Here is a 113,181-nt window from a genome sequence, read left to right as displayed (position 1 = left end):
GTATTAAAGGCAAAACAAGAACAAACATGACTGTTAAAAATTATTCAGAGTTCAAGTATTAATCAGACATTTGGGACATTTTTGTGGTTGGTTTGTGCAGTCCTTCAGTTCTAGATCAGGTCCAGAAAAGTCTCCTGTACCTCTTCTTTTTCTTTTTCTACTGAAGTAGGGCCACAGGTTCTTCCAACTGGTATATCATGGCTTTGTTTATACACTCCTGCACTTTCTGCAGCAAGGTGGTTTTCACCGACTCTGTCTCTTGGAGGAGAGATGACCTTTCTTTCTTCCACTGGGTATGGTAGCTTGTTGACTCTGAGCTCCAGATGGTCCTTGAAGAGAGACGGCTTCTCCTCCTTCTAGTTCACCTTATTGTTCTGAAAGCGAAGCTCAGCCTCTTTCAGAGGAGCTTTCATGGTGGGTGTCTTCTCCTGCTACAGACGTGTTCACAGACTTTAATCCAGGTCTTTGAGCCTGTCCAGCTGTCCTTGCAGGTCAGCAGTATACGAGCAGTCTGCTGCTCCAGCCTGGTCTTGATGTTCAGTAAAGGTTTCTAACTGGGACCTCTGACCCTCATCTTTCTCTTTGTGCTCCTTTTAGTCTGAGCCAGAAGGGCTCAGCCTTCCTTTGGTTGAGGTTGGTGGCAGGTTTGAGTAAACTGGTTGTACTTTTGGATTGAGCAAGCTGGGCTTACAGACCATGGATTTCCCTCTCCATCTGCACCTTGTCCAGGGGCCAGGAGGTCCCGGCTTTATAACTTTTTGGAAAAAAGCTGTCAGCACGTCCACCTCGATCTACATTTGGATTCTGCCTTCAACACTTAATAAATGATCTTCTTGCTTAATTTTAGCATCAATTTTTGTTATTTGCTGCATTGATTAAGACATTTATCAATATTAGCAAGACCCATGTAAATTACACAGGTAGATTAAGCCTTCATTTACTTTTATTTGATCGTACGCACTGTACTGTTTTAGTGTGTGTGGGGGGGGTTTACTGCCTGTGGGTCTGAGAGGACTGTAATTTCATCTTTGCTGTATGTCATGCATATATGGTGCATTTGACAATAAAGTTGGCGGAAGGTGGCGTGGTGGATAGCGCTGTCGCCTCACAACACAGCGGGTCCGGGTTCGAGTCCCGCTCTGTGCGGAGTTTGTATGTTCTCCCCATGTCTGCGTGGGTTCTCTCCAGGTTCTCCGGCTTCCTCCCTCCTTCAAAAGCATGCGCTTCAGGTGAAATGGGGGCGGCAGTAGCTCAATCCACTAAGCCTTGGTTGGCGACCAGAAGTCGCCGATTCAAGACCCAGTGTAGACCAAAAACATCTGGAGTGTAAGCGGGCAGTGGAAGGTGCCAGCTCATCTCCCGAGCACTGCTGAGGTGCCCCTGAGCAAGGCACGCTCCCCTCCCCTCCACAAGCTGCTCATTTGGGGCAAACCAAAGACGGAGCTGCTTGTCACTGTGCCTCCCGCTTGTATTTACTGCATACCAGCAGGCTCCTGGTGTGTGTTTAGTTGTTTCAAGGGCCTGTACACACATATACTGTATATGCATGTTTAAAAAAATACTAACCATGAGTGAAAACATAATAATTTCCCCAAAGGTATTACTAAAGTGTATCTCTTGTTCTTCTTCTTGATTGGCAAGTATAAAATTACCCTTAGGTGTGAGTGTCAGCATAAATTGGGTATAGAAAATGGACGGATGGATGGATGGATGAATGGATGGATGGAGAATGTTGTGCATATATGGTACATTTGACAAAAAAGTTGACTATGACTTTGTTGTCACCATATACTAAAGTGTACAATAAAATTTAAATGGGGTAGCCAAGTGACTGGGTAAGTGAAAAAGAGAATCAGGTTCTCAGAAAGTTAACAGTTTATCAACTGACTCTTTCAAGCTTTGATCTTGACTTGTTTTAATGTCAAGATCAAAAAACATGCCAAGCCTTTTGATCTTGACATGTTTTTTCATGTCAAGATCAAAACGCACAATTAGTTATATACGGGAATGGCAGGGTTAATTTCTGGCGTCACTGAAAATGTTGTGGAATACATATATGCCAAATGGAGGATATGAATATGATTCACTGGAAATACGCCGCATGGATGGGTTAGTAGAAAGACAATGGTCCAGCTTAGATTTTACCCCCACTCGTGATTTGAATAAAACTGCACCAGAACCGATACTGAAGAACCAAAGTGAAAATAAAGAATCTTCACTAAGTAGAGAGACGAAAGACAGGCACGAAAACTTGAACCATCAGATTCTCCAGTTTAAGGTTCTTTGTGAAAATCAAAAATATGAAAATGAAGATCTGAAGACAAAATTGCAAAAGACCCAGGAAACAGAGAGGTCTTTAATCATGAAGAAATGCTCACTGGATAGTGAACTACTGCACTACCAATCTCTAATACAGGAGCTGAGGGATGAAAACAGCATAATTAAAAGAGATGAGAAGATTCTTAAAGACCAGCTGAAGGAAGTCACGAAAAATATGGATGGTGAGCTAAATCAATCCAAGGCTCTGACGAAGAAACACACTGATGAGAACCAAACTCTAAAAAATTATGTTGAGGATCTTCAGTCCCGGCTGAGGGAGGCTGAGTTTCATCTGGTTGAAAAAGATAATGCTCTAAAATCTTTGAATGAAACAAGCCACACAGAAGTCCAAGAACTTGAGAAGAATAAGAAGAATCAACATAAACATATATGTTTTCTCACTTCTGAGCTAGCCTACTTTAAAAGTTTGAACGAAACAAACCAAAAAGAGATTGAAAATCTACAAGCAGAAGTCCATGACCATCAGACGGCAAGGGAAGTTTTGGAGAATGACAAAAAAACCATTGTCAATCTCACTCAGGAAAACCAAAATCAAATGAAAGATATACAAAATCTCCAACACCAGCTGTGGGAGGCGAAGCAAGTGATCAACGAAAAAGACAGTCTTCTACAATCACTGAAAAAACAAAACCAAACAGAAGTCCAAGGTCTCCGGGCAGAATTACGGAGTCATGAAGCTCATAACCACAATCAAAATGAACGCGTAGGTGAACTTACTGCTGAGGTGGACCACCTTAAAAGTTTGAACAAGAAAAAACAGGAAGAGATTGAAAGCCTTAGGGCAGTGCAGCGCGATCATCTGGGGTCTCAGAAGAACCAAATTGATGAAAATAAAAACTTAATGCGCTCTGTGCAAAATCTTCAATGCCAGCTGAAAGAGGCCAACCAAGTGTTCCACGAAAAGGACAACCTTCTACAATCACTAAGAGAACAAAACCAAACAGAAGTCCAAGGTCTTCAGGCAGAATTGCAGCGTCTAGAGGAGGATAATCACGATCAAAATGAACGTATAGGAGAACTTGCTGCTGAGATTGACCACCTTAAAAGTTTGAACCAAATAAAACAGGAAGAGAGTGAAAACCACTGGGCAGCAGTGAGTGATTTTCAGGAGGCTCAGAAGAATCAAATTAATGAAAACAAAAACCTGAAGCGCACTGTGCAAAGTCTTCAACGCCAGCTGGAAGAGGTCAATCAAGGGTTCCACGAAAAGGACAACCTTCTACAATCACTGAAAAACCAAAACCAAAAAGAAGTTCGAGATGTGCAGGCAGAATTGCGGAGTCAAGAAGAGCATAATTACAGTCAAAATGAACGTATAGGTGAACTCACCGCTGAGGTGAATCGCCTTAAAGGTTTGAACGAGAAAAAACAGGAAGAGATTGAAAGCCTCTGGGCAGCAGTGACTGATCATCAGGAGGTTCAGAGGAATCAAATTGATGAGAACAAAAACCTGAACATCACTGTGCAAAATCTCCAGTCTCAACTGAATGAAGCCAACAAAGTGATCCAAGAAAAAACCAAACTGGAAAAGAGAATCCAGAAAGACATTCAAGATACGAGAGCAGAGATGAAACAGCTTGAGAAGAGCAACAACACTTTGAACAGACCAGTGGACAATCCGCTGGGATTCTTTTGGCGTTCTAGAAATTTCGCGATCACATCTTTGACAGCAGCTTCTGGTTTAGCTTTTCTGTTAATTCCAGATTTAAACAGAAGCATCTTCAAACTGTTCGAACCCTATTTTAAATGGGATCGGCCTCCTCCTATATAAATTACAGAACACACAACTGACCATTTGTCTGGACTGATCTCTGGCCATTCCTTCTCAGTCACAAGTCTCAGATTACTTTTATGTTTGAATTTTAAGTGTCTGAAGTCAACAGAAGTACTGTGTATTGTAATACCTGTATTTTAATTCAATATTAATTTAATTTTCACTTTGTAGTTATATTAATTGTGATGGGTTCCATTCCATCCGAGGCCTTTCTGTGCAGAGTTTTCATGTTCTCCCTGTGTCTATATGGGTTCTCTGGTTACTCTGGCTTTGTCACATCTCCCAAAAAAAGGAATTACCCACTGAGTGCACCTGCAATTAACTGCCCACTTATCCAGAGTGTGCCCTACATCATGCCTTATCTTAGCAAAACCGTCAGTGATTGTCTCATCTTCAAAAAGATGTGTAAAAGAATAAAATAAAGAAATTCAGACACAATTCTGCATCACTACCTAATCCCTGATGATGTTTTCTGCCAATTAATTATGATGAGTTCCATTTCATCTGGGGCCTTTCTTTGCAGAGTTTGCATATTCCTGTGTCTCAACGGGTTCTCTCCAGGTACTCCGGCTTCCTCCCATCTCCAAAAACATACAAGTTAGGTGAACTGGTCACACAAAGTTGTCTTGCAGGGATGACTGCGTGACTTATCAAACCTACCCTAGCCTACCCTAGGCTAGGGTAGGGTAGGCTAACAACCCTCCATAAACCTGGAGGGTCGTTGGGGCACCACAGATACAAATGACCCACGTTTGTCATCATATGGGTGTCTTGGGCAATTGAACCTGGCGGCACCCATCTCTCCAGGTTGGATGCAGGTTAACGGCATACCCAGGACGTATCAAGAGTGTTGCCAAAATCGTTTCGTCTTTAAAAATATGCACAAATGAATGAAGTACTAAAATGCAGACACGATTCTGAATACCCAGTCTAAGTGTCCCGGGTGATATTTTCTTCCAATGTCATGCATGGAATTAGACAACAATGCGCAGGTCAAATATAGCTTTATCCATGCTTCTTGAGAAAGATGTATTACCACCCCTTCTTCAGCAGAGGGCAGTCACAAGCCTCATCAGGATGTCAAAGCTAAGTCTAAATTTCTGATGCTGATACTTCATGACATCATCTATTTTATTCGGTCATTCATTCTCAGTACCTGCTTCTTCCACTGCTGCGGGATGCGTGGTTGCTGGAGCGGACTTGGGGCGTGAATCAGGGTTCACTCCAGGTGCAATGCCAGTGCATCACGGAGCCACATGAAGACAGACAAGAGCACACTATAATTCTACAAAATGTGTTACATATGTACCTGAAAACCAAACTGTAAGGTGCAAGAACTCCGTCATGTTTGTATTATTAGTTATTTTCTCAGTCATCAAACATGAATGACCAGTAAATGTGGAGAATTTTTAAAGAAAAACTACTTGCGTTTGGGAAAGAAATCAGTGGAGGAGACAACAGATAATGAGAGATGTCTGGCTACCAAGACGGGGGAGCTACGCCGATGCAGTCTGATGTGCTTCAGTGAAAAACTGTTACGATCCAAGATAACTACGTCTCCATTGAGGGCTTTGAGATTTCATGCAGGGTACTTTACCAGAGTGGTAAGACATAGAGGCCTTGTCCTGTTCTAGTGAACTTCATTGAACTGTTGGCTGTTGGGTACCGTCCCTATATTACCTCCGTCAACTAACCCTACATCTCTGAGGAGGAAGAATGGAACCTAGGCCACTAAAAACCTATACATTTTTATTCTGTTACTGATTCTCTATTTACTGTACATTATTACTATTTCTTTTGATCTTTTCATTCTTAAATTCTCTGTCTTCTGACATCAGCTCAGTCTTGACATCATCAATGCTGAGCTGAGCACCACAGACAACAGGAGGAATTCCACCATCCTGGGAGAGGGGATCATTGTCTTTATTGTCACAAACATAGAACAACATATTTAAACTGAGGATTTCCAGCATTTCATGTCTGTGTGTGAACAAGAAGAGGAGGACAAATGAGTGGCCGAGCCCCTATCTCCTCCAAAGTAAGACAGAATTTCTGTTGGTCTCAAGAGTTTTTATCTGACACTTGATCAAAACTCCATGTCTGACGAAATTACATCACAGATTGTTAAAATACACACGTCACAAAAAGGGATTCCAGGAACATATTTGTAGGATTATTTCAAAGTGTCATTTTAACACTTTGCAATCTTTTAAAGGTTTATAATATTTTCAGCTAGTGGAAACAAAATTAGGACTCTTAGACTTTTTACACCAAAGTTTGTCTGACCAATGTTTTTGTTTGTTTGCGGGTGAGAAGAAGACCTCGACCTCAAATCCATTAGATTTGAAGCAGATTTAACATATAAGAAAAAGATTTTACATGTATCAGTAGATATAGATAATAAATAGATTGTAAATATATACTGTAGTGCAGCATTTATAACTATGTTAACAATGGATAATAAATAGATGTTAAATATTTTGTAAATATAATTCTGTGTATGTTTAGAATAAAGTGTTGATCTACACCTGTTTTTTTGTGTGTGTATGAAGTGTCTTTATCTAACTTATCATCACTTGTGCCACTAAGCTCAAAGTATAAACATAGGAGTATGTACATGAAACATAATAACAGATGGAGAACCTAAAAGTAGCAATCTTTTCGGTCAAGACTCCCCCACTAAAACAGAGGTAGTAGCTCATTCTATGTTCCACAGGTTTTCTCCTACAGTTGTGATGAAACTTCTGGGTAGCGGGTCAGATGTCAGATATGCAGAGTTCCCAGCTACAATGAAAACTACATACTCTATGTCAATAACTATTTTTCCAGGACAGCAGTTATTAATAGCTATTATTAATCCAACAATTTATGCATTATGTTTTTGTCAGTTACAGTGTTTACAAATAACTTTTTAGAGCTGGAGCAACAGTCATTATGTTATTGATAGCAATGCTGAAACATTTTTGCTTGAGACCGTATCAGACAAAGACTTGTTCTACCTTTATTTATCATCTGATATTCGGATGCATAAACATGCGATGCCGCACGTGTGCAGCGACAGAGAGGAAGTTCGTCCTCCGGGCCGTTAGGTGGCGCTCTTCTCCGGAAGTAACCGGAAGTTTGTCTGACCCACAACAAACAATAGAGGAGCGTTCTGTGAAGTAGCAGCCATCATCGTTCCCTGTATGAACGCACGTTTGTAGGCTTTTACCTCCTCTCGTAGCTTGATATTTATCCGAAAGTGTCGAATTTAGCTGATTAGGAGAATGGGCAGGAGCAGGAGTCGAACTCCTCCGAGACGAGGTAAGCAGCTAGCAATAGCAATAATACGGTGACGTTATTATAACGTATGGTTAGCTAGCTGTTTCATCTTCGTCAACATTGTTTTAATGTCTCGTTTCCTTAAAAATAGCAAATGTGTGTCTGAGAAATGATGTTTCTTTACAGCAACTATACATTTAGTGATATATTTAGCTAAGGGGATGTTATCGTACTTGTTCTATGTCTGTAGTTAACTGTGTCGAAGTACAGTACTGTGAGAACGATGTTTATATGGAGTCCATCATGTTAGATACATGTAGCCGCAAGAGGGCACAAGCCAGTGTCTTATTGTGTGTCTGAAGCCCTGATAAATACAGAGGGTTGTGTCAGGAAGGGCATCCGACGTGAAACTTTTGCCAAACTAAACATGCAAATCAAATGTATGACTTCCATACCGGATCGGTCGAGGCCCGGATTAACAACGATCGCCATCGGTGCTGTTCGCCTACAAGGTGCCGGTGGAAATTGGACTAGGAGCACACAGATAGACTACATCTTGTGTAGACGGTGTAATCCTAGAGATCAGTCACTGCAAAGTAGTGGTACGCGAGGCCACCTGCTGGTGTGACGGAGAAGAGCATGTGGAGAACGAGATGGCTTCGTCACATCTCGATGGGGGCACTCCTCTAAAGTAAACCAGTGTGTGTCGGATACTTTATTCACTCGTAAGCTTCTGTTCTTAGAAGTCAAGATAGAGTTGCACCCAAGTGCAGTCTTTATTCTTGCTTCTCGAGACAATACCCCATGATGCCTAAATTCAGAAAAAAAAAAACAAAAAACATTTGAATATTCCACTCCAAAATTGACTTTGGACAGGACATGTCACAGATATAATTGTACTGTTTACCATCCTCACACCACCACTTGTTCAGCATTTAAGGGGCGGCAGTGGCGCAGTGGTAAAGCGGTCGGTAGAGCGGGTAGTTCAATGATTTCAAGATTGGCAATTCGATTCCCACTCCCGCCCAAAAAAAATACCCGGAGGTGAGCTGACAGTTGGAGGTGTCAGCTCACCTCTGGAGCACTGCCAAGGCACCCTTGAGCAAGGTGCTGTCCCCTTTACAAATTGCTCATTTGAGGCGCACCAAGAAGGAGCTGCCTGCCACTCTACCTCCCTTGCATGCCTACAGGCCCCCTTGTGTATGTGTGCTACAGGGGCCTGTACACACTAATAAATATATGTATGCATGCGTTTGAATTATTAGCTAGAGTGTGCATTGTTAAATTCCCTTCGGGGATCAAAACAGTATATTAAATTTTTTTTTAAAAATTGCCGATTTGTTCTGGTGTCATTTGGGACACAATTAGACCATACCACATGTATGTCTGCCACTGAGACCTTATCTACACATTTCTTTGTTTTAGAGTGGATATAATTTGAAAATAAGCTCCTGGGCATTTTGAATTGTAGTAAATATATTTTATACAAATATTTTATACGTATTATGTACAGATCATTGGTGTTTACGCATAAGTTACTAGTGAGCTTACAGTGTATAAATTTTCTTCTTGAGACTTAAACACAAGATCAAAATCACTTAATGAGTGCATCTATGAATCCTTCTATTCAATGTTGACACATAAATAATATTCAAACAGAAATTGTAAAAAACAAACTTCAATGGACATGTTGGTGCAGGAAACAGAGGTGATGAGGAGGTGATGGGCAGGTTTGGTGTCCAGGAGAGGAATGCAGAAGGACAGATGGTGGTTGACTTTGCAAAAAGGATGGAAACGGCTGTAGTGAATACTTTCTTCCACAAGAGGCAGGAACATATGGTGACCTTTAAGAGTGGATGTAGGAGTACACAGGTAGACTACATCTTTTGTAGACGGTGTGATCTGAAAGAGATCAGTGACTGCAAAGTAGTGGTAGGCGAGAGTGTAGCCAAACAGCATAGGGTGGTAGTTTGTAGGATGACTCTGGTGGTGAGGAAGATGAAGAGGGCAGAGCAGAGGACGAAATTGTGGAAGCTGAAAAAGGAAGAGTGTTGCATGACTTTTAGGAAGGAGTTAAAACAGGCTCTGGGTGGTCAGGAGGTGCTCCCAGATGACTGGACAACTACAGCTAATGTGATCAGGGAGACAGGTAGGAGAGTACTTGTTGTGTCATCTGGAAGGAAAGTAGATAAGGAGGTGTGTGGATATGCATGAGATTTATGGTACTCTCCAATTCTGGAGGCTCTTGTCATGAAAGGATTAATTTAAATTTTGAATTTAAATCCCTTAGGGACTCCAGTGATTAATTTCAGCAGTATTATTTGTTTTATTGGAAAATAGCATGCAAAATCTGTTGTTTCAAGCTTATTTAACCATTCCTCTGTCATATGACTACTTAGAACAGCTCCGTGATTTTTAGAACAATAATTTTAAATAAATTGAATAAATTGAATAAGTTGAATAATTTTTTTTTCAAATGAACAGACGAAACTGGCAGCACTAATCAAACCTGACTAGACTATCCTGTTAGGCTCTTGTAAAGAGTAAAGTTGTTGTACGTAAGCTGTTTTTTTTACAGTTCAATGTGAGCAGAAATCATGTCACAACTTTTAAACCACAATCAACTATCACAGAACACTGGTTTGTCTGTTCACCAGCATGTATTGAAATCCTGACCCGGTTAAAACGGATCTGTGAAAGGTCTTGTGATCTCAGTTAGCCTGTTTTCACCTGAAGCCAGTCACCTTTGAGCATACTTTAATTCACTGAAAAATAAGTGATTTTGGCTTGTTTTCAATTGAATTTAATCTGTTTAGATAGTAAGATAAGTCAAATGCTGCCAAGCACATTCACATACATGAAATGTGCATACTCAAATTGTGTAGAGAAATTTATCATAAAGTAAATGTCTTGTAAATCCTCTACTTACGGAGGAAGGTTACTGTACAGTTTGTTGAATGGATACCTGAATCCAGTCTTCTGTTAGCCTTCTAACTGCATTTCCTGATTCCCTCCAGAGAGGCGGCGTTCCCGCACAACATCACGGGAGCGTGAGCGAAGGCGAAGGGAGAGAGATCGTTCTCGAGATAGAGATCGTCGGCGAAGTCGGTCACGATCACCTCACAGGAGGCGTTCACGGTGAGGAGACACTTTTTGGAAAATCGGACTTTATTTCTTTGTGGTATCATACAGGAAAAATATGTCCTTAATCTATTTTTGAAATGTTTTACTATACTTTTTGGGCAACGCTTGAAAAATACATGTATATATTATAATAAGGATTTTTCTACAAAATTGAATGTGGTGCAGTACTAAGTTTTTAAAATTTATGATAAGTATGGGGCATTCTGAGCCAACCTGCTGGAGTGTATCTTCATGTGTTATGAATCTTTTTGATGATCCTGATCTTGCTTTCAGTACCATTGACATTTTTCTAACAGAAAAAATATGTAATCTGCAACCCTGTACAGTCCTGGTGTTTGTTGCGTGGGTGAATGGTACCATAGACTGAAGAAAGATAGAATGTCAGATCTAAGTAAAGTCAAAGCTATTTAAGGCCATGTGAGGGTCTGTTTGCTATGATTCAATCAGTCTATCATTTATATCTTTATTTGCTAAACGACATAGAGCAGTCACTAGCAATAACATTAATGTGCACAAACTCCTGATTGCAGTACTTAAAAGCATAGTAGTAGATAAATAAATAATTAAACTGAATAATTAAGTACAGGCGTAAAATTTGTAATTGTAGAATATACACAATAAACTAAAAATGGTCTGCAGTATTGCAGGTGCACATAATTTTTTACAATGCACTTTCATTTTTTGTATTTCTGGAATAATTACAGTTTTTAATGAATAGAAGTGTAAGTGACATTACTTTGACATTTTTAAAGAATATAAAGATTAAAGGAAAACTATGTTTTATATTAGTGTAAAACTAAATCAGTATTTTCAGTAAGAGTATACCGCTCCTTGTTACTAGGTTCAGAAAAATCTGTTATATTTCATTTCATTATGTGTAGTACAACTGAATATCAGTATCAACCTCACATTGCCCCAAGTTGTCTGGCCTTCAATTCATGGAATGGTGACGTGTCATAAATAGTCTTTCACTTATTTGCAGTCCATGATAAGTATTTGTTCACCCTTTCAGAATAAGTTATCCACAAACTAAATAGACTTAGACAAATCATGAGCACTATTATCCAATTCAGTTGATGACGGGTCTCCCCTCGATAGTCATGGTAAACCCATCTCCAACCATCTTTGTTTTCCTTGTTCAGGTCTCCCAGACGCCACCGATCTTCCTCTCTCTCCCCCATGAGACAAAAAGACAGGCGTGATGATGAGCGCAAAGAAGTTAAAGAAAAAACAGCAAAACCCATTCAGATATCAGGTATTATAGGAATATTATATCTTTTTTTTATGAATTCAGCTTTCTCTCTGCTCATGACATTTCTAAGTGTGATATCTATGTCAAAATTCAATGCTGTATTTTTTTGACAGCGGAGGACATGGATGGCAAAACAGAAGAAGAAATTGAAATGATGAAACTTATGGGATTTTCTGCCTTTGACACCTCTAAGGTAAGCCCACTCAGTTGTCCTTTGATGTTGTGCAGACACAGGGTGGTGCAGTTTGTCACAAATGTAGCACAGCTAAAAAAAGTATACCTACACTGTATGTGTGCATTTATTTTTGGTGGTCTTATGCAGTATTCCATTTATCTGTTAAAAAATGGTGAATTCCCACAGAATTTGAGCTGCCAAAGTTCAGATTAATGGCTCGCTTTTATGTAGAGGTCAATTGTCAAATGCAGTTTATTTGTTTTGAAGGTATGATTAGAAGCATGTCTTATTTCAATATTAGTTATCGCTTTTTTTTTTTTTTTTTAATTAAAACATTTTTTATGGGGGGGGGGGGGGCTTTTTAATTAGATGGGACTGCTGAAGATTGACAGGAGTTAGAAGGAAGAATATGGGGTCGACATACTGCTAAGGATTGTAGGTGGGAATTAATCACACACCCCCACACCCCTCTCAATTATCTCTTCGCACAGTAGAAGTTCTCTAGTCTTAATTCAGAAGAATTCACAGGACCACAAGTTACCCGTGGACAACTGTTTCTAGGATAAGTTTACATATCCAGCAAGTGCAACTGCCTTCAAAATCCTTGATTTTAATCTGAAATTTGTGTTGAATATTGAAAAATTGTTGGAAAATAACTGCCGTCAGGGTTTTTGTGCCACAGCTGTAGGACACATTTTATACTATTTTTTCACCCCAGTTGAATCCTAGTTTTCTATTGTATGCAGGGTGAACTAAAGTTTGGAACTGATTTTTAAGGTTTTGATCAAGCTCATATTTCAGTAAGAATTTGTCAAGTGAGAGGTTCAGTAGGTCTCATAGTAACATTGTTTTCGAACAGGGGAGGAAAACGGATGGATCAGCCAACGCACATGCTGTTAATGTGACCATGAAGAGGAAATACAGGTATGGTTACAAAGAAAAAATTAAATATTGCACAGAGCTGTTTGGTCATACAGCATCAGAGTGGGGCTGTGCAGAAATAAGCTCTTTTTTACATGCCTTTTCTGTCCTTTTTTGTCTTTTTTGCATAGCTATTATTGTTTAAGTCTCATAATTTGTCAGGCCACTTATTAAATGTCAACTTTTCAGACCCCCTCACAGTAAATGCTTTCTGCATCAGCCACTGTTATTATAGCCAATCACCTCTGCAGGTGTTTCTATGCAGAAATCCCTGCTCCCCCATTGGTGCTCGATGACGTAATCTGAAAGTGTTGCGAGGGTAACAGTGATGTAATGCGTTTTTATATTTTTTTAGGCAGTATATGAACAGAAAAGGTGGCTTCAACAGACCACTGGACTTCATTGCTTGAAAGTATCAACAACTCATCGGAATCCTCAGAAGATGATGTTCATTTTCTTCTCCTTGCAGTGAATGATATTGTGCTATTTACATTATTAAAACATATTTTATGTTATTCAACAATTGTGTATATACACTTTTAGAATTAAACATAAATTATAATGCTTGTAGTATGATACAGCATAGTATTGACAGATTGATGGGATACTCTTCTGAATGAAGTTTGTGGAGTGTCATGCTGTTATTTGTTTATGTTTTTTCAAATAAAATCTTTATTAAAGCAATGTGTAATTTGCTGCCGATTTTCAAAAATTGTTTCCAAGCCAAATTTCTTCCGTTTACTTAATGTAATGTACTGGATGATTTTCTGATATCTACATTTTCACATGTTAACTGAAATTTAACATCTAACTGACAAATACAATTATAGTATTATAGTCTTTAAATATTTGGACACTTATAGTTTATTTTTATCCTGCTCATATTACTTGGTTATCCAGTTGTGTTTTCTGTAATGTATTCTAATTTATTGCCCTCTGCAATTATAACGTTGTAGGAAGAATTATTAAATATTTGCACTGTATAAAGACGTTTTGCGGCATATTCACCTATACCTTTTTTATATTCCGAGTTCTACTGCTTTAAAATGGATATCCGTCTTACTTCCTAACAGGCTTTTGAGATCTGTGGGAAAACAGTCGCAGTGCGCCTGCGCGGACACATTAATTATTGGACAGGCTAAGGGCCAATAGTGAAAGAGCATGTGAATCCAGCCAGTCGCTGAAACGCTAGATAACACCATGAGAGCCAATCATTGCTGTACACCGCGAAAACAGCATGGCAAAGGGGCGTGTATTATGTCAGAAGCGGGCGTTGTCACGTCAACTTGTGGGCGGTAGGGCCAATAATGTGAAAGTACATGAAAAATCTACAAATCAAAGTACAGGACTGAAAAAACACAAAAATAGTCCATTGTGGGCCAAGGCAGTGTGCTTTGTCCAAAGCGAAGTAGAACCAAAATGGCTGAAACAGGCTCTCAGTTACAGCTGGCGCCAGCCCCTCCCGATTATTGACGGCCGAAGCATCCAATAAGATCTCGCATTCTATATTTCAGTGTCCAATCATATCGCAACCTGCAGAGGCTTTGTGGTAAACTACAGTACAGTAGTTCACTGTCATCCAGATCAACAAGCCACTTTTTGGAAGCAGTATGATAAACCGTCTCCTCCTCAGCTGATGTCAGTAGCTATCTGTGTTTACAGCTAGACGTGTTACTCGTGACCAGCGCTAAACCAGCACAAAACTAGCCAGCCACATATATCTGAACTGACCAGGTCGGATGACATCGTCGTGGGTTGTTGTTTTTTAACTTTAAACTCGCTTTTTAAACAATTTTACGCCAGGCAAGTTCGCGAAAGTCAAATCTATTGTTTCTGATTGGCTGAATCTTTATATATACACGCACACGCAAGCTAGCAAGGGCTTTAAACGTTGAATTGGAAACTTGACACTAGCACTAGCCTCATCCAACTTATTCTATTTTTTTGAACCAATAGTACTGGGCTCAATTTTTTTATTATAAGCAACCTTTCGATTTATTTTTCTCAATACGCCTAACAGCGAATAAACAATCCATATTTAGCTAAATAGAGAAGTAAAGGCAGCCTATACGTTAGCTGTGGTGCGGTTAGCTTCGGGTTTTGAGGACCAAGCTAACACCGAGTCCTTTTTACAATCATTAAGGAAAAGGAGCTCGGCTAAAGAACTGATCGGTGCTGCATCTCCGACCTTTAACTTTTAAATAGCCTGCTGGAGCAACTCTTCGTCAGTGCTCGCCTTTTAGAACGAGTGGCCACAAAGATACCTGAGTGTGAGGAGAGCCAGCGGTCGGACCCGAAGCAGGTTGTGTACAGCTTGAGAAGAACCTCCTCATCGGATTGATATTTTATTATCAGTGTTATTGTTGAAAATGGCGGCGATCGGACTGGTGCAGATGTTGATCGAAGCAGCAGAGTACCTTGATCGCAGGGAACGAGGTAAAATTAATTGCATTGTTTTCTACTGTTTGTTATATTTATGACAATTTGCACCCCCCCCCCCCATCCCATCACGCCAATTTATGCACCTGTCGTTTTGTTTTATAGCTGTCCTGAATCCTGTTGCTGCCTATTATTTTTACAGGAATTTTTCGATCCATGCATAGAATTCTGAAGTAATTTTCTATTTTGCTCCGTATCAGAATGCACGGACTGTTATTGAGTGAATTAACTATTTCATTTGTTAATATATGTGCCTAACCACGTGTATCTGCTATTTTCTAATAAAAGAATCAATCCTATGTGGCAGGTGCAGTCAGATGTGCAGGGAGACATTGTTTTCATTCTGGCCCCTCCTTTCCCTCTGTTGTGGTTTGCTTGTGGGGTTTATTCCAGTTCAAGATGACATCATTGTCCAGGCTGAGGGTAGAAATACTGTATAAACATAATGCATGGGAGCCATTCATTGCAAGTCTGCACATTAACACAACAAATGGCTGCTGAAATCCACAAGGTTCAATATCAAATGTGGCACATTTTTCCACTCTTATTTTTTTTATTGCCCCTTTTTTCCACTGGCATTTGCATTTCCAGATATCATTCTGGACATGTGACCTCTATGTTGTTTATTTGATTGCAGAAGCTGAACATGGCTATGCCTCCATGCCACCTTTCATCAGCAGCCGAGAGAGGGAAAGCTTGAAAAGGAAAAGCAAAAGCAAGAAAAATACAAGTAGCAGGTAAAAGCCATTCAGCTGTTTTAGTAAGAAGATCCATTCTGGATTTTTCATGAAAGTCCCCACTGACATCAGAATTTTTATCGATCTGTCAATCGATGGATCGTGTATGTGTGTGCGCTCATGCGTTTGTGTGTATCTACACACACAGTGGGTGTATGTATGAACATTCATTCATTGTATGTATGGACACTTAGTTTATTCTTTATACTTATTGAATGGGGAGAAATTGAATGGATTACATAATCTCTGTTCTGACTTTTAGATTATTAACATTTGGGCTAATAAGATTTTAATTGTTGGTGTAATATCTGCCGAAAGTGGGAGGTTTGCTAACATGAGCCTAACATGCTCCGAGAAGTTTGGCTCATTTGCTCATGATAACGCTCATAAAGTACTGATCTAATCTCCCACATTTGCAAATCTGATAATCAAACATGGCTGGATATTATCAGAGCGGTACTAGTGTGACCTCGACCAGATCAGGACGTATCAAACTGGAACTGTATATGCCTTACGCTACTTTATAATCAATTCCTGACATTGGGACTAATCAAAATTTTGGATGAGTTTTGTCACCGGATGTTGGAAGGGGAGAACTGTGGTGCAGTTTTCTTGTAGCGTGAGCCCGCTCTCAGTCAGCTGCTCCTGTAAGTAAGCTTTATGAAATCTGGTGCGAACACATGGCGCATTAAAAAACTAATGCGCAAACTAATGAAGAGAAGCACAACGTTGGTGGTGGATGATATCAAAACTATTTAAGGACATCTGACGACCACATTTTTGAAATTTCGAAGTAATTATTTTTAAGGGACCAGACATTTTATTCACTCGAAATATTTCTTTAAAATATTGTTACAGAAAAGGTTTCTTAAACATTGATTCTCCTCTACCTGCTTTACTAGAAGACAGATAGGCGTTATTGCTTAGAAAACGTAACTGCCACAGAATGCGCTCTATTTTGGCAAGCAAAACATGAAATGAGTTTTTCTAACTCACATTAACTGCATACCAACAAAACTACACCTTATGTATCTGCTGAGTATTTCAGACAGCTAAACACCTGTTTCAGATTAAAAGCATTGAGAATCATTGTAGATGGAGGCCTGTCATTTGTTAAGGAGATTAATGTTATCAAAGGCAAACTCCATGTAAAACGAGCCCACGCTGTCTGGGTGAACAACAAAGAAGTGTTAGCACTGGGTTCGGGCCATGTTTTGACGTGTTCTACATCTCCTGTAGAAGGTGTGACTGACAGTGGCAAACATCAGTGTGACTGATCGTGAATAGGCCACTTGGTAAGGATAAGTGTGTCAGCCAAGGTGACTGTGAGGATGTTTTGCATGGTGGCGGAGGGGGTCAGTGTCCTGATGGCTCCAGTCACCTCAATGGAAGCTATTTTCAGAGTTCATATCAGGACCTACGCATGTCCTGTCCTCACCTATAGATCACTTTGTTGGCTATATTTAGGTTGCACTTGGATTTGTGGGTATATTTCTTATTCGTTAAGAGTTAAGGTTGTATGAAACGCACACTGATCAAGCAGATGCAGTGGTAGGGTCGGATAAAACTGCACTGTGGCAACCCTGGTGGAACATATTCTATATTAACAAAATATTTTAACACTACATGGATATGGATCAGGGATGATGAACACAAAAACATCTAAATGGGAAAACACCAGATTGCTTTTTAGATGGCTGGGGCAGAGGATTTGACAGAATAATTTTTTTTTTAAATTGACAGTGGGGGGGAATCTACTTCCCCTTTACAGTATTGCCTTTCACTGAGAAGATTAAAGGTAAAGGAATAAAAGCAGCTGAAAAATCGCTGCACCGAGGCAACCGCCTCAGTGACATAGATATGGTTTGATTGATTGATCTACTCATACTAGTGCCCCATCACGCATGAAATTCTACAGTGTAGTGGTGCTCTAGGGGAGCTGATTGGTTACCAGGTAATATAAGACACATCAACCACTTCACATTAATTGTCACGACACCATCCACCATCAGGTATGTTGGCAAACTGGTCCCCAATCCTGAAATGCCTCATCTCCTGGCCTTGATGTGTTGAAATAAGCATGCAGATCACTTGAAGTGAAGCATTCAAATGGATGCATAAGTCCTCTTACTTTGAGTAATCCTCACTATATCCAGTTGTCACTGAAAGACAGAAGACTGCTATAAGTGCTGAGCGTCTGTACTTTGAATATGAACCGCTCCAACGTGGAAATGGACTGTTTCCACCATGGACACCACTGCATGTGGACCACATCATTAATCAACTGGTGTGTTTTAAATTAATTGTTTGATATCCACCCATCATAAGTTACAAATATTTTGTCTGTGATCAAATCTGAAGAATTTGTGGGAAAAAAGGCAGCAAACCCTCAGTGAAGAAGCTGTAGGTGATTGATATATGGAGGGTTTTTTTTTGATAAATGAACCAAAGGATTCATAATTTAATATTTATGGAAATTAATCCTCCCCCAATCAGCTAATAGACTTTTCTGCCAATATTTTAGCTGTAATGAAATTTCAAAACTGAATCTAGGAACTGAGAATGATTACCTTTTTTCTTTCCTGATTAACATATGTTCAATTATTAACACTAGGCAGAAGTACTTCTCTTGAAATTAAATTCATTTGAATCATACAGTATATCGGGTTTAGCCTGTTGTCTTTAGGGCCTGAACAAAGAGAGTAAGCTCGACAGAAGTATCATGTTATCGATATTATTCACAAATAGGAGTGTTTTTTTTTATGTATTAAAATTATTGACCTATTATATATCTTTTTTGATTTAACGTTGTGCAGATGTTGGCATTTTTTGATGTGTACGCAAATTTCTTTGTTGTTTTTTCTTTTTCTTTTTTGTTTGTTTGTTTGCTTGTTTGTTTGCTGTGGTGGCCCAAAAGGCATCATCCATCGTTTTTCTTGTTTTTTTGTTATGAAGGTTTAAAATCTTGGTGTTGTGAGTCACAGAACATGGAGTGTGGTGTGACCATAAGGCTGAGAGCATGCCTCAACATGATTAGCAGGCGTTGTATTTTTAGACGTGCAGCGAAGGGAACTAGCTTTGCACGCCAAGCAGACAGTTTCCAGTCATAAAGGCTTTTAGCTGCTGGTGTTGGCCTTCACCATTCACTGTTGTTTATCTGCACCGTTCAGCTGCAGCGACTGTCATCGGCTCTGAGCTCCACGGGTTTCTGCTCCACCCAGATAGTTTGATGTGGTGGTGGTGGGGTGATGGTACAAATTTGACCAAGTTCGGACTGATTGGATCAAGTGTCACACGTCTGTTTGTTGGTCAGTTACAGTCGTGGCTGCACGCTGAATATACACATGGTGTGTTAGGCGTCCAAACATGTATGTATAAAGCCCCTCCAGTTGGCTCTCAGTGGTGTGGATGCTGTGTAGTGGGGGAGGGGAGTCACTGCTGTGTATGTGTGTCAGTAGTGAATCCCCCCTCCCCCTCAGCTCTCTCTCCTTCTTGTGTTTTCTTTCCCCCTCCCATCCCCTCCCCCTCCCTTCCTCCTCGACTCTTGGCAGGCAGTGGAGAGCACCATCTCCTCCATTACGCAGATAGAGTCCTCCCCCACCTTGCACACCCACACACACATGCATGCATCCACAGCACGCTGTGGAAATCACACTGGGATCTGGCCGTCCTTGTTGAGCAGACAAATGGAGTCTTTCCACGCTTCTCCTGCCTCGGTTTCAGGCTAATGAGTTGGACTTAACGGCAAAATGCAGAAACGAAAATGCAGGTTACTGGTTACTGCAGGAGAACGTCGTTTCAGAGGAAGATGCACTGGAAAACGTTTGGCTACAAGTTACTGATAAACCATCTTGTTCAAGGCTCCCTAAACTGATAATAGCCCAAGACCGTCATGTAGGTAGACCTTGTTGATGGATCTCAATCGTCTCCTTTCAGCTTCTCCCTTCGGGGGTTGCCACAGCGAATCAGTTGCCTCCATCTAACCCTGTCTTCTGCATCCTCTTCTCTCACACCAACTACCTTCATGTCCTCTTTCACTACATCCATAAACCTCCTCTTTGGTCTTCCTCTAGGCCTCCTGCCTGGCAGTTCAAAACTCAGCATCCTTCTACCAATACATTCACTAACTCTCCTCTGGACATGTCCAAACCATCTCAGTCTGGCCTCTCTGACTTTATCTCTAAAACCTCTAACATGTGCTGTCCCTCTGATGTACTCATTCCTGATCCTATCCATCCTGGTCACTCCGAGAGAGAACCTCAGCATCTTCATCTCTGCTACCTCCAGCTCTGTCTCCTGTCTTTTCCTCAGTGACACTGTCTCTAGACCAAACAACATCGCTGGTCTCACCACAGTTTTGTACACCTTCCCTTTCATTTTAGCTGAAACTCTTCTATCACACATCACACCTGACACTTTCCTCCACCCGTTCCATCCTGCCTGTACACGCTTCTTCACCTCTTTTCCACACTCTCCATTGCTCTGGACTGTTCATGGATCTCAATACAAGGATTAAATATTTGACTTCAACACTAAAGTTCAGTCTTAATTTGCTTGTTATTGCCTTAAGGTAGCATCATATCCATCCTATCACACACATGGTCTGTTCAACTTCCCCTCCAGGCTTGTTCCTAACGTTAAATGTTGAAGTATCTCAGTTTAAAATGGTATCTACTCAGAGTCTGAGTATGCAAACCCACAAAGTAACACATGTTTGCATATTCATATCAATAGTTCCTTATTTAATTCCTGTTAAATATAGCGATTGTATATTTTTTTTCTACAAAAACCATGTTGGTGATTAAATCCATGATGATGGTGACAGGCAAACATTTTTTATCAGAAAATAAAACCCTCATTCAACCCCCTGACTGATCCAGCCAACATCCATGCAGAGGGAAGGGTATCTGTTAGAAATAAATTTATTGTATGTCCTCGTAACATTTCTTAATTAAACCACATGTAGTATCAAGATTGTTTGCATCATAAAATCGGCCAATCAGAATGATATCTGTTGATACCCCCTCACCACCACCATTCTGACAGTGTGACTGAACTAACCAGTGTCATAAACACGTGGCAGCCGAATCTCGATACCTAAATAGGGAAGATTTTTCTTTCTCCGGAGAATTTCTGCAAAACTTCGGAATACGTGTGAATTTGTTGATGAGTCAGTGTATTATTACATAATGAGTGTAGCTGGGTAGAAGGAAAAGCAGAAGCAAAGCGCCGACATGTATTTAGAGCAAAACACATGATTCTGCAGAACTCGCAATGTAAAATCTCATTGTTACCCTGTATTACTTAATATATCTGTTCCTTGTTGTCATGGGGTGTTGTGGGTGTTGTTGGTTAGGGGTGGGGTGTGGTGTGGGAGGGAGGTGGTCCCAGACCCTGAAATCCAGCTGTCTTGGGATTGTTTCCTTGCTGGTAATGTTATGTCACCAGCGTCTGTCTGCCCCGCACCGGAATGCTCACTGGCTAGAGAAGGCCAAGTGAGATAGAGAACACCGTCTGAAACATGATGACACCCTGCACCCTGTACCCTGTGCCATGGTCACATGAACAGAGGTCAGAGGTCACAACTATAGATAGAGGATGGTGGAAGTACAGTAAATGTAGCCCAGAAAAGAGGTCGTCGCAATTGTGTGTGTGTGTGTGTGTGTGTGTGTGAGAGAGAGAGACAGACACTTTGGCGCAAGGCATGGTGATGGTGTTGCACCAAACTGACTGGAGGATATTTTTAGGGCATGGGGTGGAGGAGATCAGGAGGTCAGGTTGAATGTAGTTGGGGAATGCTGGGAGGTCTGCTCTGCCTTCTGCTTCCATCATCCATTCAATCCATATTTTCTGATGTCAGGGGAGAGCCTTCCTTCCAGAAGCTACATCTAACCACATTCTTGAGTTGTCTTTGTGTGTGTGTGTTGTGCATTAATGCTGCAACGCAGGAGTCCTGCTAGCAACGAGCACACCTCCATCTCTCAGTGAACGACAGCTGACCGTGGTGTCTCCCTCCCACCCTTAACCTCCCTGGTTTCTGTTTGTAGTTACTGTTACTGTGTTTACTTGTGGCCTGTTCATCACATATCTGAGCATGCTTCTTTATAAAAAAAAAAGAAAAAAAAAGCAAGAGTGCCCACCGTAGAATTCCTCTCAGGGCATCAGGACATCCAGCCTGGTCTTTGTATTTCCTAGAATTTCATTTTGTCAGCCGTTGTGACGGCTCACAAACTCCCACACAGCATTTTCTCACTCCGTCACTCCCCTGCAGTCCGGTCTTGGACCGCATTGATGGCACGCAGAGAGGAAGCCTTCCCCCGTTTAAACAGAGGGATGTGATGTGTGGTTTCTGATGTCTGTTTTATCTCCACAGGTCTACGCACAATGAAATGGAAAAGAACAGGTATGTGGCAAAGTGTGAGCGTGTGTGCTTATTTGAGTCATTGCTGTTTATATATGTACTTGTGTAAAAATGTGTTTTAAGGTGTGTGTGTGTGTGTGTGTGTGTGTGTGATGCTAATGTGAAATGTTTGTTCTCTTTACCAGTTAAGTCAGAAAGAATAGACAGATTGTGTGTCTTGATTAATAACTTAAATTATGGACGTCTAGGCAGGAACAAAACCCCCCAGCACTAATTTAAGTACCCCTCCAGCACTGATCTAAATACCCTACCAGCGCTGATCCAGGTAGCCTCCAGCGCTGATCCAGTTACCCCCCAGAGCTGATCCAGGTAGCCCCCCACACTGATCTAGGTACCCCCCAGCACTGATCCAGTTACCCCCCTCAGACAGCCTCCATAGGCAGATCTGAAATCACTCGAGGCGACCAAGGGGTGCAACCGTACCCGCCCCTCCTCCTCAGTGAAAAGTCTGATCGTACATTCAAAGTCATGTGTTGTCCACACACCTTTACTGTGTCGTGTCACATCGGACCAAGAGTGTGTGTGTATGTGTGGGTGTGTGTGTGTGTGTGTGTGTGTGTGTGTGTGTGTGTGTGTGTGTGTGTGTAGCACGTCTGTGCCCATATAAGACGATTCCAAGGGCTGGCACGCCTTTTCTGCTGGTGGCTCATGAAAGGGAAGACAGTGCAGTGATTTACTGCTGATCAGGCAGAGTGCATCCTGCTGACCTCCTTGTAGTTTTTAGTTTAATGCAGGTCTATTTATAGAGACTCTTCGATAAGAGAAACCGTTTTCATTTGCAATGGAATACCCGGCGAGTTGTGTGCGCTTAGAAGTCTGACATTAATGTGGACTTGAGCAGGACAGGACACACACACACACGCAGCGCTACATTTTCACACTGCACTGCAGCTACAACGAACCAGATCAACCTGTTGTTGCTGATGGTGTCCCAGCCACACCCTCACAGTTTGTCTGTTGCATCGTGTGACCCTGCCACTAAGTGAGTTTGCCCCATCAGAGATTAACAAACATTAGTCTGCCCTGCTGATCCCCTGTTATGTCAGAGCCACACTCAGCCAAAGGTATTTGTGTGTTATGTCATGTCAGTTTGAATGCCCTTTGGACTGAGTCAGCTGAGAAGACTCTTGAACACTGATTTGCATTTGTGTGTTGGCGGTGTTCATGCAAAAGCAGGGGCTTAGAATATATTAGGATGCGTCCTCCGACTTCATTCAATCAGAAATTTATTGCGTTCAGTTTGTAAAAAAAAAAAAATCCTCCCAAATCCACCGGCACCAGTCCTGAAACGCAGAACTCACCCAGCCAGCCGCTCAGCTACCGACAAAAACGTTTTCACACTCACCCGCAGGAAGAGTCTGACGTGCACACGCCCACTCACCGAGGCACATACTGGCAGTCAGACACGTACACACTTCACCGAGGCTGGAACTGGAGGTGTGTATTGCATAACAGTGGGGTCAAGTGGTCGCAAACACCCACCAGACCTCAAAAAAAAAAAGAAAAGAAAAAAAGAAAACCACCTAGCTATGAGGGGCCGATAGCAGAGTGGGTGTTCTACAGGACCGCTGATAATGAGTTCAGGTCTGAACATATGTCACACATGAACTATTTTTTAACATGCTGCTGTTTCAGTCATGGTAAAGGAGGATTTGTGCTCGATGAAACATCCGGTGTAGCGACAGTAATGATGTTACAATGACTTCCTCAGAAGGAACCCACACATAGAGAACATGATCAATCCTCTGACTCCCCACGTCTCATGAATGAGTATCATTTTCCTCAGAAATCAGAACAATGTCAGCATTCTTGTTTTGAAAAGAAATGTAGTTGACTTGGACGATTTAAATAAAGTCTTTATAAGTTTGACACTGACCAGCTCCTGCTTGATCAGAATAACATAGAACAGTTTTTATTCCTAATAAATCATGGCGTTAACGTGCAGCATTAACAGTGTCCAAAATCCACTTTTAAATCATATGTTATTACATCTCCATCGTTCATCAGCAGTCGGAGTTGTAATGATTCTTACCGTTGCTGAGTCAGCTCCTCTACTGAAAAACCACAACATGATGTTGAAAACCCAGAAAAAAATACCAAGAAGTTTTTTTTTTTTGAGAGGGGTGAAAATTCTAAGACAAAAAGTTAAATGTAATGCTTGACAAATCACACGTTTTTTGTGTGTATGGGATGTGTGAAATAGCCCGTTGTGTTTCACAGTTTCTTTCTTTTGTGTCATCTTCAGACGGGCACATCTACGACTGTGTTTAGAGCGTTTGAAATCCCTCGTTCCCTTAGGACCAGATGCAAGCAGGCACACCACCCTCAGCCTGCTGATGAAGGCCAAAGATCATATTAAGGTGTGAAATTGCACTATAAATATGTGTGCTTGGGACCCACTGAAACGGAATGACAGAGCACTTATTGGGTACTGTCGCTCTTATTTTAAAATATTTTTCACAACCTTTTAACTGTTGTTACCCCCCTCCCCCTCCATCACCACCCTGCAGAAGCTGGAGGAAGGTGACAGGAGAGCTCAGCACACCATGGAGCAGCTACAGCGGGAGCAGAGACACCTGAGGAGGCGTCTGGAACAGCTCGGAGTGGAGAGGACCCGGATGGATAGTACCGGCTCCATCGTGTCCTCTGACAAGTCCGACTCCGATCAAGGTGGGTCTTCACAACAAGAGGTGTTCTATGATAAACTATTTTAAAAAAAATTTTTAACGACTAGCTCAGAATTCCTGACAATTCCTTGTTAATTTTTGCGGTAAGCCCCTAAAACTTCACTCCTAATAGAAAAATAACACACCAAATAATAAGAATTATAATTTGAAAATAAAAGTTTTGAAGAAATTCATTAAAATAGTGCCACCCCCACAGAAATCTCACTTCATCTGGTTGAGTCACCGGACATCACCACTACACCAGCGTACTGGAAACCATTCATTGACAGAAAGATTTTTTATATTGTCTTCACCCTGTGCCCAGTAGAACAGACTCCTGCCAATGCGTTGCTGCTAAAAAATAATAATAGCCTACGTTTTCTTCTGTTGTGTCTGAAGGCTTTGCCGGCCTATTGGAAGCTACCCAGATTTGGCCCGTCGGCCTCTTAACCCTTGGGCACTGTATGGGCCGAAAAGTGACATTTTTGTTGTTTTTACGTGTTTCTCTCCTAATAAATCAGTCAGTTAAAAGGCTAAATATATGAAATTTGCCAGTAATTTTCTTTCATCTTTATTTTCCAAATTCCTTAATGCCTGTCATTGGAAGTGTATAGAATAGCAGATTTTCACTGTGTACACACAATACCTAAAATGGTCAAAAATGGTCCAATTGACCCCCATTATTACTACATTTTTCAGATACTATAAGCATATATATATATATAAACTATATAAAATAATGCTGACATGTTATAATGCAGCATGGTCTTCATTGTCTGCAGCAAGACAATGACCCCAAAATCACCCAACAACCCAGAAACCGACCCACTGCATGTGTTTACACACCTGCAAAAAAAATTCATCCAACAGTTGTAATATCTTTATCAGAAGTATTAAATTGTGCACTAACTTGGAAATATTCCATATTTTGTGTTTTTCCCATTGGAAGAAAAACAGGGTTGTAATGGCAAATTCCATATAAACATATATAATAATAATTTTTTTAAAAACAACCTTTATATCTACAGATCGGTCTGAGGTAATGGAAAAGATCTGATGCATTGAAAGAAAGAAAAAAGATTTCTGTGTTATATTTTTTATTTTTCACTTTTATGAGACGGTCCGTTTGTGACCCGATTAGGTAAATTGTGTAGCCATTTAAAAGGTCCCTGAGGGTTAATTACCCCCCCCCCACCCCCTGCCTGAAATAGGACTTTCTTGACAGAGTTTTATGTGCCAACAGAGGACCTGGACGTGGACGTGGAGGGCACGGACTACCTGCTGGGTGACCTGGAGTGGAGCACCAGCAGCGTGAGCGACTCAGGAGACGAGCGAGGCAGCCTGCGCAGCAGCTGTAGCGACGAGGGCTACTCCAGCGCCAGCCTGCAGCGCCTGCAGGATACTCAGGAGAGGGCCAAGCAGCTGGGCTGCAGCCTATAGACAGCACTGGTGTCCAACCTCACGCCCGTCTCTTCCCCTCCAACCAATCCCTTCCCGATATTTTCTCACCACTTTCCAATCCCACTCAGACGTCGCCTCCCACTACCAGAACAGACCAAGTCTGAAGTCTGTCCTCCAGTCAGACAGAGTTCCATTCTTACTCCAAAAGCTCCCTGACAGTCCCCCGAATACAGTGCATCATCATCAGCAGGCAGTCAGATGCCACCTGCTCTACGCCAATCAAACGAGGAATTGAAAGAAACCTCGGCCCTCCGTCCGACCGTCAGAAACACAATTTTCAGCCAGAGAATGTTACCACACAATATCCCACTGCCTCTTTTCTGTGCCTCAAGAGCCATGGGAAGCACCAACGAGATTCAGTTCATTATTTCTCTCTCTAACTATCTCACACACACACACACACACACACACACACACACACACACCCCTCACCCCAAATGTCCATGTAAGTCGTCCCACAGGTGTGTCACTGATGTGACAGGGGGCTGTTTTTCTGCCCTCTCTACCATCTGTGAATGGTGTTTTGCACTTACGATTGCTTTTGTAAACAGAAATGCTGTCTCTTTAAAATGTAAAAGCCCCCCCTCCCCCCACTGTCACCAGATGGAACGAGTGTTTGAAAGCTACGTGTATGTGTGTGTGTGTGTGTGTGTGTGTGTGTGGGGCGTTACACCATCGGGGCAGACAGCAATACGTCCTTCTTAATTAAAATGTAGTTTCACGTCCACGCCTGCTATTCAGGTCAAAAAAACAAAAAAACAAAACAAAAACACACACAAAAAAAAAAGTGCAGCATGAGATTGTGATTGGGTGGGGGGGGGTGGGGGATTTGGGAGGTTTTAGGGTTGGGTTTGGTGTTCTTTGTGTCTCTCTGATGATGGTGGCGTTTTGTTTTAATGTTTTTTTCTTTTATGTGTGTATGTCACGCTTGAGTCTGGCGACAACAAGGGGTCACTAGCATGTTTGAGAAAGTTAAACACCAGCCACCAAGCCAGATGCTGGTATATTTTGGCAGGTGCTGGTGCATTTTTATACACTACTCCATCACTGCCCCGTCCACCAGGAGTTAATAGGAAGGGCTACATTCCATTAAGCAGAGGGGACAGATAGAGGTGGGACTGACAGCGTTGTGTTTTGGATGCTCCTGCCAATAACTTACAAAGGTAGAGTTCAGTTTGTGCCGAGTCGCCCCTGAAAGAGAAGAACTGCCTTTCAGTTTTCATTGGGAACACGCTGACTGTTTCTGCGTTCATGCGTGAAAAGTACTAAAAATGTTCAACCTCAGATTTTGCCCTCCTTTGCCTTGATGTCTTTGCTATTTATTGTTCCTGCAAAAATTTACACCTTTTAATGTAAATAGTTTACAGAAAGATCTCTATGTCTAGCAACAAATGTATTTATTAGATATACTAAATATATAGATGAATATATAATATATATATATATATAGATATAGATATATTTAATTAGTCATAGCCTATGTTCTTGTGAGGTTTATTGAGAGTTTGTGTGTAGTTTGTTTGCACAACTTAGTTGATCCTTAGAATATTTAGAAATGTCTTTTATGCCTCGAGGTTTTTGTGTCTGTTCAAAATTCGGCACGGTGCTCTTTGAGAATGAAATAGTTTCTCTCTGTTGGATCATAATTTTGGCCCTGTACCGGGGGAGTGAGAGGACAAAAAAAAAATTGGAATAATTTCTAAAAAAAAAAAAAAAAAAAAAAGACCTTATAAATTAAAAAAGTATAAAAGAGAGGAGCGGGTGGCCAGGTTGAGCACGCAGTGAAGATTCCTCTGGCAAAGCTGTGTTTGTCATTAGCCCGTCTCCTGTGCCTTTGCAGCTTCGAACAGTAGGGCTGAGTCGCCCGGTGAGGTTTTTAGCCTTTTCTGTTCGTGGTCCAAAAACCATCACACACAGGGGAGAGGCTTGATTTCTAAATGTAGATGTCCTCAACTGTGCGGCGCAGCAACACGGTGCCTAAAAATCATCACTGCTCCTGCGTCCACCATTTGCAAATCTCATTTTAAAAGCATGAAAATGAATCGGGGGGGAAAAAAATATAAAACTATTTAAGCCTGTGAGTGTGGATTGCTGCTTTCTTCTATTTTTTTTGTCCAATTTAAATCTTTTCACTGGGAGAGGAACTGTGTAGCCATGCTATATGGTGGGGGGGGGGGGGGGCTGCAGGTGGAAATGTATTGAAAGTAGGTGTGGGTGGGCAGGTGTGTTCACTACAATGCTTCTGTCAATGCAAGCAGGTGCATACAATGTGTGAGTGTATGTGTGTGTGTGTGTTTCTTTTGTCACTGTCTTCAGAGAGAAATCTCCGGGGTGGTAGGGGAGGTGGGTAGTTTTTAGATGATGTAAGAATATGTTCCTCTTCTGCTTTTGTGTTCACTTGTTTACTAGTAAAATGCAAAAAACCCCCAAAAACAAACAAACCCCCCCCTCCCCACGTCCACCAGACAAAGACTTCATGTCATCAGTGTGTGTCTGTCGAGTCCTCCATCCGTATTCCGGTGTCTGTCTTCTATCCGCCGTGTGGTTATGTTACGTGTGCGAGCGTGAGCCCCTCTCTTCTCCATTGGCATCCATGGTGCAGGTGAGGTGGAGGTGTGATGGAGCATAGTATGCAACCATCACCCCCACCTTCCACCCCCCCCCTCTAAGAAGACCCTGGTGCTCTTAGCATCTGCCTCTCCAAGAACAAGACTTCAGTCAGACCAGTTGTTTAAGCTACATGTTTCAGCATCAGGGGAACTCCTGTTCAGATGTGCGTTTGTTTTGTGCACACTCTCCTCCCTGCGTACAAAGAAGTGGCAAACTGCCTTAAAAGAGAAACCGCATGTACCACCTACCAGAGGTATCAGCTACGTTTGAGTGTACATGATATTTATGTATCACGAAGGCCATTCCTTGACATTGTGGCGGTCTCAGACATGGTGCTTTCATGCATTTACACAATAAACACAGAAAACACCGTTATCATCTTTGTTGTTGTTGCCTTCTCCTCAGAAAGGTCACATGTTTGTTTAACTGTAACTAAAGGACAGCAACATTTTGTGCACTTTTTCAACAATTGGAGAATTTGGACATTGTTGTCTAAAATAATCACTTCAAATTTGAGGGCAGAAAACCTTTGAAAATGAATTGTTAAAGCAGCAATTTATACTTACTATTGATATTAAAGGAATAAAAACATTTGAAGCCCTTGTTTACCTAACTAACTCTTTGTATTTGTCTTTATTTGGTAGTTTACCCTACAGTAATGCATTTTAGTAACAAATGAAGGCTTTCCCACCGGCTCCTCATACAATGACTAATCCTCATGAAGAGGCTGAGAAGACAGTCATGACATTTTTCCACAACAGATTAAACAGCCTTCGTCCTCAACAGTCCGGTGTGTACTGGCCAACACCCAGGTTTGTGTGATCACGGCTGTATGACTGCTGCTTAATGACCAACACACAAAGATAGAGACAGAGGGGAAAGAAGAGAGGGGATGAGCATCTTGGAAAGCGTCTCACATCCCTTCTGGAGCCATTTGGCAGCTGAGTGGGAGGAGAGCCCAAGGAGAAGACTGTTATTCCACCGTTAACAGCCTGTTAACACCTTGTTAGCTTCAACATTACTCCAATATACTGTAGGCCTAAAACCAAGTAGGTGACATGTGGGGTGATCAGCTGACATTTGCAATCTCTTGTTTCACTTAACAAATAACATGTCTTCAACAAATCACATCCTGTCCAGACAGCCCCCTCTCCCCAATCTCTGATGAATGTAGTGTAGAGGTGATTGACAGCACTACGGCTCTTTGGAGGATCTCCCATCCTATTAGTCATGATAGATAGATAGATAGATAGATACTTTATTAATCCCGGAGGAATGAATCGGAAGACAAAAATACATTTAAAATGTTTGTACGTATGTTCCTCTAATATTTACAGTGAATGACTCCGGCAAACTACATTTACAGAATATGCTTATTTTAACTAATCTTGGGTGCACATTGGTTGCTACAAGACATCTCTAGCATAGGCCAATAAAATGATCTTATTGACAGAGGCATCAATAGTTTTAGGAGCGTAATGTTACACTCATCCTCTTGAAGTGCTTTTATTTGCTTTATGTATCTGGTGAGATCTGTGCTCCACAGTGTGTATTCATGCACTTTAAAATGAGTGTAGATTGATCGCTCATGCTAAGTTAATAAAATGTGATCATAACATTACGGTACATGAAAGTTGTAGTCAATACTTTGTTGTTATGACTCCCTTTAGATTTCCAAGGTGCATGCTGGGTGTCTTATCTTTTAGTCGTTGCTTTTAAAGGATTTTAAAACAGAATATACTGTTATAAGATATCTGCAGAAGAGCTTGTGTAGTTCATTCTGTTGTGAAGTTGTTCTAGTTGACATAAATGAAAGTTTACAGAAGACCATTAACCTGCAACCCCTTTACTGTAAACTAAGATAGATGGAAAGATGGATAGATGGATAAATGGATAGATAATCCGTAAAGCACTTCAGTGTTACTCTGCACATGAAATCCGAGACATGCACCGCAATGCAGTGCAGCCTGATCCAAGTACTACCTGTTCCAGCTGAGTGTACATAGACATAACCTACCTGTCTGTGTGTCTACAGAGGTGATGTTGACAGAGTTGTTGAAGTGTGTTTGTTCGTGGGTGCGTGTCAGATTTTCAGGCCTATTAACCCACCTCTCCACATCCACATTAGTAAAATCCTGCAGCTTATCCAGCGCCTGCACGCCCAGTTTACTTCCAGTGTTTCCTCTCAGGATGGCCTGACCAGTCACACAAATGCAAAAGCTGATACAGGAAACACAAAAGCACCACAATGAAGCCTTTGCTGTGCCATAGAAACACACAACACCAAGCCTTTGGGAGCAATTGAATTAATTCCCAGTGATTTAATCATGTACAGGCATCGTGCCACCTATAGAGAACGCTTAATGACTGTCTCTCTGGCTGTACATACTCCAGATCAACACATGGCTCTTTTCCAGGATACATCATTTAATAGAGCTGAAATCCCCTGGATTCAGATCATGGAACACAAGCCTCCATATTTATTACATTAAATATATTATTAATTTATTATATAATATTTATTATATTACTACAATTAAACCAGTATTCTTTTATCAAACTTTTGGATTATTTTTACTTTACCTAAAGTCATATAAACAAATAACTATACTTGTGAAATGGTTACTCATTTCACACAAGGTTTTAACTCCAATCTTTGTTTTTTTTTGTTTTATTTTTTTAATTCATTTTTGGATGATTTCTCTCAGTTTGGTCAACAATTTCTAAACAAATTTTGAACTTGAAAATGCATAGAAACATATTTGATTGACAACACAGCAGGAAGAATTTTAAAAAAAAATGAAGATACAGTAGTCATCAGCAAAACACTCATTATGCAAATAATCTGTAACCACTCAATCTGTAACTGTATCCTTCATTATTTTCAAGGTAGTCTCTCAGGAAATTATGGGTTGATGAAGTGTCATTGGAAAATATCCTGTTGCATAGCTACATTTATGGATAGATGAATGAATATTGGATTTCATCTGGACAAAAAATAAAGCCTGCAGCAGGGACATGCAGCATGGTTCCACGTGTGATCAAGTATCAATGCAGGAAGAGACTGAGAGACAACAGCCTGACACGATCATCCTCCATCACTGTGGACAGCTCAGATCAAGAGATAGCGATTTGACTGTGTGTATGTGTGTGTGCTTTGCATGCATTTGTGTATGTGCAAACAGATGGAGGAGCTCATCTGTACATGGATAAGAGGGGGTCTCTGGGGACTGGAGTGAAGAGTGCACATCAGACAAGATCATCGCATCCAAGATGGGAAAAAAGCGAGGGAGCAGAATGGCCTGTGTGTGACACAGACTACAGCGCTTCACAGAAAGCCTTGCTTTGTGCTTGTAACACCTGGCATATGAAAGCACCACAGAGAGGAGGGTTTCAAAGGAGTACGGCTGCAGGAGGGAGTCCATCCTCCATGGAGATCAGGGTGGTCATTACAAGTTAGAGAAAATGACTAAAATAAGCAGAACATATGGTGGACTCCCATCAACATTGCATCACCTTTCACTTTAGATTATTGTTTGCCACTTTTGTCTTGCACTTCTGAATGTTTTTTCAGTCACTCTTCCAGAGCAGACGTACACACAGCCATATATGTAAAGATACTGCCTGTTGTTTAATAGTCTTTAATTCTGGTGCTGCTATCGAACAGCTGAAGCGTGGAACAGTACTTACAAGTCCATTAGGTGAAACCACAGTGAGGCGGTGTGGCTACGCTGGCAGAGGTGGTCGGCACAGCAGGAGGAGGGTGGGTCCCTATGTTTGAATACCACCAAGGGATTTTGGGGACAGGGTAAATAAACTGGATATTCATTAAAGAATAGCATAGCATGGAAACACATGCTATTTATTATTATTTACACATAAGTAATTCCATCAAGAATGTGTCATTCATGCCCGATAGTGAGATCCTGAGCTGGATTTTGCAAAAGTTGTCAGATTTCCATGACTGCTGGTCAAAGGACAGTGATGATGTGGTTGGATTGTTTCTATAACATGTGGTTAGAAATGTAGGAAAAGATACAGATGACATAATTTAGGTCTCCAACTTGAAATAAAACGTATTTAAAACCGCCGTCTTTCTAATGACCAATGGGATGTGCCACCACTGGTTACAGGAAGAAATTCGATGTAAGTATGTACAGTACTTCTGAGAATATGACCCATATACTTCACAATTTACTTATTATCACAGTTAACTTTTTTTGCAGTTCCTCATCACATAGTAGATCCGAACATCTACTGATGATGATTAATGCCGGGACGGTTGGTGGCGAATCAGGTCAGAACCAGTTACATTTCGTACAGATCTGGATGCAGGGGCAGAGCCAGGACTTCTAAAATAACTTTCTATCACACTGTGTTTGGGTGTACTGGTCTAATTTGCACAATTTACGGGTCAGGTCAGCCAGACATGTTTCATGAGTGCTTTACTAAGTGCCCTACAAGTCTTGATTGCGTGCTTCAGTGTCTGCACTGTGCACCTGACAACAAGACTTCATAAAGTTGTAGCACCAAAAAGCGAGGCTCTGATATATATTTTAAAAAAGACATACTGTTGAAACTATAGGATGTTTTGAGTACCGAAAACGCATCTCTGTGATATTTTTATTTTGATATTTTGGACAGAATCATTTCATTTTAGTACCCCAGTAAGCTATACTGGTGAACCAGTGGGAGTGAATCTGACTGGTGTAAGCATAAAGCTGGCATCTTTACTGGTCGGTGATATTCAGGTAAGGTCTTGTCAAAATGTTTTGTGTCAAAAGCAGCGTGTTTTTACCGTTTCTGTCTCCTGAAGGCATCCTGCTGTCTGCTGGAGGACATTGCCCCCCATCTGTCGTTTGCAGTACGACACTCCTCTGAAACAGAATCTTGCAGCACCAAATGTACATAAGACAAGTCATTGTCTGTCCTGACTCCAACGTGTTTATTTACAGTCACTATTACACCTTTTTAAAAAAAAATCTTTATTGTTTCAGTAACGGTGCACACTGAGCTAGAAGTCTTTTAATGTTTGTGCAGCAAACCAAGTAGTTTTGTATTACATCTGAGGAGACTCATATGTGGGCTGACTGCATACTGTATATGAAGTTACTGGCTGATATGATGCATTCTGTAGAATAAATCGAATAAAGGTGTGTCACTGTTATACAGGGGGGGCAGAGAGGCTGAGCACGACTATATATCATAGAAATCTGTCATGTCTGGCTTCCTGCTATTTCTTGCTGAATCAGTGACATCATCCCTCTCCTAAAATTACCAGATTAGGGAACTACAGGTTCTCTCTCTCTCTCTCTCTCTCTCTCTCTCTCTCTCTCTCTCTCTCTCTCTCTCTCTCTCTCTCTCTCTCTCTCTGTCTCTCCCTCTCTCTCTCTTATGACATATTATCTACATGCATGTGTACACTGGTGATTTCTTTGTCTTAGTGAACAGAACTATAAAGTTGTGTGTAGTCCAAACAGTTTAGTGAGAGTTAGAGCATTAGGCCTGAGGATTTTAGATCATGGAGTACTGCTGCATGTCCTCAGGGCTTCTGACCATGAATGACCTTGGAGGTATGACCATTACATTTGTTTTCTGTTGCAGCCATTCAAATCAAGGTAGCCTTGAACAAAGAACAAAGGCAGCACACCTGGTCACTATGACATCACCCACCGGTGTGACGTTGACTAATTTGAAGTCTTAATTTTTAAATGAGAACATCTGCAACACTACAGGTTTGAAAGGGTTACTGTGTGGCAGTATCTTGTAGTTCTGTTATATGACAGATGTCATCATAACATAATAATCAGAATCAAAATCTTTAGTTAATCCCCGAGGGGGAATTTGCTCAACTCAACAGCATCATGATGAGAAAAAGAAAAAGTAAAGACTTGAAGAAAACCCACGTTCATGTGGTAGAAGGAGAATGTGACCGTCAACACCTGCTCAGCACCAGCTTAGGTCTGCTGGACGTGTGAGTCACGTCACTGATGCTTTAGCGCCCCCTAGTCGTCAATATATGTAAGTCTCTGCACTGGAAACAACGAGCCCTAGACGTCAATGTGAATAAATTAAATAAGTTCTGATTTATTAATATTAAAGCATCCATAAAACCTTCATTGTTACAATTGAGGACGAAGACAATTTCTGAATAAAAAAATAAAGTATTTATCAAAGTCTTATATTTCAAGTATTACATATAATTCTCTTTTTTTAGTATTATAATTAGACTCTGTATCTCTGTTTCTACTGTAGTTCATTGATTAATTAGACTTCAATGATGGTGTTCTGGTTTTATAGAGAAATATCACTGGCTTCACTTCAACGAAGAGAAATGAAACGATGTGTGACGGAATCAACTCACTCTCAAACGACATTTTAAAATTGTTTTATTCAAATATGTATATAATCATTTGTTGTATAGCTTTGCTGTTGAGCTGGGAAATTCTACGTAGAAAAGAAGAAAAAAAAAAAGGAAAAATTAATGTCGTGTTTGCCATTTCAAAGGTGGCGCAATCAGAAAGTGAGGATGACTTGGCAGCGGCTGCATTTTTAAACTGTTTGGGCTGCACGCCAGATGTCAGACTGAATAACAACAGTGGAAGTGATCGAGTGTAGTTCAGAGGTGGTGACGCTGCAGTCTTGTGTGTGTGTGTGTCTCTCTGTGTGTGTGTGTGGGGGGGGGGGGGGGTCCATCCTTTGCAGGGGCATTTTCCTTCTCTTTTGTGGCCTGAATCTTGACCAAGGAGAAAATAAATCTTCCCTTCAGCTCAAATGACTGATAGTTCACTGCAACTTCTGCCTGGATGTATGTAAACTGTTAACGGATCAACTTCTGTCTGTCTTGCTGTGGAATTAGACGCGCACTGATTTTAAAGCAGCCTTTAATGTAATTCACATATAATTGATAATAAATAACGGATCACCAGAAATAAAGGTTCTTCAGTTGTCGAAGTGACTGCGATGATGCGGGAGAGCTGGAATCATAATCTCATCCTTGCATTCCGATGTTGCAGAGGTTGGTGGGAGGGGGTGGCGGTGGGGGGGGGGGGGGGGGTGTTGATGGCAAGTGGATACAGACTGCAGCACCAAAAACACTGTGGCGCACAACACATATCGATCCATCCTGGCATTCTGCTGGGACAGCAAAGAAAATCTGCCCCCACACTGGGACGCATGGAAAAAAGAGACAGCCCCCCCCCCCCAGTACATTATAAATGTACTGGAGTGATGAGATTACATGAACTACTTTGAATAGCACATGTAATCTCAACATTGATGTCAAACGTAGAAGAAAATCATAGATGTCACAAGTCAAACTGCCTCCTTTACAAAATGCGATCTCCATGTGCTGATGGTCTATGGGGGAGAAAACGGGGGAGCCGCATGAGTGGTTCGTTGCCCCTCCAGGATGAGGGAGTAGTCTTTCTGCAAAAGCTTGCAGGTTTCCCCTCATAGTCTGTTTCCCCTGCGTCAAATGATGCGCCGGCGCGTTCACTATAAAAGCACCTGTCCCGACCAGGCATCACTCGCATCTCACTTTCTCTCTCACACTCACCCTCATACACTCTTGAGCTCCACACACACACACACACACACACACACTCTTCTTCTTCTTTCTCTGTCTCTTTCAGTGCAGTGGGACCAGGCACCAACAAAGTCATGAGTTACTCCAGCGAGATTTACAGCAGCAGCTCCTATCGGAAGATCTTTGGAGATGCCCCCCGGTCCGGACGCGTGGCTCTGGGGAGTAGCAGCAGCAGCAGCCCGTCCCGCTTGCAGTCAGCGGGATACCGCAACATCCATCGCACGTACGGCTCCCCCTCCGCGATGTCCTCCGCCACCTACCGCAGGACAGGTGCTCCCGGACGCGTCTTCTCCTCCATGCCGGACTCCGGGATGGATCTGACCCAGTCCACGGCGGTCACCAACGAGCTCAAGATCATCCGCACCAATGAAAAGGAGCAGCTGCAGGGCCTCAACGACCGTTTTGTGTCGTTCATTGAAAAAGTGCACAACCTGGAGCAACAGAATAAAGTCCTGGAGGCGGAGGTCATGATGCTGCGGCAGCGCAACAACGAGCCGTCCCGTCTGCATGAGCTGTACGAGCAGGAGATCCGGGAGCTGCGGGCGCGCGTAGAGGAGCTGACGCACGAAAAGAGCCAGATGCACCTGGATTGCGTTCAGATGAACGACACCTTGGAGCGCATGAGGGAGAAGTTGGAGGAGGAGACCAGGCTGCGTGAAGAGGCGGAAAACACCCTGAAGGGTTACCGAAAGGACGTGGACGACGCCACCCTGGCGCGCCTGGAGCTGGAGAAGAAAGTGGAGTCGCTGCTGGATGAGATCGCCTTCCTTAGGAAAGTTCATGAGGAAGAGCTGCAAGAGTTGCAGGCATCTCTGCAGGCCACGCAGGTACACACCCCACTGTGTCCTGATAGGTCCCCACACTGACAGGTGGGGTTTTGGCGTACCCCTATTTACACTGTCAAAGATGTCACGTTAAGGAATATTATAACAAATGTCAACGTGTCAAACAAAAGTGACGGGCTGCAGTGACAACACTGTCATAATACCACAGAATAATGGTTAAATGATCAGGTATAATAATCAATACGTCAGATCTTTGAATAAGACCCCATGAATATAAATATATTACTTTATATCACAGCATTTGCGCGAGTGTTCATCAATTCCCTCTGCGTCATCCTCAAACTGAAAACTGCGCAAAATTGATGATACCGCAGCTGCGTCTGAGCGCGCGCTGTCGTCCCCTCCCGCTCGGTGGTCTCACGCATCGCGCCCCGCCTCCCGCGCTTCGTTGTAAAACTTTATACTACCTTTTTTTTTTTTAGCATATAAATACTGTTTTTCTTTTTCACAACGACGTTGACTGGTATTATTCTAATCCAGTCATGACAGTTTATGTGTACAGGTCCCCCCCCCCCAATAATTTAGGAAAGCCTGTTATGACCTATCTACTGGATACTTTTAGTGTCAACATTAATTTTTAAATTTTGCTTTTAAAATTTATCTGGTTAAAATCCTGAAGATAGAGGTGTTTGACCGAGGAGAGGAGACGAGGGGGGGTGGGTGTGGGGGAGGAGAGGAATGCAGAGAAATAGCGCGTTATCCAGGGGTGTGGTCTTCCCTACGGATAGTAGGCAGGACCAACTCAGTGAGGTGGGTTTTGTCTGAGCACTGACAGCTGAGTGGTTGCTGGGTAGAGTTAGCCAGAGGTTCTCTTCATCCCTGCAGGAAACATTACTGCCATGTGAGCTGATGACAGCACAGCCTCCACCAGCAGAAAAACCTGAGTCAGCAGTTATCAATGCAACAATGCAACTCATAAGCAGCCTGGTCACCTAATGTACAGAAGAAGTACAGTCTAACAATGACAGAAAGAAAGAAATACACTTTTAGGTTTTCATTCGTGGTTAATATTTTAGTAAACATGTATATATATATGTGTGCAGGCCCCTAAAACAACCACACACACACACACACACACACACACACACACACACACACACACACACACACACACACACACACACACACACACACACACACACACACACCAGGGGCCTGTACATGGTACAGACAGACTGCATTAAGAAGCAAACAAAACAGCATTTATCTGCTGGCACTTACTGCATTTCATTATTTTGTTGGGATTTTATCAATCAATCAATCAACTTTTATTTACATAGCGCTTAATCACATCTGAAGACATTTCAAAGCCCTTTACAGAGAGAAAACCAACAATGCCCTCCAGAGCAAGCATAAGCGACGATGGCGGGGAAAAACTCCCTCATTGAGGAAGAAACTCCGGGCAGGACCCAGGCTCTGGAGAGCGGTCATCATTATATCAATGATCTGTTTGATTAGAGTTTGCATCAGTGCATACATATTCCAGAGGTTCCACTGGAATCACTGCTACTCATAGTCCTGTGTGGCATGAATGACTTATTTGTTTACTTAGTATACGAAGTGGTAACAAAACAGTGGTACAGCATCCTCAAAATACAGTCACTTTTCAATCAGCACTCAAAGTAAGAATAACTATTTGTTGCATAACACCCTACATGTCAAAAATGTTTGATCAGAGTCCTATCAGAACTTTTTGAGAGATCTGAAGGTCATGTCTCAAATCACCCATTTCTTCCATTTCCCCATGTTCCTATGTTCAGGTGTCTGTGGAGATGGATATGAGCAAACCAGACCTGACTGCGGCCCTGAAGGACATCCGGGCTCAGTATGAGAACCTGTCGGCCAGGAACCAGGCCCAGGCAGAGGAGTGGTACCACTCCAAGTTCACCAGTGTGACTGAGGCGGCTGCCCGTAACCAGGACGTCATCAAGCACTCAAAGGAGGAGCTGACTGAGTGCCGCAGGCAGGTGCAAGCTCGCACCCTGGAGATCGAGGCCCTCAGGGGCCACAACGAGGCTCTGGAGAGGCAGATTGCTGAGATGGAGGATCGCCATAGCAATGAGATTGAAGAGATGCAGGTAAGTGAGAGACAGCGCAGTGAGGTTTTGGGGTTTATTGTAATTTAATTTACTTCTATTGATCTGATAACAGAGAAAACAGTTCTAGAAACTGCCAATAGGACAAACCACAAGTTTTGGGGTTTATTGTAATTTAATTTACTTCTATTGATCTGATAACAGAGAAAACAATTCTAGAAACTGCCAATAGGACAAACCACAAGTCTCAAAGGGTTAATATGTCCTATCTGTAGATTCTAAAGTAATGTGATATTAGAAAGAAATGCTCACAATATGATGGTGATTGTGTAGGATACCATCCAGCAGCTGGAGGCAGCTCTGCGCAGCACCAAAGGAGAAATGTCCCATCATCTGCGTGAATACCAAGACCTGCTGAATGTCAAGATGGCGTTGGACATTGAGATAGCTGCCTACAGGTGGGCTTCACTTCAGAACATTCATGATGTATAAAAATACACTACATTAGCTCAGATGAACCTTTTCAAAAGCCTCCACCGAAGATCAACAAGAAACCAAGAAGATTAGCAAGAAGACATTTTCAAGTATATCAGATAAGTGTGCAGTCAGTCTACATTGAGTGTTCCAATATTTTAACTGACCAGAATAATGTCATTTGTAGTAAAACAGGCAGCAGAGGCTGTGTCACTGATACTCCAGTGATATTAGATCCCTCAGGAGAGATTCAAAACCAAACAGTAGTAACAGAACCAGACCCAAGGTGACGTCACGTGTGTCTGTCTGTCTGCAGGAAGCTGCTGGAGGGTGAGGAGTGCCGCCTCAGCTCGGTCGGAGGAGCCATGATCCAATCAGGCTATCCCGGCTTCTCCTACATGTCCGCCCGCTCCTACACCCTTGGAGCCTACAGGAAGTCTGGAGCCAAGCCAGAGGATGAGGAGGAAGAGGAGGCGGAAGAAGAGGAGGGGGAGGGAGAGGAGGAGGAGGAGGAAGAGGAAGGAGAAGAAGGAGAGGAGGGAGATGACCAAGAGGAGGGAGAGGGAGAGGAGGAGGAAGAAGAAGAAGAAGAGGTGAAGCAGGTGGAGAAAGAAGAGAAGGAGAAGAAGAAGAGTCCCACTGAGAAGAACAGCAAGAACTAAATAGCTTGTGTCATCATCATTATCATCTTCATCACTGTCAAACACATGTTCCTCATTCACCGATCACTAATATGGATCTGGTCCTGTTTCTATCAAATATAAAGCCCAGATCCCTCACACTGTGTTTTTGTTTGCTCTCCAATTCACAAGTGTTAACTCTGCTAGAGGGAGCTTTTAGGGGGGGATTCAACAGATGAGTTGAACTCTTTTACTGCAGTGTCATCATGGTTTCCACCACAGAGACAGGCAGAAAGCTATAAAGTTCTTACAGTTGAAATCGGAGCTGATTTTTCCTCATATGAGCAACAGTAAATGTTCCATCAAATCTCTATATTCACAGCAAGAGCAATCAAAAGCAACAATACTGTCAGCGCACACACTTTTAGATAAACGCACAGATCTGAGGGTATGAGTAATAGCCAGTCCAATACTTATGGTGCTATTAGATGTTTTCATAAAAGAGCTGGGGAGTACCGTGAGTAAAAGATGCTCTAGTGGACTGAAGCTCCACCGACACATTCCTAAATGTAAGCTGGGTGCACAGGAAGGTTTAGGGGAAAGTGTTTCTATTTGAATGATATTTCTCACAGCAGGTGAATGCTTTGCTTCCCTTGACACCTTTCAGTTCCATTCTGCTACCTTCTGCATCTCAGCCCTCTAGGACTATGTGAAATGTACCGCTAACTGTTCCAGCCCTTTTCCATTCTCTTTTATTTGCTGCAGTGTCACGGCACGGAGCACAGAGTGTCCTGATTTGCTTGGAAGGAAGAGTGCTGCAGCCTCTCAAATAGCAATTGCATCTTTGGGAATGAAAAAAGTAGAGTTTAAATTGCAGCTATGTATGTGTATGTTGGTATATATATTTTGGGGATTATGAATAAGCCCCCTGATTGATTCATTTATCATGAACTTTATCAGTTGTCTCTTCAAAGTTTAATGTTAACCTACAAGTCTACTTTCTTCATTTCTTCCTTCATTTCTTCCATCTTGAGAGAAAACTTTTTTTTCTTTTTTTTTTTAGTTTCTCTTCATACAAATGGGGTGATTTTATTTTATCTCACCAGATAAAGGAGGCAGGCTGTTGGTGTCAGGCAGCTGGTGATGACACTGACAGCCCTCAACCGAGACTGTAAATGGCAGATGGGGTGGATGCTGCGGGAGTCATGTACAGTACATAGGCACATATAAGGGCTAATATCACCATAACCCTTTATTTTATTACTTTGAAATATTTTAATTTCTATTTTATCCCCTGGGTTTTTTCTTTTTTGGTAAATGAATCAATCATTGAGCATGAATGCATGGCCTGACTCGAGCTTGAATATCTGTTGGATGGGATAGATATGTGCTTGTTGTGTGTTCAGTTAAAATATTTGCCTTAACCATGACTTGGAGTAAAAATAAAACATCACTTGCATCACACTTGTGTGGAAGGGAGGCTTAGGAGTGCTAACATTTCCCAAATCTCTGCTAAATGACTGTGACTGTATGTGCTGCTATTTCATGCAGTGATATCCCTGTCAAAGCCAAATAAAGACAATTACTATCCAAACACTCATTCTTTGTTGGTGTGTGGTGTAGAGGTCAAGAATAATATAAAATGCATCAACGTAGAGCTTAAAAATAACTAAATATGAAGGTATGTGTGTGTGTGTGTGTGTGTGTGTGTGTGTGTGTGTGTGTGTGTGTGTGTGTGTGTGTGTGTGTGTGTGTGCGTGTGTGTGTGTGTGTTTGTGTGTGTGTGTGTGTATTTTTTTCATTTTTTGTTCATGTTCCTTCTTCTTGATGTTGGCGTCAGCTGGAATCGCCACACCACTGCTCTCTTCTGCTCTTTGTCCACCACCACTATGTCCGGTTGGTTAGCCGGGAGCTGTTTGTTAGTCTGGAAGCTGAAGTCCCTTGTTGTCCCCTTGCCTTGTTGTTCTCAACCACCTTTGGTGGTATGTCCCATTTGGATTGAGGTACTTCTAGTCCATACCGGGTACAGATGTTCCTGTACACTATCACAGCTACTTGGTTGTGCCTCTCCATGTATGATGACCTGGCGAGCATTTTACACCCTGCTACCACATGCTGGACTGTCTCTGGGGCTTCTTTACATAACCTGTACCTTGGGTCAGATCTACTGTGGTAGATATTGGCCTCTATTGCCCTTGTACTTAGGGCCTGTTCTTGTGCTGCCATGATCAGTGCCTCTGTGCTGTCTGTCAGTCCAGCTTTGTTCAGCCATTGGTAGGTCCTCTTGATATCAGCCACTTCCTCCATCTGACGGTGGTACATGCTGTGTAGGGTCTTGTCCCTCCATGTTGTTGCCTCCTCCTCCTCCTCCTCCTCCTCCTCCTCCTCCTCCTCCTCCTCCTCCTCCTCCTCCTCCTCCTCCTCCTCCTCCTCCTCCTCCTCCTCCTCCTTTCTAGTCTTGATATCTGTGGCTTCTATCTCCTCCTTTGGCCAGTTTATGATCCCAGCGGGGTATCTGATGACAGGCAGTGCATACATTTTGATGGCTCAGACCTTGTTCTTACCTTCAGCTGACTTCTCAGGACTTGCCTTACTCTCCGGAGGTATTTGGCTTGGATGTGATTGACTTCCTTGCGGCCTCCTCATGATTGCCATTAGACTGTGGGATTCCAAGGTATTTGTAGCTGTCCTTGATGTCTTTTATCCTGCCCCCTGGTAGGTCAACCCTTTTCATTTCTGATCATTTTGCCTCTTCTCAATACCATCCGGGCACATTTGTCCAAATGACATCCCTATGTCGCGGCTGAAGATCCTGGTGGTGTGGATCAGTGAGTTGATTTCTCGCTCATTCCTGGCATACAGCTTGATGTCATCCATGTAGAGGAGATGACTGATTGTTGTCCTGCTTCGGAATCGGTATCTGTAACCACTCTTTGTGATGATGTGACTGAGGGGGTTCAGGCCTATGCAGGACAGCAGTGGTGATAGTGCATCCTTTTGGTTTATGCCGCACTTGATGTTAACTTGGGCAATTGGCTTGGAGTTAGTCTCCAGGGTTGTCTTCCACATTCCCAGTGAGTTCTTGATGAAGGCTCTTACTGTCCTGTTGATCTTATACAGTTCCAGACATTCCAGTATCCACGTGTGTGGCATTGAATCGTAGGCTTTCTGGTAGTCCATCCAAGTGGTGCACAGATTGGTCTGCCTGTTCTTACAGTCTCTGTGTATTGCTCTGTCCACCAGTAGCTGGTGCTTGGCTCCCCTGGTGTTACTACCAATTCCTTTCTGTGCCCCGCTCATATATTGATCCATGTGTCTACTCCTCTTAGCCGCCATGATGCCTGACAGGAGCTTCCATGTTGTACAGAGACAGGTTATTGGCCAGTAGTTGGATGGGGTGGATCCCTTCTGTGGGTCTTTCATGGTCAGGACTGTTCTGCCTTCAGGTGTTTGGGCTCAGTGGTCGGGCTGAGCCTGGACTCTGTGGATACGCTTCTGGAGAGCAGGACCATGTTTAAAGTTAAGGCTATCATGAACAACACCAGCCCCCCCCCGCACACCACCTTCTCCCAGCAGAGAAGCACCTAGAGCGGCAGACTGCTGTCACACAGCGCCTCCACAGAGAGGCTGAGGTCCTCCTTCGTGCCCCGTGCCATCAGGGGGTACAATGACTCTCTCAGGAGGAGCGGGGGGAGGTGGCGAGGTCAGCACGCGGTTAAATGGATTTAATTTAATTTTATACTGTTTATATTTTAGTTACAGTTTAGTATATAAGTCCTGTTAGTGCTGCATGTGTCTGTTAGTGTAGTGAATGTCTTGTGGTATGTCCTGTGATGTCTGTGTTTGTTTTTCTATTGGTGTTTATCCAGTATTTATTTGGTATGTAATGCCTGAGTAGTGGATATGTACAATTTCCTCCGGGATTAATAAAGTATCTATCTATCTATTACCGTTACTTACTGTGAATCAGCTTGTTGGTCTCATTAATGTTCCCTGTGGGGAGGGTTCTTATTGCAGAATTCACATCTTCTAGCAGATCTTCTGTAGGTACTTGACAACTCAGCTTTGGTATTTGTCAGAGGCTCCAGGTTTCCAGTTGGGTCACGATTTTCCTTCTCAGGTCAGCAGCTCTTGTATTGAGGCTATCTATGTCTCTTGGGGCTTAGTACCCAATCTTGCATTTTGGGGGGGATGGTGAAATCCCCCCGCTGACCTGGCGTCCTGGCTCCCCCTGCCGTAGCATTGTTGTACTATTTCATCGATCTCTAGTTGTGATAGCAGTTTTCGGTTACGAATGTTGGAACGCTGGGCTAACAGCTGTTTCTTTGTTAGCCTTGATTGTGGGTTTCGAAGCATCCATTGGTCCCACATCCGCCCCATATATCCCCTCTCTCCGGGATATAGTAGCATTCCAACAACTCCGTATTGTCCGCCCTTGTCCGTGTGTGTCTTGTTCCAGTAACCCATTTCTCATCAGATTGCCCTGGTTCCCTATCAACTGACACGGACCTTGTTGAACCTGGAGACATCCAAGCCAGTATAACTCTGTCATTATTGTGTTTGCTCATAACTAAGGTAGGCTGGTATAGCATTAAGGGTCTTGCCTAAGGACCCTCACTGGATAGTGTTCGCCATGACTGGGGTTTGAGACCACGGCCATTCCATATTGTGTGTGTGTGTGTATATATATATATATATATATATATATATATATATATATATATATATATATATATATATATATATATATATATACATACACACACACACATTGTATATATACTGTATATATACTGTATATGAAAAGCTCTTTCTGCAAAAATCTTGCAGTAATAAAACACACAGTTGAGAATGTTAAAGAAATATGATGAAATATGGTGTTTTCACTCCTGGTGTGAAGCTGCTCTTTACTTTCCACTATGAATGCCCCTTTATTTTTTCAAATCACCTCTTCATATGAAGACATTAAGCAGCTGGAGCGAGTCCTAGCATGACTTTGGATGAAAAGCACTCGACAAGGCCACAACATCCATAGACAAATGTTTTCTACTTTGAAGCATTTCAGCTCTAAAATTTATATTTACATTGCTCCAGTTTTACACTTCAATTGCCTTCTCAAAATTCACTATACCTACATCCTTGTAATGTTTGTTATCTAGTAATTGCTGCTAAGCTGCAATGGAAACAATCTCTCACAATGTCTTTAAATGTTAAGTATTGAGAACATTCAATTAGCTGCATTTCAATGAGAGCTGATACATCAATCGAAATGGGTAATCATCCTGTCAGTAGGTAATCATCCTGTCTTATTTCTGCCTGTACTACACATCTAGTGTGTGGTGGGTCAGTTGGTGCACTCCTATGTAGTAAGTATGGATGCTTGCAAATGCTTCTTGAGGGAGAGGTCAAGATGGCAGGCCCCCCTAAAGAGTCAGACCACAATTGGAGACACAGTGGCATCATTATCAGGGTCAGTGTGAACAGATTATTTTCTCATTCATTCTATCTATGTCTAACACAGAAGGACACTTCCTGTCACAAACTCATCTTTGCTTTGCAAAGACATCAATTAAATGTAGCCTAACTGCCCCATCTGTGCTACGTCTATCTGCATATCATGAAAATAGATTTTGTTATTCTGAGGAGGCTGGGTGGCTGCTGTCATCAGGAGCAGGGGTTTAACACCCCCTCTGGGTGGAGCCTGATGTTTGCCAGTGGGCAGGATAATTCCTAGCTACTAGGATTTACCTGTCAAATTTGATGCTAACATGTTTATTTATTGGAAGGAAAAGGATCAGTGGAAGCATGAATGTTGTGCTGTACAAGTTCAGAGCAAACATAATCGTTTTGCCCATATTAAATCTGCCATGTTGACAGCATTAGCTGTTCCAGGTTCTGCTAGGCTTGTGGCCAGGCAGTAAATTATCTCTGCAAATAAATCAGTTTGTCATTTAGTTAACAGTGTTTCTCCTGTTCTCAGTCTGGTCGAGCTAGAACACATTTCCAAGGGATCAATGTTGGTAATTCTCACAAATTCTGGATTAGTTCAAGGTTCCAAAGCTTGCTCAAAGGCACAGTTTATTATCTGATGTGTCTACTTATTTACTTTCATCCATGAAGAAGGAATATAATCCGGCTCCTGTCAGTTGCCATCCTGTGCATGTCCTTCATCTTCAGAAAATAATTTGTACCTTTTTTCGATTGCGGGTGGTGCTACTGGACGTGACTAGTTCATCTCTGCCTCCACCCAGGGTAAACAATGACCTTGCTAAGATGGATGATGGCTGCCAGCTCTGCCCAACCAGCACAGCTGTCAGAAGCAACTTCATTACAGCTTGAGACAAATTGTTTCTCAGTTCATTGATACACATTTGCATCTGTGTGGGGTAAGAGGACTCACAGTGGCAAAAACATTATCAGCACTAATGAACAATCAATGACACTATCACTGAACGTAGCAGGGACAAATGCTGCAGAGTCAATTAGACGATGAAAAGAATGATGGTGTGAAACCTTCTCTGGATGTGTTTTATCAGTTCTTTGGTACTTGTTTTTGGATTATTTAGGTGTTTTCTAATTGTTTTCATGGCTGAGCACCTGCATTTAAATCATTAAAACAAAAAGCAATCTCAAAAATACAAAACTAATTATTTAGGAATTTGTAAAGCAGTATTGCACTTATGATGAGGAAATTTAAAACCTCAGTTTGAGGGTAGAATTTCAGATTCAGAATGCAGTGGATGATCTGTGCAGGCTGAAACTGTAAATAACATAGCAGTCAAAAACCGATGTGAAGGGGATCTGTGTGGGACACAATCACCTTCCCTCCCTTAGAATATGCCTCAGGTGCTTTATTTCTTAGATTAATCTTTTAAGCTTTTGGTATTTTGAAATTAACAAAAAAATCACTTATTGATCTGCTGAGGTGTTAGATCCTCAGGCCACAACTAAAAGGCAGGTTTTCTGTTCAAGTCTTTGAGCTGCATGATACAACATAGTAATGTCATAGATCATCTTTAACTCTAAGTAGATAAGGACATGTGTGAATGTTTCTTCTTAAATGGAGGCTAAATACCACTATCACATTTCAAAATAACCTTCACAATTAATCATACTTCGGTCTAAATTGTTAATCAATGTTTTAATTTATTAATACATTGTGTAGCTCCTGCTGCTACTGAAGCCTTGCTCTGCCTGAATTTTGCTCTGATTGATGTTCGATCTTTTGTCTGTGACCATCGGGGAGTTACGGGTCAGCTTGGACCTCTTTATGATGGAGAGTCGGACAGGGAACATGTCAGAGGGCAGATTTATTGAAAATCCAACAGTCTGATTGATTCCCGTACTCAAACAGCAAAGTCTCTCTTGGTTTGGCCCTGCCGATGCTGGTGCGCGTCGAGCTCTGCTGTCAGCAGATTCTGGTGTTGTGGAGGTGCATACATAATTGAACTGCTGTCCTCCTCCTCCACTGCCCTCCCGAGACCCGTTGAGCAATAAATACTGGACCTCAGCATTTAACAACCCCCTTTTCTTGTTCCTGTCAGTGGGAGCCAAAGTGTAATCACATTTTCTCATTTAAGCAAGTTAAACAGAGGGATAGCTTCTGGCAAGAATACTTCACTATGACCTTGCCAAAAAATTAAAGACATCCTGAGAAAACACTGGTTTGAGTTAATCTGTTCTTCCTGAGACTTTCATGGCTCACAGCTTGTGCCAGGAAAAAAAGTATTTGGCGGAAAACTGCACTTTATGAAGCTATATTCTGTATTCTCTATGATGTCTTTTTTTTGTTCAAAAACCATTCATCCAACTCTTTGATCGCTCTGTCTTTGTCTATCCATGTCTCTCTGTCTCCCTCTCTCCCACCGTACCTCCATGGCTATATATAGACTTCTGCATTGCAGATGTCCCACAGCCCTGCAGTTCTTGAGGAGGTACTGAGGACACCCAGCCCAAAAAATTTGGGCTGTCTAAAACACACGCAAGCCAGGTGTGAAGAAATACACCCGGTGCGAGCCATGAGGTGGGACTGTAGGAGCCGGAAAGGACTGTCCACAGTAGCCGTGAGCATTAATAGTGGGCTGTGCAGCATAACTGAGCTGCAAGGTGAAGTGTCACCCCCAGATTAGAGACACCGCAGTCATCATCTTTAGGTGGGTGGGTGGGTGGGTGAGACAATGGTGGGTAGGACTTCATTTCATGGTAATGCTCCCAAACAATTTCCCCCGTCGGTTTCAATTCATGCTTTAAAATGACTTCTATGTCGTGACTCAGCTTCTTTTTTTTTTTTTACTGGCTTTAGAACTTCAAGGACAGACAATCTGTCCTCACAGACTCACACACAACAATATTCATTCATCAGGTTAAATTGAATGGATACAATTCATCCATCATAAGTTGGTGAAACGATATGTGGAAAAATCCCCAGATCAACATTCATGTGAATACATAAATGAGTATAAAGATCCACAGCAGTTTAGTACAACAAAAATGAGAAAATGAACAAATTGACAAGAAAATAGAGGAACAGTGTCTATTAAAGGAGTGTGTCACATAAGAAGTAATCTGTTCTGATAGACTTCAGATTCCTGACAGGTTTTATAACGTGATATACTCTATAGTGCTGTAGCTTGAAAATTAAATGATTAAAAACCAAAAATGCAGTCTCTCTTTAGGAGGAAGCATTATTTTCACATTCGCATAGCAATTTTTTCCATCACTTGAAAGCCATTCAAAGAAAGATTGAAGAAACAAAGTAAATTAATGCATTTATTTTATTTTTATTTTTTTTTATTATCTGTGTCTGGCCCCATTGGCACTGTTGTAGAGTTTAACCCCTTTTAAGTCACTTTTAATTTACTTGTCATTACGATTTTACTATGTATCCACTGTAGAGCCTTTTATTAACATTTTTTAAAATGGTGGTATACAAATGATTAGGAAAGAGCCATAAATGATATGAACAGCAGCAGAGCGCGCTGACAGCTTCATCCGGTATGTTCAGTCAGTAATATGTGACTTTAAATCCACGGAGCATCATTCACTACATTCAGCGATGCTGTGAGGACCCGGTGAGTCATGAGCCGGTGGGCAGCATCTGTGTTCACTGCAGCTGATATCAGTAATGCGTTTTTTAAAGGAAACCAAACTAACAGAATAAATTTGTACAGTTAGATGATAGTGATATTTCAACTATGATGGATCTTTAAGATTACTATTTGTACATTGTTGTGTGGGTGGTGCAGTCCCCCTCCTCGCCCTTTAATTCTGTGTATTCTTGTTCTTGTTCCTGTCATCCAGCTATACTATCACCATTCATCACTGTCTGCATCGAGACCGCCCTATAGTTCAATGTCAGATCCTATTGAGCAGTTGTACACTATTGGGACTGCACCCCTCAACCCCTTTTACTTCTGCTGCAACAACAGTAAGACATGAAATATTTATAACTGCTGGTGAGGCCATTGAGATGACACACACACGCACATAAACTCACCCCCATCCACCCCCACATGCAATTATAGTGGGCTTTTGCTGCCTCTCAGTGTTTAAAGTTCATATTACAAGTAAGAGTGAGTTAAATGTGGCTCCAGGGTTAGGTTAGATCAGGGGTGTTCAGGGAATGGTGTCAGGGGAGAGTTAAATATAGCAAATGCTTTGTGTATTCAAGTTTTGTGTTCTGAACTGATTGCTATACGTCCTTTATACCGCAGTAGTGTGAGACATGAAGAGATGCTCTCTGCCGGGGAGAAGACAGTCCAATCTTTCATGGCTTATCATGTGATGGTGGAGCTAAATAGCTTTATGTGTGTTTATCTTGATGTTTAGCATGTGTATGAAATTAATCTGAGGCCGAACATATGAGTATAACAGTCATTGCTACACTACTTATAAGAAAAATCAGACATTAGTCAGATATTAATCAATGTTAAATTGATAATGACACATGTTGATCTAATATATGGCCTCTACAGCATTTATTTTAAAGTACAGTATTTTTTCTTGTCCCTAGGAGGCTGGTCTGATGTTTAAATACTTAATATGAATTGCAATAGGTGAGGTTAACAAAAAATATAACTTTGTTTCTGTCAAACACGTCCATCAGTGAGTCAATATGTGTGCAGTATGAACTATGAGCAGTCACGAATAAATGATGACAATTCATGAATAGAAGGAAAATCTCAGATGGACTCTTTAATCAATAAAGAAGAAAGAGGCTACACTGGGTCACAGGTCATGCCGTAAGCTCCCCAGGAATTGATAATAGGAACACCTTTCTCTCACAGTTTTTATGCTGAATATAGATCCAATGACATCAGAGGACTCTGATGGCAACATCAAGTTACTCAGAATGCAGCTGAACATTCGCAATGACACTTTCAAAATAACACCTTCTTGAATGCGTAACAAAAACCAACAATTAATAGCAGCACAGCTTTTAGCAGTACAGCTTTTTGATCAGATAGACGTTTTTCTGTTGCTCCCAGCATTGGTTACATTCATACAAAAATATACAGTAATTGTACACCTTTTTAATGTCAGTGTCTCTTTATTCTGGCAAGACTTGCCTGTTAACTTGTCAAAAAAAATATGTTAACTCTAACATGAACAAAGTCAAACAAACAAAGAGTAAATAGTCCTTCCAACAACCACCACCTCTTGCTTTGTTGAAATACACCCATTATTGACAGAGTTGGGTGAGAAAATATTATGGTTAATATTTCTGTCTCCTATTAGTTTCTTGTCTGAACTGAAATTCCTGTTTGAAGCACCTAGAAATCAAACTCAATCTGACAACATCATACTCAGATCCTGTGTCTAATCCACATGCAGACTTTGGTCTTTTTTAATACGTACCTTGCTTTCCACTAGAAGCCTCTGTGAGGTCCCTTCAGCTCCAGGCCTGAAAATCATCTCCCAAGAGTCTGAAAGCTCCAGCCTCCCATGAAGGTGTGCACCTAAGTAAATAGCTACTGAAAACTATGGAGAAAACCAGTCATTCTCCATCCCATTCACACTTCTAATTTAGAATCACCGTTTCCCCAGTACTGCAGTGCACTGGCGTCGCACCTGGAGTGTTCCCTGCCTCATGCTGGATTGGCACCAGCAACCCACAACTTGCGACAGTGTTTGAAGCAGGTATAGAAGATGAATGAATGAATGCATTTCTCCAGTACTGCATGTTTCTGGTGGTGGGAGGAAGCCAGAGAACCTTTGTATGCAGACACAGGTAAAATACGTAGTCCACACAGGATAATCCTAGTCCCACCCGCTTTAAAATTTCTTAAAGATTTCCATGTTTCCAAGAAAAGAAAATTATATGTATTTTACGTTTATTAAAACTTAATGGTGTTACAGATATGGGTGATATTTTTCATGGTAATGAATGATTTCATTAAACATTCATTAAATACAATTTCTTCTGGGATTAATAAAGTATCTATCTATCTATCTATCTATCTATCTATCTATCTATCTATCTATCTATCTATCTATCTATCTATCTATCTATCTATCTATCTATCTATCTTAAATTCATTAAATGATCTCATTAAAAACACAAACACTAAAATTAGTGTCATCTATTTATGCAGTAAAAAAAAGCAACTTATGTCATACCAAGAGACAGTTTTTATTTTCTTTTTGTCACTATTTTTGTTTTGTAAACACACGAGCGTTACCAGGTTAACGAGACTCACTGAAGACTTTTATTTTGAAAACCGGAAACGTCTTTGTCTTTTATCCGTGCTCACTTCAAACCGAATGGGTATTTCCAGTGCTAAGTGTCACTGGACGAAATCTAGCTAGACGGTTAGCGGAATATCTATCAAGGCAAAAAAAATAAGGAGCGTGTCGGAGCCACAGGACCTTCGCTGTTGTCGTTAGGCTGAGATCTGCTAGGATGACAGAGCTGAGGCACCGTGGAGCCACAGACGGTGACCCAACGTTACAACAGCAGCCATCAGAAGACAAGGTAACGTTAGCCAGGCTCCTGTCCCACCACTGGAAGCCGATGCTAATGCTAGCTAGTTAGCAACGTAAATGAGTCTAAATAGATCAAAATATTTTAATATCGCTAATTTTTAGTGACTGGTATTTAATGTCAAAATAAGAACTGGAATTTAAAACCAAAGAAAACACCAGAATTTGTTATACAAACAATCCGCCAAAACTGCTCATCAATCACATTTGATTGGCTGACGCCACTTACGGTCTTCCTGGTTGTGCTTGCGTCCTGAAAACAAAAGTCAAACCTAATGTTGGAGCGTTGTTGGAATAATAACTGCATGGATATCAGGCACATTCCGACACCTTCTCCATATATAGTAAAAGACTGGCCTGGTAGCGTGTATCCCGGGGCTGCAGGAGCGTTTAGAAAGCACCAGACGTGATTCTCGTCTAATGACTGATGCTGATCGTTAACTGTTTTATTTTCTTAGCTTTTGTTACTAGTTGACAGAAACCAGTTTAGTGGAAAACAGCGAGGCTCTCTGCTCCTACTGTTTTAACATAACCTGACTGTCTTCTTCAACAATATAAAGGCAGCTTGATGCAAACTGATGCCCAGCAAGATTCATCAATAGTCTCATATGGAAGGAAAGTAAATCGATGTCAGTGATGATTCCAGTAAATACTCGGAGCCAACAGCGGGGCGTGGCGGTGTGTGTGGATCTGTGTGTAGGATTACAACATCTGCTTACAGAACATCTGTACAACAAACAACACAGGGCCTGCTCACCAAAGTTTTTTTTTTACTAGTGTCATTTTCTTTTAATTCTGTGGGTTTATAAAGTGACAGAACTGCCACGCAAACCTCAGATTAACTTTCCAGTAAACCAGACAATCAACCATGTGACCTGAAGTAAATCTTATATTTATTTCTGTCTGATTAAAACCTCAACCCATGATTTGTTTCAATTCATGTAGGTTCAAAACACTTTTGTCATCCCTAAGTAGTAATTTTTGAACCTATGAAAATGTTAAAAGTGGGTCAAGATCATAACTTTAACGATGAATCAGCATCACTGGTATTTGTTCTGTGTTTTCACATTGCTGAGCTGCAAAAAAGCTGTTTGGATTGAACTTCTTATTCTGATGCAGTAATCATGCTGGTGAAAATGATGAAGACTTAAGTTTGTAAGAGCTGTTATCCCATCAGTACATTTGTCACCCTGTTTAGACAAATAGTAGGCAAGTGAGTTACCTCAGATTAATGATGCTGCAAAATCCTAAATCTACAATTTCTGAATTTCTGCATGTTTGGTCTTTCAAATTAAAGGCGGTGTGATATCTGTCAGGAGATGTTGAGAACCATCATTCAGTATGGGGTTGTATTTACACTTTGGGCCTTCAGCTATGCAAAACATTTTAAAACAGCTGCTTTAAAATATTTGTGACTGATGTACTCAGGCAGGTTGCAGCAACAAATTCGTACCAACAAACTCCTCTTTCCCTTTTTACGTGGTCTGAAAACTCTTAAATCACTTAAACTGGCAGGAAAGGACTCATCCTTTCACTAATTCCAGATCTTACTGTTTCTGTTTCTTGTCTGCTAGAAAGCGTGGAAGGGGAGGAGTGTTGGTGTTAAAGAGCGCCTATTTTTAACTCAAGCATCCTGAATGACGGATACTGTCTCCATAGAAACCAGCAGGCGGAGACTGTGTCTGCCTGTGGTGTTGTGCGCGATTTCTGCTGTCAGATGTTGGGGTTTGGCATTTATTGACTGTGCTTAATATATGAGCGTTCCCCTCAAAATAGGGTTTCATATAATTTGAAGCAAAGTCAAAAAAGAAGTTTTCCAAATCAGGGGAGGTGTGTGTTTTTGGTTTTGTTTTGTGGAATAAATCCAGAGAAATATGGTGTTCACTCAGTGTAGTTTTAATTATAGAGTTAACTGATTTTTTTTTATAATGCAGTTTGATTAGCTCTGAAAAAAATGAATAATTACACTAAATTCTCTTACATTCAGAACCTAATTCAACATGTAGTGATGTGGATGATCCTACATTGTTAGTCTTGTATAGATTTATTTTAATCTAGGGGAATATGATCAGAAAAGGTTTCATAACATTTTTTAGTGCCAGAATTGTTCCCCTCCTATGCTTTGCTGTATCTTGCTGTACATGTGAGGGAAGGAGAATTGCAAGTGTCATGCTGTTAGGCCAAAATGTGAGACAGGTGGTGCCACGAGACAGCAACCCCATCTGACCATCTGCTGTAGGGTTGTGAGGTGAGAACTCAGGTCCACAGCACCAGAGAGAGGTCAGCGAGGGTGAAAAGTGCACAAACTGACCTGGAGAAACTTTTTTTGCAACATATGGGCAGTGACTATAGTTGTGTCTGTCAAATCACAGTCTTTTGTTGTTGTTACCATAGAGAAATGGAAGTGTGTTTTGAACAGGCTTCTATCAGAAAACAGATGGTTCTGAGAAATCAACAATACAGATGGAGATTATCTGGCGCTGTGTTTAGAGCCACCAACTCAAACGGACCTGCTTCATGCTGTATGGCCACTCTCTCACCATGAACTTTCTCCCTTCCTGTTACAAATAAAGTGATTTGTTGGACTACACTGATTTATGTAAGATTCAATGAAAACAGTTTGCAGCAAAGTTATGTAATCAGGTGGAAAAAATATGCAATTTATAAGCATAAACATATCTCTACACAACAGATTCAAATGTTCTTTCTGCTTTCAGTGCAAAACACTGCAGTTTCCAAATGTACCCCCCAAAATGCAACCCCTCATTGGACACGTTAGTTAGTTAGTTAGTTAGTTAGTTATTCATTTATTTCAGGCAAGGCAAGGAAAAACAAAACAAAAAACAACAACAAACAAAATAATTAAATAAGCAAATAATAAGCAAAGATCATAACTCAAGAATACAATTCTTTCTGAAAGGGAGTGGAAAGAAGAAAACTTATGTAATCCCACCCCAGTTCCTGATTCAGAGATCAACACTCTGAGCTTCACTGCTACCTTGAACACAATAATTGCATCATGATGGCGTCACCATGGGCAACAATGAAATTATCACATTGCAATTTCAATTCCATACAAGAATGTAAGGAACAATGTAAGGAATGATCAAGAAACACTGAGCACATGTTAACAAACAGAACAGCAGTTTGAGATAACGACCCTCATCTCTATATTTTGAGCAGAGACGGTGTTTATATAACAGTTTGAATTGATTAGTACTTTGGCATTTCTTGTGTTATGAGTCCAGATAGTTCCATAGTTTCACTCCGCACACGTTTACGCGTGGTTTGAGCTCTCGGCAATGAAAAATATCCAAAACCTCTCAAGTTATGAGCCCTGACTGGAGTTCTAAAAAATCGTTGGATGTTTGGTGCTAATAATTTGTTGAATGCTTTATATAAAACTATAGATGTATTATATTGCACAAGATCATGAAATTTTAGCAACTTTGACTGCGTAAACAGGTTATGAGTATGTTCAGGAAAACCAACCTTGCACTGCTCTTTTCTGTAGTATGATCAAAGGATTAATTGTGTTCTGGTAAGTATTTCCCCAAACTTCAACACAATATGTAAAGTATGGGAGGACTAAGGTGCAGTATAAAGTACGGAGTGCATTTCCATCAAGGTATAGTTTTGCTTTATTTATAATTGAGAGGGTTTTGGAGATTTTTGTTTTCATGTGTCTGACATGGGGTTTGACAATTTACTATCAATTATAACTCCTAAAAATTTATTTTCACTTACAAATTCAATTTGAGCGCCATCAATTCTTATTTTCTGTTCAGACATTATGTTGCGATTTCCAAACATCATTACCTTGGTTTTATTTATATTCAAAGATAATTTATTTGAGTCAATCCATTCTTTAAATGTGTTTAGTTCCTTGTTTACTGTGTTTACAAGCTCAAAATAATCATCACTACTGTAAAATATATTTGTGTCATCTGCAAATAGTATGAGTTTCAGGACTTTGGTTGTGTTAAATACTGTATATCATTTATGTACAGATTAAACAGTTTGGGCCCCAACACTGACCCCTGGGGGACACCACAAGCAATGCCAAGTACATCTGATGAATGTTGACCCATTTTTACGAACTGTACCCGCCCTGTTAAATAACTTTTTAACCAGTCCCCAGCCAACCCCTAAATCCATATCTTTCCATCTTATTTAGTAATATTACGTGGTTAATAGTATCAAATGCTTTTTTCAGATCAATGAAGAGACCAACTGCATACTTTTTCTGCTCCAGTGCATTAGTTATTTCTTCAATAGTTTCAGTTATTGCCATTGATGTAGTTCTTTTGGTTCGAAAGCCATACTGACCTTCATTAATTATGTGATGTTTCTATAGAAACTTTTCAAGTCGAGGTTTAAAAGTTTCTCTAAAATTTTTGAAAATTGAGGCAAAAGTGAGATTGGTCTGTAATTATTAAATGCATGTCTGTTTTCATTTTTGAAGAGTGGAATTACTTTAGCAATTTTCATTTTGCATGGAAAACAGCCAGTCTGGAATGACAAGTTATAGATATAAGTTAAAGGTTTGACAATATTTAGTATAATTTTTTTAACCAATGACATGCTAATGTCATGACAGTCGGTGGAGGACTTACTTTTACACTTCTGCACTATCTTTGTCACTTCCTGCTCATTTGTAGCTGAGAGGAACAATGAAAAGGCATTATTTTCAATAGTTGACTTTGCAATTCCACTATCAAGAATATCAGCAGCCAACTTAGGGCCAACATTCACAAAAAATTTGTTGAACTTATTTACAACATTATTCATATTATAATCTTCACCATTTTCATCAATAAAGTAATCAGGGTATGTCATTCAAAGCATTCCAAGTTCCTTTTATATTGTTTTTATTTTCATGCAAGTTTTTTTGATAGTATAATCTTTTGCTTGTTCTTATGACATCGGTTAATTTATTTTTGTACTTGTTATATCTTTGTTCCACTTCTCTTGTTTTTATTTTGAGAAAAAATTTGTAGAGATTGTTTTTCTTTTTACAGGCATTCATTATTCCTTTGGTAATCCAAGGGGTTTTGTGATGTGTTTCCTTAATAACATAATCTTTCACAGGGCAGTGATTATTATACATGGAAGTGAAGATGTCTAAAAAAGTACAATAAGCACTGTCCACACTAGGGTCACTGCACACTGAAATCCAATCCTGGAGCGGAACTCTATCCCCTTGCTCTGGAGATAGGAAGCCACTTGTTGCTCCACCCATTGTGTATCCTGCTCGCTGGGCTCCCCGCTCTCCGCGGCCACCGCACGCGCATATGTGCGGGGCCTGATGTTGATGCCAGTGATGATCACATCATCGTCAACTCGCCGCTCGAGATCCACAATTCGCTTCTCCTTCTTCGCGTTCTGGAGGCGTAGTAGTTTCACCCCCAAGAGCTGCTCCTGTTGTGTTCTGACCGCAGTCACATCACCGCACAGAGAATTGAGAGAGAGTTTTATCTCCTCAAACTCCTCTGGTGTTGGGCTTTTCCTTGGTGGGGGCATCCCCGTAGTTTGTTAACTAGAGCATTCGAGCATTTGTACATCAGATGTTGTTAAAACATGATGCCAGATTTCGCAGACTCAGATCAGATCAGTAGAGTCCAAAAATGACCTGACAGGCAGCGTGTCTGAACTCCAAGTCGTTCACCGCTGCTCACACAGAACAAAAAGTAAGCACCTCCCAGACATCAGAATCATCTAGATGAGCCAACAAAGATTTGTGATGCTGTCTAGTCATGAAACAAAACAAATATTTAGTTGGTCAGCAGTGTGTCTGCAGGACTGCCAAACAGCCTATTTTTACAATTAACCTAATATGAAATTGGGGTTGAAGAATTGTGCTCCCAACTATTTCTATTTTCAGTGAAGCGTTATACATGGGGGATGCAGGATAGGATACAGATTTCATTCATTGTCCACTTGGGTGTTTTCAGAAATTGGATCTTTTACCAGGACTGTGCTATGTAGACTGTTGGTGACTTAGCACGAGGTGATCTGTCTACTATGTATTGACTTTTGAAGCTGTTGTGACCTCAACCTGACATTTTTTGAATATATGGATCCATTTTGTTTTTTTTTTGTTTTTTTTGTTTAACCCCACCACCCCACAGCAGAAAGGTTCTTAATTTTAATACAGACCTGTGACTTGTCTGTTGATGTTTTCCATGTCTGCATAGGTTCCATCAGAGTGCCCTACATCTTTGTCCCACATTTCATTGGTGTGAATGGTTTTTTTGTCTCTGTGTTAGCTCTGTGATGAGCTGGTGGCCTGTCTAGGATGTACCCTTCTCCTCATCTAATTTTAGCTTGGTATTTGCCGGTGGGGTTGTTTGAAAAATTAAAATAGTGTGGAGCAAATTTTCTCTTAAACTATCTAAGATGTTATTTCTAAAATAAGCCCATTATTATGGAAACACAAAAATGAAATGAATTAAATACCATCATAGGTCATATTCATGGAGAGAAAGAAAGAAATACTTGTGGAACAACAAACTGCACCATCTAAAGTCTGAATATTTGAAATGCATAGATCGAGGACCTTCTTGTGTTTCTATTTTCTGTGGTTGCCTCTCTCCCCACCACACCACCAGATCTTTGCTTGATAACATCCTGTCTTTTCCTCCTTGTCTGTTGGACTGCCAGGGCTCAGATGGTGAGCTGAAGGTGGACAAAGATGGGGTGTCAGACAGCGATTCAAAGGTGGACTCAGGAGTCCCGGAGGTGCCGGTCCCTGCTGATGACACCCCCGAGGTTCTGAACAAGGCCCTGTCTGGACTCTCCTCAAGGTGTTGTCAGTGTTGCAATGATAAAACAATAAAATAATAACATTAACATCTAACATTAACACAATGATGGACATTGTCTGTAAACATTTCCTGAACACGTTGTGTCTGTGTGTGTCTGTGTGTGTGTGTCTGTTTTCAGATGGAAGAACTGGTGGGTACGAGGCATCCTCACACTCGCCATGATCTCCTTCTTCTTCATCATCATCTACCTGGGCCCCATGGTGCTTATGATGATTGTAAGTAGTTGTGTAAAATCTTACACGTTTCTTATTCTACAGAAAGTCAAATAACAGCACCATGCTCTATATATCCACATTTCTGTCCTTCATGATTTATTTTCACTGAGTTCTACAGTTCACACTCTTTCTGAGACTCATGATGTTCCGGTAGTTTCACCCCCGATGATTCTGTGCATCTTTTTTTAGGTCCTCTGCGTTCAGATCAAGTGCTTCCAAGAAATCATCACAATCGGTTACAGTGTGTACCACTCCTACCACCTCCCCTGGTTCAGGACGCTGAGCTGGTGACTGCACACACAGACACACAACGATCACCCGTTTTATACAAGAGCCGTGAACGCATCAAAATGTCTCTCCTCACTTCTTTCTTATTATTTTGTCTCGTTTTTATCGTGTAGCCGACTTCTTCAGGTTTGTTTTCTGACCTGTTTAAATCCTGAGTAGATTGTAGAAGCCAATCAGGAAAGCAAGAGGCTCTGAATCATCAGTGATGACTGATCATAGCTGTAGTGGTGTGTAGTAGACTGTGATCCATAGTTGAAGGCCTAGCATTCACTATGCCTGGAAGGTCGAAGCCGTATCCCATGCACGGTTCATTATTTTGAGCTGACATTTCTGCTCATTTCATCCTTCATCCAGAAAAGTCATCAGTGACTCAGGTTTGCTCACCTGGTGTGTGGAAATCTCAGCCTCACTGTTTTTTGTGCAGGCATACTGAATGCGGTCTGATTAGTGTCTGTTGTCATAAGGAGGTGAATTCTGTACATTTGTCTTACACCCCACAGGTACTTCCTGCTGTGTGTAAACTACTTCTTCTATGGTGAGACGGTGACTGATTACTTCTTCACGCTGGTGCAAAGGGAGGAGCCACTCCGCATACTCAGCAAATACCACCGCTTCATCTCCTTTGCCCTGTACCTCACAGGTATGGGTCCTCCAGCTGGGAGTTCTTGTGTCTTTATGTTGAAATATTTTTTTTGTGTAAATTATTCATACTTGCCTTGAGTCTTGGACTCGGTTCCATAGATCTCCTCAGCCACAGTCTTTCAGGGCATTACTGAAAGTTTTAACAACCCTCATCTCACAAGATTTCAACTTCAGGCATTCCTTGAGCGAGACGTCCACGTCTTCTCAAAGGAAAATTACACATTACTCTCTAGAATTCTCTGTCAGACTGATAGTAACATCCTTTTTCTGTGAATGATTGCTCAGCGAGGTGATCTACTGTCCCGGGGATATTAAAGTAAAACCCCGAAGAGTCACTCGGTAGAGCCATGACCTTTGGCTCTATACTACACAGCACCTGTAGGTGGTACTGTGACCTCGTCCACATCACACAATAAATCAGTGTTCATGATTACAGCTACCAAGAAGGTTCTGTTTTCATCAGACATTGCTTATTGGTTACTTTTTCTTAATTTCTTTTTAAACATTTTGTTCCTTTTATAGCACTTATTTGGACTTTATGGCCTCTAGCAGAGAGAATCTTCTACATTTGGGAGTGAATGTGGATTAATGGGCAGATTCAACCTTATTGGTTTAGGTTTAATTCAAAGAATTTGGATTAGCGTTTAACTTAATTAAAAGGGACTTTTGGACTACAGTTGAAGAATGTGCTCCACTGAGTGTTCTGCTAGTTAGAGTGGGCAGATGTTTGTGAGTTGGTTATTTCAAGCGCCATGCTAAATAGAGAAGTTCCACTTCCTCTGCTGTAGGTCGTCTGTTCGTAAAGCAGTGCTACTAAAGCTCGTACCGGTGCCAAACAGGATGCAGGAAGGAAGGAAGCACCATGGTTGCTCCTATTTTTCACCTACTATATTCAAACTGAAACTGCATTGATATGCATTCTTGTAAAATCTGTGAGCAAAGGTCTCTTTGACGTCTTGATGTGCCAGAAAATGCTCAAATCAGTGTTTTAGTAATGAGATATTTTTACTTTGTCTATGACCACCTTCAGGTTTTTCTGACCTTGACCTCATATTCTTCCAGTGTAATCCTTTTTGTCTGTGCTTTGCTGTGTTCTGTTTACCCACTGTCGCACAGTGTGAAACAAAAACCTATTTTCACGCTGCACATTAACTCTGGGGTCATCTAAAGTAGGTCATGCTAAATATAGTAGCGTTTAACCAAATATGATTCTTTATTCCCCCTGCAAGTTGACACGCTCCTGAATGACGCCTCATTTTCACCGAATATCTTTAATGTTATTGCAGGATTCTGCATGTTTGTCCTGAGTTTGGTGAAGAAACACTATCGCCTCCAGTTTTACATGGTAAGTGGCCTCCCCCATCATCTTGGCCTCCAGCTTCTAGGCTGCTGAGTTGTAGATCAGGCTGTTTAACATACAGGTAACTGTTTGCAAGTTAGGCTCATAGTTGTTGATGTAAAATCTGTGCGAACAGCCTCTGATCATTAAAACAGAATGTCCTTCCTGCGTGGCTACCCTACTAACAAGCTGACGTCTGTCATTAAGCAGACCCAGAGAGAAAAGGGTATTTGTTCACACACTGGAAGACAAGCTCTTGTGTCAATAGAATATTTGACAAGTTTATCCTACAAGATTTTTGCATACACTCAAATATTGCTACACATCCTATAAGTGAGAAGGATCGTTAACTTAATCCTGTCTTCCAAATGTAGTGTGGATTTGAGCACGATCTTATCCGCTCACCAGATTATTTACTCTCAAAACCCTGGCAACTCTGCAGTAACTAGTTACAGTGGTCTTTGTGAAATAGCACCAGGAAATAATTTCTATACTGCAATGATATATCTAGTCTGTTCAGAATAATTTGATGTACAAACTCAGTCATCAATGAGGTTGCATGTAATGGTTGTGTTACAGTAACATTTAGAAAAGAAAGAAAAAGAAATCAACTTTATTAATCCCTCATAGGGGAAATTAGTTGTCCACTCTAGTGTTATTTTATTGTTAAACACATGCGTTTGTGTGTGTATTGTATGTATGCGAGTGTGTATATATAAATATATATATATATATATGCGTATAATATATATATATATGTGTGTGTATGATTTATATATAATATATACTGTATATACATATATAATATATGTGTATATATATGTATGTATGTATATATATGTGTGTGTATGTATATATGTGTGTGTGTGTGTGTGTGTGTATATATATATATATATATGTATATATATATGTATATGTATATATATATATCTGTTTATGTATACACAGTATTTTCCACACTACAAGGTGCACTGGACTATAGGGCGCACCCTCAATAATTTGTTTGTTTTATAATTTATTTCATATATAAGGCGCACCGGATTATAAGACGCACACAAAAATAAATAAAATTTATTTAGTAAACTGCAGCGGCTGTAGTTGCGCAATCCATCCACTAGATAGAGCCGCGCTGCTCAGACAGTCATGATTGCATTCATGACTTCCTGACTACCTTTGAATGCCCCCTATATTTATGTCAATAAGCCATTCTGAGCCTCATCAAGGAAACCTGATCACTTGACCACTTTACCATCTTAGAAAGAAGTCAACACGTATATTAAAAAACCTGACATTAAAAACTGGTTAAATTCATTACGAGTGCAGTCAGTGCGAACAGAGCAGATTATTTCCTGATCTGAAGTTCGAAGCAGATATTTAAGCTCTGACGTTCATCTTCATCTATTAATTAAACATTGTTTCGATCGATCAGTAGTCCAGTCGGAGGTGAGGTGCAGCTATTTGCTGCTGTGTGTCCTCAACAATTTTTTAACTAGTTTTTAATGTCAGGCTGCTAATTTACTGGCAAATGTGACGCTGTTTTACTCCTAGAACTGACTTTAACGTCGGTGTCTCACCGCCGTGAATCTCACCGCACGTCGCTGCAGACAGAATAAACAAGCCTGAATGCGCCCCTCCGCCGCCCGCCCAGAGCTATCAACTACATTTGTAAATCAATTGCAGCACACCCGTTGGCACCTTTGTCTAGCAGTGACCCTGCTCTTGAAATTTCAGAAAAGGCTGGAAGTTCAGCTTTGAGGGTCTTTCATTCACCTTTGTGCCAGTTTCTCCGTGTGTTTCCACAGACTAGTAGAATGGACCGTCAATAGATTCCAGATGACAGCACAATGGTATTTTTTAGACCAATTAAGTTTAAAGTGGGTTATTTCCGACACCAAATAGCTAGGAAATACTGAGATCAGTCAGTCAGTCAAACTTTATTAATAGAATTGCTGAAAGTACCTTATGTTTTGCTACGTAATCACCGGTGCTCCTACAGTCTGCTCTACCGTCTGAGAGCAGCTCAGTCAGAGCCGAGACTTCGGTGACGCCCCTTGACTACCGTTGTTAGGGGGCGTGGGCCCGAGTGCCTTGTGAGGGGGCTCCTCTGGTGGCGGAGTGCAGCATGACTGGCGGCCAGACTGCCGGCTTTTTTTCAGCGATCACGTTTTTAACCAATATTAATATGAATATTAATCCATATACAAGGCGCACTACGGGTTTATGGGAAAATTTTAGGCTTTTAGGTGCGCCTTATAGTGCGGAAAATACGGTTAATGTATATGTATGACCTGAAAGCATGCACATGGAGCAGCAGACAGCTCCTTCACGGTGCATCCCCGTGAGCAACTTGTAAAGGGGACGGTGCCTTGCTGAAGGGCACTGCAGCAGTGCTCAGGAGGTGAACTGGCACCTCTCCACACTCCAAACGTTTTGGTCCCCAGCTCAAGACTTGGAGGACTGAGCCGCTGCTGCTTGTCTTGGTGAAAACGTGGTTGTTGTTTACTCTCCACAGTTTGGTTGGACCCACGTGACTCTGCTGATTGTGGTGACTCAGTCTCATCTCATCATTCACAACCTGTTTGAGGGGATGATCTGGTAAGTGAGGGCTTCGTCTCCTGTTATCTCCTGCCCCCCCCCTATCTAGTAGAAACGAACCATGTTGAATTTCAGTTCAGTTGAATGTTTACCGGGGATCAGCTTGACAAATTTATATTCTGTATTTTTAGTTAGTCTCTTTTTTGACTCAGTCTCTCTTCTTTGTCTGAACAGGTTCATTGTTCCGATCTCCTGTGTGATCTGTAATGACATAATGGCCTATATGTTTGGCTTCTTCTTTGGTCGCACCCCTCTCATCAAGGTCGGTTGTCTCGCTGTATTTCTTATCTTTACTAACCATCAATAAAACTACTGGATTAACTACTGTGTTAACTGTTTGTTATTTGGTCAACCCTCATACTGCCAATAGATTACAACACTGCCTGTGTCTGTGTGAGTAGATTCGTGTGGTACATGAGTTAACATGGTGTCTTTACCCTCAGCTGTCACCTAAGAAGACGTGGGAGGGATTCATCGGGGGCCTCTTTGCCACCATCGTGTTTGGAATCCTGGTAATAAAAGGAATTCTTTACATTCCATCTGCATTTTGATTCTTGTATTCAAATTTTTGTCAAGTTTTTGGACAAATTAAATGCTGCATTAAATGTCCACAAAGAAACATTTTGTTAACATTCAGGAGAAGGTAGTTCACCTTAGTCTGCGTGTGTGCTTGGTTCTTGTGCATGACATGGATCGCAGGTTGTAATATTTAGAGCTCTGTTTACAGAACTGCCTTTTAACGGAGCCTCAGATCAATATGTGTAACCGTAAGAACAACAGACCCATTCATTAAATATTTCTTCATTAAATACTCACAGTATTAATAAATCTGAACACAAGTGCATGAAGTAGTTTAGTTCATTCTGTCACTTTTTGTGTTTTAGCTCAGTTGTGGCACTTAGGTGCAAAAGTTCATTTTACATCTATATTATTTAAAACACTTACATTTTTTATGCCATTCGTCCATTAATGGTATTTTACTTCCATAAAATTGAAGTAAAATAATAATAATAATCATACTTCATAATGTTTATGTGAACTGTTATGGGTATTTTTTACTTTGGTTCAGAAATCATTTAAATCATAAGTTTATCAGATCGACTCAATCTGTATTGGCGAGCCTTCTTAGAAATATGCTTTGAACCTCGTGACTCTTGTGAAATGCTCTTGGCTGAGTAAATATTTTTATATTAGGAGGAACCCTCCATTAGAGGTACATCTATCTGGCAGAAGCAGAGAGAATTCAAGCTGTAACCTGAACAAGCCATATCTTCCAAGTAACTCACCTGAAGGTGGTTTCTAAAGAATGTAACTCATGTAGAAGCAGAGAGGAGCTGCTGTTATTCCCTGTGGACACTGGACAGTTTTTTTTATCTGGGTCTAGTCTGATTAAGCCTCAGAATGCACCAAACACTTTCCTTCCTCATTAGTAAAGACATTAACACTTCTTACCGGCTTCCTACTGTTTGATGGATCTATATTATCTGTATGATAATATCCATCCATTCATAAATCCTCCTTGTCATCTCTGAACTGTACTGAACATAGACAGAGGTGGAATTCTTCATTTGACAGCAGTGTTTCAAGATTTTCCTCCTCATTTGATCAAAAAAGAAGACTAACTGAAGCCTGCTCTCCCCCCAGCTGTCCTATGTGATGGCCGGCTGCCGCTACTTTGTGTGTCCGGTGGAATTCAACAACGACTCCAACAGTTTCCAGGTGGACTGTGAGCCATCTGAGCTCTTCCAGCTCCAGGACTACGCCCTGCCGAGTGTCCTGGAGTCTGTCACTGGATGGGTAAGACTCCTACCCACGCCTCAGATTTGTCGTTCTTTGTGCTTCAAGGATGCTTTCAAACTAGTGAGAATGTAGAAATAAATTACCAGGTATTTGGAGTAGTGAAGCCACAAACTCTGATCTTTATGATGTGAGAGAGGCCTGCAGGGATTTGCATGTTGTCTTTGGATCTAATATGACTCCCTGAAGGGAGACATCACCATGTTCTTGTGAGAGTTTTGGAAGGTCAGCCTCCTCTAGGAAGGTTCGCTGTATTTGCATGTCTTCTCCATAAAGCACCTCCCCGTGGATCTGTGGAGTCCCACAGCTTTGTAACCCTCTCCAGACTGATGTATCGCTCCTTCTTCCTCAGTTCTTGTGAGGATTTTGTCAATATCCTAGTGATGAGACCCACTGACCAACGTCATGCTTCTGAAACGGTTCATTAAAGTGGTTTAATAGAACAGGGTTGTCGTCATCAGGCCTGGGTTTTTGTCCTCCGGCTGCTACCAGTTATTAATGAAGTTTGATATTTTAATTTTAGTTTTAGTTTCTTAAAGTGCAACTTTGTTTTCTCACCTCCAAGTTATTAGATAAACTTTTTTGGCACAATACACAAAATTATTTAAAAAGTATTTCTTATATTGAAGTATTTTGTATTAACTGAATAAGAACCAAAGTTTTTTCTTGTTTATATTTTCTGACACAACGTAAAAACACATTACAGTATAAAATAGGAATAACAGCAGTTCTCTGATTTGACGTCTCGTCTCCACAGACCACAGTGCGGCTGTACCCATTCCAGATCCACAGCATTGCTCTCTCCTCCTTCGCCTCCATTGTGGGACCTTTCGGTGGGTTCTTCGCCAGTGGCTTCAAGAGAGCCTTCAAGATAAAGGTAGAGACGAAGAACACCTGAACACACCCCGGCATGTCTGTGATGTCAGCTTTAGTTTTCTGTATTGTATTTGCTCTTTCTTAATGTCTAGGATCACTTCTCAAGCACGCTCACTCTTCTCATTGTCCTTACAGGATTTTGCCAACACCATCCCGGGTCACGGTGGCATTATGGACAGATTCGACTGCCAGTACCTCATGGCCACGTTTGTGAATGTCTACATAGCGAGCTTCATCAGGTCAGAGCACAACGGAATGAAATATGAAGTGTTGCTCTCTATTGAATATCACCATTAATTTAGACCATTGGTTAAAGAATATTTGCTTGTGTTTTTGGTGTTTTCGGCTATATATTTGTCTTACTATTAGAACAGAGGACTTTTTTTTCTCTCTCATAATTAGCAATTTATGATTTGCAATTTCTAATTTGTTACAGCACCTACAGTAGGCCATAGCCTGTGTGTTTGCTAACCAATGCTACAGCTTCTATTGTTTCCAATGCTGGCAAAGTTCAAGTACCCACTTCTTACCCCCGGATAATAACATCGCCTACATTTAATCGGACTGTCTGCGATGGAAATACTAAACCAATGTGGGCTTTTGTACTTTGTAATTACATTCATTTTCCAGTGTTGCCATACTGAGAGGAGTTTGGGTTTAAACATAACATTGCTACATACATGACCTGCTTCACTGATGACATAATGATGCAGCTTCTCGTGAAGGCTGTTGCTGGGCGGCGGGGGGGGGGGCTTCTTACTGCAGTACTTTTTTTTCTAAAGAATCATGTGCAGTCAGACTGTTCCTCTGTGTTTACATAAGAATTTTTTATACAACCTATAGAATAATAATATAGATTAATTATAACAAGAAACTGCATGATTTTTGCCTTTTTATTTTAATTTTAAAACTGTGTGTTGGTTTGAGGATAAGAAATAATAAGAAATAAGAAATTTCCTGGAGGCTGCTGCCTAAACTTTGTTCATATTGAGTTACACCAGAATAGTTCTAACATACGCCTCTGCTACAGTATCACTAGATGAGTCACCACTCCTGAGCAGGGATTTGCTAATTTACAGATTTGGAAACAAACCTTTTTGTTGGTTCTCTTTGAGCGAAGCTAAACCATGATTGTACAATCACTGATTAAGCAAAAATATGAGTTAATATTTGTGAGGAGGATGTGTTTGATTTTCTTCGTCTTGCCCACAGGGGCCCCAACCCCACCAAAGTGATCCAGCAACTGTTGGCCCTGCGAGTCGATCAGCAGCTCCACATCTTCAACTCTCTGAAGGCTCACCTGACTGAGAAGGGCCTGCTGCCCACACTGGAGGAGGTCGCCGCCTAGAGCCATCGGCGTCCGTCCCGGCTCGTCCTGATCGGAGCGCGGCCCCCCGCGGGCCCCCTTTGCATCGGAGCTCTGGGAGACTGTGATCGTGTCTGACGGAAAAAAACAACAACACTTGGGCCTTGGATCATTCCATTTCATTTGGGTGTGAGAGTGGAGCATGTTCGGGTTCATTCAGTCTGTGAGTCATGTTTCTGAGACCAGTGTTTTCAGGTTGAGTTAGTGAATTACTGTACTGTTACACATTTCCATGCGAGCCAACCTGTATCTATTCACATTGTGGGAAAACTGTTGTTCAGCTCTACATGTCTACCTGTATACAGGATAACCTCTATATACCTATTATTGTGTGTCAGTAGCTTATTTTATGTTTTCTTTCGATGCACTGCTTTCAACCCAGTTATTCACTGCAGCCTTCCCCCAGCTTCACCACCCCCCCACGCCAAATTTAAGTTTCTATTTCGTCACTGTGATTGTTTCTATTTATGCAGCAATGTTTATATATTTAGTTTGTTCTTATATGTTGATGTCGTGTCTATTTTATATTCACAGTGTGTGTTTTCGGTCATTCACCACTTCACAGCCTCTCTAGCTTCAGACACACCAGTGACATCATATCACACACTAGCAGTAATATCCTGAGTCGTTGCCCTGATGTTTTTGACAGGATCAGTGTGATCAGCATCCGTTCTGTCTGTTGGTTGGTTTGCTAGCTCATGACAGAAGCTGAAATGCTCACCTTAAATCACATTTTTTTCTATGTTTAAGGAGCTCCTGTTGGTTTTAAACACTCACTCGGTTTTTGGGGTTGTTGCATTACGGCCTCTCCTTCTGATGGTTTCTACACCGCCATTATCTACTTCTTCTACGCGTTGCACACTTGCATCATTTATCAGGGCTGTTTGGTGAGTTTGCTTTAAATGTTCACAGCTTCAGGGGAGAAACCCTGATTGTCACTGGTCAGGTTAATCTGGTTCTGGATGTGACCTCATGAATGTGGTGTTGGGGGTCGGAGTTCACCTGTAGCAGTGTAGGTGTGTTCGAGAGTGGATGTAACAGGATCCTGTGATATTTATGCCACTGCATAATGTTTGTTTCATCCACGCTGAAATTTATGTTCCCTGAATTAGTTCTTTAATTCAGTAGCCATGGTAACTATCTGGTAAAGGGGCTGTAAAGAGCAGCGTTTTTTTTACATTAATTTTAACGTTAGATTATTAATTTTATTCAGTGGAAATGTAGCTGATGTCATTGTGATGTCAGTGAATGGAAGAGTGAGGACTTAGAAGATAAGACATTTAATAATATTAAGAAGGATTTTATGAGTGATGTGTGTTGCATTATGGGAATATATATTGTTAAGATAATTTGGACTACAATTCCAGATACTGTGGGATCCAATTTACTTACCTGGACAATATTTCTTTTACACTGTCTCTTTTTTTTTGCCTCCTTGATGTTTAAAAAAAATTGCAAGAACCTACCAAACCTATGTTCTCTGTTCAATAAGTGTTGAAATTAAATATTAAAACATTTTTATTTAAGTCTGACTGAGACCGTGTTTCCATTTAATCTCAAGACTTGCTGAGTTAAGTCTAATTTCCATGGTAGAATACGTGAAAATCCATCATAATTAAATTATATGACAGCTTAAGTATTTTTGTTGCTTTTTTTTGGGAGTACATCCATTGGATTTGATTTGTGTGAATTTCCAAATATTCTAAGCTGTTTTGATTATTAATTTCACAGATTCTGCCGTGTTTAACTGTAGAGTTGATAAACCATTCAGTGTGTGTGTGTGTGTGTGTGTGTGTGTTACTCAACCAGTCATCAATCCTCTGTCCATTGGTTTGTGCACATTTATCATTTTACGCTCTGTCAATGAAAATAATTTATTTCTCATCACGTAACACTGCATAAACTCTGGAAGTTACCGCAGGTGTCAGTATGTAGTATTGAAAGCATAGTACACAGGCGATAATACGTATTTACATTGCAATACACTGGTGTAAGCTAGCCAAAGCCCTTTCTGTACCAGTGTTCTAGGGGAAAACAGCAATACATCATTCATACAGCAATCAGTGTAGCAGCAGGGTGTGTAGGTTAGGATCTTGATGTCTATATATAACAAACGGCTTAAACACAAACATATAGTCCTTTGTAAATGCACTGGCCTTGAATTTCCTCTCATCAGAACGTAACATATTTTCAATCAAAGGCCTTTTTTCTAACTCCAGATTTAGCTTCATCATGGCAATGCAATCATCAACTTTAATATTTTTCAAATGGAATAAATCATTAAGTTTTATGTGTTTCCTACACATTTGATGTATTTTTTTATTAATGTATTCTTCACGTTTTTCTTTGACGTGTGCTACCCAACCAGTCTTAACTCTGAAGTATTTATTTACTATATTGTACATTTAAGATGTTGAGCAACATGTCGTGTTCTTCAGTAATTTTGTTTAGAGGAATATTTAGGGTGTTACTGCCATATTTGAGAGCATTTTCTTGCCGTGACTAGTGCTGTTGGTTGTTTTCTAGGCCCTTCCCAGTGAGGCCGTCATGTGTCACCTCCTCATAGGTACTGCCCTTTGTTGTCCCCCCTTTGAGGAGTGGGTGTCTCAGTGTTTGTAGATATGTCTCAGGTGTCCCTGCCTGATGCAGCTGTTTACTGCCATTTCTCTGCCCAAACTTACGGATGCCACTAGAGAGAGCTGTAGCTCCTTTGGTCGAATGAAACTGTTGTATCCAACCCTGTGCCTCTGCTGCCCGACACATTCCACATTCTAAAATTTTAGGATTTGCTCCCAGGGTGGCAGAAAGAGAGATTAACATACTATTAATAGATTTCCACACATTGTCACTTTGCTGATGTGTCTCCTCCCCAGCAGGACCCTTGCGTAGACATGTTTGGGAGTTGTGACTGTCCTCATATACTGTAGACTCCCTGTTTGGACATTTTATTTTGTGGCTCTTAAGTTCTGTATGATTCAGTTGTACTATATTTAAACTGTGCAATGGTTTGTGCTTGGTTGTAATCTTTTTGATGCAGACGTGCTTTGCCTTGAAATTTAAAAGAATAAAAAAGAATCATGTGGTGTTTTGTGTGAGCCCTGGTTTCTTGGTCTTCTACATTTTGAAGTAGATATTTGGTTGATATCTTTACCTTTTAATAATTCTATAATAATCTATTTAAGACTGAGCCTTAATGGCAGTCTTTGTGTGATGCCTCAAGGTAGGTTACAGGAAACACTGACTGCATTGAGTCATGTCAGTCTGAGCTGTGAAGCAAGAAACTTACTCAAACACATCAAAACATTTCCATTATGAAGACACCAGGAGGGATTTTTTTTTTTTTAAACGTTAGTCACCATTAATCATTTGGAATACGACCACATGGAGCCCAGCATCTTTCACCAAATTTGCTTGGAAGCCATTTGTACAGCACAAGTATGAACAGAGGAATGAAAGCAACATGAGGGAACGCGTTTTGAAGGGCAGAAAAAAAAGGAGAGATAACCACAGGAAGTAGGAAGTGTGATCTACAATATTTCCACTAAGTGTGTGTTGAGTGTGTACATGTATATGTGTCTGTGTGTGTGTGTGTGTACTCTGGTTGGATGTGCGTGTGAAATGTAACAGTGGCCTGAGATATGTGAGTTAACAAAGTTTGGACAATGTCTCTGAAACTACCTCGCAACTGGGACTTCAGCACCTTTAAGGCGGAGACAGCTCGGATAGGTAAGCTGGTGGTCGTGTGGCTTTCACTGTCAGCAGTGTGGCTTTTGTTTCCTACAGGTCTGTCACTTAAACTAACAGTAAATAAGGTACAAATTCCTTTTTTTTCTACAAAACAGGGATTGTGAGATATTAGAATTGTTTATAAACACAACAAATAAAGTTCTTGTTATTCTCTTAAACTTCAAAAATGTATTTATCTTCTATACTGATGAACTGAAAATTGGTGTTTTATTGTAGAAAAAGTTATATTTCTATAGCCAGTGATTAATACTGCTCCTGTCATCTAACCTAAAATGAATTGCTTTCATATTCAAGACTATGAAAGCTTATGAAATGTGAAAGCATTTCATATTCTTGAATATTTGTTTATTTAGTCATTTAAAATGACCAACATGTTGTCTCAGTAAGACACAGAGTGATCTAATTCTGAATAAGCAGTCATCACATGCAGAGCAGACTCAAAAATGCTTTGCTTACTGCTGGGTTTTGCTTCGAGTAGAATCAGTGTGCAAACATGGTTTGTTTCCTCTCAGGCTCAGATGGCGGAACAGTTGCAAAACACAGATAAAAGATGTTTGCACACAAGCACTGACTGCATAACTTCTCCATAGTACAATCCTGCTATTGTACACTGCATCATCATTTTTGAATCAGCTCTTATTTTTTAACAAGTCAGTGCAGTCGGTTCAGGACTCTTGAGGGAAGTCGCTGCATTTATAGTATCTGCTTCATGATGACTGAATGTCGTATGATCGCCCTGCTCTTGATTTAGTTTCAAAGCTTAACTTCCTTAAAAAATAACCCCTGCTGCTTCTTTACCTTGTGATGTGAACACAGACAGTTGACAGACTTCGTAGTTAAATGCGGACTGTCAAGAAAATGATGCAAAATCTCTGTTTCTGCAGAAATCTCATTTTGAAACTGTCTACATGCAAAGGTTCCCACGTGTGTGTATGTATGTGTGTATGTGTCTGTGTGTATGATGTGCATGCATACATACAATCATAGCAGCACATGTAAAGGACAGCCACAAAGATTCTAGTGCACAGGAGAAAATGTTATTTGAAGAATAAAGACAACTTGACTCAGATCTCCACATGAAGGAAAACCATCTGCTGCATCAGACAGGATTAAGAAAGTCTGACATTTTAGGAACAATAATTTTTTTTCTCCTTCTCTAGGTTTAGATGAGCTTACCAGTGCTACTCTGGCGTTTGTAGAATCAGCATATTGGTTCTCACAGTGTGAGCATTGCAGTGGTTTCAAAAGGTACCAAGTATGATAGATGACTGAGATTCCGCTGAATTATTTCTGCCATAATTCCATCAATAAGGAGACAATGGCAGGATGTCTTGTACTTCTATGATTAAACATTTCCTGATGTGAACACTTCAGGGAAACACTGGCTTAATTCAACACAGATCTTAAAACAGGTCAAAACAGCTGGTTTGTTATTGTCTATTGTCTATTGTAGAACAATCCAACTAGCATCAGCTGTACAGCTCAGTTTTTAACATGCTTTAGCTCATTAGTCTTATCTATGCAGAGACTGAGGTTTAAAAATGTGAAGTTAATGTTTATGAATGTTATGAGCTGGGTTATTTCTCATGAGGGGATGAATTTATCACTTTGGTTCTGTGTATTACACACTAAGTTGCAGACAGCAGCAGAGTCCTACGTTGCCAAACTCAAGTTCTCTCTCTTTCCTATATATATTGGGGGTTTTGTTGCAGAATTTTGAATATTAGACATAGATAATAAGAAGTTTTTAAGGAACAATTTTTATTCCTGTTCCACTATTCTAAGGAATAGTGGTTGAGAGGTAAAGTAAGCTAACTGTGCTGACTATCCATCACAAATCATTTTCCTCTGTATCTGTATCCTTATGTGACTCGTGGTTTCTCTGGCATGTGGAAATTTAAGTTCATCACATCTTGAGACCATTGTGATGGAGCAGTCTGTTTTTCTGCTGAGGGAGTGGTGTAATATTTGGCGTCTGTGTGTGCGCTCAGGGCTACACTTGTGAAGCAGGGTGATGCTATTAAAGAGAGACCAAAGGATAGCGAAACCTCTAGTGTTGTCGGCCCTGAAGCAATGATGCACTAACTTCCTGTTTACCCCAGCGCAGCCCTTCCTCTTCTCTTGTCCTTCATGATCTTGTATAAAAAGACACAGTGAATTTAAGAACAACTGAGTGGGCTTAATCTCAATCCATCTATACCTGCAGGCCCACCACTCTACGGAATACACAGACTCTATCTGACTGTCTTCTCTTGGCCATGTGGACTTCTACCACTGCTATTTCATATCACTCAGGAGAGACAAGTGAACGAAGTTAATGCAGTTGTTTATTACAGTGGATTATATAATTAAAACAAGTCAGAAAGTCTCTGGCACTTAAACTTCAAAGTGCATCTGCCCAGGAAAGCAGAAAGATACTCACAAGGAATCCAGACACTGGTGGTGGTGGTGGCTGATGAATCTGCTGTGACCAGTGAAATGTGATCAATCTGCAAAGACTGGGTGTTGATGGCATGATGGCACAGTGGGTAGTGGGGTAGTCACCTCATAGCTGGAAGGTTCCGTGTTGAAGTTCTTTCTATGTAGAGTTTGTATTGAAAGTTCTCCTCGTGTCTGCGTGGGTTCTCTCCGGGTTCTCCGGCTTCCTCCTACCTCCAAAAACGTGAAGGTGAATTATCATTCAAAATTGCCCATAGGTGTGAGTGTGTGAGTGGTTGTTTGTCTTTCACCTCTCACCCCATAGGTCAGCTGACATAGGGTCCAGCAACCCCCATGACAAAAGCAGAAGAAGCGGACAAGAAGATAAATAAATGAATGAATGTCTCTCAGTTTGTTGATATTCTGCAAAGAATATAATACTGTAGCTTCAGTTGAAGTAAGGTTTGCACACACCTGAAGTGCTGACCTTTCTAGCTTATTGTCTAATTGTCAGACCACAGTGCTATTTGTGTACAACAATCACAAGCATTCATTCACTTTATACAGGAAACAAGGCTGCACAGACATCGGATATCTTGCAGCCTGAAACTGCATGGCCAACCACTAAAAGGTCACACTAAGCAAGCCCCTCAACCGTGATAACATAATGCATTTTTTCAGTAAAAGAAGGAGTGTTCTACTGCTGCTGAGTGTAGTCCACACCGCTCTGGCTATGACACACCACCTTGGGGTTATTGTTCAAAGATTTTGTGTGGTGTTTGACAGCACGATCCAAGAGTGTGGCACCTGGAGAGGGAAGCCCTGGCCAGAGATCCCCGAACTCCAGCAGGTCCATGGAGAGGCCGCTGAAGGCCGGCTGGCTCAAGAAACAACAGAGAGGTTTAGTGAAAAATTGGCAGCAGCGTTACTTTGCGTTGAGAGGAAGCACTCTGACCTACCACAAAGACGACAAGGAGACCACCGTCCAGGTGAGACGCTGGGAGGTTATTTTAGTTCTCTCTCACTATGTATTTTCTCCTCTTTTATTACGTTTTTGTTATTGAAACAGAAATACATTTCATGTACATTGGCTAGTGAGTTAAAGCAGTGTCATGTTTAGGTCCAATAATGTACTTAGTGAACTCATAAGGCCTGAATAGCGTCCAAATGAAATAATGATGAATCAGCACTAAGTGTACACTTTGATAAAAACCCTTGTAACACAACTCTGATGTATGGAAACATCATGTGAAGACTTCAATACATTAATAAAATAGTTAACATTAGTGGCATTCTTCTTAATATATTTTAGAGCAGCTATTAATGACTGGTTTTAATGCGTCTTGCGCTCCTCTTGTCTGATGTGTAGGGAGTCATCCAGCTGAGGTTCAGTAAAGTCAATGAACTCCCTCTGAACTCCGACGACCCTGGGAAGTACTTATTTGAGATCATACCACGTAAGGATGGAGCCACGAATAATATATTACAGAAGTGTTGAATGTGATATTCATGACATCAGGGCCAAAAAAAACATTAGCATGTAGCAGTGATAAATTTGTGTTGACATCTGGACTCTTCATCTGTCATCCTTCCAAAATAACTTACATAATACTGAATTTCAGTATGCTCAAATATCACTTTACAGATTAGTTCAAGTCTCTTTCTTATGTTTGCCTGTGTAACAGCCCTTACATACACTGAAAAGTGAGAAATCTGCAAGAACTGTGCAAGTGCCTCTGACCTACCAAAGGTTTTTCTTACCAATGATGGAATTTTTCCAACAAAATCCTTCATTTTCAGGCACAACTAGAGACAGGCAACGATGTCCTTATGTTTTCATGGCAAACTCGCAGAGCGACATGGAGGAGTGGGTCCGTACTCTGCGCAAGGTCATCGGAGTCCCAACAAGTGGAGGTTCAGTAAAACGTTTTACAACTGATGTTTGACAATGGAACTGTTTGACTAGACTTTTATGGGAATAAAAGGAATAGTTCCTGGGAACTGTTCAGCTCACCACCCCATGTTGTTTTTAAATATGTTTGAACACATCCAGTAAAGAGATGTTGCTTTTAATTACATCCCGTTTCAAAGCAATGATTTTATTGTAATTGTCAGTGTTTGTCCGTTTGTCTGTTCGTCCGTTTGTCTGTCCACCAAATATCTTCACAACCGTTGCAGATAGAAGGATGAGAAAAAGCACATTACTCGGGTAGTAAAGGGGATGAAAATGAGATGATGACGTTGACCTTGAGAAAAAACTAGGTCAAGGTCAAATTTCAACTTTCGTACACTCGGGAGCCGGATTACATAGAAAGACAAGGGAGAAGGCCAGCGTGAGTAAGACTATAGATCAAAGCTAGTGCTCTGATCTACATATGCACTAGCTTTAATCTATGGTCAAAGGTAGTGCATAGCTTTAATCTACTCTGAAGCTTTGACACTGACCTACCCTGAAAGTAGGTCAGGGTAAGTCACGGGATGTCACAGCATCTGACTGCATTGCTTCTTGTTTATGAACTTACATTTGGCTAAATATTGGCTGTTTCCAGGTTTTCACTCTTTTTATTTTGCTACTCCAGGCTAATCAACTACTGGCTAGCTTCATATTTAACATAAAGATATAAATGTTGTCTAACTTTTAGCAAGCAAAAAATATATTTGTCAAACGGTCTGAGTGAATGAACAAAACTAAAATCCAATAAATGAAGTACAGACATCACCTGAGAATTATTAAGGCCTGTGTGCTATGAAAGCTGTGTAACGTAAAATGTAACAAAGTATAATCTGATCATTCTGTCTGGACTGTTCCTCTTCAGTGTTTGGAAAAGGTCTCATGGACACAGTGACATATGAGCAGAGGTTTGGGCCTCGCACGGTGCCAATCCTGGTGCAGAAGTGTGTGGAGTTTATCAAAGAACACGGTCTGAACGAGGAGGGCATCTTCCGCCTGCCGGGTCAGGACAACGCTGTCAAGCAGTTCAGAGACGCCTTTGATGCAGGCGAGAGGCCGTCCTTCCCCAGGTAAGGCACTCCTGGATCAGGAGGTGATTTAGCCTTAAATAACAAACAACAAACAAATATACAAAATGTAATCTTTTTAAGAGCCTCCTTTAATAACCCTTGAAAACCGATTGAAATGGCTATACACATTACCTATATCGGGTCATAAAAAGGCCGTCTCATAAAAGTGTTAAAAAAAAAAGTAAAGCAGAATTTTTTTTTTTTCAATGCATCTGATCTTTTCCATTACTTCAGCCCTATCCATAGATATAACGTTTCATTATATTTTTATTATTATTATTATAATATATGTTTATATGGAATTTGCCATTAGAACGCTGTTTTTCTTCCAGTGGGAAAAACACAAAATGTGAAATATTTCCAAACGTTAGTGCACAGTTAAATACTTCTGATAAAGATATTACAACCTTGACCATACCAATAATTGGTAACATTATTAACTTAAATGCATTATTAATTTGTGGTACAATGAGAATTTTAACCTTTACAAACACATTACCTAAGTGGATCACAAAAAGGCCGTCTCATAAAAGTGTAAAAAAAATGTAATACAGGCATATTTTTTTCTTTCAATGCATCAGATATTTTCTATTACTTCAGACCTACCCATAGATATAAAGCTTTTTTATTATTATATATGTCTATATGGAATTTGCCATTACAACCGTTTTTCTTCCAATGGGAAAAACACAAAATATGGAATATTTCGAAAAATTAGCATACAGTTTAATACTTCTGATGAAGATATTACAACCATGACCATGCCAGTGGTCAATATGTTTTATTAAATTATTACTCCAAAAATACCTAAATATATCAAGCAGTTTTGATTTCAGGTAAATCTGAATTAACTTGGAATACGGTCTCATCTTGATTACATTCTTACAAACTTTATCAAGAATATGAAACTGATATGCAGTTTCATTTTCTTGAAATTCTTGTGAGTTTGCACTTGTGGTTCAAAGCAGAAGGAAGCCAATGATTGTCTGGAAAGAAGATAACATGTTTGATGTAAAAAAAAACAGCCGATAAGGATGTTATCATCAAAGAATCAATCGTGTGAGAGATGTCTTTAAACCTGGCTGATAAATGTATGAAGGTCACTGCTATACCATCATCTGGGTTTTTTTTTCTGAGAAAGGACAGACAAGACAGACGCAGAGCAGCTGGTAGGTTCATGTCTGCTGAGAGCTGAACACCACATCCTGTTCTGGTAGAAACTCAGGAGGAAGCTTGTGCTACTCAACAGCACAAGGCGCTGTTGATGAAACCATTCATTTCAGATATCGTGTTGGTAATCCAGTCTGAGTGGAGAAAACAAACAACCAGTAAGGTTGACTGTATAATACCTCAGATCAAGGTCAAATTCTAAAGCTAGACACTTTTCATCAGCCATCAGGAAAAACAAAACTGTAACATCGATTTATTTTTAAAATAAACTTTTAAGAAAAGAAATTAAATAATTCCAACTCAAAAAATCAGCACTTAATCTGTTTAGCCAGTTGGATGACATGTATCTCTGCTCATAGTGACACAGATGTCCACACAGTGGCATCTCTGCTCAAGCTGTACCTGCGGGAGCTGCCTGAGCCTGTGGTGCCGTGGACTCAGTACCAGGACTTCCTGGACTGCACCAACATGCTGGACTCCAGCAGCAAAGAGGAGGTGGGTCTACATTTCAGTGAAGGAAAGCTGAAATTGTAATAGAGAGATGGTAGGAGTGTGTGGTTAATTTTATCTTTTGCTCAAGGGTCAGATTAATTTGGAGAAACAAATCGCTCTTCTCCCCAGAAACAACTACAACCTTCTCAGTTATATCTGCCGGTGAGTAGCATGAAAGCATTTGTAACATTCCTCAGAGGATAGCTCAGATTGGGAAAAAAGCGTAGATAGATGCTTGTATAGACATGTATAAACAAGGGTTACACGCTGTTCTAACATCGGTTTGATCCTAGAACAGCATCACAGTTTACAATTGTGATGATGACACTGTTTTGTTTCACAGGTTTTTATTTGAAATTCAGCTGAAGTCAGATGTGAATAAGATGAATGTGGAGAACTTGGCTACAGTGATGGGCATCAACCTGCTCAAACCTCAGATAGAAGACCCCATCACTGTGATGAAGGGTAAGAAGACGCTGCTGGCCAGAACACATTGTGGCATTATGACCTCTGAATTACTTCTTTTAAGACATGATATCTGGTAAAATAAAACAGCCTTTGCAAAGAGGTCAAATCATCTACAGTAGATGCAGAACATGCTTCCTCATTAATTCAGTATTTGCCTTCAATCTCAGCAAAATATCTGCTTTCTTCTTCTGAGACATCAGATATCTGTGTCCGAAAAATGACATAAAGTAATTCGGCTTAAGTGAATTAAAAAAAAAAGCTGAAGAAAGTGAGCCAAGAAACATAAAGATGATACATATTGATCCTAATCTTTTGACATCAGTCTTTGTTTTTCTTTGCAGCGACTCCTCAGATCCAGAGGTTGATGACAGTGATGATCAGACAGCATGAGACCCTGTTTCCTCCCTCCAAAGACATGTTTCCCTCCCCTCCCTCTCACGAGGCTGAGAGCCACAAAAGTACTCCCCGTAGTTTCGTTGGCTGGGAGTCTGCAGAGGTACGAGCAGCTGACCACACATGAACCCTGCCTGTTTCTGATGCCATGTTTACATTGAATGTTCTGATGTCAGACCAGATCCTATCCTAGTGAAATAAAGAACACATACTGGACTATTGAATTTTATTATAGATTTTATCGGGAGTCAATGTCAGATGCGAGGACAGGAGAAATGTGCTCTCCCCTCTGAGTTTGAGTCAGCAAGCGGGCAACTGCATTCTGGGCTAGTTGTAAAAATCCTAATGGAGGAGCTTGAACAGCCCAATAGTAGGAAATGCAATAATCCAATCTTGAAGTAACTAGAAGATTAATTTGGTTAAACTAGCAATGGTTAACTTTCTGTCACTCTCACGTCTACAAATGGAGTAAACATGTAACATGGGCTGACAAACAGAAATAGAAAGAGAAAACTTCTAACCTGGTTCTATCCAAAGTCAACAAAACCTGATCTCACTGATGAAGTCATTATGTGTCTGAGCACTGTGGTTCCTGTATGGGTTTAAAAAACATGTTTATAATGAGCATTAGAGTTTCTGGCAGGCTGGTTATACAGTATGTAGTTGATGCTACGTAGTTGATTGTATAGAATGGATGGATAGATGAAGTGCTGTTGACCCTCTCAAGTCACTAACAAAAAGCAAATAAACTAGAACTTGATGAACTTATCTTTTGATATCATGTCTGTAGAAGCTATGTCCAAATCTCTATAAAGTCCATTGTAGTATTAGTACTCCTGTAACATGAATCAGTGCTATTATTGCTTGGATGAATGTGTGATGCATAAAATTCACATTTGTTTCATATTGATTTGATTAAATTCAAATATTTCAAAGCTTACACATCTTCTCATATTTAAAGAAAATACACACACACACACACACACACACACACACACACACACACACACACACACACACACACACACACACACGTCTTCCTATTGATAAAGTGAAAGGTTTTCGATGGATTGTCTTTATATCCTTAGCTCACAAAAGTGTCCATGGCATGGTCTGAAATGGATGAATGAATGGATAATTTTTGTTTTAGACCCAGGAAATTCAGCTGAGTCAAAATGAGATGATTTGCATTTAGGTCAACAGTCAACAGCTGAACAAACAAAGTGTTAAAGTACCTAATATATATATATATATATATAAATATATAGATATAAAATACTGTATAGAATTAATCACAATAATAATAGAATTATAATGAACATAGTAATGTAGAAATGCATCTTAACAAAAATTTAAATCAAGATGAAATAAATCGTCACCAAATTAATTTTGACTCAAATTATTCTCCCGTCCTGTTGTTGTTGTTGTTGTTGTTGTTGTTGTTGGTGGTGGTGGTGTCTATGTCAGTGTGAATCTATTCTACAGATGTCTTTATACGTTAATCCTTTCTGATATTTTTCTGGTTTGTGTTTGTCTCAGATGGGAGATGCGTCTTCTGAGTCTCCAGATGACGATGACAGTGACAGTCCAGGTCCAGAGACTTCACACTTCAGCTCCTCTACAGACGACTGGCATCAAACTCCCCGCAAGCGGACGCAGACGCTCCCCGTCTTCAACTGCCCCCTCACGGGGATGGCAGCCAAAGCGGACGCCCTCAACCGGTGGAGCAACATCCAGCAGAGTGTGGAGGAGAAGACCGGAACTTTGTCTGAGGATATCTTTAAGATCCTGGATTTCCGGAGTTCCGGCACGCTGTTTGGAGGGTCTCAGATTGGTTGTAAAGGAGGAGAGAATAAGTCAAAAAGTCAGAAAGGAAATAACAACACTGGTTCTTCTACTACTGGCTTCCAAAAACATTGTCCTGACCCGGTAAAGTTTGACACCCGGCCTCCCCTGGTTCTGACTCACCTGAAGGCCATAGGAATCCCTGAAGGGAGTGGTTCACATCAGCGGGTCATCAGCAAGACTGAGCAAAACCATGACAACCAGCACCTTGTAGACAGGTGAGGAATCACTGCACCCCAGACCTAACACAAGTTGCACACTTTTAGATGTAAGACTATAACATTAAAGTCCCAGCAATACTTCAGGAGAACTTGTATGATCCTTTTAGGACCCGTTTTAACCCGACAGCCTTCAAGTATTTTTTTTAAATTGTACTACTTATTGAAGACCTAAAATCCAAGGAGATTCAGTTGTTTGGTTGAAATGTTGAAATCACCAGGACGGGAATGAATGAATGAATGAATGAATGAATGAATGAATGAATGAATGAATGAATGAATGAATGAATGAATGAATGAATGAATGGTTTTCCTATTCATGCAACAGTGGGTTCATTTATGAGGGTCTTCTGAGTGCTACTCGCTGCACAATAGTTCCAAGATGGAGTTGCATTGTGAACTGTGTGTGTGTGTGTGTGTGTGTGTGTGTGTGTGTGTGTGTGTGTGTGTGTGTGTGTGTGTGTGTGTGTGTGTGTGTGTGTGTGTGTGTGTGTGTTGTTTTACAGCCTGCAGCAGGAGAACATGGAACTGAAGGCCAGGGTGGCAGAGCTCCAATCTGCTCTGGAGGCAGAGTGCCGCCATGTGGTCGCTTTGGAGACCTGCCTGAGAAACGCAGAGCGCAGCCGAGACGAGGCCAAGGGACGCAGCGAGGAGCTGGAAGGACAAATTCAGAAGCTCCTCATCAGACAGTCACAAGCTCCCACCTAACCGTCCATGTCAGATGTACAAATAAGTTATATATGGTAAAGACCATTATCCTCCTACCGGACATTGGATTTTTTTCCCCTTTGAGCCTCGCGTGGTGCTAGGGATATGTTATTATTCATCTGTTTGTGCCTAAATATTAAAGATTATAGTAACAGGATAGGTCCTCTCTGTTGAAGGAGTCACTGTGTAAGAGCCTTGATTTGTTGAGCTGTTAGTCAGGATATGTAGAAGGTAATTTGATCCCTTTAAATGGATCTTAAAGAATGAGGTGCAAATACTGTAATATGTCATATATATAACAAAACAGTTCATTTGTAAACAAGGACGTCAGAGACTGCAACGTCCCACAACATCATCACATTTTTGTACCTCTGGCTTCCTGAAAATGTTGCTTTTTGTTTTGAGATTATACCTCATCAGGTTTCTGCGATGTGTACCTAAAAAGGTATAAAAGTGAAAATTTCACATTGACCTAGTTTTTCAAGGTCAAGCTTGTAATCTAATTTTAATACCCTTGCCTTCCTGAATATAACATCTTTTGTTTCATCTTTCTATCTTATCCGGTTCCTGAAATTTGTGCAAAAAAATTGTACAAATGTTGAAATTTGACCTTGATCTAGTTTTCTCAAGGTCAAGGTCATCATCTCATTTGCATCCCCTTTGCTGCCCGAGTAATGAGCTTTTTGTTTCATCTTTCTATCTGCAACGGTTGTGGTGGACGGACGGACGGACGAACACACAAACACTGACAATTACAATACATCACCGCTTTGCGGGATGTGATTACTCTAATACCCAAAGTGTTTTTGTGTTGACATTTGAATTAATTTTACTCCTCATATTTATTACACCAGCATACGTTTAGTATTACTGCTGAAGATCAGCTGTTGACTTCCTGTCAGATACAAATGAACTGGTCTCTTTGGATGATGAGAACAAGTTTCATGTACCAGTCATGAACCAAAATGTGAGATATTGTGAAATTTATTTTAACGTTCAGCCAAACCACTCACTAGCATTCAAAAAAATCCAGTCTCACTAGCATTCCCCTCCAGAAATGTGATCTGTCTTTAACAAGGGTTCAGATGACGGTCTAACACCTGAAATCCAGTTTCATTTCATGGTCGTCAACTATATTTTTCTTTTATTCTCTCTAATCAGACAAGTTTCCGAGTGTGGCAGGTAGTTACTTTCAGTAAAACCTGTGCTTCCTGCCTGCAGGACAACAAGAAGATAAAGATATGGAATAGCTGGAGAACATTTAGCGAGATGTTTCCCTCAGGATATGCTTTCAAGATCAGCGCCACATGGAGACTGAGGACTGGATGTAACAGGAAACGATTCCATGTATTAAAGGTCATAGTTGCTCACATGTTAGCGCTGCAGTGGTGTTACTAGTAACGCATTGTACATCTTAAAAAAGGAATTTACAATTGGGAATAAAACATTCTAAGTATTGCATTTTAACATGAAATGTTGTAGAATTAAATATAAGAACTCTAAGCTTCACTGTAGCAATGCACTTGGGACCACAATATAAACCATATGGATGGGACTGACTGAATGTGTGTGTGCGTTTGTATGTGTGTGTGTGAGTGTGTGTGTGCAAAAGGACATTGCCATTATCAAGCCCTCTTACGGCCATCAGGAAGACGTGCTAGTCTGTTGTAGCAGCAGTTTAACAGAGTGTGAGATAACAGCATGTCTGTCAAATGTCAGCCTGGCAGATGAGTGGTAGAGGCAGGAAAAGCTCATTCTTTCCCATCTCTGTGACGCACCACAATCAGGAGTGTATCAGCAGGTCACGCAAAGGAGCTCAGGAATGAGGGGACAGCCGTGTAGAAGAATGAGGGTTCAGGTGATGAACGGGACAGCTCTTCAAAAACCTTTGAGGGGTCAACGTGAGTCAGTATTAATCTGAGCAGCCTCTTGAACCCATGTCTGATTGACTGTTTACAGCATATCTATACATTCTGCAATGTCCTGTTGGTCGGTGGAAGTCTTTCTCTATGAGTCACCCAATATCTGACTTGTTGTCTCCCTAATGAAGGTTTAGTCCAGAACACCCCACCATTAAAAGGAAGTAGACCCATTTCAGCAATCACAACAGTGCTGAAATGTGCTGAGCAATGATTGTCACTTTGCGAGCAAAGAAACAAATACAAAGGATTATTTTATTGCCTTCACGAGGAAATGGAAATGTTTTGCTCGGTATCTCTCATCCCTGATCATTAAGACCTCACACCTCATTGAATTCCAATTTCGTTTGGACGAGTGTTTGTCTCCTAGATACATCCTGTTACGTTCAATGATATCAGCAGACACTCTGAATATGCTGTCAGAAAGAGATGGTCAATGGAGCCCAGACAGCAGCTAGCAGAGCTCCACCATTTACAAAGCAAATAAACAAATGAAGAATATCTACTCCGGAGCACCCACCCAAACAAAATAGCACTTCCACAAGGAAGAGGCTACAGGACAGTGTTTACAAAGTCCTCATTAAGGAAGTTGTGAGATAACACACACACACACACACACACACACACACATACACACACACACACACACACACACGCACCAGCAAAGAGCCCATAAGCACAAAGCAATGCAGAACCCACCATATCTTAGATAAGAGACGGAAAGTAAGAGCTGTGAGAAGAGAGCAGAGCACTGGGATCCCGACGCAAGAGAAGACACATCAGAGATGACCAGGACGGACGCGTCCAAGCCTCAGCCACCCGCTCACTGGAGCTGCAGCCCTATCATCGAACACATCAGAAGGTGTGCATGAGAATAAATGCTGTGAGATCTGAAATTGAGCAGCAGGAACACACACTGAGAGGCTCACACTGCTCACTCACAAGGGTCAACAACACTTCTGTCTACATCCGGGGACCAGAACTTTTTTAACCCACCGATGTGGTGACTGTGATTTAAATCAGATTTCGGATTTAAGAATTCAGGAAATCACTATCTTTTTTTTATGTTACTGTTGCATCAACCCATGCATAGATAACCCCTGAGGGACTACTATTGAAAGCTGCAGATGAATTTTCCCATGGCGAGAAACTGGGTCTCTAAACTGGAAATCATCTGCAGCTCCGAGACGTTGCTCCTGCTGTGTTCCATCCTGCTGTTCCTGTGGCCTCTGTGCGGACAGAGTAGCCCGATCTACGACAGCCGCCAGGGTCATCGCCCCGCTTCAGGGCTGGGTGATGGGCGCGGAGGGGTGGTTGACCCCTCGCTACTGGAACAGGACAATAACATGAGCATGCAGAGCCTCCTGGAGAGCCTGAAGGAACAATTCCTGAGAACTTTCAACCTGTCCGGCTTGGGTCCTCCTTCTGCTCTGTCTCCTGGAAGCAGTCGAGAGGAGCCACCTGAGTACATGATGGAACTCTTCAACCGTTTTGCTAATGACCACACTGCCATGCCCACCGCCAACATCATCCGCAGCTTCAAAAATGAAGGTAAAAAGCAGGATCTTGAAACTATAACCAGTTGATCATACTGACTGGTTATAAATGAGCACTAGTTTTCCTGTCATGTGTCACTTTTATGATGATATTTATCAATCATTTCAATTATTTTTGCAGTTTCCACATCACTTCGAGTATGCAGAACATAAGAATCTTAGAACTTCAATTTACTGTATGCTTGGGGAGTGTAACACCCCATATATGGAAATGCAAACTGAGTTGTTAAAATCCAAGCCTCAGTCTTGACATTAAACACATGAAAGGACGAGTTTGAATAAACTTTTATTATTATTATTATATTATTATTACTAATTTTTATTATTATTATTATTATTATTATTATTATTATTATTATTATTATTATTATTATTATTATTATTATTATTATTATTATTATTATTATTGTTATTATTATTATTATTATTAAATTACATAATTATTTCCTGACTGGGTATCAAATTGAAGACTAAAAGATATATTGCAAGAGATTGTAGAAGGTCTCAACATTCATTTGTCTTCCTCAGATTCATCTCCCAGCGTTGTGGGTGTTAGAGTCCGGCGTCACACCCTCCTCTTCAATGTGTCAGTCCCCCATCATGAACACGTCACGGCAGCTGAGCTTCGGCTCTACACGCTCGTCCAGACTGATCGCCACCTCTATGCTGGTGTCGACCGCAAGGTCACTGTCTACGAACTGGAATCTCATGACGGAGATGATAACATAACTGAAGAGAACATTGTGAGAGATGATGGGTTCGAGGGGGGAGGGGAACGGGTGGAGCTGGTGGAATTGGCTTCGCGGCAGGTATATGGCACTGATAACGGCTGGGAGGCCTTTGACCTCACGGCTGCTGTTCAGCGCTGGTGCAGATCCGACAACGCTCGTACGCACCAGCTGGAAGTGCATATCGCAAACGTGGTTAACGAAGACAATGTCCAACATATCACAGAGGAGACGGACGCACATGAAGAGGACATGAAGATCGACACCAGCCCTGAGGAAAAGCACAAACCTCTACTGATCGTTTACTCTGACGACCAAAGCAGCGATCACCGTGACGACAAGCGTGAGCTGAATGAGATGATTGACCACGAAAACTTTGACGTGGCTCTCCAGAACGACTTGGGTCCGGGCCTGGACGGGCTGTGGGGGGGGCTCAGGAGGGACGGAGATGACGGGTATGAGCCGGATGACGAGGATCTCATCCAGATGCGCTCAAATCTGATCTACGACTCTACGTCCCGCATCCGGCGCAACGCCAAGGGTAACCACTGCAAGAAGCAATCGCTGTATGTGGAGTTCAAAGATATTGGTTGGGACAGTTGGATCCTCGCACCCACTGGTTACGATGCCTTTGAGTGTGCTGGCATTTGTTCCTTTCCATTAACAAAACACGTCACACCCACCAAACATGCCATTGTGCAGACACTGGTCAGCATCAACAGTCCTCAGAAGGCGGCGCGAGCTTGTTGTGTACCCACCAAGCTGGACCCCATCTCGCTGCTCTACCTGGATGACACAGGTGTGGTCACCTACAAGTACAAGTTTGAAGGCATGGTGGTGGCTGAGTGTGGATGTAGATAGTCCCTGCTGTGAGTTGATTTCTCTGTGAAGTCTTATAGCAAGAGGAAAAATGCAAAACTATCAATGAGCTGAAGGAGAGAGGCCTGAACTGTCAACTGGACGACGACTGGAATCTCGTTGAGGGTTACTCAATGAGGAAGTGAACGCTCATTTTTAGTTTGTATACTTGGTCTTGAAACGAGTGTGGACAAATATGTGTGTTGAACTACTAAACAGAGACACGGAGTCATGACTATCAGTAACAATCAGTGCAGAGATAATGTGCTGCAGATCTGCGACCATCCTGTGGTGACGTGAAGGTATGTCGTCACAATCACAAAAATACAAAGGCACAAATTTCTCAAAGGACCAAACGAGCCTGTGGGAACGAGCCTGTGGGGCCGCTCCCCCTCCTTTCCCTGAAATCTGTCTTCCACTCCACTTATCTGGCCACCCTGCTCAGTGTAACAAATAATCAGCACTTGGTGTGTCCTGTGCAGTGAAATGACCTCTCTCCGGCAACCTGACAAGGCATGAACTCTCCAGGCCCACCCCTTGCCTCCTGCAGCCCCCCTGATACGTAGGTGCTGTGCAGGGGTCCCAGTGGCAGGGTTATCTACCCTAACCCTGTTTCCCTCTTCACATGCCTTATTTCCACTCCCCCGAGCAACAGCGATAGCAAGGTGTGGGGGGTTGAGAAACATGTGTGCCACCACTCGGGACTAAAGAACTTGACGCCATTCTTGCCAACATTTCAAGAGTTGGGGTTGGGGGAAGGGATTGGACAATGGGGGAAGGGGTTGCCCACTTCCTGTCCTTCACTGTGTCAACCCACTGACCAGCACCACAGACTGCATGCAAATCCAACTCCTCAGTTGAGCCATGCGTTTGATTTCCCAGTAAAAAAATTGTCTTTTTTTGGACAATTATAAGACAATTATACACTCCTTGCTGAAAATACAGTAATACAGTTGTTAGAAGGGTTTTTGATGCATCTGCTGTTTGTGTCAAAGAAAAGACTATTTATTGTTCTAATTTATTAATTTTTACGACAGATGACTATATATGTAATGTAAATTTGTATGTTAGTGTAGAGCATATTTTGTATCTAGACCAATGCATTTGTAGAGTTAAATTTATTTGGTTGAGGACAGAAGTGGTGAAAAAATAAAAACCAAATTCTAAATGGACCACCTCCTCAAGTTATGAATTAATCATTGTTCTGTTTCACACGTTACACACCTTTTTATTCTGTCATCTCGTGTTAGAATCAACAGAGATATCTGGAAGTTTTCCACACTACTGCATCAATCACAGCATTTTGGTCTGTCAACCTTCCTCTGATGATTCTAGGAGGATGGTCCTGGACCAATGAGCCAATGTCTCTGCTGACGGTCAGATGACTCAGTCCAACAGTATCAGTTCACAGGTCATAGTTCACAGATGACACACAAACAAAGAACCATGGGAAACCGAGTGAAAGGCCTGCCGATGAACAAAATAAATGACCTGTCGCTCACACTCAAAGCTAGCAGATGCAAACATTTGTGATGGAAAACCTGTTTGTGAGGACTAAATGGGAATATAAAATAAAAAGGTCTGGAATCTGGTATCACTTTCTGTTCCCATTAAAATTTCTACGGATGTTAAAAACAACTAAGAGTGTTGTTCATGACGCAACGCACACTGAAGTTAAATAAAGGATGTGGATGACGATCATAAAAGGAAGCGTGCGTAATGGTCTAAGATGATTATTTAAGAATAATAAGATTCAATAAAATATGAAAAGTGTATGACATGAATGTTAAGATTAGACTGTTTAAGACTGGTGCCTTTTCGTGCTCAAAAAGTGTTCATGTGCTGATTCATGTACATGTTAGAGTAACATGCGGGGAGATCTGCACTAATCGATTATTTATTACTATGTAAACTTACCATAAAAACAACTTCCATATATTTCAGTTTATTTGCTGTCTTTCTGGGTGCTGAATGAGGAGCTTGACACCACCCTAGTGGGCACAGGAAGTAACAGGAAACAGCAGGCCTCACTTTGCACAAAGCTAAAAACACAACATCTGCAGCACATCAGAAAATAAACTTACAAATCATGATTCATTCATTAGAAAAAGTGGTCTCTGTGAGGTTTCAGGCGATTTCAAAAGCGATTGCGCTTTAGATGTGAAGCTACTTTTGGATAGAGCCAGCTGTGTAAGAGGGTCTGCAACAGATGACCAATGTGAATCCCATTATGGCAGAGATACGTGTATCAGTAGTAGCAAGGAGGCAGAACAAGGTTTGTCTGGGGCAAATATAACTCACTCATCATATTTTAATTTTTCATTACTACTTTGATTATTCATCATTTTCCTTCCATTGTTTGTGGTTTAACTGCTGTAAAATGATCTATCATAGCCAAAGTTGACATTCTGCAGGTTAATTACAGTCATTTTCGCTGTTCAGCTTCCTCAAATCTTGGAAAACATTTCGCTAATGATGAGTATGCTAAGATGAATTCGAAAGCAAACAAGTTTAACACTCTCATGTAAGATGAGGTCAGAGGTCGTCTAAAAATGACTACAGACCAGAGGGCAAGAACCTTCATCCAGTTACTGAGACAACAGTCCGTCTTTGCTATGTTAAGACCACTAATTAAATATTTACAGGATGCTGGAAGAAAAATGAATCTGGCCATTGTCACCGAATGGCTAGCTTTCAAGAAACATGATGAAATAGGAAGTTTTCATTTTTTGCTGATGATAAGACCTTGTGGAAAAAGCCCTCTGCTTTTTCTCTTCTCCTGTCAAAAAAGAAAAAAAATCTGTTTCTCTTGGTATTGTTGGTATGCTGGAGTTTGTGAGGGATTAAGCCTACGTGATTCGTTTAGGAGCACACCTAAGGACAAACAGTTTGAACAATTCTTGATGTACAGATGGTTCAAAGAGCTTCACGAAGACGTCCTGTTCCAGGGCATGACCTCCTGATGTCGGCTGCAGAAAAACAACTGTGAACGTGTCTTTTGGCAAGTGTGATCCAAAGCTGCACGACTCGCCCTGACTCTGACGTTGGCCTGTAATAGGGCCTGATTGTTTCCGTTTTGGGTCACATGTTTATCGGTCCATCTCCTGTACTATCACCACCCAGTACTCATCTCTTACTCCTTCCCATGGAGTCTTTTTCCTTTTAAAGTACACTTAACTGGAATTAAGTCTTGAACAAAACTTGTTCCACTGCTTTACAGGCCATTGCGTTAGTCTCCAATGTTGCGAAATTCCAAAAAGCCCATTGAGAGAGTTGAGAGAGAGAGTAATGAAAAACAGATGTTTCATGCAGGGTTAGAAAAAGTTACCTTCAGACTGATTTCAAAATGAGTTCAGGGCAGAGAGACTTGCACATATGTCATTCATCATTAAAATGAATGACTTGCACTCACCAGACCCTCTAAAAATAAATTTTTAGTCTTTATTGCGTAAGCTTTTGCTTGAGGAACATCTAATTAATGGGTGTAATATTTTTTCACAATGCACAATCAAAATAGTTTATCTCAAGAAACATATTTGTCTCCTGGTGGACTCCTTGAAGTGTCATTAAGTGTTAGACCACATATCTCACTGTGATGAAGCGTAGGAAGGCTTAGCAATGTGGCGCTCTTCACTATCCTGTTTTCATGTGAGAAGAAAAGAGGAGAGACAGCAACAAATCCTCCAGCATAGTCCCAAATGAATTCTACACGAAATAAATACAGAGGATCCCATTATTAACGGGCTTCAAGGCTGTTGATGACGCCTCTGTAGTAAAAGAAAATTACTAAGGTTACAGCTGCAAATGGTGACTGATGTTCCTCTCCTTACAAAATACATGTGTTTTTGATTGTTCAGTCAAATCCCTGTGGATCCAATCTACAAACAGCTACAAAGACAGCCGAGAGGCCCAAGGCATATAAATCACCAACCACAGCAGCCCAACAGAAAGCTGAACCTGAGGTGAACAACAACAGAGTCATGATTTCTGCTGTTTTCTCTTGCTGGTTCGGTCCAGTAACTGTAGGGCAATTATAATGAAACTAAAAGTAACAAACATTTTACAAAACTCAACGAGACAATCTGGTACAAATCACACAATATATTTGGCAAAAAAAAGGAGCAGCGTTTACTGTAAATATTTGCATTGCAGACAGCTACACTAAAATATTTAGTTTAACACAACTGAATATTCCTCTCCTACCAAGTCTCAGACGATAAGATTGAAGTTGCTGTCATATGGTACTGATTTTGTCATCTGGCTCTGACAGGAATACGGTGCGCTCCCGTTACTCGCGATTAATGCGTTCCAGGAACCACACGCGAATAACGAATCCCGCGATATCGCGACGAACTATTGATCTTATTATTTACTGTCATTTAAACGGTTATGAACCCTTCCCATACTGATATTGAACATCTTCTATCTGTATTACGTTTTCTCACACTATGATAGACTTTTTATAGCACATCTTGTGTCTCACGGAAGTATGTTCCGTTCCGTTCCGAGACTCACGGATCGAGCGCACTTCCGGATGCCTTCAGCCAATAGAATGCGCGTACGGTATCACGTGACTACGGTATCACGTGACTACTTATTAAAAATCTGTGATGAAGTTGCGCATGTTGATGTGCGAATGCGCGAAGGATTACTGTAATCATCTTACCGCAGATTTTGACTCAGATGCACTTTTCTCTCAACGCACAAGATCAGAACTACAATTATTTTCTTTAAATTTTAATTTACTATACTGATCCCCATAGGAAATTAATAAGTACTGATCCATTCTAGCACATTATTAATTTCATGCACGTACAATTAGTACATTATTAAATACCTACAAGAACATTTAAATCCTTCTTCATCAAGAGACCAAACGAGTAATTCACACATTCACAGTATTATATTATTAGAAAATTAAATTTATTGTTTCAAGTATGTGTTTAAGAGGTATTGCATTAAAATATACAATGTATTAACACATGTCTATCCGTGACCTCCTGAGGTCATGAGGAAACAGTGCTTAAACTTCAGATTTTATACATAAATATTACATATACATACTTACATACACACACATATATACATACAGGATATGAGTGTATATATAAATATATACACATAATTTTTATATTTTATTTTACACACACACACACACACACACACACACACACACACACACACACACACACACACACACACACACACACACACACACACACACTTCACTGTAACATGTGAGCTCATGACCATGAGAGTGAAGGAGGACATAAATGCCACTGTGTCCTTACAGCTACTCCGCTGACCGGTATGTTCCAAACAGCTGGTCCCAGTGGGTGAAGTAGGGGGCGTAGTTTCCTCTGTGCTGATGATGGTGGACCTGGTGGTGGGGAGCGCCTCCTAGACAGGGCAGCAGTCTGTGCAGAGCCCAGGGCAGGTTGTAGCCGCAGTGGTCCTCCACCGCCAGCCAGCTGTTGAAGAGGTGGAAGAGGGCTTCGCTCAGAGGGTGGCAGCCCACCGCCCAGGCGCTGCCGAGGGCCAGCAGCAACAGAGACAGCAGCTCGGCTGAGGTGGCGTCCTGAGCCATCAGGGCGAAGGGCGTGTGGTGGCGGTGGTGCAGCTGGTGGATGTTACTGTAGAGCCACGGAATCCTGTTGTAAAACAAAAACAGGTCACCTGTTCAGACATGGAAATCATTGCAGCATTTCTGATAGTAGGAACATGTCTGTTACGTCCACTGCAACCTTTAACAATACAGAGAATAATAATTATGCCTCTTATGGAAACACAGTTGTCAGGAACCCTATGGACAGCTGGAAGGTTTGGGATAAACGGATATATCAGAATTGTTTTAGTGGACACACACAGGTTATAGCGTCACTCTTCTGTTTTCTGTCTCATGGGCCCCCAGCCTTTGAGAGGTCCAGGTAATGAACGGCATTTCAAGTGTTCAGTGTTAAATACCTCAGGTGACCTATGGTGCACAATCTCCAGGAGATCCTGGAAAAAAAATTGCATGACTGCTAAGAAAATATTGTAGTTGCCACTAATCCCATTAATGCTTGTTAATAAAAAGTGGGCTCAGTCAAGTGGGATAAATTTGTCATTGGGTGTCACATTTCATCACATCCCCTCATCTGCTTCTCATGTCCCAGACAAATAAAACTTATATGGTGTGGGGGTAAAAAAAAAGAAACAAGAAACTGATAATGGCTGATAATGTGGCCCAGTCTGAACAGAGCCAGATCGCATTTGGACACTTGCTAAAAACAGTGTGAACGGGCATCCCTAAAAATCAGATATGGAAGGAATTCTGATATGTCTGCAGTCTGAACAGGGCCTTAGTCAGCTGGGATAGGCTCCAGCTCCCCGTGACTCGCTACGGCGGGTGAAGCGTTCAGGAAAATGGATGGATAATCTACTGTTTCTTTTTCAATTTATGTCTGAACATACAGAAGATCAAAAGTAGGCTGAGCCGCCCTGTAGATCTAACAACCAGGTACACCGAAAAGAATTTTTATCTGCAATATAGCACTTTTTTATTGATTACAGTATTTTCCGCACTATAAGGCATACCTTCAATGGCTTATTCTAACTCCAACGCAACACGGTGCGCACTGCCCACCTGTGCATGGAGAAGTGCCACATGAAGAAGACCGTGTCAAAGAGGAGGAAACACGCGAAGACTTCCACGAAGAGCTGCCAGCAGGACGGAGCCAGCTCCGGTAACGACGGGCTCCTGAGCGCCTGCAGCAGCGCGGTGGCCGGCAGGACGGCGGACAGGTATCTGCCCAGAACCCTCCGGAGGCAGGCCCCCCACTCCTGGACCGACGGCGGAGGACCCGAGCCGGCGGCGATCCTCCACATCCTCACACGCTGATTGACGCTGCCCAGCGCGTCAAGCGCCAGGAAAGGCGCGCAGAACAGGACGTGCGTCAGGAAGGCGCAGGTCGCCGGCAGGTAAGGAGAGAGCAGGACGTCCCGCTGCTCCGAGCGCACGTAGTCCCACAGCGGCTGGAGCGCAGGCGTGTGCGCTTCTCCGAGCTCGGTCGAGGGTGCATGCATCACCATTTTCATTTTTTCTTGCAAGCCTTCCTACATCATCAAATGTTACGAAAAAAATAAAATAAAATAAAAAGCTCGTTTAAAATGATTGTCCCCACAGAAGCCAGGCTTTAGTGTCCACTTTCTTTTCTGTTCGCGGTGGATTCTTGCGCTGAGGCTGTTGGATTTTACGCACGGCTGTTCCTCCTGTTGGAGTCTTCTCTTCATGCGGCGGAAGGAGGAGGGCTCTGTGATCACATCAGCTGCTGAAGGAACCTGGCAGCCTCCTCCACCTCCCTGGATAGTATCACAGGACTCTCGTCTTGTCCTGTCTTGCTTGTGGTGATGCAGGTGATCGGTGACGGTGACCGTCAACACGGATGTTTGTCAGACCTGGGGAATTCCAGTGAAACCTTCATGCGTTTTCGGGAATTTTCCAGGAGACAAAAAGTGAAACCGCTCATGAAACTGGCTGCTGATAGGCGGAATTATATCTATAATGAATTAAATAGTGCCACTTTTGATTCTGTTTGCGTCTTTGAATTATTTCTGTCACACTGGCACTCTGATTGACCACAAGCTAAATTTCCCTTTTCTTTTTAAAGCTATGTGGTCATTTTTGTATTACATAACAGGAATAAAGACAAAATGAAAGTGCAAGTTTTTAAAAAAAAAAAAAAGTCCATCCTGGTAATATGAATCAAAAAGTGTGTATATAAGAACACACCAGTGACGTGCAGTCAGGGGAGACAGGTGAGGCACCCTCACCTGTCATCATGAAAGAATTAAATAGTGAATGAACTAAACTTTCAGTTGATATTTTTGTGAATCTAATGATGAAATCAGTGCCTCACTAGCCATGAACCTCACCCCACGTCACTGGAACACACATTGCTTTATTTGACACAACCTCAGTCTTCAGGCAGGTAAAACCTGTGACAGGTGCCACTGTTTCTTTTTAAACTCTTTTTTTTTTTACTTGTCTGCATCCTGAGTCCTGAATCATGGCTTTAGTTGAAGAAGTGAAGACTTCAGGAATGTCAGGGCTGGGTTTCCAGTACCTGCCATCCAAGGTCTTGATCAGCAAAGAGAAACAGGGACTGCGGCGGTATAATTTGTTAGTGTTTTTATAGGAGAGGGGAGCAGTTGGGGAAAAACAGCAAAAGGTAAAGGAAATAGAAACAGAAGCTCCAGACTGTACCCAAGTGCATTCCCTTGAACAGGAGAGAAGGAACCCCCTCAGCAGTCTAGGCCAATTGTAGCTTGACTGTTAATGAGTTGTTCCTGACTGTAAGCTTTATGGAATAAGAATGATTTGACTCTAGCCTTAAATAATCTAAAGGCATACTGCTCCCCGTACTGTTGCAGGAAGACGGTTCCATAGTAAAGGAGCTCTACTGTACAACTAAAACTTCTACCTCCTGATCTATTTTATGAGACTTTTATGAGACCAAAAGTCCCACATCTGCTGAGCGAAGGGCCCTAGGAGGGTGATAAGGTTCGAGATGGACACTTTAATTTGAGCAATTATCATTCAGACATTTGCAAAAGATAAATGGGTAGTTGATCCAAGCATAGCTGAGCATATCAGGTATCCAAAAACGTCAGAGGCAATTAAAAGATTATTTTCCCGTAAATAGTTTTTATATAATCTACCTTACATGAGCTGCAGAAGTTTACACATCAGATAGTCATCACTCCTGGATTAAAATCTGCTCCAGTGCTCTCTCTGGATCAGATGTCTGATCAACTCTGTGAAGGATCAATCGGCTGCGACAGGATTTCGCTCATGAAATCTGATCCTGAATCAGCTGCTCCCTTCAGCTTGAGCGTTATTTAACTTTATGATTGTTTAAAAAGTTTGATGTTAACTATTTCAAACAACCAGGACTGTAAACCTGGACTGTTTGGCCCTATAGAAGTAAAAGATCCATGTGTTATTACTGTAGTTTATTTCTCCATATGTCCCAGAGTTTAAAACATTTGGTAGTAATTATAGGTAAAATAGGAACAATAAATTCACGTCAAGGATGTAGCTATGGCTCCACTCATTTTCGTTGTTTCCCTCCCCCGTGTCTCCTGTTCTCCCCTGGGTTTTCCCTCTGTGAGTGGAGTGAAGGCATGACCTCCTTCCTCTCCCGCTTTAGTCTCATGATTGCACCTCATTCATCCCAGTTTCAGTCCAGTCAGTGTTTTAGTTATGTAACACATGTCACCACTTCACAACCGTCCAGTAGTTCTATTTAGATGTAGCTCCATTCTCCACCTCCACATCAGCATCTTTCTAAATCATACTGCCTGCTTTGAAGATTAAAGGTTAAGATTAAAGTTCTTAAAAAAACTTACTAGGAAAACATGTTTTAACACAAGTCCCGTGATGAATGAAGCTTGTAGGATGAGGCGTATTACACAAGGTCCAGTTTCTAATCAGTGATTACATGAAGACCAGAAGACTTCTTGAGCACCTCAAAAACATTTTGCTCATTGAGATCGAATCTGTTTTACAACTGATCTACTGAGAGTATTTGTATCATTAGATGATGTACTGAGAGTATTTGTATAATTAGATGATGTACTGAGAGTATTTGTATAATTAGATGATGTACTGAGAGTAATTGTATTATTAGATGATGTATTGAGAGCATTTATATCATTGGATGATGTACTGAGAGTAACATATTTCTATTGTTAGATGATGACCAAAGGTTTAATGTGAAGATCTCACAACCACTAACTTTGTGCATCAGGAATAATTCATATCAGCCTCCAAACTTCAACACTATGACATAATTAACTCTCATTTACGAAGCCTCACCAAGCATCTCATTACTCAGTTTTGTTACCTGGTTATCAAAGTGCATACTAACACATTGATTTTCTGTTTATTAACCAGGAATAAATTGTGAATGCTCCTCATTCATTTATATCTTTTACTTTTCTTACTTTATATATTTGATTTAAAGTGTTAATCTTCAGAAATCAGCTCTTAAAACTCACTGGTAGTGTTAACAGAATCAATACTTGATTTCTATTTGATGCAGCTGCTTTCAGGGAATCTTTCTCTGAATTTCTTCCGTCAATTTTAAAAAAAAACCCCAACAACTGTAGGGTTTATTGTGTTTCAAACACACAAACTTTATTTACAACAAACATCCTCTACATCAGACTGGACAATGTAAATTAAAAAAATCAAATAATCTACGATATTTTATTAATTCAAGTCTTAATTACACGTCACAACTAAATCAGTGCATGGAATGCTCATCTTTCAGGTCAGCCAGTCTCAGAGATATTGTTGTGAAAATTCTCATCTTGAGAATTAACGGGACAAACTCCAGAGTTACACAAACACTTGTAATAATCACATTACAAAAAATGACTACTGTAATTCAATTTGTACTGACTTACAGTAAATTCAGGAGAAGTCATCCGTTTGTCACATTGTGAGCTCAGCCAATAAAAACATCTGATTCTTCTGATCAGAGCAGACATGCTTGCGACCTTCCTGCTCAAACATGTTTTGTCAAGTGATTCTTTGAAAAACACAGTGATAATAAACACATTCGTTCTGCATTGTGTTCCCACCACATTCCTCTGTTCAAGTACGTGTGAATAACTAATGTTAACATTACATCAAACTCAAAGGAGGGCTTCATCTGAGACTGAGAACTTAGGAGCTCACCTTCAAACAGAGCCTTGTTTTTGGTCAAGTTGTGATTTCACTAAACAGGTGACATTGCTCAGACTCAATGGTCTTCACTTCTATGCACATCCTGTGAATATCTGACAGGATACACACAAAGCTCAGACACTACATCATTACAAATAGCCGAAATCTCTTAAAACTCTGATGCCACATCTCTGTGATTGTGTGCACTACAAGAAAAACCCTAATGCAAAACAGAAACTAACAGCTGCACAAGTATTGTGTTTCCACCAGGGGCACACAGTGGAAAAACAGTGCTACATACGCATTCAGCAAAACGTGCTACAACTTTATACAGTTGTGCAAATTAAGTGAGTATCCAACAAACCCTGTGCACTCAAAAAGACATTTACAAAAATCATCCAAACACAAAGTGATGATATTACACCTGACAGCCAGCAGCTGTCACACAGTACATTCATCTTCTCTGCTAAGGGCCCATATTTTTCAAAGGTCCACAGCCTTCCATCCACAGGACACACACTAATACAACATTCAACGAGTCCCTGTGGAATCAGAGAGAGCTCTGCCGTGGAATCATGGAATGTAGAGCAGCAGCATTTTGTTAGACATTTATTGGATAAAGTTCTTCCAATTCCCACAATCGCCCAGTCACTTTGGAGTGTGAGCTGACAGTGGGAGGTGTCAGCTCATGCTCCCAAGCGAGCACTGCCGAGGCGCCCTTGAGCAGGGCATCGTCCCCTTTATAAGCTACTCATGAGGGGCGCACCACAATGGAGCAGCTCCAGTCAGATTTGTGTTTGCTAAAACCTCTAGTGATCACAAAAGAATCTAATATTTTACCTCTGAACACGTCTGAATTCTTCCTAAATTGCTTTTTTTTTTTTTTAAACAGGTTCAGAGTTAAAATGTGAAAATGTGCAAACCAGTGATTTAACAGCCGTGAGAGTAGTCATTTCTGATTGTTTGTTCTATTTATGTAGAAGAGCTCCTTATACACCCACAGGAGGTGATATTTGTTGTAGTTTCTAGCATCAAATTTTCAGTCTAGACAATCTTTTGACTTTCTCCTCAAACAAACGTCTTCTGTTGTGAGGTAGGAGAATTTTCTTTTAGGTCAAACTTTAATGAGGTGTTTAAGAAATATGGGCCCTGGTAGGCAGAGCTTCTTTGAGTTGGAGGGGGAACCTGTCAGCCAGCCTGCGGGCCAGGCTCCTGCCCTCCTGCAGACAGTCGTCCACTCCCGGGTGGTCCTCTGGGATCAGCTGCTTCTTTCTAATCCAGATCTAAGATCTGCTCGCCAAAAACGTCCATAGATGCGGTGGCCTTGATGGAGCTCCCTGCGGAGTCCACAAACATCTGGGGTATGTCGTTCCCAAAGTAGATTTTACTGTTGGATGCAATAGCTTTGTACTTCATTAGCTGCAGGTACTCTGGTGTTAACTTCAGCTGCAAAAGGAGAACTTACGTTACAAAAGATTCCGACTTTCATTCCGTGCCGTCCGGTCTGAGAAGGGACGAACACTTTGTGTCATCTCTTTACCTTATTGGCCTCAGCAGCTCTCAGTGATGTATAGAATTCCGCATCTGCTTTGGCTTTCTGCCGGGCCAGGAAAGCACCGTCTATCAATCAGAAGCAAACACTGTCAAACACACCGAGGATTGAGATAAGTCCGATGAGCTCCAGGGCTTAGAAAGCTGATGTAAACGCCGGGATCCAGGGAGTAAACAGGTCCACTGCCAGACTCAAACACTACGCATTCTTTTACATCACATCTTGACTTGTTTTACAATGTTCACAACAAACACAGCTGAAGTTTGTTTCACTGGTGAGAAACCACACGCTGACTTACAACAGGAAAAGTAACACGCAAGACTGAAAGTACGGCTGTTAAAAGGTTCGTAAGCCTCCAACCGGGTCAGCGTGTACAATACCCTTGACAGCATTCTTCATTTAAGACATTCTCATGACTGAGAAAAAGGCCTATTAGTAGACAGTATTTATCCATTTCAGGGAAAACGTCTGTGCATTTTACCCTCCTCCATTCATGCAAGAACCACAGCTATTATTAGGTTTGGAAATTCCCATAAAATCTTATGTAAGACAAAATAAAGCCAGCAGTTTGCAAACTGGTTTGTTTGTGACTCCTTAGTAAAAAGCTGAATTGAATCAGGGTGCTTTATCATTTTCTGTGTAAATAAACCAACACCATTATATATTGGTTTAAACAACGTTTCATTTATTTTATCTACAGTGTTATTATCGGTAGAGGGGATCTCATTCATAAATAACCGGTTGAAAATGGATGGATAGTGACTTCATGTGAAGAATATTTTACAGACATCAGTTCTGCCCCGTCTTGTCTACAGTTGAGTGTTTTTAGACGTGACCCTGGTAAAGACAACTTCTCCCATCACCGGATACAAACCTTCAATTTCAGAGATCTTTTTTTCCGTTTCCTTCTCCATGACTTTCTGTCCAAACTTGATCTCTGCGACTTGAGCCACTTTCTCAGCCTCTATTAAACAAAGGAGCAAGTTTCAGTTTTCAATCTGCAGAGTGTAAAATGTCTCTGAATGACAAACTGGAACCACAACTGGTAAGTGAATTTTTCTTTCTCACCTATCACGGCTTTAATCCTTTCAGTCTCTGCCTCCTTCTCCACCACCTTCTGTGTCTGCTGAGAGATCAGCAGCTTGGTCTTCTCACTTTCCCTGCAGATATAAACACAACCTTTATGAAAGGACCACACGGACCATTTCACCGTTCCCAGTAATTAGAAGTCTTCTCCAGACTGTGTGGGTTTGTACAGAGGTCTGACAGCTGTTCCTTTCCTCATATTAAAATCAATTTGTGAAAACATTTACATTGGCCATCCTGCACACCATTACAGGTGTAATCACAATTTTAGTACAACAAGGTATCAGGGTTCCTAATACACTAATTCTGCTTCATGTCTTTTTGACCAGAAGGTCTGGATGGACACGATTTTGTGTTTAATCGACTGGTGTAAAGTGTTCATGTGAGGATTGGAAAAACTGTCAAGTCCATCAGTTTAATCTGAGTGTTTAAATCTTTCACATTATCACATTTTAACTGCTGATTGGCAGAGATGTTAAAACACCACATTCTCCAACCATAGCTCACATCTAATTCAAGGTGTAGCAAATTCTAAAGCTGCTCTGCAAGACGAAAATACAAATTGAACATTGAGAAACTGCTGACAGTGCCTGTGACTGGCTGAGAGCTCCTCCACTGCTGGACTTCATTTACAACATGTTACGTCACTACCTCCCAGCAGCTCATGAGTAACTGTAACCAAAAGCCACAGGAATGAATGAAAATATACAAATGTAACAGTCAGACTTTACAGATAATACCAGTATATTTCTCCATCAAGGAGCACTAATGAGAAAAAAAAACAAAGTGTGGCTTTGACTAAAAGAGTTTAAAATCTAAATGAAATAATAATCAAATTGTCATTGATAAAATTAACTGAATATTAGCCATGAGGTAAATGTCAGTGCGAGGACCTGCAGGGTCAAAAAAACATACTACAGTTAAACTATGAACACACACTGTAGGAGAACGATGTAGGGAACAGATGTTATTCTGACGTGACAGAATGGATAACTTAAAATCACTTGAACTATTAGGAATCTGAGGATCTGCAAATCTACCTCAGCTTCCCTTACAACTCTCTTCATCTGATCAGGACACCCGTTATCCAGGTTAGTCGTTCACAGACCAACCTCTGAGGCCCCTCCTCTGCAGGACTTGGCAGTGAGAGCAGGACCAACATCGGATCCATCCGTTTAGAGAGTAAAAGACAACACAGACCTCATGGATCATTTAATAATTAAGGTAAAAAAAAAGAACACTTACATGAGCTCGTAGTTCCTGCGAATGCTCTCTGGGATATTGGGTTTAGTGACACGGACCGCCTGAAGACCGGTTACATGAAGAAATAATGACAGACAAACAGTCAGTGCTGTGAGAAGGACACGAAAAGATAGCAGGAGGAGAAAAGAGGTTTTCACTACCAGATGATTTAATGAAAAAGCTGGTTGGAAAGGAGCGCTGAGACATGAGCGCCTTCCAGACAACCTCTGAACTCTTCAGATTATCGTTTCTCAGAAAGAACTGTGACTGTTATTTCAGCTGTTTCTAGAGACTTTACAGCAGACGTGAGGCCTGAGTACTAAAGCCCAGCGGAGTGTTAAACACTCACCACTGATATGTGTCAGTGAGGAAAGAGGGAGATTCAATACAGGGGAAACAGTCGGCCTGCTTTTAATGGCCGTCATAATATTGTCTTTATTTAACCGTCGTTAAAAAAAGATATCTCATCTTGTTATGATAAACCCTGCAGGAAAGGAGCTTTAAAGAGGCACAGGAACCCGATACACGGCTGCAAAGTGGAAAAAGACTAGCTGTGAACGATTGTGTCGGGACGATTTCATTAGATTGATATCACTGTTTGTACCTTCAACTCTGCAGCCCAGGCGAAAGGCTTACTATTAAAACACGTTAGGTTATTATCCCGTTTCCAAAAAAAAGTTGGGACATTGTAAAATGCCAGTACAAGCAGCATGCGGTGATTTACAAATCACTGACACCCCGTGTGTAACTGAAAACAGTAGAGAGACAACATTTCGAAAACATAACTGCTTCTGAAATATCTCCTCATTCAAAATTTGATGGCAGCAACATGTTTCTGAAAGTTCTGGACCTCCCATCATATTTTATGCTTTATAGTGTGTTAAACAGTTTCAGTGGGGGATAAGTCATTAAGCAGGCAGGAGAGCTTAAGGCATCAACTCTTGAACTACGGAGCCCTGCTGCTGTAATACGTTCAGAATGGGGTTTGGATATGTTCCAGCCAAACAAACTGAAACAAACAAATTCTTCCTTGAAATAAGAAGTTTACTTGGTTACAGATGTTTTCAAAGCCTCTAATATCATTCAACATTAATGGCGTCTTCACAGAGACCTCATTAGATTCTCTGATTTTATGGTCTGATGACTGTAAAAACTCTTCCAGTCTTTACTATGTCTGTGTTGCTGGCTTGAAAAAAGGTTTATTTTCATTCATTTCATTTGACATGTCTTTGCAGGAAGTAAATATGAGCTTTGACTGTTGTACAAATCATCCCATTCTGTTTCTATTTACATTCTACGATGTTCCCACTGTTTTGGAAATGAGAATGAAAACAAAAAGCAGTTGTGAAAACTAGAAAATCAGCATTTTATTTTTGGATTATGACGTTAATATTCTCTAAAATGACATGAACACTGAGACTTAATGCTTACTGTACCTGTATGATCAGTCCAGGAGCCATGGACGTTAGATCCTCCTGCAGAGTGAGCTTCAGGTTTTCATCGATTTGGTCTGTGGGGTTAAAGGAGGAGATAAACACGGGGCAGGCTGGTGAGAAGAATTAATAATACTAAGAATAAGAATAATAAAGAACAATACAAGAACTCCAAGAACTGCATTTAAGAACTGTTTCAATTTAGGGTTAGGCCAATATTAACATTTACAAACCAGCTTGGCACTGGATTTTCCTAAGAGCTGGTGCACCTGGCTCAGCAGCTGCACCCAGTGTTACAACAGGGGGGTTTACAATGAAGTCTCTGCTACCTGATGAGACAGGCCGTGAAGACAGAGTGTTTTGCAGCCTCAGGCTCAGGCTGATTGCCCGCTATTTGTGTCGATAGAGAGGAGATGGAGGCTCTCACCGAACAAGCCGATGTAGACCTCCTGCAGAGAGTGAACGCTGCAGAACTGGTTGAGCTCATGGTGAACCTTGTTGAATATCAGAGCTTTGTCATAGTCGGCTGTGAAGTTCCTCACAATGTCGTACACTGTACAGACAGGCACGGGAGCGCAATGAAACGCAGAACACACAGATCTGACTGTGCATAAATATTGTGTGTCAAGTTTTTCAGTTTCAGCTTTACTCCAGATGTGAAAAGATAAATATTTTGATGACTCTACCTGCAGAAGGAACAAGGTAGTTCACCACTTCTATGCGGTCGAAGTAAATCATTACTCCTCCGCTGAAACGAAGGACAAACACAACATGTAAACAAAAAATGGCCTGTGTTAGCAGCAGGTCAGAGTCATCTGATGTCACACTAGACCCAACAAATGGAAACTCATTGACAAGAAGGTGGTTAACAACTACATGACTCGACTCCGAGGCTGAAAATGTAAACATTTCCACAGGTTCGATCCATGGATGATAAATGTGTTGGATGTGATACCGCTTACTCAAATAGCAGACCTACCTTGTGCCGCATGGTACGTTCTTCACCTCGTCTGTCTGCAGCGTCGTCTGAGAGCCAAAAACAAATATGTCTTGTGTTAAATTCATTCTTAGATATCACTGACACAAACACATGACATCACTGTGAAAACACCAGACCTGGCACTGGGAGAAAATCCATCAGCACCTCATGAAATAACATCATTCAACATGTCAAAATCTGGCTTTTAGTCATACTGGAGAGACAGTTCAGCATCAAAAAATATATTACAACCCCCCAAAGAGCTGAATCAACATCTTTATTACACGTTGTGCCAACAGCAGCTAACCCTATCAGCTCCAGCAGATCCACACGCTCTCACTTAAAGCCTGGAGGACGGTGAAAGTTCAGACCATTTCATTTCACTTTGTTGTCTTACGTTTCTCAGAAACGTAGAGTTTTAAGGTAGAGAAAAAAGATTTGATCTGACTCACCTGAACAGATTTATAGGTTGTGATGAATGGAAGCATAAGATGGAAACCAGGGCTGCTGGTGGTGGTCAGGAGAGCCCCTCCCCTACAGGACACACACACACACACACACACACACACACACACACACACACACACACACACACACACAGTTAAGTTTCTTCAGGCCAACAGCTTTGAAGCAGATGCTCTTGTCTTCATTTAGTGTTTAACAACGCAGCAGTTTATTACACATTTTTCCGGCACCAGTAAAAAACCCAAAGCCAGCTGCAGTCTCACCTGTAGTAAACTCCAGTGTGTCCCTCATCGATCTTGTGCACGGATGCCAGGAGCGCCGCTCCTCCGAGAGCAGCAATTATTGAGAAGACGGCCCCCCACTGAGCCATCCTGGAGGGCAGACGGGTAAGAAAGAGCATGTGACAACAAGCAGATGGGAGCAGACTTCCTCTTTTGGTTCTGCCATAATTACAATCAAGTAGTGCGAATAGTAATTGATCCGCTCAGCATGGCCCACACTGAGCAGCTCGTGTGGGGCTGTAGTAACGTGCCGGAGTTGACTTCTGGTTCACTGGTTTATCTCCTCTCAGCTCAGGCTTAGCCAGGTATCAGCTGGGATCTGACCTTGCCACACTTAAAGAGGATTTACACTTAAGTGCAAAGAGGTTACAGCTTCAGCATTCACATAAAATGAACCTGTCATCTAGATTATCATGGTAATGGTTATGTTTTCTACGTCAAAATGAAGGAGTCATTTCAGTGTTGATGGGAGCTGGGCTGACAGGACCCTCAAACATAATAAATGAAAATTAAGCATTCTCTACCAGGACAGATTTAAGGAGCCCTCATTGAAAACATTATCAACCTCAGTCAGCAAATTTAGAAAACATATCCATGTTCTATTTCTACATACAAATGTCAGGGCAATGATCTTTAAACACACAGAGAGATTAACATTCTATTCGGTATGCCTCTTAGAAGTATAGAGAAGAAACTAACTAATCTGGAAGACGGAGAATAAGAATCAAAAGCCCAGTTAGAACTGTGTTTACAACCAAACACAGCGACTCGACCGGTCTGAAGGCGCGGTGTTCGGATAACGCATGGAAGGAAGCGGCTCAGAGTCAAGCCTGCTGTGTTTGGGCATAAACACAACGTAACGCAGGCATGGCGCATGGAAAAAGGACATTTAATGATTTGTGGAGTCCAAACGGAATCCACTGACGCGGGTGTCCACGACTCCTCAGGCATTGTAGTTTAAAACACGCTAATAATTCCTGGAATACTAGCTTAGGTTTGGACGCTAGCTTTGATAACAGAAGTTCTTTCACTGGGACCCAGTGGCACATACAGCCGGTTCAGAGGAACCAGCAGATAGACGAGACGACTCAGCTACACTTTAAAGCTGACAGACAGGAGGCTACCGCCGGGTCATGACAACAGCTGCACGCTTTCATTTCCTTTTTAGCGACCAAAATGGAGCAGAAACAAGGTTTAAACACACGTATTCTCCTTAAAAGTCCAGTCTTACCTGTAATTTCTGAAAGACAGAAGGAACTGATACTTTTCTTTCTTCTTCTACTTCTTTTTCTTCTTCTTCTTCTGGTATTTCACTGCGTGTGGCGAATACCTCCTGAGCTCACGACCGCCCCCTGGTGTATTGGAGGTGTTACAGACCAGGTCTTATGAGAATTATGTTATATTTTAGCAATAAGTAAATTCCTTGCGCGCCAGGTTAACACATAGTTGGCGCCGACTACTAATAACACTGTTCCTATTCCGAGCTCACTTACAGTTAGTCAATTAAGATAAAAGTATAAATACAATAAATAAAAAGTAATGTATTTATATGCGTTGGCATGCGTAAAGCTCCTTTCGATGTGGCTTGATCAATAAATCTATAAATCATTGATTTATAGACATTGATTCCGATAACATCCATACATCCATGAACAGCAGATGGCGACAGAGACCAGCTGAACCGCAGCATTTGGTTTCCATTAGTAAACTGTGGAGCAGAATGCTTCATCCCACTGCCATCAACATTTAGTTGTTGGAGTCTCAAACTTCTGTCCTGGTGCAGATGTTCTTTTTACATTCATTTGTTTTGGGAGTAATTCTGCTGTTGTCTAAAGCCACAGATAAAGTTTGACATGTATTGAGGAAAATTAGTCAACAATCTACTAATTTTAAAGGGCAATCACTGAAAACCCACAAAGTTGAATTCTTTTCATCTTCAATTGGCAATGAACTAAAACGGTTGTGAAGCTTTATTTTTAGATGTTGGCCCCTTGAGAAATTTACAAAAGACCCCGGCTAACCCCTAGGTGCGGCAATGGCAGCTTTGCGCCGTGCATTTTAAACAGAGAGGGGTGGGGTTGTTGAGGGGAGGAAGGGAACAACAGAGCTAGGGAAGAGAAGTTTGTCAGAGTTCATTAAGTATCAAGGGAACATCGCTGGAACTGGCAGCATAAGCCGCGCCGGGGCCCGAGTGCCATTAATCACGACTGACAAGAAACCAGGGGCCGAGGGAGGAGGTGGCGGAGCGGAGGCGGAGGTGGAGGGGAGGCAGGGCAGCTCTTCCAGAGACTCTGGTAGTGATTATAGAAAGGGGTGCAAGCAGCCTGGGCCAGGGCGCTGAAGGTAAAACACACCACAGCCAAGGTGCCTTCACACAGATCACACTCACATAATCACTGATAGACTGAGAAATGAAAGTCCAGGCTTTGAAATCATGGTAACCGTGGAAAAAGAGAGGAATATTTTGGTTTGAAGACTGTAGATAGAGGCTTGATCCCCCCCCCCCCTTTATATATTTCGCCCTCTCTCCCTCATTTATATGAGCTGAGTCTCCGGCTTAATAGCATGCAGCAGGAAGAGAGTGCAAGTGGAAGGCCATATATCTCTGTCGACCTGCCTTATTTTCTCTCCGCACCCCCAGAAAATTTCGTGGTAGCTCGCCACACTGTTGCCACCCTGGAAGAGGAAATAAATGGAGGAGAGAAAGCGAGGGAAGAAAAGAAAGAGGAGTGCTCGTGACTCGTGAAGATGGAGGCCTCTGTTAAGTGCTGTGCTTGAAAGCCCGTCCGGCCTCATTAGCTGTCAGTTGTAACAATACTGAGCTGGCAGCAAAGACTGCTCCCAGTCTCGGTGCCATAAATCACAGGCTGACAGGACCCTGACAGGGCTGGGAACCAACACACATGCAACACTCCGCTCGCTTTCCGTCTCTCTTCTGTTCCATTTTATGTCTGTTCTCTCCATCCTTTTTCTGTTTTATCTTCCTCTCTCCCTCTCTCTTTTTTTATCTCTCTCCCCTTCTCTTTCACACACACACTCAACACACAGTGCAGTGTGTCAGCAGACAGTCCCGGACACATGTGCTCACACACATTGCCTTTTGGATCACTTTTTCTTTTTTTCTTTTTTTTTTTGCAGGAACCATACATAAGTGTTTTTGACATAATGGGTTTGGAAACGTCTGTGACTGTTTGATGGATGAGATGTGTGTACATGTGCACACATCATGGAGTTTGTGCAACAGCCTTTTTTTTTTTTTGTTGCTTTCTCAGAACGTTTTCAAGCACACGTGGCAAATACTGCTAGAGCACGATCGTCTGGGTTTGACTAATATTCATTGGTTGCAGTCTAGGAATTTCATTACGCTGTAAAAGCAAAATACCAAGCTTAAAAAGCTGCAGTGGTCTGAAACTAACATGAAAATACGAGGGCCCTCTCTAAACCTGTGTGTGTTCATGCTATGCTGCATGCCAAAATGCATGCTATCAGTACCCAGATGACAAAGTCAAAATGCTCCTGAAGTTGAGTGTGGACTCATGAACACTTCTCACCCTCCATGGAGGCCAATTTGAATGTGAGGTGCTCATGAGACCTCCTTAGCGAGTGGAAGTGTTAGTCGAGGGTGTGGGTGGTTGAGGCAGAGGAACAGCCACCATAAGAGTTCCACCATAATACCATGTTGGGTGAAATGTGGAGCACTTTTACACATTTAATTTTAGTCGAGAAATAAACCCAACAGATTGTTGTCTCTGTCTGCAGCAGTGTCTAACTTGAGACAACCCTACACCGCTGACAGTCACACGTTACACAGGAAGTACATACTCACATGCAGTACAACTACATTTGACGGTACTAACCGAAGTGTGACGTTTGGGACACAGCCCAAGTGTTTTGTTTGTCCACTCTGGGCTCCTGTAGAAACATGCTGGAGCTTTATAGTGGTGCCAGGGTTGTTGTAATGGAATGATGACGTGCCACTCTCGCCGCTCCTTTTGACATTCATTAGATTTTAATCCAGAAATATCTGTAAACTTGGAGGAAGGCTGTCGGCGTCTACTGATCAGCATTCATTAGCAAATTTTCTAAAGGCTTGTGGGGAACATTGCTGTTCCTATGAGAAAAATGAGATTTCACTCATAATACTAAATCAAACTAAAATATGTTGCAAGCTTTTGTTGTCTAGAAGTAGGTGAAAATAATTATAGGAGCCATTTAACTCCATTAAGTCTTGATTTGCAGCTAGTTGGTAGTGAGTGAAAGGCAACACAAATGATTCAGAAGGTCATATACTAATAAAACAATGAATATTATAATCTATTTCAATTTTAAATACCCCTAATTTTTCATCACAAAATCCACAGAAGTCTTTTAGTATTTTGTGTGTGTGTGTGTGTGTGTTTCATCTCAAGGTTGGGATGCAGAAGCAAGATTTTATTTACTCACAAGTAATGCTGTAAAGATATTCAGTCTTACAACAGCCAAACATGAAGCTATTGGTTGAAGTTCCTGCCTGACAACAACTGTCTTTATCTAATAAGTTGATGGTAAATACTCAAGTACAGCACTGAAACTGTAAACTGGAACACGGAACGTCTTAAAGTGTAAATGTAAAGCTGGAGTCAGCCTCAGGTTCACAGGAGGACAAGGTTTTTGGAGTCACGTCGACAGACACACACCAGCTCTTTCAGTGAGGCTTTGAGGTGAATGTACGAGTGTGTTTGCATGTTGAGGATGTTATGGTCTGTTTGCATCCAGGGGTCTGCTGCAACCGTCTGTCACCGTCCATTACGGTGACGTGTGATGATGCGTGTGACACGACTGGAAAGGAAGGAAGTTACAGAAAGCAGGACTGCGGGTCATTAATCATCGACTGCTGACACATAAACATGCACACGTATGTATTTGTTAAACACACAAACACATGAAGCTCTGAGGCGTGAATAAAGGCAATTGAACATGCATCCTCTCAGTGAATTTACACAGTACGTGTGCAAATACCAACACAGAGCGGGAGCACACAGCTGTGCTACATAATTCAGATGTTGTTGGATCTGTGTTGGACTCCCTCACTCCTCCCTTTCACAGCTCCTCACTCACACCTAAACCCAACAGATCTTATCTGGAATACTCAGGGTCAACTCAGGCTGGATTTTTGCACTCAATTCCTCTACCTCGAGAGACACAGGGGGGAAAAAAATATTGGTTACTTGAACAGACTGCCGGTTCTTCACAGGACAGAGAGACAAACAGTCACATTCACATCTACATTCAGTTTTAGAGTGGCTGCATGGTTTCTGGAGGGTAGAAGGAAGTCAGAGGGGTAAAAGGAACCAACACAGACATGGAGACAACATAACCGATTCCCACAGGGCGGCCACAGTACCCTCTGTGGTGTTATCACACCACTATGATACCCTAACATCAGCGCTCTTCATAATTTTTTGTTGCATTTGCGAGTTTAGTCACCGATTATTCACTCCTTAGCCGAATATTCACTCATAGCTACATGGTGTCCTCCCATGTAGCTACATATCAGGATGCCTTCTCAAACTAGTTCCTCATTTCGTCTGCTGGTTGGTATTGTACAGGTGGGGGTTTAAGAAGTCTTTGTTGTGAACAGTCACCTCTACAGGTGAGGAGTTATATGGTAACACAACTGTTGAGTGTGAAAATCAACCAGAAGAGTTCAGTTACAACCTAGACCATAATTTGAAAGTCACTGTGAAGAAATGGGTTGGTCTGTTGAGTACAAGCAAACATGGTAATTCAGATTTATTATCTAAATATTGATTATATAACAACATTAAAATGATAAATGAATCCGGTCCATTTCAACCTTCTATTTCCAGTCTGAAGCCAACCTGAGTGTCACGACCTGCAGCCATGATTTACCTTTAAAGGCCAAGATTGTCTCTCATAAATCACGTGTCTTTTCATCTTCTTTTCTCTGTATCATCTGTCGACTTTACTGTTCCAGAGTTTAGGTTGCCCTGCTCTTCATGGAGAGGAGATCCCAGCTCGCACAGCTGGCCTGTCTCCGCGGTGCAACATTAATCTTCTTCTGCTTGCAAAAATCTGCCTTTAACATCTTCCTGGAGGGTGTCCGCCTGCTCTTGCTTCATGGTGAAATTTATTAGAGGACATGTGTGTGTGTGTGTGTGTGTGTGTGTGTGTGTGTGTGTGTGTGTGTGTGTGTGTGTGTGTGTGTGTGTGTGTGTGTGTGTGTTGTTACGTGTGTGTGCATGCATGTGTGGGTGGACAGGGTAATTGGTCCAGTCTTAGACTGAACGATCCTGCAGTCTATGTACAGTGTGGTGCTGGGCTGAGCTGTGGGGGTGTGGGAAAGCGATCAGAGAGGACTTCAGAGGGAATTGAGGAAGAATGAGGAAATTGCAGACAGATAGGACTAATGGCTGTGCTGAGGGAAGAGGTTGCAGGGCCAACAGCTGCTCGCCATCTATCTGGATGAGCCCGGAGAGCCAGACTGGACCTCTTCTTGGTGACGTATTGGCTCTGCGGAGATGAGAGTACAGGGACTTTCCATCAGAGCTGAGTCAATAAGTATTTGTAAAATATTCTTTAGAGTTTGTTTATAAAATCCCTTGAACTTTCAGTTTATTCAGAAGCAGTAAGATAAAACTTCAGTTATGGGGCTGGAGAATACAGGCTGCTGACGTCGACCGTACAGACAGGAAGAACAGGACAGAACTAATGATTTAATTAATATGCGCAAAAATAGTTTCATCTGAATTTAATGGATTTTATAAACAAGTTTATTAGAAACTTATATCATAAAGTCCTGCACTGATCATATCGTGGAGGTGAAAAATAACAACAGTGTGTCTTCATCTAAATGAATAATTTGAATAACTAACAGTTTGGAAATGCAGTGATGTCATCTTTTTTCCTCCGTTTCCGTATGAACTGATCTCTTGTTTTTCGTTTGTATTTCTCCGAAAATAAAAACCGTGAAACTGATTTCCCGAAAAGAAAAGTTTAAAACAGCAACTTTAAAATCTTTCATGACAGGTCTGACCGCTCTGGTGTCATTTGTGGAAAAAGCTCCCCTCACATTTGTAATTGTGCAATGACTTCCATATTATATTGTCTTGCACGAGGTGACAATTTATTTTACATTTATAATAGCACGGATGTGTTTTACAGTTTGCACTATATTTTTCTCATGCAGTGCGTCAT

The 113,181-nt window shown here is 41.3% G+C and overlaps 8 protein-coding genes and 1 long non-coding RNA gene across 10 annotated transcripts; 6 read left to right on the top strand and 3 right to left on the bottom strand.

The window, feature by feature from the left end:
• Window positions 1-7,248: 7,248 nt before the first annotated feature.
• snrnp27 (small nuclear ribonucleoprotein 27 (U4/U6.U5)) lies at window positions 7,249-13,551 on the top strand. Its single transcript, XM_068310373.1, has 6 exons — window positions 7,249-7,417; window positions 10,393-10,513; window positions 11,662-11,774; window positions 11,885-11,964; window positions 12,806-12,870; window positions 13,223-13,551. Exons 1-6 carry the CDS (start codon window positions 7,381-7,383, stop codon window positions 13,275-13,277), a joined length of 471 nt encoding a protein of 156 aa, XP_068166474.1. The 5' UTR covers window positions 7,249-7,380; the 3' UTR covers window positions 13,278-13,551.
• An 889-nt stretch (window positions 13,552-14,440) lies between these two features.
• Window positions 14,441-29,814, top strand: mxd1 (MAX dimerization protein 1). The gene is made up of 6 exons (XM_068310372.1): window positions 14,441-15,303; window positions 15,944-16,043; window positions 22,417-22,446; window positions 24,710-24,824; window positions 24,975-25,134; window positions 26,374-29,814. Exons 1-6 carry the CDS (start codon window positions 15,237-15,239, stop codon window positions 26,568-26,570), a joined length of 669 nt encoding a protein of 222 aa, XP_068166473.1. The 5' UTR covers window positions 14,441-15,236; the 3' UTR covers window positions 26,571-29,814.
• Window positions 29,815-36,774: 6,960 nt separating this feature from the next.
• On the top strand, window positions 36,775-41,792 carry neff1 (neuronal intermediate filament family member 1). Its single transcript, XM_068311352.1, has 4 exons — window positions 36,775-37,616; window positions 39,395-39,712; window positions 40,004-40,128; window positions 40,461-41,792. Exons 1-4 carry the CDS (start codon window positions 36,864-36,866, stop codon window positions 40,804-40,806), a joined length of 1,542 nt encoding a protein of 513 aa, XP_068167453.1. The 5' UTR covers window positions 36,775-36,863; the 3' UTR covers window positions 40,807-41,792.
• Window positions 41,793-52,537: 10,745 nt separating this feature from the next.
• Window positions 52,538-70,223, top strand: cds2 (CDP-diacylglycerol synthase (phosphatidate cytidylyltransferase) 2). The gene is made up of 13 exons (XM_068311341.1): window positions 52,538-52,738; window positions 59,410-59,552; window positions 59,692-59,788; window positions 59,978-60,075; window positions 60,577-60,716; window positions 62,005-62,063; window positions 64,570-64,652; window positions 64,827-64,914; window positions 65,096-65,164; window positions 66,297-66,449; window positions 67,207-67,326; window positions 67,461-67,564; window positions 68,538-70,223. Exons 1-13 carry the CDS (start codon window positions 52,667-52,669, stop codon window positions 68,671-68,673), a joined length of 1,362 nt encoding a protein of 453 aa, XP_068167442.1. The 5' UTR covers window positions 52,538-52,666; the 3' UTR covers window positions 68,674-70,223.
• Window positions 70,224-72,061: 1,838 nt separating this feature from the next.
• arhgap25 (Rho GTPase activating protein 25) lies at window positions 72,062-84,924 on the top strand. 2 transcript variants are annotated; one of them, XM_068310673.1, is made up of 12 exons: window positions 72,062-72,417; window positions 75,643-75,845; window positions 76,226-76,313; window positions 76,657-76,770; window positions 77,673-77,877; window positions 79,407-79,542; window positions 79,634-79,701; window positions 79,883-80,004; window positions 80,349-80,503; window positions 81,940-82,463; window positions 82,970-83,206; window positions 84,393-84,924. In XM_068310673.1, exons 1-11 carry the CDS (start codon window positions 72,354-72,356, stop codon window positions 83,169-83,171), a joined length of 1,881 nt encoding a protein of 626 aa, XP_068166774.1. In that variant the 5' UTR covers window positions 72,062-72,353; the 3' UTR covers window positions 83,172-83,206; window positions 84,393-84,924. The 2 variants fall into 2 exon arrangements, with proteins under 2 accessions (XP_068166774.1, XP_068166773.1); XM_068310672.1 differs by having other exon boundaries at window positions 79,628-79,701; window positions 84,393-84,923.
• On the bottom strand, window positions 82,108-85,927 carry LOC137592474 (uncharacterized). Its single transcript, XR_011035026.1, has 4 exons — window positions 85,790-85,927; window positions 82,968-83,117; window positions 82,369-82,487; window positions 82,108-82,225 (listed from the first exon to the last, which is right to left on the bottom strand). It is a non-coding gene; the product is annotated as an uncharacterized lncRNA (long non-coding RNA).
• On the top strand, window positions 85,822-90,103 carry LOC137592473 (bone morphogenetic protein 10-like). The gene is made up of 3 exons (XM_068310674.1): window positions 85,822-85,952; window positions 86,184-86,641; window positions 87,175-90,103. The coding sequence occupies exons 2-3, from the start codon at window positions 86,218-86,220 to the stop codon at window positions 88,233-88,235; spliced, it is 1,485 nt and encodes a 494-aa protein (XP_068166775.1). The 5' UTR covers window positions 85,822-85,952; window positions 86,184-86,217; the 3' UTR covers window positions 88,236-90,103.
• A 3,321-nt stretch (window positions 90,104-93,424) lies between these two features.
• On the bottom strand, window positions 93,425-95,784 carry ch25hl3 (cholesterol 25-hydroxylase like 3). The gene is made up of 2 exons (XM_068311297.1): window positions 94,858-95,784; window positions 93,425-93,883 (listed from the first exon to the last, which is right to left on the bottom strand). Exons 1-2 carry the CDS (start codon window positions 95,307-95,309, stop codon window positions 93,526-93,528), a joined length of 810 nt encoding a protein of 269 aa, XP_068167398.1. The 5' UTR covers window positions 95,310-95,784; the 3' UTR covers window positions 93,425-93,525.
• A 2,555-nt stretch (window positions 95,785-98,339) lies between these two features.
• erlin2 (ER lipid raft associated 2) lies at window positions 98,340-107,287 on the bottom strand. The gene is made up of 12 exons (XM_068310497.1): window positions 107,216-107,287; window positions 105,967-106,074; window positions 105,691-105,772; window positions 105,239-105,285; window positions 104,946-105,007; window positions 104,687-104,812; window positions 104,263-104,336; window positions 102,830-102,888; window positions 101,567-101,658; window positions 101,373-101,462; window positions 100,487-100,566; window positions 98,340-100,392 (listed from the first exon to the last, which is right to left on the bottom strand). The coding sequence occupies exons 2-12, from the start codon at window positions 106,071-106,073 to the stop codon at window positions 100,219-100,221; spliced, it is 993 nt and encodes a 330-aa protein (XP_068166598.1). The 5' UTR covers window position 106,074; window positions 107,216-107,287; the 3' UTR covers window positions 98,340-100,218.
• Window positions 107,288-113,181: the final 5,894 nt, after the last annotated feature.

The sequence above is a fragment of the Antennarius striatus genome, chromosome 3, assembly GCF_040054535.1.
Source record: "Antennarius striatus isolate MH-2024 chromosome 3, ASM4005453v1, whole genome shotgun sequence".
NCBI classification, from domain to species: domain Eukaryota; kingdom Metazoa; phylum Chordata; class Actinopteri; order Lophiiformes; family Antennariidae; genus Antennarius; species Antennarius striatus.
The sequence above is the reverse complement of the archived record's forward strand: the minus strand, read 5'-3'. Positions and strand labels throughout refer to the sequence as shown.

Coding starts and splice junctions, on each gene's coding strand:
- LOC137592473 (XM_068310674.1), top strand. CDS start 86,218: ATGAATTTTCCCATGGCGAGAAACTGGGTCTCTAAACTGGAAATCATC. Junction 86,642..87,174: donor CCGCAGCTTCAAAAATGAAG/GTAAAAAGCAGG, acceptor TGTCTTCCTCAG/ATTCATCTCCCAGCGTTGTG.
- mxd1 (XM_068310372.1), top strand. CDS start 15,237: ATGGCGGCGATCGGACTGGTGCAGATGTTGATCGAAGCAGCAGAGTAC. Junction 22,447..24,709: donor AATGAAATGGAAAAGAACAG/GTATGTGGCAAA, acceptor TGTCATCTTCAG/ACGGGCACATCTACGACTGT. Junction 24,825..24,974: donor AGGCCAAAGATCATATTAAG/GTGTGAAATTGC, acceptor ACCACCCTGCAG/AAGCTGGAGGAAGGTGACAG.
- cds2 (XM_068311341.1), top strand. CDS start 52,667: ATGACAGAGCTGAGGCACCGTGGAGCCACAGACGGTGACCCAACGTTA. Junction 52,739..59,409: donor AGCAGCCATCAGAAGACAAG/GTAACGTTAGCC, acceptor TTGGACTGCCAG/GGCTCAGATGGTGAGCTGAA. Junction 59,553..59,691: donor CTGTCTGGACTCTCCTCAAG/GTGTTGTCAGTG, acceptor GTCTGTTTTCAG/ATGGAAGAACTGGTGGGTAC.
- erlin2 (XM_068310497.1), bottom strand. CDS start 106,073: ATGGCTCAGTGGGGGGCCGTCTTCTCAATAATTGCTGCTCTCGGAGGA. Junction 105,286..105,690: donor CAACCTATAAATCTGTTCAG/GTGAGTCAGATC, acceptor TTTGGCTCTCAG/ACGACGCTGCAGACAGACGA. Junction 105,008..105,238: donor AACGTACCATGCGGCACAAG/GTAGGTCTGCTA, acceptor CCTTCGTTTCAG/CGGAGGAGTAATGATTTACT.
- snrnp27 (XM_068310373.1), top strand. CDS start 7,381: ATGGGCAGGAGCAGGAGTCGAACTCCTCCGAGACGAG. Junction 7,418..10,392: donor TCGAACTCCTCCGAGACGAG/GTAAGCAGCTAG, acceptor GATTCCCTCCAG/AGAGGCGGCGTTCCCGCACA. Junction 11,775..11,884: donor AAAACCCATTCAGATATCAG/GTATTATAGGAA, acceptor TTTTTTTGACAG/CGGAGGACATGGATGGCAAA.
- ch25hl3 (XM_068311297.1), bottom strand. CDS start 95,309: ATGAAAATGGTGATGCATGCACCCTCGACCGAGCTCGGAGAAGCGCAC. Junction 93,884..94,857: donor TGGCACTTCTCCATGCACAG/GTGGGCAGTGCG, acceptor GTTTTACAACAG/GATTCCGTGGCTCTACAGTA.
- arhgap25 (XM_068310672.1), top strand. CDS start 72,354: ATGTCTCTGAAACTACCTCGCAACTGGGACTTCAGCACCTTTAAGGCG. Junction 75,846..76,225: donor ACAAGGAGACCACCGTCCAG/GTGAGACGCTGG, acceptor TCTGATGTGTAG/GGAGTCATCCAGCTGAGGTT. Junction 76,314..76,656: donor CTTATTTGAGATCATACCAC/GTAAGGATGGAG, acceptor CTTCATTTTCAG/GCACAACTAGAGACAGGCAA.
- neff1 (XM_068311352.1), top strand. CDS start 36,864: ATGAGTTACTCCAGCGAGATTTACAGCAGCAGCTCCTATCGGAAGATC. Junction 39,713..40,003: donor ATGAGATTGAAGAGATGCAG/GTAAGTGAGAGA, acceptor GTGATTGTGTAG/GATACCATCCAGCAGCTGGA. Junction 40,129..40,460: donor ATTGAGATAGCTGCCTACAG/GTGGGCTTCACT, acceptor GTCTGTCTGCAG/GAAGCTGCTGGAGGGTGAGG.